This window comes from Callorhinus ursinus, unplaced genomic scaffold (genome assembly GCF_003265705.2).
Source record: "Callorhinus ursinus isolate GAN/ISIS: 27379988/994484 unplaced genomic scaffold, GSC_fseal_2.0 scaffold1, whole genome shotgun sequence".
Classification (NCBI taxonomy): Eukaryota; Metazoa; Chordata; class Mammalia; order Carnivora; family Otariidae; genus Callorhinus; species Callorhinus ursinus.
In genome coordinates, this window is record NW_027397063.1 from 130,907,416 (window position 1) to 131,051,594 (window position 144,179).

Sequence of the window (144,179 nt, forward strand, 5' to 3'; positions counted from 1 at the left end):
TCTATCCTTAACCATTTTGCAATATTAGCTTTTGACTTACTCTAATTATAAATCGGGATTTTAAACAAGTCCCTATTTTTAATTCAAACATTAAAAATAGGATGTATTAATAAACAACGTTAGCACATAATAACAAAATAACGATTCAAATTTAAAGACCACTACAGACATAGGAAAACTAAGCCTTTCATAATCAACCAACTTACAAGTATTTATTGAATACCAACCATATAACCATCAGTATATAGGCATCGTGAAAAAGAAGACAAATTTAAAACATTGTCCTTGACTCCAAGGATACTATAAATATGGAGACAAGGCATTTAATAATAAATGAGAATCATTTATTCATTCAACAAACTGAGTATCTACAAAGCTGATGGAGTATGAAAGAATATTTTGTATATTATTCTTTATGCCTTTTTATATGTCTGAAGTAATTTATGATGATTTTAAAGCAGTAATTAAATTGTTCAGTATGAGTGTTGGTTGGTAACCAACAACGGCTCATAGTATAAATTTCAGGTTTCGAAAAAGAAATACAGCACTGAGGGCAGAATTAGGATTAACACTAATTGGAAAAGCTGCTTTCGAATTATCCTAAAGCCAAAATAATCTGGTAACTCCTTTTTGCTTTGAATGACTTGGATTTACCTTTCCTTTCAAGGTGGGTTCCTTATGAACTCTTCATTCATTGTGATACATAATGAGCATGCTGCCTGCTGTTGCTCGAAAGACTGTTACACACGTGTATTTCAGTCTCTGAATAGAGCCAAGGGAAGGGAGGCATACATTATACCTTTTCATTCCCATCATGCAGCACCTAAAGATTGTTAATAATGTCATTCAAGTATGAAAGGTCCTTTTTATTAAAAAACAGTATAGTTGGACAGTGTGACACTTAGGCTGTGGGCTTGCCACATTATTTCAGCCTTTTACTGAACAGAGTCAGATTTCTAAGAATGTAGGTGATGCCCTATTCCAAAGGAATATAAACTGTGAAATAATGGAATTATGCTGTTTTACAGAGAAAGCTGGTAACAGGTTTTCCTGATGAAGAATGATTAGATTCACGGATCATTTAAGTCCATGTTCTTGCCCAGAACTAAAGTATTTGAATATGTCGATTGGCCAAGCTCCCTCTGCAATGTTGGGCTGTGTAAATGTAAATCCCCAGGTAAAATCTGCCTAGTAGAAATGTAAAATCCAGAGCAAAGATAACAGGGAAAGAGGAGACATTTATTTAAAAGGAAAGAGGATAGGATTTTTTAATGCACTCAGTTTAACTTTTGTGTGTTTAGAGAGTACTATGAACTGATTGTGGGTAGTATTATTTTTCCTCCAGTGTATGGCAATGTTAGGTGCACTCGTATATCAGCCTCTGGAAACTACATCACTTGTTTTTTATCTGTCTTGCCGAGAAAATCTAACAACTCGAGCTACTTTCAGTTCTGTGAGCTCTTTACCTCCACCCCTCAGATGCCTGCTTCCTTCTTCAGAGTCCTTCTCTCTCACGTTGGACGTATAGCCCCTGGCTGAAGGCTCCTCTTAACCTCCTCAGCTTTCCTTTCCCCCTTTTCCTTCTATGGAGCTCACCTAGCAGAGCTCCAGCCCTGGCTTCCACTCTCCACCGGTCCTCTGTGACCCTGGGGCTGCTGAGCGTGGCTGGAAAAAAAAGTCCCCAACCACCTTTCACTCAAAGGTCCTCGGCATCAGAGGCACCTGGGTGCTCAGTCGTTAAGTGCCTGCCTTCGGCTCGGGTCGTGATCCCAGGTTCCTGGGATCGAACCCCGCATCTGGCTCCCTGCTCCGTGGGAAGCCTGCTTCTCCCTCTCCCGCTCCCCCTGCTTGTGTTCCCTCTCTCACTGTGTCTCTCTCTCTGTCAAATAAATAAAATCTTTAAAAAAAAAAAAGGTCCTCAGCATCAGCCTCACCTGGGTGCTTGTGGGAACTGCAGAATGTCAGCCCTGCCCCAGGCCCACTGAGTCCAAATCTGTAGTTTAACAAGGTCCCCAGGTGATTCCTATGCATATCAAGACTGGGAAGCATCAATACAAAACACTGGTCTTGTTACAAGAATCGTGGTCTCCAGGGCACCTGGGGGGCTCAGTTGGTTAAGTGACTGTCTTCGGCTCAGGTCATGATCCCAGGGTCCTGGCATCGAGCCCCACATCAGGCATCCCCTACTCTGCGGGGAGTCTGCTTCTCCCTCTCCCTCTGCCTGCCATTTCCCCTGCTTGTGTTCTCCCTCTTTCGCTCTCTGATGAATAAATAAAATCTTAAAAAAAAAAATCGTGGTCTCTAGTCCCAGCTGGCCTTGGCCACCTCCAGACACCCTCGGAAGATTTCCCTAGGCACCATGCCATCCCATGCCCTGGAGCTGGGATTTCAAACGCGATAGTCTCTTTAGAAATCCACCCATCACTTTCTCCCTTTAGTCAGCAGGTCACATTACCTCTTCTTTTACTGAGAGAGACAGAGACAGAGCATGCTTCTCAGGCGGGAAGTCCTCCATTGTTGCCCCACTGCCTAAATCCCACCTCAGTGTTGCTTACCTCCGTGCCTACTCCTTCTTCCTGTCCTCAACAATAGAAGAGGTGCTTTCCCACCTACTGTGGTCAGATCTCCATCTTCAGCCTCAAATCCGTCTTCTCCCTTCACTTCCTGGGGTTCACTCCATCAACAGACGAATTCAATCCGCCATCTTCATTCAAATAGGCTTCTGTTACTCCTCAACTAACTCTGTTCTTTCACTCCCGCTTCTACTGTCCCCATCTCATCTCCAATTCAGTCCTCAGCTCCTTGCCATCTGGCTTCTCCCCTCACCATTCTGAGGACCCTGCTCCAAGGACCCAGTCTCACTCGGCAGCCTCTGACACTGCCATTCCCTCACTGGGACACCCTCTGGAGCTCACTTCCAGGATGCCTCTCCTCCCCAGCTTTGATTTTCAGGATCTCACTACCCTTTCTAAGGTAGTCCCTTCTTAGATCCATTCTCCTTTACCTGGACCTCAAGATTGGTGTTCTCAGGGACGCATCCTTGGCTTTTCCCTTCTCTCCTTCCTCGCTGCCTGGTCTCATCCATTTCACGCCATATGCTGCTGATTCCCAATCTACAGCCCAGACTTCCCTAATGAACCCGTATGATCCATCTGCTTGTGGGGACCCCCGCCGACATGTAAACGATCTAATTCAGCATGTCTCAAACTGATTTCATTTGTTCACGCAAGAACTGCTGATGGAGCGTCTACCATGAGCCAATTCTAGGTGCTGGAGACAGAGTACCGATGAGGCATATCCTCTCCTCTCTGTCTGAAGTTTCCATGAGGGGAACATACGGACATAAAGAGACACTGGGTGCTGGTGTTGGGAAGACCACTGAGAGGACGTGGTAGCTGATTGACCCATGAGCTGGACCCAGGCACTCGGCGGCTCTTACCTCCACCCCTGTCCTTGGAATGTGGGTTCTGCTGGCATTTCCCACTCCCAGAGGCTGCTCCAAGGACACAGCCTCAAGACAGCAAAGTGGTGTTCAGAACACCTGCATGGTATATGTGACTGAACCCGGTTGAGGCCTCTCTATGAACCACTCAAGTTTGGCGGGTGGCTGTGGAGATCCATTCGCATTGCTGCCGTCCAAGACCGGCTTCATAGGGAAGTTCCGTTGCTGTTAGACCCACCAGCTGCCTACCTGGAGTGGCCGGCCGCTTTCTTCCGCCTCTCCCCGCCCTCCATGTACAGGGCCACTTGCAGATGTCACTTGAGAAGCTCCCGGGACGGTTGTGAACCAAGAGGTGGTAAGGGTATGAGGAAACCCAAGGCAGCTGAAGGAGAGAAAGGATGCTGAACGGGAGGAGGTGTGTTCCTTCCTTTGTGGTGCTCAGGAAAGGGCCCTTAGATATGCTGGCATTTGAGTAGAACCTGAAGAAAGGGAGGCAATGAGTCACGAGGTGGGGGAGAGAATTCCAGGATTAGGGAGGGGCAGGTGCTGAGGCCCAGGGGTGGAAGTGTGTTCCAGAAACAGCCAGGCTGGCGCAAGAGGATGAAAGAGAAGGAGGCGGGAGGTGAGCTGGAGAAGCTGGGCCACATCGTACAGAGTTCAGAAAGCTGTGGGAAGGACTTCTCTTTTACACTTACTTGAGCAACAGAGAGGCATGTTCTGACACGATTCCTAGCCACCCAGACTCCAGCGCTCTCCCTCCCCCACCCTGCGCTTCTCCATGTTCTTCATCCCAGGGAGAGGCCCTTCCATCATCTGCACTCCTCCAGTTCTCATTCTCTTTCTTAAGGTCCAGAGGCCCCCCCCCCAGTAAAATACTCCCATTTCAAATATACCATTATTCGGTATAAGGGGTCTTGGTTGCGTAGAGCTCGCAATTTATAACGCCATACCATAGTTTTAAAATGAATTTTCCAAATCCAGCAAGTAATACAAGTACTTCGAATCTAAGGACTGTCTGAAAAGAAGAAACCACAGGAATTACCTTAGCATTAGAATAACAGAAACCTGAAGTCAGGTTTCTGTCTTATAAAAACGTATTTATCACAGAGCAGTAAATTTCCTAAGTGTTCTGTTTGAGATCCCAGAAGATGTTGCCATGAAGTACAGAAAAGAACATGTAACAGAGGAGGAGACCCAAGCGGGGGAAACAGGGTGGCCTGGTTCGCACTGCACAGTTCATGGGAACACAAACTGTCTCCTGGTTCCTTGCTCTTTCCACTTTAACGTGTCCCTGCAGAAAAGCCCAAGCTGCAACAGGTGCACCTTTATTTTTTGACAATGTTTGTTAAGAAGCAAAAACCAAATCATTATGTTGTTCTTTTTGAGAGAGAATGGCACGGCATGTTAACTGCAGAGATGAGGGCAAGTGTGCTCAAAGGTCCTTGGGAACACCGGGAGAAGGGTATAAGTCTAAGCAATCGGGACAGTCAAATCACAACATGGAACCTGCCCCACGACTCCAAACCTTCTCAAACCTCTCAGCCCTTAGGCAAGGTTTCATCATACCTATTCCTACAGTTCTTTTCCGGCTAAAGCATACGATTTTCCCGTATTCAATACGGCATTTATGTTATATCAATCACAGAGGAGATCGATGGTTTTCCTTGTGGCCCCCTTTTCAAAAAGTATTCCTTCAGGGTAATGCTTTACATATTTTTTAAAAGATTTTATTTATTTATTTGACACAGAGAGAGAGAAAGAGAGTGAGAGAGTGAGAACAGGAACACAAGCAGGGGAAGTGGGAGAGGGAGAAGCAGGCTTCCCGCTGAGCAGGGAGCCCGATGCCGGGCTCGATTCCAGGACCCCGGGACCATGACCTGAGCCGAAGGCAGACCCTTAACGGCTGAGCCACCCAGGCGCCCCAGGATAATGCTTTAAATACAAATCACTCACACAGTAGGAGGGGAGGTAGTCAGTGTACAGACTTAGAAGGAGTGTGGATAGCCCAGAGAGACTAGTTATTCAAGAAATGTTTAAGATATCCCAGTGCATATAAAGAAAACAGCACACCCTGGCATTATTTATCTAAATAACTCCTTATCCCCAGCCCGTATCTGGCATCATTAATGATGCCTAATAAATGATTGAACATGTCCCATCCTGAAACCCTGAACTTGTGCACACAATGCCTTAGATCATGGTACTGATGAAGGCATGAAGCACCACCAGCCTCACTTTTGATGAACTAGGCTCTAATTAGCTTTGGATGAGAGGAAGAGGCAAAGGACTTTAGTTTCGTGGCTTTTGATTTGTTGTCTTTTTTCCTTCCCCTCCAAGGATCTTAGGTCCTGACCATACGAGGAGAGGCAGATTTGGGAGAGATGAATTCTGTCTGAGACGTGTGAGTGAATATCCCCAGTAGCTGCGAGGAGATGAGTCTGGAACTGCCCAGAGTATAAACGTTTCAGATACAGTGTTGCAACATGCCTGCACAGGTCTACTGGGTGAAACTGTGAAGGTAGATGCACCCGTCCAGAAAGAGCATATGCAAAGTGGGAAGAGGCTGGAAGGCGGGATGATCCGCCTGATGCCATGAGTTTCACCAGCGGCCCCGACAAACTGCAGGTAATGCAGGGAAGGGTGGGACAGGTTGAAGGATGACGGATAGTGGAGAAAGTGAGGAAGAAGCTGAAAAAAAAAAAGGAATCAAAGGAAGCAAAGCCATGAGCAAGGGGAAAGTCTTGGAGAAAAGGAAGAGAACTGGTTGTAGCTACCAGCTGTGTAACCTTGAACTTGGCACTTAACATCCCTCTCCTCATGTGCATGTCCCATGTGCAACTGGGCCAAGGTTCTAGCGTCTGCTCTTTGAGATGACAAATAAGCTCTCTGATCAACAACAGTTAAGAGGACTCCTCAAAAAACGGTGCCTGAACCCAAACCAGTAACTCTCTCTAAGGGTAGAAGTCAGGCCATTTGAAAAGAATGGGAGGAGGGAAAAGGAGAAAAGATATTCCAGAATATGGATAATGTTTCCATCTCCACCCTGTGCCCCCCCCCCCCCGCGGCCCCGCAATCCCTGACAAAGAAAGTTACACACAAGTAAGTCCGGCCTCAGCGGGCTCACTTCCACCCATCAAGGTGCATGGTTCCTTTTAGAACATGTCTTGTACAAAGCCTAGGAGTTGCAAGATACACATTTCTGGCAGCCCCAACAAGCAGAGAGGCCCCTTGCTCCCATAAACTCCACATTCTTCCTCCAGCTGCATGCCAGACCAACAATAACCAAACTATACTACTCCCTCAGGACAAGCAGGAATGTGAAAATAGAACAGAACTGAAATCTATTAAGATTCGTATCCATAGACGTTTTTATGAGGCTAACAAAGGACATTAGAAAAAAACTAAGACCAACTGTAACACAACCCCCATCTTTAAATTGCTCAGAGGGTGAATCAAAGTGCTTGAGTTAATTAGAATTTCCTTTGTGGGGAAGAGAACACAGTTGAACAAAGCTATTAGCTGTTTGGGTATTGGAAGAGAAACCCAGTAATATATTATGCTTTGGCGAAAAGTAATAAAACCCACTCATGATCTGAATCCTGAAAACCTCAAAACCCCCAATTTATTTAATCATAGATTCTGTTCTTAAAATGCCGTGAACGCTACAGAAGGGGGGAAAGGAAGCCATACTTTCTGCTCTTAAAAACGAAGACATCTACCCTAAACATGTTGTTTCAACCTTGTGCTAGAGCTCTCCAAAACTGGAGTGCAAAGTTTGTGTGGCTTTTTTTTTTTTTTTTTTTTTTTTTTACTTTTAAAGCCCTTAAAAAACCTTTGTAAAGAGAACAATAATCATAGAATGTTGCCAAATTGTAGAAAAAAAGACGCCTTGACTTTTGGTGTTTCAAGAAGTTGACCAGACCAGCCGCTTGTTCGTGGTCAACTATTATGTAGTTAAGAATACAAATAGGAGTTTCTGGAACTCTCGGCACCGCTCTGTGTTGGGGTAACAAGAAACCTCTCCATTTCTGCGGCCTTCTGGGATCTGCATAGACTGGTAGGGAGAAGGCTATGATCTGAATGTGTGTGTCCCTCCAAAATTCCTATATTGAAATCCTAATACCTAATGTGATGGTATTGGGAGATAGGGACTTTGGGAGGTTCTGAAGTCATGCGAATGAGGGCGAGGATTAGTGCTTTTATAAAAGAGGCTACAGAGAGCTCTCTGGCCCCTTCCACCATACGAGGACACAACGGAAATATCTGCAATCCAGTGAGGGCCCTCACCTGGCCCTGCTATCATGAGGGCTCGTGGATCGTGAGCAATATATTTCTGTTGCTTGTAAAATATCCAGTTTGTGATCTTTGTTATAGCAGCGAACAGACTGAGGCAAGGAGGGGGCCTGACCTGGTCCATGCGGAGAGGAAAATCCTGGAGGGGAAGGTCGGTGTCGGGAGAGGGGGTCAGGGTGGGGGATATAGTGATTTCCATATCCCCAGTATTGGTATATACTTGGCAAACATTTCCATAAACGAAGTGAACTAATTCTTCTTTTTTAAAAAAGATTTTTATTTATTTATTTGACAGAGAAAGACACAGCGAGAGAGGGAACACGAGCAGGGGGAGTGGGAGAGGGAGAAGTAGGCTTCCCGCGGAGCAGGGAGCCCGATGCGGGGCTCGATCCCAGGACCCTGGGACCATGACCTGAGCTGAAGGCAGACGCTTAACGACTGAGCCACCCAGGCGTCCTAGAGTGAACTAATTCTAATTGCCGTTTTGCTGTTAACTTACTGTGTGACTTCAGGCAAGTGAATCTTCTTGAGCTTCAGTTTTTCCATCTGTAAAGTGGGGATGACCCCTAAGATAATGCCCGTGAATGAATCTATGAACTCTAAAGTTCTCTGTGCATGAAAGGGTGAAGAATTAGAGTTGCCTCTGTTTTTCTTCTTCTCAGATACTGGCAGATATTAAACTTTCAGTGTCAAAAACACTGCCAGTATTCTCAATGACTTTCTTCTGATCAAAAAGTTTCTTTGGCTTGTAAAATGACATATTTTCCCCCCTAGGTTAAATTTCATAATTTCATTATGAAATTTTAGAAAAAATATGGTCTGCAATGTCTTTGTTTTTTCAGAATTGAATCTTAGAAAACATGTTCACCTTGGTTTTAAGTAAGATGGGATTTCTAGGCTATTCTACAAAAACTCATTTTAGTGCACAGTGTAGTAACCTGTGATCCTGCTGTCAATCCTAAATTCTGACAACAGACTGGAGCTCTGTCTATTACTGCTAGTCTATTACGTTAATAATTGAATACTACGTCCCAGGCTCTATGCTTTGCATTTGATACGTATTCTCTTCAAGCTTTCTACCAACTCAGTGGGGAAGATATTCCTCTTCTATCTGTGTAAAAAGAGCTTCTGAAAGGTTAAGGGAATTCATCCAGCCAATACAAAATAGAATCAAGATTTGACCAGGCCTGACTTACTTAAAAGTCCTTGGTCTTTCCACTATATGGACTTTATTTATATATTATTTATTTATTTATTTATTTATTTATTTGTGAGAGAGAGAAAAAATGGACATGAGCAAGGGGGAGGAGGAGAAGGAGGGGGAGAGTAGGAGGAGCAGGGGGGAGGGGGGAAGGGCAGAGGGATAAGGAGACTCCATGTTGAGCAGGGAGCCTGATGTGGGGCTCGATCCCAGGACCCTGAGATCATGACCTGAGCTTAAGTCAGATGCTTAACTGACTGAGCCACCCAGGCGCCCCTTGACTGATTGACTTTAAAACATACTTATGGACAAAACCCATTGGTAAACTAGAGACTGTACTTATGAACATCAGAACAATTGATTCATTTAAAAAAGAGGAAAAGAACCCCTTGTAATATGCAACTTCTCCAAAATATTTGCAGTGCCTCCAATCACCATACTCAATGCTCTTCATTATTTGGTGCAAACTGAATCAAATCAACAATATACACTTTTTGAACATTTTCTAATTCAAAGAACAAAACAGCCTTGAAAATACTAAAATAAACTAGAAAGGTGCTGTGAAGAAGACAATGCTCCCCAGGTGCATTTTGAAGGATTTAAAAAATAATGCCCACCATCAGACCTACAAAGGAACTCCCTGCATCTTTCCTGTATTACATGATCTATTCCTGCTGATTTCCACTTCAGCAGGGAATAACTTGTTTAGTGGACACTGGTGGGTCTTTTCAGAATCGGCTACAGACATTGTCTTGTACTTAAAAATGCGTAACTTCTTCTAGTGTTATCACACTGGCTGGAGGCAAAATTGTCAAGAAACATGTAGTAGAACTTGGCTTACAGCCCTCTGAACATATAATTACTTTCTACAGTTCCAATCTACACAATAGCAATTTGCAGTAGCAACATCATCCGGGCACATTGAGAGAAATGTTAAACTTAGCTTATTGGCAAGAAGAGTCTAAGTCAGCTTCAAAGAATGATACATGTTTTAAATAACTTTGAAACATAAGCTAAATTCCCACATTTCTCCCCAGTCTGCTTGGAACATGGGCAACTTGACACTCAGCCTACAATTAGAAAGTTTGGAGTGTGCAATCAAAAGAGCTAAAAGAGCTTATAACTGTGAACCAAAGAAATATGCATATTCCAGTCAATTATTCAGGAGCAAATTATCCAGAATCACTCAATATTAGCTAGAAATGATCTGGCTAATCGACTTCCTCTCCCTCATTTTCAGTCATGGGTCAGCAAGTTGTACATCTTTCAGAAGTAGTGATCAAAACTAACCCGAGAAAAAAGGAAACTCTCCCGTCAGCTGATATTTAGGGCTCTAAAACCTAGTTCTGATAAAGAAGAGCAATGGTTATCTACTGGGGTGGTTGAGAGGAAACAATCCACCATAATCACCCTATGAATTATTTCAACCAACTCATTGGTCTTGTTCCGTTTGTGAACTTTGATTGTAGGTATCATTTATAGCTGGGCTATGTGATTAATCTAAAGTTCGTACCAAATCTTGCTTGAAGTTAAATTATCACAACCTTTGGAAATCTGAAATGGGGGAATGGGGAGGAGGAGAAAGCACTTCCACTCCAAAGGCAAACATTTAACATTTCATGTAAAACTTCTCTTCAATATAAAATAATTAAACTCCACATGCTCAATGTATTCAACTGATTTACAAACATTTATGCGGCAGCCCAAAACCCTAACGTTACAATTCTGTTTAGTGATGGTCTTGCTCAAGAGCAGCTCATAGACAGATGATTGGCAAGTTGGCTAGGTCTAAAAATAAAAGAATGGGAAAAAAGGGTTGAACATACCCAGAGACAGAGAAAATAATGAGGCTGATTTGCAAGTGAGGATTATGGAAATCAGTATCTTCACCTTAAAGACACACATTGTGAATGATTCAAGTTTTAATCAAGCACAAGTTAGATTGAGACTCCAAATTATTTCACAAGATTGAAGTGTACTTAAAGCTTTAATCTCCTTAGTTTATTTCACTGTCAACAATCATTTTACAATGCCACAGTGCATTTATTAGTTGTAAATGAAAATAACCTGAAAGAAGCGTAGTACCATAGTTATGAATTCAAGCTCAGTGAATCACATGTTTAAGCTAAACAAAACTTAACCCAACATTTTGGAAACCAACCAATGAGTTAGTTCATGAGGCATTCAACATTTCTTAAAAAACTACTATGTGCCAGGAATTCAACTTGTGGGAAATCAAGGGCGAGTTTGAACTGGGGATTGATCTGATGAAATGAATGATTTAGAAAGATCACATACCGTGGTAGCCATGGTCTGTGGAATATCTTGGAAGGGAGATACTGGAGGCATGGAAAACAGTTAGGTGGGGATGAGGGCCTGGATTGTGTTCTGGGATTAGAAAGGAATAGGTGGAAGATAGAAATATTTTAAAGGAATAATCAACAAAAAGGACTCGATAGTTTTATGTGGCATTATTGATAGAGGAAAGACGGGAAATGGAATCACTTGGAGATGAGGAGTTGCATTTGGGGTTGGTATAAAATACCTTCAATTTAAAATGATGGTGGCTCATCTAAATGGTTGCTGGATCAGTTTTGTTGACTATAAGAATCCATACTATGTGTAATTTAGTCCCAATGGTGCCTACCATAATTTATACAATGATTCATTTTGAAAAAAAGCAATCTATTAGTTATATTTTTACACATTTATCTTCTATTGACTAATACTAGTCACATATAACCTCTACTGCAGAAAGCTGAGATTTAACTGTATTTTTGAAACCATACTTTCTTCTACAATGAACACTGTCTACATCTTATCAATATACAGTCAACAGTTTCAAACTTTGCCCATGTTGGCTGCTTGGCAGGAGATTGGGGGGCTACACCTGTCTTGGATAATACAGAGTTAATCATAGCTTGCCATTAACTTTAAAACAGCTCACAGAGGCCAGTGTATGTAATGTGATCTCTGAATTCCAAAAAATTGGAGCCTTCACATCTACGGTTTCTTGTAAACAGGCTACAGCTCCAGGACCCCAGGCCTATACTTAGCCATCAGGCTCTATTTTAATCTCACTTCCTCTTCAAAATTACTGTCATTCTGCAATGCCAAACATATCTGCCACTGATTATGGAGTCCTTATCAACTCTTGTGATATTCAGCTAATTTTTATGTTACATGAGAATAAGCAGTATGACTGTGTTTTGTTTTTTGAGCACGTGATAAGAGATAAGACTAGGAAATGGTATATTTGATAGTCTATGTATTTAGACTAGTTAATAAATGTGAGATTCAAATTTAAAGAACATCTCTGTACCACTTATGAATGGACCACAAAATCTGGCTGATTTAACTTATATTAGAATAAACCAAAAATGTCTTCTTAAGACACTTGTCAACAGAAACAGACCCAATACGGAGAACAAACTGGTTGCCAGAGGGAAGGGTGTGCGGGGATTGGCAAAATGGGTGAAGGGGAGTGGGAGGTACAGGCTTCCAATTATGGAATAAGTAAGTCATGGGGATGAGAGGTATGGAATAGGGACTATAGTCAATGGTATTGTAATAACTTTGTGTGGTGACAGATGGTAGCTACACTTGAGGTGAGCACAGGGTAACATATAGAGCTATCAAATCACTATGTTGTACACCTGAAACTGACACAATATTGTGTCAACAGTACTTCAATTAAAATAATAAATAAATAAAATTAATTTAAAAATATATAATGTGTATATATTAAAAACAAAAGAAAAGCTTGTCTAAGTATTTCCTCCCCTAAAAGTATTAGTCCTATGCTGAGGAGTCAAGAAGCTCCTTGAAGCCTGGGCTGGTATCCTCAGTTCCCACTATAGTACTTGACATATATGTCATATATGAGGTATATAGGAGGTATCCAGTGGTGACAGAAGGAAGAAGGAAGGAGTTAAGTGCCTTGGTAATGGTCACAGTGAACTGGTAAAGTCTCTAAGATGTTACTAAACAAAGTGTGGGAAACTAGACTGAGTCTATATCATCTCAAGACATGTTCCGGGTATTTGATATGTTTTTTTTGAAATATTTGCTGAGAGCTGCCTTTTCTTTTCATTTCCCTCTTCCCTTAAAAAAACTGGCAAAAAAAACCCACAACAAAACAATAAACTAATTAAATCACTAAAAATCCAACAAGAGCCTGGTATGCTTTAATTACATTCCATTGTATAAATGACTACTGTGCAATCATAAAAACTGATGCAAAGCACATTATGAGTCACACACATATTTAAATTATAGAACATTATATATGGATCACTTCTTTTTTGAAAAAAGAGAGATATATATATACACTTTAAAATATGTATACTTATTTATACAAAGACAAATACCAGAATCTAACAGTGGTTATCTTGGAGCAATGGGATTATAGGTAATTTTTAATTTTTTTATCTGTATTTTAATTTTTTCTGTAATGAATGTATTTACCATAAGAAAAAGTTAGCTCAAGTGTCCATCAGTTGATGAATGGATAAAGAAGATGTGGTATTTATATATAATGCAGTATTATTCGGCCATAAGAAAGAATGAAATCTTGCCATTTGCAAGGACATGGATAGACCTAGAGTATGGTATAATGCTAAGAGAAATAAGTCAGTCAGAGAAAGACAAATACCATATGATTTCACTCATATGTGGAATTAAAAAACAAAACAAATGAGCAAAGGGGAGAGAGAGAGAGACAAATCAAGAAACAGACTCTTAATTATAGAGAACAAACTGATGGTTACTTGGTGGGGGGGGAATTGGTGAAATAAGTGATGGGGATTCAGGAGGGCACTTACTGAGCTTCAGGTGTTATATGGAATTGTTGAATCACTATATTGTACACCTGAAACATACAGTGTTATCACTGTATGTTAACTAACTGGAATTAAAATAAAAACTACAAAAATAAGAAAAAAAATCCAAAAATTTAATTGCTTTCGAGTTAATAAAATATTACTGCATGCTATTAAATGTCTTCAAATCTCTAATATTCTTGCTACATTTTTGAAAATAAGAACTACAAATTTACAAAAAGATGTGGAAAGTGAAGCAAAATTATGAATGAGGAGAAAAATATGTGAACAGTAATGGCCAAAGCCAAAATTCTGGAAGAAGGTACAGTTTGGTCAGGTCTGGCCCTCTAGGGAGAGGGAAGATCAATCATAATGACCACTAATGTGCATTGAGTCCTATTATATTCAAGCATTATGCTTATGCTTTGCATTCTTGAAAGGTTGGAATCATTATCCCTATGTATTGCATAATAACACAGAAGGAAGTTACTTAAAGCTACACACTATTTAATAAGGTTACTGCACTAGAGTTGACAAGATATCGGGAGACCAAAGCAAGAGTGCAAATTTGATCCAGGTAGAGTTGGAGAGATGTTGATAAGCACCAGGTTTCACTGCCATGTTCCTCCTAATCAATATTTGTCCAACACCACTAGGCCAATGGTTGGTTCTTTTACAGGTAAGGCCACAATTAACATCACTTAACACAACAGGTAGGAGAGCAAAGCATTTCATATGGCAGAAAAGATGCATTACCACAAAGGTAATGTGTGGGCAACCGAGCATCAAAGAAAGGGGGATGTCAGCTCAAGGAACTGTGCAAAATCCACAGCCTGTATAAGTTATTCAGTGCTTGCAGTGAGAGATACACAAGAATCACGGTAGGATGCTAGTGGGTTCTTTGTAGTCATAATCTGTCAAGTAGAGGTGAGTGTAAGCAATAAAGCCACACCAAAATTCCAGTCATTCTACTCAGAGGCTAGACAGTCGGCTAGGTTCATGTACTAAGCAGGTCACTCCTGCTTCATCAGCCTAATTTTGTTTTGGCAAAATAATAATCACACATCTTTTTCTCTTTGTAATTTATCACTATCTAAATACCTATCTACATATTTATTGCTATCTAAATACATGTGTGAAGGGTGCCTGGGGGGTTCAGTCGGAAGAGCATGTGACTCTTGATCTTGGGGTCGTGAGTTCGAGCCCTACGTTGGGTGTTGAGATTACTTAAATAAATAAAACTTAAAAAATATATATATGTGTGAATCTTGGTTAAAATCCATCTCCTTTTCCACAGTATATATTCCATGAGGGCAGGGAGTTTCCTCTGTTATTTGTTGTTGTATTCTCTGTAGCTAAAACAACCTGTAACACAGAATACGATGCCAATAATATTTATTGAATAACTGAGTCGGCTGTGTCATGAACATCAAGATGGCACATATGCAGTTGTTAACCAGAAGGTTGCCACTGTGGAGGCGGGGCTGTGATTGAGAATGGCAATGGGATATCTATGGAAATGGACGCCGGGTGGCTGGAGACATGGAACCTAGACATCTCTGAGAGGTTCAGCATGAGGCTCAACTGTGGCAGTCGTCTGTGGTTATGTTGATCAGAGACACCATGAGATATGTTCACTTCTATAAGAGAGATCGTGCATTGGAAAGAAGACTCAAACGGAGCTTTGGTTAAGGACTTCTTTGGCAAAGAAATGAAAGGACAAGACTGACCATGACAAACCCTGTTGTAAGAAAGATGTGGTATGTGCCACTAGCTGTTACGGTGTCCCAGTGATTTTATTTTAACCATAAATTTTAATTTAAATATATCAATTTTAATATATGACTTGTTGAACTGATTAGGGTAACAGGAAGTCAGTGTATATCATGCTGATGGATACAATCAAGAAAAAGAACCAGGATGTGGGTTGAGAGAGAGCAGATCCCAGTGACTAAAGAAAAATGAAAAGATACCTATGTATCTCAGACTACTACCTAACAAGAAAGGTAAAGAAGAATTGAGCAGCAGATCTTCAATGACACTTCACAAGTTTCTACAAGAATCACAGTGGGTGCAAAATTTTAAAAATATGTCCTGGGGCAAAACCGCTAAACATACCCCCAAAGAGTAGCAGTCCTCTGGGGAGGCAGGGAAGCTGCTTTGGGTTCCTTTTATGCTGTAGTTTATCTGCTTATCCTTTGGTTGCCTCTTACTGTAGTTAACCTTTGAAAGACACAAGTTTGAACTGCATGGGTCCATTTATATGTGCATTTTTTTTGGGTAATTGCTGTACAGTACTATAAATGTACTTTCTCTTTCTTATGATTTTCTTAATAACATTTTCTTTCTCTAGCTGACTCTATTGCAAGAATGAATACAGGATTCAATACATGTAAGATACAAAATATGTGTCAATTGACTATGTTATCAGTAAGGCTCTTGGTCAACAGTAGGCGGTTAATAGTGAAGTTGTACAGGAATTTTTGACCACGTGAGAGGTCGGTGCCCCTGAGCCCTCATGTTATTGAAGGGTCAACTGTAGATCCCTTTTGGGTACTGTCCTAGGTATAGTAGGGACAACAAAAAATACAACAGGGCATGGTTGCTGGCATTAAGGGGCTTGCCATCTTCTGTTTTCAGCGGAGTACAGAACGACAAACTGCAGTGTGTTCAAAGTGAAATAAGACGTGAAGAAATGGGCTCAGTTAATCTAGAACATGATTGTTCTTTCTCTTCCTTTCCTTTCTCATCCTCTGCCTATGGAGGTTACCTTGGTCTGCTCTAAGACTTGAGAGAAAAGACCCAGAAAAAGATTCTAATCCTTTTCCATTAAAAAAAAAAAAAAAAAAAAAAGCAGCTAGCACATAACCATGCAAAGAAACAACAAAACAACAAACAACACAATGTTGCTAACTTGTGTGGCCTTGGGCCTGTGTCTTTTTTTGGGGGGGGGCGGTGTCTTAATCTCTCTGACCTTCAATTTCCTTATCATGAAAATAAGAGCATTAGGTTAGAACAGTAGTTTTCAAATGTTTGTTCATTTAAGAATTGGAATTGTTAATAAACCTAATTCACTAGCCTCACCCTAAGCGTTTTGATTCAGAATTCCCTGCAAGAGGACCAGGAATCTGCATTTTAAGCAACCCCCGCAGATGGTGTGATAGAGTCCGCGCTCTGGGGAACACTGCCTGAAATAGCCTGAAAAATCCTGAGTGATCCTACCCGAATGATACTCTGTGTGAGGCATCACCATTACAAAAGGGAACTAGGAGAAATATTAGATACACATCTTGTAATTTCTTTTCTTCCCATTTCTATTTATGTATTCCCATCATAATACATTCACAAATCCTTCAGGAGTTATTTCATAAGTGGTATAATTTAATCTGCATGCAATTCATTCTGCAGTGAGTGAAATCAAAATTATGCTTTTATCAGAAAATGTGGCTTAAACATAACAGTGCAAACTAAGAACAATAATTAACTTGCACTCACAGAGCAGAATGAAAAGTTTCCCCCAAAAAGCATGATTTAGGATTTATGATATGGAGAGTAGCATCTAAGAAGTCAGATGTAGAATATTTCCATTCTCTCACTGCAAACAGGCTTTAGGAGTAGTTGAGCGTTTAATACGCACGCCTATGTGTTAGCAGGCATTCCCGCAGCTCCTCTGTGATCCAGGAACTGGCGTGGAAATATTCCATGGAGAAGTGGAAGGAGAGCAGGAGGCGAAGCACCCACTCTTGGCTGGCGGCTCAGGCAGAACAGGAACTTGGTGACACCTCCGTGGAGACACACATTCCCACACATCTGGATAAGGGGGAAATGGCAGCCAGGTTCTGTATCTTTTGTGCAGCTGCCCTCCCACCCAGCTTTTTCAGGTCGACAGTATTTTTCCTTAACGGCAAAGATGGCTGACTTCATGGCATGGCCGTTCAGTGCTGACTCTCCTTATCCCGTGAGGGGATTTGAATCCAGCTGAAATTACAGCGCTCATTTCTTCAACCGTGGATCTTTGAAATTCAACTACTTCATGATTCCCTTGACAGAGTTCTCCCACCATCTTTCTCCCTCAGCATTTAATCTGTTTCATATTTAAGTTTACTAGAAGTACAAGAGCTTTGATGAGTCCATATTTATTAAATGAAGATCAAAGGCCCTCTTTGCTTTTTTTAGTCTTTTACATCTGTGAGGGATGACATAATATTTCAGATGACAGTCTTTCTTTCCACCGAAGAATGCCTTCATTTTCAAGCATTTGCCTCTTTCTAAGCCTAAATGTTCTCCAAATTGTAAGCATGCTGCCATCACACACGGAATTCCATTCAGTGTTACATTTCGAGAACGCCAGGAATATAACACACCATCATTCTATACTGCCACCAGGATACTGCTTTGTCCCGTTACTTTGCACAAAGGCCTGTGCCTAATAAGACTGGCTGCAGGGCTTATAAGAAGATTTAAGTCAAAGATTGTTATCTTCCTAAGTAGATCTTGTTGAGAAGATGGCTTTTTGCTGCATTATGTTGTTTCTGTCTAATAAAAGATCATCAACAAATTTAAAAGATGGATCACATATAGAGGGAAACACATAAGACAAATGATTACTGTTCCAAATACATAAAGACCTAAAAGGCAGTAAGAAAAGGACAAAGAACCCAATAAAAAAGGGAGCAAAATATATGAATAGGCATTGACAGAATAGGGAACCCAAATGATCAATAAATGTGAAAGAAAACTCAAGCTCACCAGTAATCGGGAAAATACAAAGTGAAGCAACAAAATACTATTTCACACAGATCGTAATGGTAAAAATTATAAAACTTAATAATACTATGTGCAGGCCAGGATGTAGAAAAGCAGAAATCGGGTAAATCGCCAATAGCACTGTTGGCAGTTAACATCTTGGAAAACAATTGGCAATAAATTTGAAAATGTGCATAGTCTATGACTCAGGAGTTTTATTTCTAAGAATATATCCTAGAGAAACTGCACTTACCCACAAGGAGATCTAGATAGCATTGGTTGTAATAGTAATAATAACTGCTTGTCATAAACACTGAGCCATCAAGCTGGTAAGGGAGAAATCAATTGCGGTACTGTTAAGTGATGGAATCTATGCACAGTTAAGATAGTTAAGGTCTATATGTATCAACGTGGGTAAAGTAATGGAAAAAGCAAATTGTAGAACATTATGTGTTATTTATAATGACTTAAAACTGTACAAATCAATATAATTAATAAATAATATAGTAAAAGGAAAAAATAATAAGATAAACTCTAATTTGTTTTTTACATTCTGATTATAGTTGTCTCTGGGGAAGGAGAAAGGGGGATTGGGACTGAGAGAGGGGTCTATAGGGGACTTCAACTTTGTAAGTGCTGTTTTGATTTTCATTAGAAGATAAAGCAAATAAATTAAAATGTTAATGTATTTCACTTTTGAATGGAGAGTACACTGATTTTGTCATATTGTTCTTTGCACTTCTGTGTATTTTTAAAAAATTTTTACAACCAAAACATTAACAAGTAATGGTGGGGGGAGGCTTAACTGGAGAAAGAACACTGCAGGTACCCATGATAATCCTTTGAAACCGTGAGAGTGCTGTGGTGGGGCTGGCCACTCAGCAGAACCACTTTCCTAAAATGCAAATGGTAGAATTTATGAAGCATTCTGAGTATTAATTCCAAGGATCCAAAGACAACTACAAGAAGTGAAGGTATTTGCCTCACAGAAAATTAAAAGAAGTGGGGAAAGGTACAAATTATAGAAATAAAGATATAAAAATTGGTACATTTCCTACATTTGGTTTTTGATCACAGGAATGATTTCTACAATCTTAAGTAACTTACTGATGACTTTGAAGTTCCTGAAAATTCAAAGTCAACAACCTTCCCCAAAGCTATTCAATTTGCCAATTATCTTGCTTTAAGCAACTTGTAGTATGAAGTAATTACTTTAAATTTGACTGAAATATGAACAAATAAAATAGTGCATCTCTTTAGAGCAATCACATACCATAACATGTACAGGCAGATAACTTTTATAAGTGACTGTAGGTAAAAATGAATTAGTGAAGAAATAAAACCATGCAACCCGCTTAGTCTTTGATTTTACAGTCCTGGCAGACATGACAACAGAGCGATATTTTTCTAAGAACAGTAGTGCAAGTGTTACAGTAAATGGTGACTACTACTGGGTTTTAGCATTGGAACTGGGGGCAGGGGATATGGGTCCCTAAAACCCCCATAATGGGGAATGCAGGTCCTGTCTTAAAGGAAGCACAGCTACTAGTCAGCCTCAGCTAAGTGCTGCCATTATGGACACATTGTTGTTGTGTCATTGAATTTACAATATAAGCTGGAATCCAGATTTTTTTTATTAAGTCTACTCACATAATTTTAAATCGTTGGTTGTAAAAGGCTGGAGAAAGCCCAAAATGTGAACTATCATGCACTCAGAGGAATATTATGCACCTGTAGAAAGGATGAGGAAGCCCTTAAGGTACCGATATAGAGTGATCTCCATGATACATCAAGTAAAAAAAGACAAGGTGCAAAACAGTGTCTGTAGAATAGTTGAGTGTCTGTCGTGATGGAAAGGGGGAGTTTTTTTGTTTTGTTTTGTTTTTTGGGGTTTTTTTGCTTATATTTTCAAAAAGAAAAAAAAAATAGACTTAGGATGCCCGGGTGGCTCAGTCAGTTAGTTAAGTGTTTGCCTTTGGCTCAGGTCATGATCCCAGGGTCCTGGGATCGAGGCCCCCATCGGGCTCCTTGCTCAGCGGGGAGACTGCTTCTCCCTCTGCCTGCAGCTCTCCCTGCTTATGCTCTCTCTGTCAAATAAGTAAAATCTAAAAAAAGAAAAGAAAAGAAAAGAAAAGTAAAGAAAAAGAATAAACCCAAATAAGTAAATATGGCTACCTGTGAGGGTGGGTTGGGTAGGAGAAGAGAACAGGGATATAAGCAAGAATTCCGTGACTCCAACTTGTTGTATAGTTTTTTTTTTTTAAGATTTTATTTATTTATTTGAGAGAGAGAGAATGAGAGATAGAAAGCACGAGAGGGAAGAGGGTCAGAGGGAGAAGCAGACTCCCTGCTGAGCAGGAAGCCCGATGTGGGACTCGATCCTGGGACTCCAGGATCATGACCTGAGCCGAAGGCAGTCGCTTAACCAACTGAGCCACCCAGGCTCCCTGTTGTATAGTTTTGACTTTGGAATTATGTAGATGTTCAATCTAAGAAAAACATATTAGATCCTAAAGAAAAAAAAAAAGAAAATCCCTGAAACAAATGAGCCTGTGAATACTGAGCAGGGAGGGACTGGGTATGAGAGTCTCCAACACGTCCGCTTGCTTGATGCCTAGACACCCAGTAGGGAAGCTCACTGTTGGTCTGCCACACCCAACACTTAGACAGTTCTGCAATCAGCCCTCCCAACCAGGGAAGGGACCTGGTGAAGAAATACCCTCCACATTGAGAAAAGCCAAACCAGCTACCTCTTATCAGCTTAGTCCTTAATCATAAATATGGCAGAACAAACATTTAAAGAAAACAAATAGCGTGAAAGAGAAACCAAAATGAACAATATATGATCCAGAAGAAAATAGAGATAGTTATTTAACAAAAGAGACTTCTAGAAAATTTATAATTAGTAATCTTATAGAAATAGAATATTACAATCATTAAGGAAGCACAAGATGATATGAAGGAAAGCAATCATAAAGAGTAGTTGGATATAACAATGATTATCAAAGAATCTACTCAGGAATACCTCAAAGATATTGAGGGTTTGGTTGAGATATAAAGTGAGTATCGCAATAAAGCTAGTCAAATGAATTTTTGGTTTCCCAGTGCGTATAAAAGTTGTCTTTACAATATATCATAGTCTATTAAGTGTGTAATAGCATTATGTCTAAAAATACAAGGTACACACCTTAATTAAAAAATACTTTATTGCTAAAAAATGTTAGCCATCATTTAAGCTTTCAGCGAGTCATAAACTCTTTCTGGTGGAGGGTTTCTCTTGAAGATTGATGGCTGCTGACTGATCAGGTAGTGATTGCTGAAGGCTGGGGCGGCTATGGCAATTTCTGAAAATAAGACAACAATGAAGTTTTCCACATCAGCTGACTCTTCCTTTCATGAACAATCGATTTCTCTGTAGCATATGATGATGTTTGATAGCATTTTACCCATAATAGAACTTCTTTTCAAAATTGGAGTCAATTCAGCTCAAACCCTGCCACTGCTTTATCAACTCAATTTATGAAATATTCTAAATCCTTGTTGCCATTTCAACAATCTTCCCAGCATCTTCACCAGGAGTAGATTCCATCTCAAGAAACCATTTCCTTTGCTCATTCATGAGAAGCAACTCCTCATCCGTTCAAATTTTATGAGACTGCAGCAATTCAGTCCCATCTTCAGGCTCCACTTCTAATTCCAGTTCTCTTGCTATTTCCACCACATCTGCAGTGACTTCCTCCACCAAAGTCTTAAACTCTCAAAGTCATCCACGACAGTTGGAATCAACTTCTTCCAACCTCTTGTTAAATGTTGATATTTTGACCTTTTCCCGTGAATCACAAATGTTAATGGCATCTAGAATGGTGAATCCTTTCCAGGAGGTTTCAATTTCCTTTGCCCAGATCCATCAGAGAAATCGTTATCTATGGCAGCTATAGCCTAAAATATGTGTTTCTTAAATAATAAGACTTGAAAGTCCAAATGATTCCTTGATCCCTGGACTGCGGAATGGATGTTAGCAGGCACAAGAACCTTAATCTTGTGCATCTCCATCAGAGCTCTTGGGGGACCAGGTGCATTGTCAATGAGCAGTAATATTTTGAAAGGAATCTTTTTTTTTTCCTGAGCAGGTCTCAACAGTGGGCTTATAATATTTAGCAAACCATGATGTAAACAGATGTGCTGTCATCCAGGCTTTGTTCCATATATACAGTATAGGCAGAATAGATATAGCATAGTTCTTAAGGGCCCTAGGATTTTCAGAATTGTCAAGGAACATTGCTTTCAACCTGAAGTCACCAGCTGCATTTGTCCCTAAGAGTCAGCTTGAAAGCCAGGCTTTCTCCTCTCTAGCTATGAACGTCCTAGATGGTATCTTCTTTCAGTAGAAGGCTGTGTGGTCTACACTGAAAATCTGTTGTTTAGTGTAGCCACCCTTGTTAATGGTCTTAGCTAGGTCTTCTGGATAACTTGCGGCAGCTTCTACCACTTGCTGCTTCCCCTTGCACTTTTATGTTATGGAGCCAGCTTCTTTCCTTACCCCTCATGAACCAATCTCTGCTGGCTTCAAACTTTTCTTCTGCAGCTTCCTCACCTCTGTCAGCCTTCACAGAATTGAAGAGAGCTAGGACTTGCTCTGGATTAGACGTCGGCTTAAAGGAATGTGTGGCTGCTTTGATTTTCTATCCAGACCAGTCAGACTTTCTGCATATCAGCAACAAGGTTGTTTTGCTTTCTTATTATTTGTGTGTTCATTAGAATTTTTAATTTCCTTCAAGAAATTTTCTTTGCATTCACAACTTGGCTGTTTGGTATAAGAGGCCAAGCTTTTGGCCCATCCTTGCTTTTGACATGCCTTCCTCACTAAGCTGAATCATTTTTAGCTTTTGATTTAAGGTGAGAGACGTGCACCTTTTCCTTTCACATGAACACCTCAGAGGCCGTTGCAGGGTTATTCATTGGCCTAATTTCAATATTGTGTTTCAGGGGACAGGGAGGCCCAAGAAGAGGGAGAGGCAAGGGAACAGCTGGTTGGTAGAGCAGTCAGAACACACACATTTGTTAGGTTGCTGTCTTCTCTACGGGTGCCATTCATAGCACCCCAAAATAATTACAACAGTAACATCAAAGATCTTGATCACAGATCACCGTAACAAATATAATGAAAAAGCTTGAAACATTGCCAGGATTACTTAAAGGTGACACAGAGACACAAAGTGAGCAAATGCTGTTGAAAAATGGTGCTGATGGACTTGCTGGAAGCAAGGTTGCCACAAACCTTCAGTTTGTAAAAAATGCAATGTCTGCAAAGCATAATAGAGTGCAATGAAACAAGGTATGCCTGTATATAGAAAACTTAAGAAACAAAAATGGCTAATAAACACGTGAAAAATTGTTTAACCTCACAACTAATCAAGGAAATGTAACTTAAAACTAGATATTTTTCATCCATGAGATGGGCAAATACAACATTGCTGTTTTACTAATTGTCTTAGTTTAGGCTGCAATAACAAATTACCATAGACCAAGAGGGTTAACCAACAAACCTTTATTTCTCACAATTGTGGAAGCTGGAAGTCTGAAATCGGGTTGGGTTCTGGGTGAAGGCCCTCCCCTCTTCTGGGTTTATAGATAGACCTCTTGTGTCCTCACAGGGTGGGAAGCAGAGAGAAGCAGCAAGCGCTCTTAGGGGCACTCATCCCATTCATGAGGGCTCCACTTTCATAACCTATTTCCCAAAGGCCTCCCCAGCTAATACTACCACATTGGGGCTTAGGATTTCAACATAGGCCTTGGTAGGGGGAGTGGAGAGGGGGGACACAAATACTTAGTCCATAACAGTAATCTAATGCTGTATAAACAAATCACTCCCAAAGTGTCTTTTTATAAAAATCAATTAGCTATAATGGTTTTCTGGGCATTAGGAATTCAGTAGTGGTTGGGTTGGCATTTCCATCTCGAGGCATCTCATTCTCATGAAGCTAGTCACTGAAGGCTGGAGAATCCACTTCTACAGCTGGAAGGTTGGTGCTAGAGGTTGGAGGGAGCCTCTGGTCCTCCCCATAGAGTGGCGTTAGGGCATGGCAATGGATTTCCTCCAGAGTAAGCAATATTAGCAAGCAAGGTTGTTTATGATAAAGCCTCAGAAATCCCACATGGTCACTTTTACCATATTCTATTGGGCACACAGGCCAGCTCTAATTTAGCGTGCAAGGGACAACACAAACACATGGAGGCAAGGCTCATTGAGAGTTGGCTACCACAACTGCAGTACGTGGTTTTGGCAAGAATGGGAGGAAATGGGTGCTCTCAAGCACTCTCAGTGAAGTGTGTAAATTGATGTACCTCCTTTAGAAAATGATGGAACGGTAGATAGGTTAAGATTAAAAATGCACATATCTTTGCATATATTCTGTGTGAAAGAAATAGGTTCACTGCAGTGTTTGAAATAACAAAAAAGGGAAAAACTTAAATATCTGTAAATAAGGGAATAAAGGAGTTAAGAAGAATGTGGCAGATCTATGGCCAACCATGTAAAGATTTCTTTAGACATGTTGTTAAGAACACAAGCAAAGAAAATACACTTCTACTTACATAAAAAGACAAAGACCCAATACATGAAAACTGATTTTGTGTGTATGTGTACATGTATGAATACAAAAATCTCCAGGAAAGCTCTGGAAAAACACATGTAAACATTTTTGGCAGTGACTTCTGTAAATGGTGTAGTGTGGGGAGCACTTTTACTTTATTGTCTTTTTTGAATTTTTTTTAACAAAAACGGCTTTAACAATTTAAACATTTAAAATCAGTAAATAACAGACTTTGACAACCCAAAATGCTCTCTCCCAATAAAGAATATGGGCTTCAGTGGTTAGACTTTATGATACTTATTTTAGCTCTTCAGAGGCCCTTTCTGGCTCACTTGTAGATTTCTAGTTGCTGCTGCAATTGTGTTGCTGTCGGAGCAAGTCTTTAGAAAATTAAGAGAGCAAGGTCTCACCTTCTAAGTCTGTATTCATTGTGGTGTTGTAATGATAGGGAATGACATTAAAATGCTGCTGGCTCCTCTTAGCCTCTCAGTTTCAAAATACATACAATGTCACTAGGCCTAGCAAACGATGCCACTATGATCGAATGAGACACTGAAGTCATGGGCACTCATTAGACACTACAAAGGTGACCATTATTAGTTTAGGTCCATTCTAAATCTCTTATCAGGAATAAAGCACTGTTTTGGGCCATATAAAAATGTGACGGTAATACACGCTAAGTGGAATAAAACCAATCATGACTTGTGTTGGTTTATTCTTATTCTCTTTCCCCCAAGAGTGTTTAAGGAAGGAATGTCACCTGAGTCAGTTATTAGCTTAGAAGAGCATATTCACTTGGACTATAAAATCAACATACAATTTATTGTTACAGAGGAAAAAAATTATTAAAAAAATTTTCAAACACCAAAGCATCCATATCTAGAACAATCTGTCATCAAATTACAATAAATTTGTTCTCCAGGAAAGCTTATAGGTAGAAAAATCACTGATTCTAATATCAGTTTTAACATCTCAACTTGAACATTCCTATCGAAGTATCTATATTCGTGAAACACCCACTAAAACAGCAACTCATTGTTTAGACAGGTCATTTAACTTCTCTGGGTTTGAGTTTCCTCAGTGAAAAGTGAGAAGTCTGGGTGAGATGATCACCAACAACCTTTCCTATTCCAAAAGTCCACGATAAACCGTGCTCTAACCCTCCTTTAACGTGAGGCACTTTTCCTTGTAAACTGATAAAACTCACAATTTTCTCAGTTGTAGCTTCTTGTTCATCTTGAGAATGTGAATTCCAGCACAAGTACTTTTTTAAACCGCCCTCCACCCAAACTCACTGTAACCAAAAGCAGACTGTAAAACTATCATGATGGGACTTGACCTGAAGCCAGAGTAGAAAGCCTTTTTGGAACAATGAGCAACGGCAGTAGAAAGCTGCTCAACCAGACAGAGCCTGTTTCCAGAAGGTGGTGCAGTTACGCCCTCAGTGCTCTGGCATTCACTCTAGGCACAAGGCACCATGTACTCCTAAGTGAGAAGATCCTAAAGGACTGCTACATAAGCTGAGCTCTGATATTAGTGCCACTGTGAGGGGGGTCTGCCCGATCAGCCCCTCTTTGCCTGTTCCTTTGGCCTTACCAGTTTACCGTCACTTAGCTTTCTTTATATGTTACCGAGAATTGTTTTGCTCTGTAACTTCTGTACTATTGCCAATATTTTCTGTATAATAAAATATTATTATGTACTGGGTACCCTAGGGGTTGAGACTCTCATGGAATACATTTAAAAGTGTGCAACTACTTTTCCTCTTCAACATTTCATCTCTATAAAAATAAGACATTTGAACTTGAATCATTTTTCTGCTTACAGCCATAGTAAAAATTAGAATGTACTCTTTTCACAGCTGAGGGACATTCAGTCGAGACTGACATTTTTCTTACATCTTTATGCTTGCCAATCTCTCGGTTTTCTCATGAGGGATAGGAAGGTTGGGCCACCTGCTCATCACAATACTCATGTGCCAGTACCAGACACCTCAAGACAGGTAAAGAGTCAAGGCTCTCCAATTTTATGTATTTGGCCACATATGAAGCGATGATCCACTCAGGAGAATTCCAGAAAATTTTTTAATATTCAAGACTCCTACCTTTAGAGGCATGAACATTTTCTTGAAATGTAACTTTTTAGAAAGAAACTGATCCTCAACAGTTTGACTACAAAGAAAAAAGCAAATATAAGACCTTTGTTCAGGATCTTAGTGCATTTTTTAATAATGCACACGAATGTTCTACTGAGTCGCACAGGGTGAGAATCTCTGAGAATGTACTTTTATTGTATGAAGAGTTGAGAGCTCACTGCAGAACATCACAAAGAGTGAGAGTACAGGAGCTGTGTCCTTCTCTCCTCTGCCTCCTTCGGTGCTATCACAATGCTTGCACACAAACGCTTAACATATACTGTACAATCTAGTTACACAGTTTCAAAGACAGGAACAGATCTTTATTCAATGAGGTAGATAGAAATACTCAAAAGTAAACTCAAAAGTAAAGCATATTCTGAAACGTCCACACATGGATTTATAATGTATTTCTGAACATACGCAATAAATGTTTTCATAACTCGTCTATTCCAACAATTTTCAATGTTTAGCATACTTATTAAAGATTCTTATTTAGCCAAAGTAAACACTAAAATGATATAAGGCAAAATAATTCATTTTATTTCTTAAATGCCTATGTATTTACAATCATAAAAATGTTCATGCATTATAACTTATGAGATACTATACTTTCACACTTATTAAAAATCTTAGGAAATCTAATTACTTACGAAGAAATTAATGGCTGATCAAAAATGTCATATAACTACTCTTAGCTTAAGATTATATCATAATCACGAATAGCATTTCATCATGAATACCTTCATTTTACTTTTAAAACTATACTTAAGAGTTTTTAGATTAAAATCTCATATTGAGGCAATAAGACTTTACTTCAAATTACAGTCACATATGGAAGGGAGCTTTTAATTCAAGGTTTCATTATGGTCCATAGTATAAAGATATATTTTCATGAGGGGTACATGATAGATAGCTAGCAAAAGAAATACGCTAGCAGAGGGTAGTAAATTGCCAACTACGCATGCACTGAACTGAACCAACAGACTACTTTAGAACATGGTAAGTCCTTGATTATTGCCAGCTTTTCTATAATGTTCAGGTTCTCAAAGGTCACTGAATTTTATAATTATCTCCAAACAATTTTCTTCATGGTCATTTAAGCTTTGTCTAAACAGCTGGGTATGTTGCCAAGCAACAACACCATCTCCTCTGCTTAATTTTGCTTCCAAAATAACTTCAGTGGCACCAGAAAAATCATGATAGGAGCGGAGAGTTTTATCTGTTGGAGGAAAAAAAAAAAATTAACACTTTGCTTTTAGTAACTTAAAGAATATAAAGAAATAGTTTTGGAATACATATTTTATACCTAACCTGTAGGTACAATCAACCCTTAAAAAATAAATATAAATTTTTCCTTATAGAGGAAATATGTCCTTTGAAACAAAGAAATGGCTTTTCTTCATTTGTGTTTCACAATAAAAAACACAAACAGTTCTATTAGAATGAGGTTATACAAGTTTTAATTTTATTTACTTTTTTTGCGCAGTAGTATGAATGACTCTTGGGTATGAAAAGCCCAAATAAGTGCAATTATTTTTCAGAGTGTTAAATATACTCATCATGATTAATTCTCCAGTCAAATGCTTACCGCCTGACAGTTCTACTTGGGCTGTTTCAGATCGCAATTTCCACTGTATTGTTCCAGTCTGAAAGGTTTGACTACTTGTTCTAATGGAAATGCTATCTACTTTTAGGCCAACTGACCCACACTCAAACTTCCAGGATATATAAGCATAAGATGATCCTTCCCTTCGGGCTAAATATACCTACAAAGGAGGAGGAGAACAAAGAATTGTCATAAATAATAAAACAGTGCAGAAAACACATATAGTCAAAGTCTTACTGTCATAGGGTACTATATACAAATGATTACTAAAAACCTAATTTCTTCTCCACTGAGAAGATTTTCACTGTTAACATTTTGCATTTCATCAGCAATTTTTCCTATAGTGTATTTTGCTCTGGAAGAAAGATACTTGGATACAGGTGCCCCAAGAAATACAGCCCTAAGAGGTAGATGTTAACCAAATTTTAGTAAATCATATTTTCTTTTAAATTAGTTAAGTCTAGCTATTTAACATGAGCTTTATGATGGGTCCTTGCTGAAAATGAGGAATCCTCTTAAATGCAATTATTCTTTATCTTCTTTTCTAAGTCTGGATTTTCAGATAAGCTTTCCTAGAGCGAGATGGGCCATCTACCTAAGTCAAGAAAATAACTCAGTCATTGTTAAGTAATGGTTTAATATGTAGTATTCATGCTGCCTCTCTACATAGTATGCTCCCATTCCTTCATTATCAGTGACTCTTACCACTTTAAATGTATACTATTTAAGGCATCCAAGTTTACTGGCTGCTTCCAGCTCATCTCCTCTCATAGTTTCAAGTACATTCTTGAAGATGTGGACGTGAACATTGACATCCACAGCCTTGGTCTTTCACAGGTAATTCCATTCACCCAGGCCCAAACCCCTAAAAATTTGTCTCTTTAATCACTTATCCCTGATGCTCAAATTCACACAATAACTCATGCATTTCTTTGAAATAAATCTCAAAAAAAACCCTTTCCTCATTTATACCACACTTACCACTATAGTCATGACTTTATGCTCATCTCTCTCCAACTGCCTAATTAATGTTTTTAAAAGCCCACTTCCTTCTTATCATTTGCATGGTCTAGAATGTACAGCAAGCAACTGGCTCGAGCTTTAAATCCAAACTCTCAGCTTTCACAGTGCTCCAGAATTTCACCCCACTGTGAACTGCCAAAAATTCTTTACCCAAATGTAACTTCTATCAGGTGTATACTTAGTATGATCTTAATCAAATCATAAGTTTTCTGGGGGCAGAGGCTCTGGATTCATATGGGTTTAATAAATAGCATTTAAGTATGAAAAGTCTGCATACACACATATTCTTTTAGAAACCTCTTACTTCTTGGGACAAATAGAAGTACCATATGATACATCCGCCATGGAAATGTCCTACTACCTGTTTTTAGTCATCAAGTAAAAAAATCAATCGCTGCTAGCATTCTATTGATATTCTATTCTATTTCACAACCTATAGTTTTTCTTCCAGGTTAAATATGTCAGCTAATTTAATTGGAAAGTTTTTAGAATCAGTGAGCTGGAGGTTATCAATAACTAAAAACAATCACTCCCCAAGGAAAATGATTTGAACTCTCTAGACTAGATTGCACTGTATGGCACATCTAGATGTATGGAAGTGCTGACTGCTCCACTCAAGTTTAGGGCAATTTCACTATAAACTCCTCTAATGCCCACATATTCCTACTGCAGTGTTTCTCCTACACCTGGGGCTGAGGACTGACCAGTGCTCCCTGGGAGTCACTGGTTCCATCTACCCTAAACTACTGGCCATCTGTGGATTATCTGTAATTTAACTACTATATCAAAGCCATGCCTAGTAAAGGGGATTAACTGGAAAAGGCGAGCCAAACAGTAGGGTTATTGGAAGAAAGGTGGTTGGAAGAAATTAAAAGACTGGGAAAAGTAATCTTAAGACAAATACACTCAGATTTATGTCTCAGTATATACTTTTTTACGTCTTGTAACTTTTTTAGAGTTCAGTAGTTTCAAATGATCCCCTCCCCCCAAAGGTGTGGGCATAAAATATGACAGATTGAAGTCAGGTTAATTTCAAATTCCTAGCTTACCCCCAGAATTGTCTTAGTTATATACCACACGGGTCTGGGCCACAGCTGTGGTTTTAACTGTCATAAGAAGGTTTATAATAGCTGTTGAACATGTCTGAGACAATTGCTTGTTCTAAAATTTACATTTTTCAGTTGTAAGGGCATCAGTTTTTAAGACTCTAAAAAGTTAAAGGATAGGCTAGAATTCATCATGGAATTCTTAAATGCTTAAACAAACACATTGTGAACAAATAAAAGGTCTCTTAGGCTAAAGAAACAGTGTATGGAAATAAAAGACTCTACTGATATTGAAAATTCATGTCATCTTTTTCTCACAATATATTCTGTCTACCATTTTAACCAACTAATTTTCACTCAGCATTTTTGGAGGTAGAAGTTATCAAGAATATGTATACTCAGTTTGATAACTGAAATGTGCCCAAACAGTAAGATTTATACAAATACCCAACTGGAGTCCTTTCTATGTGTAATAGCAACAGAACCAGTAATTATAATTTATTTAGGAGAAAAAAAGTACTTTATAAACTTTCAAATATTCAATTGTTTGGTCTAGAGAAAGTAGAGAAAGAATTTTTTTTTTTTAAACTATTGGATGTTCCTTACTTCTTGGGTTATCTTAGGCAAATTTTTGGCTGTCGGCTTTTTAATTCATTGGTGCCATTTACTGTGTGCAGTTCTACATGTTTGGTCTTGCAGTTTCGGGGACTACCAAGAGCTACCTTACTTTAGTAGCAGGAAGAGTAAAATCAGAAGTCATGGAGTTTACCCCCTACAGACTTGAAATCTATACAGCACCCCACACCCTCCCTCTAGTGACCCATCCCTCCCCTTTTTTTGGCAACTGTAAGGCATACAGTACAGGCAGATCACAATCTGTGGGTGACAATGAGACCAGTCTGTGTATGGCTTAAGGTCTCAGCTATGCCACTAACAATGCACACAATGGAAACTTATCCTTTGGGTTATGGCTGTGACCACTATTTTCAAGACTGAGAACAATATGCATGTGAGCTTCTTTATGCTTTATGTTTTTCACATTCTACAGAAGATCCTTACTTAAAGATTTTCTGATTACCATATGCCAGGCTGTTCTGTCTACTGCTATGGTTTTCTGGAGGTTTGGTTTGTACTGCACTGTTGAAGCTGTTCTTTGCTCTGCTCTTAAAATGATTTTTCTGCTTAGCCTGTTAAGATTAACTCTAGTTAAAAAAAAAATTAAGTTTACTGTACAACAGACACATATTCCTACACATATCTAGCAGAACTGCATTTCAATAGATTTTAATTTAATGCTAGTAAATTGGTATTGCTCATGATTCTTTGTGGTTATTTCATTTTATCACTGAAATCAAACATAAATCACTGTCAGTCCCCACTGTATTTACATCTTTCTCTATTACGCTTATTTTTTCTATTTGTAGCCTCTGTAATTACCTCTGGATCATAAATGTGATCATGTCCTTCCCTTGCCTGAAATCTTTCATGGTTTCCTGTTACATAACTGCAAGGTAATCAGAGTCCTTGGGACCTGACCACTGTTCGCCCCTCGTCTCATTTCCCACTCTTCCCCATTATTTCCTACTACATCCTCTTCCCTAAATATACCAGACGTTTCTCACCCCAGTGCTTTTGCACATGCTGTATCTCCTGCTCCCTTCTTCTATAGCCTATCTCCACACTGAGAAACTCTCCTGCTTCCTTCTCCAAAAGCCTATTCAGGTATTACTTCTTCTGCAAGGTCATCATCTCGGACTCAAGAAGGGATAGTGGTTCTTCATTCTGTCTTCTTTCCCTTAGAGTCATGTACAGACCCGTATTTTTCTAGCACTTATTTCACTAATCTGAACAACTGGTCCACATGTCTTTCTCCTCCAGTAGTCTATGCTCACCTTGAGGCTTGACTCCTAATTTATCATTACATCCTAAGGGTCAAGCACAATGTCTGACAATGCATGTTTACCGAATGACTAAATGAATCAATTCTTGACATAATACCATGCACCAAAAAGTGCTAAAGTGACTCTAGTGACAAAGATGACACTTTGCAAAAAGTACTTAAGAACATGCCAAGGGATAGTCTGAATGAAGAGAGAGTATCTTTGACACTCTATACAGTCTGAGGGTGGTGTAGAATTTATGCCACATGCATTCATTCTTTCTTACATTCAGCAATCTTTACTAAACATTTATCAGGCACTATGCTAGACATATGCATACTGAGAGTACAAGTGAGTAAAAAAAGACAAAGCCTTTTGAGAATGCTTACAATTCCAGTAGGACAATCTATTCTTACACAAATTTGTTAAATAAATGTCGTGAAGAAGAGGTACATGTACGGTGAATAAATAAAGGGGGAAATGGATCCAGTTAGCTGGGACTAGAGGGAGTGAGGCTTACACCAAGTTCCAAGCAAAGGAGTAAGTGAATCTAACACAAAGGAAAGTAAAAGGGGTTCTGTACAGAAGGAAGAAGGGCAGTGCCGCTGTAATGTAGAGCAAGGGGGTAGCATTGTGCAAGGCAAGGCCAGAGAAGAAGGCAGAGGCCAGACTCAGAAGAGACTTATTTCTTACCCTATGAGCACTCAGTAATGACTGGGGTTTGGAAAATGCTTTTCTGGCTTAACAGCATGGAAAACAACTGTGAGATGCCTGAAGACTAATTAGGAGGCTATTAACACTTTTATCAAGGTGTTGTCATTTGCCTCCTAAAAGATGTATTGGTCTTCTTGATTCAGCTTTTTATATTCTTTCCAAATAAGACATCACTGAACAGTGTATTTGCCAAATAGTAACATTTAGTAAGTCTCCCTGTTCCTGGGAGGGTAACTCTTTGAGAGGGTAAGAATCTGTTCTAAATATCTGAGGGCAGACTGCATGTGATCTGTCATGATTCCAGGCTGGAGGTTACTGAGGAAAGGTGTGGTGGGGAATAGGCTTCTTCTATTTAGTGGAGCTAGAGAATCCCTAAATGGGAACATGCTAATACAAAACTAAAAATACTGACTTAGGTGGAAAATTCAATGTTTCAATGGCAATATATTACTTCTGAGTTACTAGACTCTGTAAGTGTAATTAAGATTCTAATATTTTCTTCATATTATAACTTGAGTCATTCAACTTCTAAAAGTGATGTCCTTTGTACACATATATCAAGGCATAAACTTTGAGTGGGAGCCTGTTTTTTACTTAATGGCCTCTGCATCTCATTTACATTATTTAAATCTTACTCATAAATATACCGTCTGGCCACAATGGTCTATTTAGAGAACTCCAAAACATGCCATGTACTGCATGCTTTTCCCCTACTGTTCCCTTGCTTTATGAACACCTACTCATCCTTCAGCGTCCAGCTCAAATGTTGCCTGCTCTGCGGAGCTTTCCCCAACTCCCACAGCCGGAGCTAATTACTCCCTCCTTGGTGTTTCCATAGCAATGTGTTGATATCCTTATTATAGCACTCTGCATCGTGGGTAAGACGGCTGTTTATGCTTCAGCTTCCCCTGTTAGATTGTGAGGGCAGAAACCGTATCTTTATCTTTTTATCCATGTCGCTGAGAACAACGCCTGACATAACAGGCATTCAGTAAATGTTTGCTGATGAACAAATGAGTAAGGCAGAGAAGAACTATCCCAAAGAATCGACCTGTTTCTCACCACACCACATCTTCTTCAGAAAGTCATTATTTTCTCCATTAACTTTCTCCATTAACACTGCTGGTAAGGAAGAAAGGCATACTCTTTCTTCAGTTCCACAAGGATAGCTTAGTCCTTGGATAAATAACATGTCTATCCCATCCTGCTTTCTGTTCAGAAGAATCTTTAGGCTAAGGATAGTCTTCCAGAGAAGTTCATCCTCTCTCATCAACAATATAATCAATTACAGATATACACATCTTAAAATTTTCAATTTGATCTTGCTCTATTTTTTATGTTCAACTCAAGAAGAAAATTCCTAAACCTACAATTTTAATAATGTTGTAAGCTATTCTTAGTTTAATACAAAAAGATCATCAATATAAGCACCAAGGTAAATTTCAGAACAAAAACATATGACTGGAAAAAAAAAAGGCAAGGATCTTATCTCTGTATGTCTTCTGTATTCTGACTAATGCCTAGAACAGTGATAAGCATAAACACTAGCAGCTGTTAACCCGTGACTTACTTTTAAAATCTAGCCAATGTGTCTTACAAATGAGAAACTTCCCTTCCCACTCAAACTTTAAAAGCTCCCTATAAGCTGATTAACTCCTATGAAAATCTATCAATAGCATGGCTCGATCTACTGAGGTCATGTGAATAGTTCTGTGTTCATTTCTGGTGCATATCTAAGGGGAGGGCAGTTTAAAGGCAAAGCTTCTTACTTGTAACAGATAACCTGTGCCGACAGCGCAGGTTGGTGTAAGTAAACTACTATAGTCCTAGCATCCATTCCTTTATTCTTTAGGGCACGGAGAAGAAATAACCAATATTGCTGTTTAATCATCCACATTCTTTTTTTTTTTTTAAAGATTTATTTATTTGAGAGAGAGAATGAGAGAGAGAGAGCACATGAGAGGGGGGATGGCCAGAGGGCGAAGCAGACTCCCCACCAAGCAGGGAGCCCGATGCGGGACTCGATCCAGGGACTCCAGGATCACGACCTGAGCCGAAGGCAGCTGCCCAACCAACTAAGCCACCCAGGTGCCCAATCATCTACATTCTTATGAAATGAAAGTATGTTAAATTTAGATTGAATGTTAGAGTCCCCAGTAGCCTGCATTTAGTAGGTAATCAATAAGTACCTGTGAAGGAATTAAATACCACTATATTTTATATATTCAGGCAAACACTAGTCATGAGTTGGTCACACACTTATTTTCCCCATGAGTGAATTAAGTTCAGCCTCTTTGATGAAAATGGATGCTTTCCTTGATACAAATGCACAAATTTCTTAGGGACTTTTGATTAAACAAATGTTGGAAGCAGGATTTTCTTTTACAGGTTTGAAGATCACTAAAATTTTGATATATTAGTTTTCACATTATACACAACTGAAATAATCTACATTTGTTTAAACAATGACAAAGTTTTTAAACAGTTTCATGCATGAAATTACCATGTTCCAGTCTGTTTCAACTTTTCTGAATATGGATTCCATTTTCCACACACCATTCTCCCATCCAGAAATGGTCTGATTATTATTTGAAACTCGGACGTAACTATCTTTCACAACATTATAACAAAGGTGGAGCTGTTTCAAAATCTTCTCATTTTCAGAGGGGATGAACAGGGTTTCTTTTCTCTTAAAAAGAAAGCAGAATTAGTTTTCAAAATAATGGAAGACTATATATGAGGAACTGCTATGTACAGTGGTAAGAGCTTCCTTCAGCTTGAAAATGAAGAGTTGGTGCCATTAAAAAATTTGGAAAATATTTTATAGGTTAAATAGGATTAGTATGATGTGGATATAGCACCAACCATTACTAAACAGAAAATGAGAAGTATAAACTATGTATAGCTCTGATTTATATTTTGGTGATTTGTGTTCAACCTAAATTCACTTCTCTTTCTTCATTTCTACCACCAACATCTCCAAATTGGACTCCAATTGTCTCCTCAAGTTGACTCCCAGCTATCAACTCTTACCTCTCCTATCCATGCTCCACATGGTAATGAAAGCGATTTTCTAGATATTGGGATAAATTGGGATATGTCACTTTTTTGCTTAACTCACTCCAATGACTTCCACTGTACTTAAACTCCAAACCTTTACCATGGCTACTAGGACTCTAAATGATCTATTCCCCACTTACTTTTCCAACCAATCTCATGTTACTCTTCCATCAGCTCCTCAAAAAGGTCCAGCTAGTTCCTACCTCAGGACCTTGACACATGCTGTTCCCGCTGTCTGGAATGCTATTCTTTCTACTCTCCATATACTTGATTCTTTCTCATCCTTCTGGCCTCAACTTAAAGCCATTTCATTAGTATCTTTTCCTGATACCCTAAGCTAGGAGAGTGCCTGGGACACATAGTTTGAAACAATTCTCCACGTGTGTAAATTACTACAAAAGGTCATGTTTTATCTTAAAATTCCAGGAAAAATTTACATTCTAGCCCAAAATAAATTCATGTTTGTTGTAATGTAAATCCCCAGAAATCCTGAAATCACTGAGTGAATCTAAAGTCTAAGAAAGATAATATATTTATCCTGTGTCTTTATGTGCCACTAACACAATGGCCCCTGTCCTTTAGACATGGGCATAGTAGCATTGTGTTATAGGGGCTGCCCTGTGCATTGCAGGCTGTCTTACCAGACACTGCCAAATATCCCCTGGAAGGCAAAAATCACCCACCATTGAGAACCACTGCTCTAGTCTGTGTCAATGTCTTGCCACAGTATTTGCTAATCAATCAAAAGAGCAGGCAATGCTTTTTTGTTAAACATTAGGTACTAGGTATTAAACAATATGAAAACTTCAAATGTACAAGAATCAATAAGCAGAATATAAAACATCTTAGAAACAAAAAGTGTTTGTGTATATACATCACTGTTGGTATTATTAAAATAGTAACGCTAAATATATGAAAAAGATAATTCCCTAGTAGAACCTGTGAATATTACTGTCAAAAAGGTAAAGAAAAAAAAAGCAGCTTATTTTTAGAAAATGACTTATAATTGTGAATGATAACTTCAAAACAAGCATGTAACAAAACTTCCCAGTTCTTTTCTTCTTTATCAAAGATATTTTAGGGCGCTGACATAAGCCAAATGGAAATAAAATTTAAAAGTAGCATTACTTACTAATTTACAAAGGATAACTAATTACCAAAGGGAAAAGAAAGATATTTATGCTACTGAACATAATCATATATGCAAATGAATAATGGAGCAAGAATAACTAGTATTTCATAGAATCTTTTATTTTTTTAAGATTTTGTTTATTTATTTAATAGAGAGGGCAATGAGTGGGGGGAGGAGCAGAGGGAGAGGGACAAGCAGACTCTGTGCTGAGTGCAGAGCCTTATGTGGGGCTCCGTCTCATGACCCTGAGGTCATGACCTAAGCCGAAACTAAGAGTCGTATGCTCAACTGACTGAGCCAGCCAGGTGCCTCTTGTAAAATCTTTTAAATCTAAGATTAAGATAAAATTTTTCTTTCTGGAAATATTATCCCCAATGTTTCCTTCTTTTCCAAATGATTTCAAGGTACAGTTCCATAACTTTTAGGACTGACATTTTTCATTATTCAATTTATTTTTAAAACAAACATCTACTTCTAAAAAGGAAAATGATTTTTTAAAAAGATTTTATTTATTTATTTGAGAGAGAGAGAATGAGAGATAGAGAGCACGAGAGGGAAGAGAGTCAGAGGGAGAAGCAGACTCCCTGCCGAGCAGGGAGCCCGATGCGGGACTAGATCCCGGGACTCCAAGATCATGACCTGAGCTGAAGGCAGTCGCTTAACCAACTGAGCCACCCAGGCGCCCAGGAAAATGATTTTTTAAATCCATGTCTGTAATGGTCTCCAGTAACTGAGAAATTAAAAAAAAAATTTCAAAAGAGAAGACAATCTGGGCATATGACCCAATTCATATTTTTAAAGTTTAATCAACTTACATGCCATACAAGAGGAAGCACATCCGTCCATAAAAAGAAAAAAGAATGAAGACCTAATATCGATGTTTTATTTAAATTGAACACAGCTGTGAATTAAATTAGCTCTTTTAAACTGGCTTCATTTAGATTTAAACTTGTAACTTGCACTGCATCAGCAGTGATTTGAATTATCTGTTGAATTTAGATCTTGTAATTCTGTGGCTGAACCAACACTTTCAACTGCCTCCTAAAGTAAATTAAAAAGCAAACATAAAGTTTACTGGGGATAATTCATCCATTTTGGACATATTCCTTTGTTGGAGAAATGAGTTGCAACAATGGCAAACTTAGAAAAAGTAGATATAAAACCCTAATTTCTTTGGAATTTTGATATGATACCGTGGTGGGTTATTTTCCTTCTAAGCATTTTTCATTACATATCTTCTTAGACATTTATATAAAACACTTTCTAGTGAGTCAACTTTAAGTTCCCTAAGGGCAACGGACAGGTCTGCTGTACTTTCTTAATGTCCATTACAGAGCACATTGCTTTTCACCTAGCCCCTAATATAGGCCTATTTCCATTGTTCATTATTTAATTTTGGGACATTAATCAAGACATAGTCTTAATATAAATTTGACAGTATAATAGTAATCACACCAGTAATGATAATTTCTAGCCAATACCAGATGTATATAGCAAATATATATGAAAAAACACTTTCATCCACTGGATTATCCAGATTCTATTATTTTTCTCACTGTACTTTATAAATTTATATATATAAATATACATATATATTTATATATTTTCATATATATATGAAAAAAGGTAAACACGGCTCTCTAAAACGTATAAAATCTTATTTTGAGAAACTTGAACAAGCATTTCCCAAAAGAGGATATCCAAAAATTTAAAGAATAGGCATTCAACTTCATTAGTCATCACCAAAATGCAAAGCAGAATCACAATGTCATACTACTACATACCACCAGAGCTGCTAAAATGAAAAAGACAAAACCAACTACAGGTGAGGATGTGGAAAATTCACATTCACTGCTGGTGAGAGTGTAAAATGGCCCAACCGGAAAGCTGTAAAGCTTTCTTGGCAGTATCCACCAAGGCTGAACATACTCCTAACTCCTACTCTATCACCTAGCAATTCCACTCCTAGGTATATACCTAACTCAAATGCATAAAGACATTCACCTAAAGCATGTATATAAATGTCCACAGCAGTATGATTTTTAACAGTCAAAACCTAGCAACAGCCCAAATACCTATCAATGGTGGCATGGATAAATTGCATTTATAAAATGGAATATTATACAGCAATGAGAATAAATGTGCCATAAACATGCAGCAAGTCTGAATTTCACAAAATATTGAGAAAAAAGTATTTACAAGAGTACGTATGTTACAATTCCATTTACATAAAGCACGATAACAGGCAAAATTAATCTATGATGTTAGAAACCAGGATAATGGTTATTCTTAGTGGTGGCAGAAGTGACTGGAAGGGAACTCATGGTTGTTCCTCAGATTCTGGTGGTCTATTTCTCACTCTGGTTGGTGGTTACATGGGTGCTCAATTTGTGAAAATTTGTTAAGCTGTACACTTATAATTAGTATATTTTTCTGTATGTACTTCAGTAATAGTTACACGACACTGAAAATTTACATAGGAAAATCCTATTTTAAAATGCCTTGCTAACTCCTGCATGTGAATATACTATGTCAATCAATTATTGGTTCTTTCAAATGTTTATGTTTTTTAATAATTACTCTAAAAAGTTAATTGAAAGGTCATGGCCTGGGGTGCCTGGGTGGCTCAGTCAGTTAAGCATCTGCCTTTGGCTCAGGTCATGATCTCAGGGTCCTGTGACCGAGCCCCACATTGGGCTCCTTGCTCAGCAGGGAGTCTGCTTCTCCCTCGCCCTCTACCTGCAGCTCCCCTTGCTTATGCTGTCAAATGAATAAGATCTTAAAAAAAAAAAAAAAAAAAAGAAAGAAAGGTCATGGCCATTGCATTTTTCTGTAAGCAAAGAGCACAGTATTGGAAAGAGTGAAGTAAGAAGATTATCACACTATAATGAATTAAGTACCTCTAGACCCATTTCACCTCGGGCTACTCTCCAAGCCACCGACCCGGATATTCTTCCACCAAGTTCTCCAGGTTTAGGGGTTTTGGGAGATATAAATTCAACAAGTTCCACAATTATCCTCTGGAGAAGTTCTTTTCTTCTGTTTTCTGACAAAGATATTTGCCTCTGAAATTCATGTTTTAAAAAAAGTCATTAAGATGAGGGAAAAGTAGAGGTCCACCTCTAAGGAGGAATATACATAAAACATTTGTATTTTAATGGGATCTTGAAAGATATAACCAACTTTTTGTTCACACATAGTTATTTGGAAAATAAGACACTGTGGAAAACTTAAAATAATTTGTACAAATTTTATGTAAAGAAATAATTTGACATCCATATCCAACTCTTCTTTACTGTCCTAGATTTTAAAATGGAGGTAGCAACTTCTGCTTCCAGCTATGACAGACTGGCTTGTGCCAGACCAAGTGTCCTACCAAGAAAAGGTACAAAAGCTGGGCAAAACATTACACGCAGACACACACGTACAAACGCCTGTTTAAATACAACAGAGAGCTACCAAGGTAACCAGAGCTAAAGAAGCTAAGATCCCAAGGAAAGAAATGAATTGTGGTGAACTGAACATATTCCACCTCTTTCCCTTCCAGGCATTTGCCAATTATTAACTGGTATGAGTAAAAGAGAGTGAGAAAGCAACCACGAAATGATGGCTCACGTGCTGAAGAACACAGAATTTTTACAGAATCACAGTACTGTGGAGTAAATAAGCTGGAGTTCAAAGCCTTTCAAGGTGAGAGGCTCTAGTAAATACTCCAGATTTTCAGGTTAGGCTCTCTGAAGGGCTACACATTAGAAGGTGAAATTCCAAACAGATGGAAAGAAACTTCACCTTGAAACTCAATCATGGGGCTAAGTGGATCTGCCCTATTCTAACTGCTTGCCAGAAGCAAAATTAGTGGTTTGGCTTTTAAATTATTAAAAAACCCCCACACATATATAATAGTAAAAAATTTCAATACTAACAAAGGGACATAAAATAAAAACTGAATCTTCCTTTTTCAACCTCTAGTTCCTCTCTTCAGAAGTAGTCACTGTTAACAATTTCCTGTGCCTTGTTTTCAAAAATTTCCATCCTTGGAGAAATGTGTGTAATTATATTCAAGACACAATTTCTTTGAAAAATAAAAACATACTTTTTATGTCTAGTATTACATACACTGAAATTCTGTTTCACTAAACTTTGGAAAGAGATGTTATGACAAGTGAATATGCAAAAAAGCCACATATTTAAAATAAGTCCTTAAAATTTTCAATGAAAAAGCATTTAACATATTAGAATATTTTTGCTTGCAAAATACTACTACTACTTTCAGAATTTCAATGGGTTAAAAACTGGCCTTTCCTGATTATATCAAAAACTTCAAATATCTTTTCAAAAATGCCAAATGCTCATACCTGCTTATTAAGTCCATTAATAGTTTCTCGAAGTAATTCTTCTTTAACCTCAGTTCTTCTGGAGATTACCTCGTCATGTTTACAAGAATATCGCCAAGTGACATCAACCACCTCAAATTACAGAATACAGTATTTAACAAGAATACAACCATCAACCTTTTGCTAACTACCTAGAATGTATGTAATTCTTAAATAGATTTTTTTAAATGCTATCTTTTGTTTAATTTGTTAAATTTTAAAACCTATGAAAAAAAGTAAAAAAGAATATACTTTTTATTCATTTTCTAACAGGTACACTTTCAGGAAAGCCTGTGACAAAATGAGATTTCCAGAACATTTAGCTTTTAAAAACTTATTTACAAAGTTGATTACATAAAATTAAACAAATAAAACCTTGTTCCATTTTTACTGTATTAAATTTATATTAAAGAACTGATTTTTGACAAAGGTACAAAGACAATTCAATGGAAAAAAGACAACCTTTTCAACAAATGATGCTAGAACAATTTGTTATCCAAATGGAAAATAATGAATTTCAACCCACACAGTGGACTATATACAAAAATTAACTCAAAATGGATGATAGAACCCAATGTAAAACTGAAAGTATATAAACTTTTAAAAGAAAACACAGGATAAAATCATTGTGGCTTGGGCGAGGCAAAAAATTCTTAGATACATCAAAAAGTACAACCCATCATTTCACATCTATACAAATACTGAATCATTCATTATGTTGTACATGTGCAACTATATGTCTGCTATACCTCATTTAAAAAATAAAAAAAGCACAATCCCTAAAGAACAAATTGATTAACTGGACATTATCAATTTTGTCTCTAAAAGTCACTGACAGAATGAAAAGACACACCACCGACAAGGAGAAAATCTTCGCAAAGCATTTATCTGAAAAATGACTTGTATGCAGAATATATGAAGAATTCTCAAAACTCAACAATAAGAAAATGAACAACCCAATTAAAAAAAAATGGGCAAAGAGGGCTATGCATGGCAAATAAGCAGTAAGAAGATACTCAGTATCATTTGTCATTAGGGAAATGCAAATGAAAACCACAATGAGATACCACCTCACATCTATTAAAAGGGCTAAAATTAAAACAAAAACAAAAACAAAAACAGATAACCATACTAAGTGTTAGCAAGGATACAGAGAAACTGGAAACTCTCACATACTGTTGGTGAGAATGTAAAATGGCACATGACTTTGGAAAAGAGTTTAGCAGTTTCTTAAAAAGTTAAACATACACCTACCATATGATCCAGTCATTCCACTTCTAGGCATTTACCAAAGAGAAAAGACAGCATATGGCGATATAAAGACTTGTGCGTAAGTGTTTACAGCAGCTTTATTTGAAATAGTAAAAAACTGGAAATTACCCAAATGCCCATCAACAGGTGAATGGATAAACAAACTATGGTACATGCATACAATGGAATACTCAGCAATAAAAACAATAAATTATTTTTTTAAGGATTTTTAAAAATTTATTTGAGAGAAAGAGAGTGGAGTGAGCAAGAGAGAACACGAGTTGGGGAGGGCAAGGGAGAGGGAGCAGCAGGCTCCCCGCTAAGCAGGAAGCCTGACACGGGGCTCGATCCCAGGACCCTGAGATCATGACCTGACCCGAAAGCAGACACTTAACCAACTGAGCCACCCAGGTGCCCAAAAATAATAAATTATTGATACGTAAGAATAACATGGATGAATCTCAAAATAATCATGCTGAGTAAAAAAAACCAGACCATGCTCACCAAAAAGAATATACACTGTATGATTCCATTTTATATAAAACTCTGGAAGTGCAGATTAATCTATAATGAGAGAAAGCAGATGCATGGTTGCCTAGAGAGGGGCAAGAAGGAGGGGTAAGAAAGGACATAACTTCCAGGGACAGTGAGTATGTTCACTCTCTTGACTACAAAGATAATTTCATGGGTGCATACAAATGACAAAATTTATTAAATTATACATTTTAAATATAAGCTGCTTATTGTATGTCAACTATATCTTCAAAAGCTGTCCAAAAGGAATTATATTTCATTCTTAGAAAAAATGTTTTTTGCTTCTGCCGTACCTCATCCTTAGAAAATGCAATGACATAGGAGAGCTTCTTGCCCCACCCTATTTCATAAAGGAGCGGCTTATCACACACATCTTCACATGCGTCACAGTGCAGCCACCGCTGCTGAGAAGGAGAGTACACTTCCGTCCAGACATGGTCTACTCAAGAGACAAGAGAGCAACACAAAGAAAGGAAATGAAAGTGAAGTTTCTAAAACCAGAATGATTCCCAACAACTGTACGCAAACTCTTAAGGATCAGGTCAGAATTTGTAAAGGTCTTAAATTTTAGTTAATAGGTCTGAGCATTTGGGGGCACACGAGACTCTAGAATACTTGTTTTAATTTTTCTGTCTCTTTGAAATCCTTGAAAATGTTTTTGGAATATGTCCTTTAATGCAGTCAGTTTTAAGCTTAATTAAAAATAATGTGAGCTGTAATTCTAAAAAGGCAAACATACTGAACAACAGCATCAAAAACATCAGGCTCAGTCTTTGCTGATACGAAGGAGCTAATGCCACTTTTGAAACTGCAGTCTCTTTTGCCCTTTAATACCCAGAACCAGTAGGAGGTCTAACAAAGGATCTCTGGTTATTGATGTTCTATATTTGACTGTAAGAGAACAGGAATTCTTAAGTGAAGATTTCATTTTATCCTAAAAAACAATGGAAACACAAGTAAAATTCTGAGAACAAGGGAAACAATTTTTAAAAATGAAGATGAGAAGAGTCATTTCTAAATAAGGACAATATAAATTTCACATGGTTTTTATTACATTTTTTTTGTATACTGAGGTTTAAGATTACTACATCTTTTATACTAATCCCTACAAAAAAATGAAGATTTCTAGAGCATATTACACGTTATTATTCATATAGAAAAAGCATTATTACAAGTGTCACAGTAAATTGTTTATAAAAGAATGTCTGTAGTGTCATGTTTAAAGTACCTGGCAAAATGGTAAGTGTACTACAAAAATCTTGACATCCCCACAAAAATCTTATGAGGCTGGTATTATTGTTATTTTAAAAGAAGGCAAATGGAAGCTCAAAATGACGAGGCCAGAAAGTAACAGAAAATGATAAGCCCAGACAATAAACCCAATCCTGAAGTCTGCATAGCCCTACTACTCTGCTTTACACCATGTTCTGTACCTGTGTAATCCCAAACATAGCGAGCTTCAAACCCTAAGGCTCGGCAGCACAGTGTAAAACAATTGGCCCACTCGCCACACCGTCCACATCTTGTTTCCAAAAGTTTCTCAGGGTTATTATATCTGTTTTAAAATAACCATAAAAAAGCTTTGATTCATTAATAAAAGCAAGAATTTTAAACAATTTATATTACCTCTGTGCTAAACAGTAATATTTCTTAATTTCACATTTTTGAAATTTATTTTTAATTGAAATATAGTTGACATCTAATATTACATTAGCTTCATTTCACATTCTTAGATAGTGATTAAAGAACCTAGACTATATGAGGCATTATGTTAATAGAAGCTTTAGTGAAAAATGATTAAACAGTGGTACAGCCTTCAAGTTTACAGGCCTTACAGGAAGAAGAAATTAACACAAATAACTAATACATGGCAGAATGTGACAAAACCATACAATAGGTCAGACTGAGTGTTATGGGAGAGTGGTTGGGAGGACAGCTTGTATTTAAACTGGCTTTGAAGGGCAGATTAGATCTGGACAGGCAGAGATTCTCTAGGAAATCTGCTTAAAGCGTCAGTATTATTCTAACAAGTCGTATAATTAGCTCATGCATTTAAAAGGTAAACAACTTAAACTACTCAATAAAGATTTTAAAAACTTAGGGAACTCAATTCTACTTAAAATACTAATTTTCTAATGATTTTTTAAGATTTTATTTGTCAGAAAGAGTGAAAATGAGACAGTGAGAGAGTGAGCGAGTGCACAAGCAGGGGGAGTGGCAGGCAGAGGGAGAAGCAGGCTCCCTGCTAAGCAAGGAGGCCAACTCAGAACTCGATCCCAGGACCCTGGGATCATGACCTGAGCCAACACTTAAGTGACTGAGCCACCCAGGCATCCCTCTAATGATCTTTTTGATTGAACTGTTTTCCTTCTTAGTGACTTAAAGGTGCTTGCTAATTTGGAAATTGTTTTTTGAAAGATGTTTGCAACAATGTTTTAAAAAGGTACTCCAATTACAAAATTATCATAAAATTGGAAAATACCAAATTTTGCATACTGTGTTGAGAAGGATCTCGGCTGATAAAGCTAAGCAAGAAATGTGCCCTAGCTGAGCAGAGATGTTGGCCATGAGCTTGTGGAAGGAAACCATTACATTAATAAACTGGCTCGACAGTTTATGTTAAGCTTAACACAAGTTTGTGTTAAGCAGATGCTGTTGGTTAAACTAGCTAAATTAAATGAATTTAATTTAAGTAGTTAAGTAATTAAAAAAGATGTAAATTTACATGAAAAAGTAATAATGGCAAAATTAGAGCACCCTATGCCTCTTCTATATACTACTTGTGCCAAGTTGAATGATCAGCTTAGCCTAGAATTGACAGTGTTCATCATCCCAACTCTATATACATAGACCAGCTAACAGTTAAACAAGCAAAGAAGTAGAAAGGAAAACAGTAAATATCTTTGTTAGCCTGTGCCCCTCCACACTGCATTATCAGTTTATATCTAACTGCCTAGGAAAGTTTATTAGAAAAGAGATTTAATTATATATATTTTTTACCTTCCAATATTTGCAAAGTACCTGTGTAAAATGTATGCTGACTGAAGAAATAACTTGAACTAATTTTATATTATTAGTATATATATCCAGTATTATTAGATACTGGATTCTGTATATTCTATATTATGTATATCAGAGGGTTGGTTCCTAGTTAGGACAAAACTGAGTCCCTAAGCTCCAAAAATTAGGTATTTCAAATACTTGGTATCTTTTCTTGACCAATGATACAGCCAACATTTATAAGTATTGTCATTTAAAAAAAATTGATAAGAGGCTTGTGAATTGACAGTAACTGAAAAAAGTTAACTGAGAAGTACAAACTTCTTTAGTTTAAAATTTAGATAATGAGAATATGTTAGGTTGGGCAGGGGAGGCACCTGATTAAAAACAAAATTCTGTTGTTAAAAAGAAAGTAATATGATGGTACTACACTTCTACCTTCCATTTTACCATATGAAGATTATTTTAAGTACAGCATTGTCTTTGCTGTCACAATTTATCATTATTATTAATGTTGCTAGTGCTGTTTTTATGTGCTATCAATCATTATTAAAGTTATCAGAAGGTCAAAAGTTATATAATTAAATGAACAATACCAGATTTACATCATTAAATGTGCTAAGACTATACTCAATTTATATTCCAGAGCAAGAATAAACAAACTTTTCTATAAAAAGGCAGTAATTATTTTAGACTTTGCAGGCCATATAGCCTCTGCTGCTAGTATTCAACCCTTCCACTGGAATGTAAAAAGAGTTACAGATCATAAGTACACAAATCAGCATAAATGTGTTCCAGTAAAACTTGATTTATAAAAATAGGATGTGGGCTGGATTTAGCCTGCTAGCCACAGCTTGCCAACCTCTGTCCTAGAGGAATATATTTCTAATAATTGAAGAGTTCATTTAATAAAAATTCTTTTCTAACCATTCCATGAAGAGATCACTCTTTACTTTACTTTGCAGTGCACTGCAACTTTACTGTGCAGTGGACACCCACCTTGGGAATCGATTGCTGAACTGGCATGCATCACAGTAATGATCTTCTATTCTGTTTGCACCCCACTTCATCTCATCATCATTGGGGAACAGTGATTCACCTCTACACTTAGTCTGGCCACCACATTTGCTGCACAAAATATCATTCACCCATTGAAAAAATTCTTCCTTAAACCAGTGTAAAAGCTCCAGCAGAAGAAAATCCTCATCACTTACATTAGTACCTGAGAAGTTAAAACAGAGTCAAGTAAGATCTAAAGCTGACAAAAACTAAAAATACACACATGTATTTTATTCTCGAATATGGAGCCGAAATATATGAACATATAAGAAGATCTAAAAGGTTTTCACAAATATGATGCAAGAAAAGAACTGTCGGCATATTGTGAACCAGGCTGAAATACAATGACATAATACATCGTACATTTATAGCAGTAGGACATTTACCACTCTGTAACCTCTAACCAACATTATGTACTAACAAGTGAGCTGAACACAACAACCTCTTAGGGAACTATGGTCAATGTGTATTTGATCTTGAAACACAGGGAGGTTAAGAAATCAGTTTAATTTTTAAAAACATTTAAAAAGGACTACATTCAACTTATCAGGTATATATACAAGTAAACAAGAAACAATCACAAAATCACAGGCAGAAATCACAGAATTCTAGACACCTTAAAAAAATCAACCTACCAGCTTTTCTATCAGTGTTTCAACTATACAGTATAATTCATCTGTGAATACTCACCATAAATCACCTAAAAACACAACAATGTCTACACAGTATATAACAACCCTGGAAAGTAAGTATGGCTTATAATATTACATAAAATTGTATCTATTTATCAAATAAAAAGATGTCTCTTGACAATATTCAAGACTGTGGTACCTCTGGGAAGAAGAGAAGGAGAGGAGAAAAGAATCTGGGAGACACAGGGAGTTCTCATCTCTTTCTTGTTTTACTATTAAGAAGTGATCATAATATGAAGGAAATATATGGCATAATGTGAAGATCTAGTAAAGTTTAATGCTGGTCATAGGTGTTTGATACATTATACTCTATTTCTGTTTGATATAGTGCCAAATGAAAAAAAACCTATATTAGGAAAAAACTAGAGAATATAAAGGGCGGAAATATATTACGTTCCTGGTTGGGAAAACAATTTTCCAAAGTTGTTAATTCTCTACAAATTAATCTGTAATTTAATGTAAACCCAATTATAATTATAAAAAAATTTAAAAAGTATTTAATTTAAAAAATTTAATTAAAAATTTATAAAATATTTTTTCATAAAATTTGACTAAGAGCAATATGATAAATTCATTTAGTACATGTCAAAACACATCACAAAATTCTAATAATCAAAATATTGTGATATTGGTGAAGAACATACAAAGCAGATCACTGAAACAAAAGAATGACTCCTGAAAAACAGATTTCTAAGTGATACATAGTATCTAATAAAGTTAGCCTTTCAAAGTAGTTCTAAGAGGATGGACTGTTCAATAAATGATTTGGGGACAATATAAAAATTCTATATTGAGAGAAGGAATACTATGAAGGCAACAGAAGTTACAAAAGAATACTTTTATGACTGTGATAGGGAAGGGCCTTCTTAAACAAGATGCAGACTGTGAAATCAATAATGGGAAAAAATAAACTTTCTTATATTTAAAGTTATAGCTTATGAATTTCAAAAGATACACTAAAGTAAGCAAAGAACACTGGGAGAAAAAAAAATGTAACATGTCTAATAAAGAAAAGTATCCAGAATATATAAAGAACTTCTATAAATCGATAAGAATATCAGCAAACCCATTAGAAAAATTCAAAGTCTATAAAAGAAGTCCAATAATTTCATTAAGTGGAAATAAATACTCTCGGACACTTCTGATGTGAACTGAAAGGCAATTTACTTGAGAGGATCCTTTACAGTGTTAAGTCACACACCCTTGACATTTTTATATTTATCTCAGAGAAATACTTGTGCATATACACCATAAGGCATGCTTTACAAGAATTCTCACTGCAGGAGCATTTAGAATAGAGAAAAATGGTAAATAATCTCAATGTCTATCAATAGGAAACTGTATAAATATTAGTATATGCATACTATAGAACACTATGGTTAAAAAGATTTCTAAGACAAGTTAGTAAATGAAAAACACCAAGAAACTCAATATATATGGGATGATAAATTTTATGTAAACCCATACAACTTAAACTATTTTTTCAGGTAATTATTTATGGATATAAATACATAGGAGAAGATATGAAAAGGAACGTATCACATGATAATAGCTGTTACCTACGGAAGAGGTGTAGGACAGACAGGGAGATTTTAGCTTTTCTCATATAATATGAAAGTTTGTATTCAATTAAAAATGAACTTTAGTAATACAGCACTGCCACCGTTCTTCTCCATCAAGTGTCTAAAGCAGAGTAATCTTTTTAAAAATGCAAGGTAGATTATATCACTCAAAACCCTCCAATGAGGTTCCCATCTCACTCAGGATACAATTCAAAGTCCCTACTCTTACTCTTTGTTATCACAACTGGTCTCCTCTGGTAGGCTGAACAACGGTCCACCAAAAGATACCCACATTCTAACCCCTGGAGTCTAAAACTGTTACCAGATACAGCAAAAGAAAAAAAAAAAAGGTCTTTGAAGATATGATGAAGTTAAGGACCTGGAGATGGGGGGATTATACTGGATTATTTGAGTGGACCCTAAATGCATACTATCCTTCTGAGAGGGGAGCAGAGGGAGATTTTACACACACACACAGAGAAGGCGATGAGACAGCAGAACAGAGAGAGATATCGTGGCCCCAGTGACACTGATTATGGCCTCTGGCTTCCAGAACCAGGAGTCAATAAATTTCTGTTATTTTAGGTCACCAAGTTTGTGATAATTTGTTACAGCAGACAGAGGAAACTAATGTACCCCCTTTACTTTTCTGACCTCTGTCTTGTTTATTCTGCTACAGGCATCAGGTCCTCCTTGTCATCCTTTCAATGCGCCAAGCTCACTCTCACCTCGGGAAGCCTTTGCAGTTGCTGGTGCCCTCTACCTGGAATGGAAGTCACTGCTTTCCAGAGAAGCCTTTTCTGACAACCCTATACGAAAAAGCATCTTTCTAGGCACTCTCTGTACTGTTAACCTGACTTGTTTGTCTTCCCAGCACTTATCTACCCATTCTATTTGAGTATTTGGGGTTTTGTAGTCTGTCTCACCCCATGACAGTAGGGACCTTGAGCTGTGTTTGTCACACAATAGGTGCTCAGTATGTATCTGAATGAATGATGGAAGGACTAAACAAAGAAACCTCATAATATTAACTAGAATTAATACTGTTCACCAAATAGTCATTATCAAATTGGGAAAAGAAGGGAAAGGAAGACAGCATCCCTGTGCTTCTGTGTTATATGTACTCCAGGTATAGAGCAGCAGCCTCCCAGTTAGAAGGAGGACTATTGCACGGAGAGTGAGGCCCACCTGAGGGTCAGTGCTCCTTGATCAAGCAATGTCCTGAATTATGGCTCAGAGAAATGCAAGTGGAATCCTGTCCAGAGAGGACAAGAGCTCAGAAAGCTCAGAGATACGGGGCTTAAAGAGAGGCTGGACTTAGATGCTGAATTCTTTTTTATTTGTTTTTTTAAGATACTAAATTTCTGTGAGAATATGGAGAATATATTAGAGTGTGGAGAGTACATTTTAAAATTATAATCAAGACTTCAGATTAATACATTTAGCATCTTCAAAAATACAGATTTCTCATAACTTTTCAGTAACAAAGATAAAATTAACAAGTGTAGGTCTTAACTCCATTCTATGAAAATCACAGACCATTAGTGTGCAAAAGAGGGAATGAGAAGAAAATCTGTAAAAACATCAGTACAGGTAGCCTCGTCCTTTGACACACCTTAGTACTCAACATTCTTCCTCCCACGTCTTCATATTCAATTTAGTAGGCCAACATATATTTTGTTTCACTTTCCCAAAACGACAGGGTTAAGGTGTTTCCCCTATATCTGGAACACTCAATCATGACAAATCTTCCAAGCCAGAGCTATGGAATCATGCTTCTCTGAGCCTCAACTATCTCTAAAGGTATCTCAGTGGGTAGGGTTCCTAGGTCCTCACTTCTGTTACAAACCAGAATACTCTTTCCTAGTTTAGAAACTCAGAGTAAGATTTAACTTGGGGAGAAAATGAAAAGAAAAAAAAACAACAACAAAAAACCAAAAAAAAACCAAAACACAATCATGAATGAGAGAAAATCACCAACCTGGACAAATGAGGCTTTGTCATCATCTCAGAGCCAGATAGTCACTGGGGCAGAGGGACCTGGCTGCCACACAATATCCAAAAGCCAGTACTTTATTTACAGAATTCTAATTTATTTGGGATGGCAATGCATCAGCTAAAAGACTAAAGATTGACTAAATTTGGGTGAGAGTCCAAAGAAGGCTGCTTCAAGAGAACAGGCTCAGTAGTTCCATTTTGCTTTTTCTCCCTTTCGTCTTCCTGATGCCTGGTCTGCAGATATAGTGGCTGGAGCTTTAGCAGCCATCTTAGACTATGAGATGTAACCTGCAGAATGGAAACCATGTATGCCAGAGCCAAAAGACAGAAGGGACCTAGGCCTCTGATAATGTTTCAGAGCTTACCAATAGCATCAGACTGCCTACCGCAATAATTTCTTACATGAGAAAATAAATCCTAAGCCATTGGGGTCACAAATCCCATTACTCACAGCCCAGTCTAACCCTCAATGATCCATTCATTATGTCTATAATACCACTTATTTCACTATATATTTGAATTTCCTCTACTTACGACTGTAACTCTTTCAGTATCCTACTGTTTTTGTGGAACAGTACCATCCAATAGAACTTTCAGCAATAATGGAGATAATTCATATGCACACTGTCCAATAGGGTTGCCACTAAGTCACTTGTGGTTAATAAGTACTTAAAATGTGTTGACTGTAACTAAAGAACTGGATTTTTAATTTTTTAAAACTTAATTTAAATATAAATACCTACATGTATTTAGTACTAGTACCGTCCTGTTTTCTAGAACCTTTGCAATCCTCCCTTTCCCCCTTGCCTTTTCATTCTGGGAAATCTCATTTACTTGCACAGTTTTACCTATCACCCTAAAGTGTACTTCTTAACAGAATTCCAGACCTAGATTTTCACCTGGTCCAGATAATGGCCAGCAGTTACTTTAAAACATTTCCCTTCAAAGCCTGTTCCTATTGACTCCTCTAATCTTCTAGTTGCCTGAATTCAAAACTGGAAAGTCCTCCTTGACATTTTCCTTAAGCATACACGATGCCTTGTCACATCAAATGTACTCATCAACTGCAAACAATATGTATTCTATCACCCCAATAACTCACATCCATTTTCTCCCCTGCTGTCACAATACCCTGTTCACCCTATTCCTCTCTATTACTACTGTGTTTCAACTGTTCTCTCCTTGCACTCTCTTATTCTTGTTCATCTTACAAGGTTTTCCTAGATCAATCTTCCTTAAGCACACCTCTGATGTCACTCACTTGCTTAAAGCTTCAATGGTTAATGCTGCTGAATTAAGTAACCAAAGAATACTTGACTTTCCTGAGCGAACGCTTTATTTCCTCCTTGCTAATGAATAGATTACATAACACTTTTGCTCTATGTTCAATCATACTAAGATTGTAATGTTAGCCTTACAACTAAGACATGTACATCCTCCTAATTTCCTTGGTCCTTATTTTCTATTTTAAAACTTTGTTAGAAGTATTCTTTGTTCCATTTTACCTCTAGTTCTTTTTGGAAAGATTAAAAATATAAGATAAATTCAGTATACATTTCTCTGCCTGAAATTCAATGTCAACCAAAATATGATCTCAGTCTACTTGATCTCTCACTACTGTTTTACCCACTCCTTACACTACACACAGCCAGATTTCATTATTCATTGTTCCCCGTATAGAATCTAACTTTTCTGCCTCCACACATCCTGTTAACTACATTTGGAACAATATCCCCAATCCCTGCCTTAATAAGTCCTTTGGCATCTTAGGTTACTATTCCAACTCATCCTTTATAACCTTTAAAAAAAAAAAAAAGCTCAGTCTTTTACTGATTTTCATAATACCATTCTACCAACCTGATGTTCTTTCCTTCCTACTTAAATTAAAACTCCATTATACTGCTTTTAAATTTTAAGTGTGAAAGAATATATAGACAAATCTCGTAAGTCATACTATGAATGAAGTTATAGATGGCTTATCTTACCCCTATTTTCCAAATTTTCTACCAAAAAAAAAAAAGCCATGTATTACCTTTATAATTAGAGGGGAAAAAAAATGCCAGGCAAATGTCAACAGGGACACTGCTAATTGTGTCTCCTCTGTGGGACTCAGCTGAATGACTGACTCACACATAAAACATGCTTCGGTAAGTACCTGTTAAACAGGCATTTATGTCAGGGATCGTCTGAAGGAACACAGTACTTTAATGTGGACAGGGCCTTTGTGATCACGTTAATAAGCATTCTTATTTCATAAACAGTAAAAAAACTGTTAATCCAAGAAGATGAAGAACTGTCTCAAGGTCTCACAGCAATGTTGCTGAATTAAGTCTAAGCTCCAGAATGGTCTTCAAATACAAGAAAATGACATAGTATAATATTATAATAAAAACAAAACTACCAAAATACAATGGGCAGCAAAATACCTAAACAACATATGTAAGAAGTGATTAAATGATTAAAAAAAGGAAAAGAGATACATAATTAATCCCTCAGAGAGACTTCTGGTTTTAGCTCTGACATGTAAAGAGCTTAGAGTTGTCATTCCCATCGTTATGAAAACAAAAAACTGAACAAACCAAAATCATTGACTTTTCTTGAGCTCCTTAGAATTCACAGGGCAAATTGTCACCCTGAAATCTGGAGAGACGAGACAAATACAGAGAATCTTAGCCAAATACACAGAATCACAACCAGCCATCTGCTACATGGAACAGAAGCCACTGGAGTCATAAATTGGTAAAAACACTTAAATGATAATTTCAACAAATTGCTGGAGGCTGAATATGGACTAGCTTGAGTAAGAAACACAATCTTAGGAGGGGTTCCTAACACTTTTGTGGGTTTTCCCTCCAAGAATCCCACTAGGTTTTCTTGGTGAAGAACCAAAAAAGATCTCATAGCTCTGAAAAGAAGAGGAGAAGATTAAGAATTGCAAAGTATGCCCAGAACGTTCTTTACAATAAAGGCCTACTCTTCAGGGAAAAAGATTTTACCAGAGCCTTTTCTGAAGTGGGGAAAGGGAACTAACTTCCCTGACCCTAGCCACTTCTAGTCTTCCTATCTCGTCTATGGGGGGAAAAAGTTAAGAAAGACTTGGGAAGGTCACAGGCCTGAGGATACAGGCCCACTAAAGCACTGAGACTTAATCATCAGATTACAGGGGGCTTCTACTCCCCCGTACCTTACCACTACACCAACAAGGCTCTGGTGTAACAACAATGGAGTCTACTAAAAGATGCAGACTGTATCTAAGGAGTTTTTAGAAAAGCCCAAAGACAACAGGGGAGACAAGAAGAATACCAGAGCAAGTCTGAAGGTTCTGACACCTACAACTAACATTAAACATAGCCCAACTCCTTGTTAAATGGACATAAGACCTTACATAAAGGGCCTATTCACCTCAGCTCCTACTAGCCAATGCATCATGTCTAACTTCCAACAAACAAATACAAGATGTGTTAAAAGGCAAGAAAAATCAGTCTGAAGTGATAAAGCAAGTATCAGAACCACCCAGATTTTGGAATTAACAAACAAAGAATTTAAAGTAACTCTGATTAATATATTAGGTGCTCTCATGAAAAAAGTAAACAACATGTAAGACAGATGGATAACATAAATAGATTTTTTTTGTTTCTTTAGAAGCTTTAAAAAAATCTAGAGGAAATGCTAGAAATCAAAAACACTGTAACAGAATGCCTTTCATGGGCTCATCAGTAGATGGGACACAGCCAAGGCCAGAGTCTGTGAGCTTGAAGACAGGTTAACAGAAACTTCCTAAACTGAAAATCAAAGAGGAAAAAAAAAAAAGGCACAGAACTGCAGGAGAATCTCAAAATGGACCAGAACATCTAAGAACTGTGGGAAATTGAGGCAGAGACAGATAAAAGTAAAATACGATACATTCATTTTGGAATACAGAAGGAAAAGAGAGGAAGAAACAAAAGAAGTATCTGAAGCAATAATGGTCAAGAATTTTCCAAAATTAATGAGATTCCAAACCACAGATCTAGGAAGCTCAAAAAACACCAACCAAGAAACTATACCTAGGCATGTCATATTCAAACTGTAGAAAACCAAAGACAGAGATAATCTTGAATAAAGCTGGGGATGGGGAGTAAGTTGAGGGGATATGGGGGAAACCTTACCTAAACAGGAATAAAGATGGGAATTATAGCAGACTTCTTGTCATAAACAATGCAGGCAAGAAGACAGGAGGGTAAAATATTTAAAGTGTTATTGAAAGAAAAACCTCACCAACCCAGAATTCTATATCCCAGGGAAATTATCCTTCAAAAGTGAAGAAAAAATTAAGGGTTTCTCAGGCAATGAAAAATTGAGGGAATTCATCTCTAGCAGATCTGCCCTGAACGAAATATTAAAAGAAGTTCTTTAGGAAGAGGGAAAATGATATAGATCAGAAACTTGGATCTACAGAAAGGAAGCATCAGAAAAGGAATATATGAAAGTAAAAGAGAATCTTTTGTTTTCTTATTCTTGGCGTAAAAAGTAACTTCTTTAAATAATAACAATAGCAACGTACTGGGTGATTATAGCATATGACAGCAATGTTATAAGGATGGGAGGGAAGAATTGGGATGATTCTGTTAAAAGGTATCTGCACCATACATGAAGCAGAATAGTGTTTTTGAAGGTGGACTCAGTTAAAACATTTATTGCAAACTAAGGTAACCACCAGAAAAATTACATAGTCCCCTAGAAAATATAGTATTAAGAAATGAATTAGATAAAAGCTAATTACATAAAAACTCAAAGTAAAAATGCTACCATTGGAAAAATTTAACAACTAAAATCTTAAGACCATTAATAATAACACACAAATAATTATTGGTTGATGAATGTGGTAGGTATTGTTCTGAGCCATTTACATGTACTATTTCACCTATTTTTAAAAATCATCCTATTTTCAAATGAAGATACTGAGGCATAGAGATCAAATTACTTGCTTAGTAATGCACAGTAAAGTGGCAGAGCTGAATTTATTCCTAGGCAGTGGACAACAGTGGGTGAGGAAGAACCATACACCAGTAAATACTATCTTTATTAGCCAAAATTAATCAATGGTCTAATCATATGGATTAATCTTGAACGTAGATTCTAATTCACATTAAAATTCACTAATAATACTATCATATGTTCCACAGACTTAAGTTCTATTATACCTAAAAAAACTCATATACCAATGATTAAACTGCAAACACATACTGAGGTTTAAAAAAAAAAAAAGATGTGTTAATAGATGTGTCTGAGGTACATGCAGTAAAATTTTACTACTGTTGCACTTCTTAAAAATCAAAATAGAAATAGATTAGAATTTTATGATGTATACAGCAAAAGGCAGCATTTCAGTGTTTGTCTTTAGCAATGATGTATATTTAGCAATGAATGGTTATATAAAGCCACTACCTTTATCCAATTTTCTAGCTCTAGATAACTTTTCTTGAGATCTCCTTTTTAGTTCTTGGACTGGAATACAAGCCAGTGCTTTCTCCTGGAGAGCAAGGTTCTCATAGACCAGCACATGCTGAATGTTGGACCGGAGAACTTTTAGAATGACTGAATCAGTAGTAACCTAATAGAAAAAAAATATTGGTTAGCTTTTCTCCATATGCTACAAAAACAACACATAACCGAAAACGGTGGTTCTATGATTTCATAAATAAAGAGGAATGTATGGATTCACTGAAATATAATAATACTCAAAAAAGCTATACAATATTAGTTTTAGGAGATACCCATGTGTGTGTCACAGTCAAAGATATATCTATTCTATTTCTCTGAATATATTATTGAGGACATATTTAAACAGAGATATGCTAGATTCTTGATTACAAGTTTGGATCAAGATAGTGCACTGAGGGGCGCCTGGGTGGCCCAGTTGGTTAAGTGGCTGACTCTTCATTTTGGCTCAGGTCATTTTTTTGGCTCCAGTAATGACTGTGGAGTCCTGGGATCAAGCCCTGAGTTGGGCTCCATGCTCAGCAGGGAGTCTGCATGATCTCTCCCTCTCCTTTGGCCCCTCCCCCGGCTCATGTGCACCTGAGTGCTCTCTAAAATAAATAAATCTTAAAAAAAAAAAAAAGAAATAGTGCTCTGAGCAATGCATCTGACAGCCTTTCCAGTTCAAATCCCTGCAAGTAACATAATTAAAACAAAAAACAAAACAAAACTCCATATGGCATTAGCAAAGGAGGAGTACTCTTAAGGGATCAGGAATTTTGAGAAATTCCTGAAAGAGGAAAAACAGATACAAATGGATTAAAGGAAAAAACTATGGCAATATGCCCCCCCCAAAAAAAAGAGTGGTTATACAAACTAAAGTTTTCAAAATAATCCCAAGAGCAGAGGAGCCACAGGATCCAGACAGAAAAGGGCCTTGGAACAAACATTAGTGACACTGGCTGGGCTCTGCAGGAGGAATAGTTAGACCTCTTCCCCCTGCCCCCACCCCATCATTCCTTCTCAACAAAGAACTATGCTTCTGAGAAGTGAGGGAGCTGCTTAGATTCCCAAAAGGAAAGAGAAACATCCAAGCTCCGAACAGTTGCTTCTGGTACAGACCATCTTGTAGCATGTTCTACCCCTCCCCACAGTTGCTAGAAGCAGATGCTGCATTCACAGATAGGCTAGCAGGAGCTCTCAGACTCACTGGATCTGCAACAACCCATACTGTTGCAAAGATAAACTACAATCAACATCAGAAGAACTAACCCTGTAGCCATAGCAGCAAGTCTGTCTTCAGAGATTCGACAGTATACAGTAAGAGAAAGACAACCATGGATCTTGGAAATTAAAAAATTTAAACAGTGAAATAAGAAAGTACACATGGTGTCAAACCGAAGAATAAACATAGCTAAAGAGTGATTAGAAGACTGAGCCAAGACATTTTCTGAGAACGTGGCACAAAAAAAACCTAAATAGACACTGAAGATAAATCCAAACGTTTCCAAATCCAGCTGACAGGAAGTCCAGAAAGTAAAGTAGAAACAGTAGAAAAGATAAACTTCTCAAAGAAATAATGGAAACCAATTTCTGAGAGTTGAAGAAAGAGCCAGTATGAATGGGGATAAAACAGGGCATAAAATAGTGACATTTCATAACAGGTAAGTAGAAAAACAAAATTCCAAAAGCCTTTTATGAATCAGACATCTCATTAGAAACAATAAAGCAAAATCTTTGAAATTCTGAGGGAAAAAGACTGGGAACACAGGATTCCTACCCAGCCAAACTAATCACACAGGAGGGCAGAATAAATCTGTTTTCTGATATGTAGCAGTACAGAAGTGTATCACTCCTAAATCTTATCTAAAAGAATTCTTAAAGTTATTGTCCCCTCAAAATATAAGATAATCAAAGTAAATAAACAGATCACCCAGGAGTAGAAACTGAGATAAAAGCAGGAGTGAGTTAAAAAAATAAACTAGTAAAACCTAAGTTCTGATTATTAAAAATAATCATAATTGAAAAGCAAAATCTCAAATTTTCTCATAAAGAAGGTAGCAAGGAAGGGAGCAGAAAAAGAGTAAAAACTTTCTGAGGTTCCTGTCTTATTATATTAGTAAAAAAGTATAAAAGTAAATATTTGCATTAAAAATTTAAGTGCAATAATAGAAGACTAAAAAAGAAAATATTTAACTTTCTAACTTTTAAAGGGAAAATAATGGAAGAAAACTGTTCTCAAAATAAAACAAAGATGGGAAAAAGGGAAAAAAACAAAAGGACACAGGCAACACAAAATAAGATGTCAGAAATAAATTCAAACATATTAGCAATTATGGTAAATACGAATGGATTAAATGTGTATATTAAAAAAGTAGACATAGATTAATTTAAAAAATAAAAACCATTATCAAATACTCCCTGACATTATCCAGGATTTTTTAATAATATATATATAAAGCACTGGGGATAGGTGCATAAGAAAGACACGACCACTTTATTGTCTAAGGGAGGGAAAGGCATTAAATAATGACAAAACCACCATTATTAAGTCAACAAATATTTGTGTGTGTGTGTATGTGTTACATACTGGAAAAATAATGGAGACCAAAATAGTCAAGGATATCATCCTCACAAAGTAGTCTATGGATACAGAAACTAATACTGGTACAACAATGTTCATTTACTCAAATATTTAATGAGCCTTTATTATTTGCTAGTTACTGGGATATAATGGTAAGTTAGACAACTTATTCATAGGTGTAAGAAGAGTAAGCAAATATAGAGGATAGTGACACTGTACAACAGGGATTCTGAACCTAGAATTCCCTGAAGAAAGATTTTTTATATTTGTGGCAAAGTACTAAGGATAAGAAGCTAATAGGAAAGGGAAAGCTAATCCTATAGGAAGGAACAGCATACAGGTAGCTGGGGAGTATGTTTATGGGAACATGCTTAGGAAATTATGTAGGATCATGGAGAAAATCAGGGTGTTGAGAGCATGGAGAACCAAGGGGAAATGGCGGAGAAAGCTGAGGATAAAGCTGAGTTGATAAATGGCTAGATCTTTCTGGTCTCTTTCCATTGTAATGGAAGCTATTAAAGACACTTAAGCAAGGGAGTAAAACCATCAGATTTATATTTTCAGAGTATCACTCCAGCTGTAGCTAGAGAAAGGAGGTTACAGATGATCCAATGGAAGCCAACTGCAGAAATCTGAAAGAGCTGGTGGCTTTAGTAGAAGTAAAGTGTAAAAAGAACTTAGGAAATAGGATCAACAAGTCCTGGTGACTGAACTGTGGAGTCGGGGCAGTTAGAAAAGTAGAAAAATACATTAGTCATCCGTGGATTTTGAGTGAGCAACTAACTGGGTCAATGGTTGAACCACTTATGGTAGAAGAAAAACCAGGAAATGATTGAGCTAAAGATGATGAACGGTCAAGTAAAAATGAACTGAAAGTAAGTATATTAAATTTAGCAGCATGGAGATTTTTGATGATCTTAGGAAGATTTCTAATAGTGTTAATAAGGAAAACAAGTTGTAAAAAACTTAGTTGTGAAACTGTGTCCCCAAGTGGCCTAAGAGTACCAAAGCAGCTGCACAAAATGGTCTACTGGAAAGTGTACAGAAAATATTAGAACTCCTATTTGGTTTTTTTTTCGCCAAAAAATAAAGCAATTAAGTTATAATAACATTTAGTATTTGGGTGATCAGTGGCTAGCAAGCTAGCCTGAGGAGAGAAAGGACCAAAGTACAGAGGGAGGTAACAACTGGCATGTTCACTCCTACTTCTACTCTTACCATATTACAAGGTTTTGCGATTCATATGTGCCTGGCTAAGTGAATTTATAGATTATGTTATATAGTTTTCACTAATGAACCCTCAACCTAGCTGTAAAAGATTATAAAGACTGGAGGCACTTGGCTGGCTCAGTTGATGGAGCGTGCAGTTCTTGATCCTGGGGTTGTGAGTTCAAGCCCTGAGTTGAGTGTGATTACTTAAAAATAAAATCTTAAAAAAAAAAAGAAATCTCATCATCCTAAATTATGTTCTGAAGGTCTTTTGAGTATAATACTGTGATTATCTTTATTTTAAAAATTTATTTATTTATTTGAGAGAACACAAGCGGGGAGGAGAGGCAGAGGGAGAAGCAGACTCCCCGCTGAGCAGGGAGCCTGATGTGGGGCTTTATCCCAGGACTCTGGGATCATGACCTGAGCCAAAGGCAGACATTTAACCAACTGAAGCACCCAGGCGCCCCTTACATCAATGATATATTAATACATTTTTAAAAATTAAAAACATTTACTCAATAGCTTCTGTTGACGTTGTTTCCCGATACAGTATAATGGCATAATAGTACATGTATATAATTTATAAACAAAAATATATATTGAAAGGCTATGCTCAAACATTTTACTGATAGGGTACATGATTAAAGAATGGAAGCTTGCTAGACAAGTACGTGAGAAGTAAAGCTACAGTGATGAGTACAGGGAGCTCTTCAGAAAACTTGCTGTAAAGAAATGAGAACTACAGGACATGTAGGATCCAGGGATATTTGTATGCTGGCTTGTTTCTCAGATAGGAGAGTTTACAGGAAAGGTGCCTAAACATTGATCTGCTTGTGAAAAATACAGATTCCCCAATTCCTCCCCATCCCTTTCTGATTTAGCCAGTCTGGGGTTACATCTAGGAACCTGAATGTCCAGCTCATCCTGATGCCAACAGCCTAACCTTAGAGGAAAACTGGCCTTTATAAAGCAAGGTTTAAATGCCAATGAGAAGAATCCCCAAGAAAAGAGGAGGTTCAAGACTGCACACAGTCCATGTGAGATTCCACAGTGAGCAGAGAAGAAGGGATGCAGAGACAAAGGAGGAACTGACTTTTGTTCAGAGCAGACCCGGTTGCCCCACTTCCAGAAGGGATGAGTGCAAAAGATGACTGAAGAAACTTACTGAAGATCTAGTGATGAGAAATCCAGGGTATTCCCAACAGGGAGTAATATGCTCCTTTACCAGAACTGATACAGAAACACACAAAACAGGTCTCCATTTTTAAAGAATTCTTACAAAAAGGAGGCACAGCTATATTTTTGTTATTGTTCTTAAACGTAGGTTTTTGTTTACTGAGAGAGGGTAAGAACTCATCTAGAGAACTTTTATTTTCAATTTGATACTTCCAATCTGGAAATTATCTCATTCGTTGTGGTTTTTATGGCAAACAATCCTGAACAATAGAGTTTATTTTCTTGCCTTATTTCTTTACATATTCTTTGGCACAACTCCATACACACTAAGAGATAAAAGCAAAGTCTGCCGATTGCATGGCAACTACAGCAGCTGGGCAACCAGGTACACAAGGCAGCAGTTAACTGCCTGAGGGAGGTGAAGTTATTTGGAGTACAAAGAGAAGTTCAAAATGTGCAATCTATCTGGTTTTAGGTCAAAAAGATGATTTGCTTCACTGATCATACTTAGATTTCAATTATTTTGGTTTCTAATGTGAAATATATTCAAGACTCTTTTAAGAAAAAATATACAATATGCATATTTTGTCAAATCATGTGATATAACCCGTGGAAGCTGGATTAGCAAATTTACTTCTTTAGTAAAGGACCAGGGGTCCTCAAGTCCACCAGTCTTCCTTCTACCTTTATGTAGCCTTTTACTTTTGTGACTTTTAAATTTAGAACATGTTTTTAAGCACAAAAGTTCTGTTTAATAATTTTTTAACCTTAGTTTTAATCAGCTTGTGACTTCAATCACCTTATTTCTTACAATCCCCTCCCCTTTTTTCTATTTATAAAAGTAAATGTTGTTGTAAGAAATTCTCAGGAAATACTGAGTGGTATAAATAATAAGGAATCACCTGTAATTTCACCCTAAGATAAAATTATGGCTAAGATGCCTGTGTATAGCTTTCCAGACCTTTTAAAAATGAATATATTTATGTATGTGCATTTTTAATAAAAAATTGAAATATAATATACATATACACAACATATGTTGTTTAATTTTGGAATTCTCAGTTTACTATTTTTTCCCCATATAATAACTCTCTTAACGCCAAAATAGACCACAGCATCATTTTTAATGGATGCTAAGAATTCTGGTATACAGACGTAATTTAAGTGATCCGATATGCAGTATATTTTACCTTTAAGAATGGTAGGTTCACAACAAGAACTTGGACCTTTAAATCTTATGTCCAAATAGAAGACTTCTTCTCTAATAAAGATCATATAAAGATCCAGACTAAAAGGTTTCTTATGAGATTAAGTTTAAAAATACACCAACTCATAAAAAAATAAACCAACTCATCTTATTATTGTCTAACAATACATTTATAATTTCAACAGAATAATTTCAAATGATAATTCTTTTAAATAAATAAATGCATACCCATATACACAACGGGCAAGAATTTCTAGAGTGATTAGAATTGATGAAAAGTCCTTAACAATTCTATACACATTTTAAAAGTAGGCATGTGCCAAATAAAAGTATGCAGCTAAACTAGTTGTGTTAACAACTGAAGGCTTATTTTAAGCAAATCATACTTCAGAATCACATATTTTCAACCTAGATAAAGTTGCAAAAGTGGAAATATAATGCTTTTAACATTCTAATGTTCTATGTCTTTGAAAAACTATCTCTGCTGTTTTGAAACTCCTTTTCGAAGGCAAAGGGTATAAAAATATGTAAAGGGTTATTGGGAAATTATGTCCTTTAGGAACACTAAACACTCAGCATGTATAACCAGCAAATTTAAAAGTCAATTGAGTCATTAGGGAAATGCAAATTAAAGCCACAATGAGATGCTACCTAATATCCACTAAAATTGCCACAATAAAAAAACATAACAAGTGTCAGTGAGGATACTGAAAAATTGTAACATTCACACACTGCTGGTGAGAATGTAAAATGGTGCCACAACTTTGGAAAACAGCTTGGCAATTTCTTAAAACATTAAACATAAACTTAACCATACAGCCTAGTGGTTCCACTCCTAGGAATCTACCCAAATGAAAACACGCCCACACAAAACCTTGTATGTGAATGTTCACAGCAGCATTATTCATAATTGGCAAAGATGGGAAACAACCCAAATGTCTGTCATGGAATACTATCCAGCAATAAAATGGAATAAATTACTGATACATCCTACAGTATGAATAAACTTCAAAAACATACAAAGTACAAGAAGCCAAAAGCAAAAAACTACATATTGTGTAATTCCACTTACATGAAACATCCAGAAAAAGCAGCAAAATAAGTTTCTAACATCACCTTTTATTGAGTACCAATATATTCCAGTACTTTGTATCTTAAAGGAAAAGCTTAATTGGCAAACTTCAACATCATTGACTATCAATTTATATTTCAAAATTTTACTTTGCAGTTTTAACCAAAGAAATATAATAGTTTATATGCATTCAATGCTTTTTAATTCTTTCTCTTGCTGCTTGACTTTGGTGCTCAGGAGTGCTCAGGACTTATCTAGTTTATATGCATTCAATGCTTTTTAATTCTTTCTCTTGCTGCTTGACTTTGGCCTATTTTAATTATCTATTAAGTACCCCCACTCAAAACAGGCAAGGCAGGGGAACATAAATGTCAAATTCTGTAGTATAACAAATAGTGGTGATGAATGCTTAAATAACAAAATACTTTTTTAAACTATGCATTCCAGTGATCCATGGATAACCAAGACTTGGTGATAAAAAACAAGATGCATTCTAATTTCTCCCAATTCCCTTAAGGAACTCAGAAAAAGACACGTGTCCCAAGGACTACAGAAATAAGAATTGGTAATAGACTGCCTACTAAAAGCATATGTGTATAGGAAAGTTATTTTCTTTTAAACTCTACATTTGTTTTGCCAATAAAATGACATTTTGTTTTTAGTTTAGTATCCAGAGGCTTTCTGATGATTACAGTGTTTTAAAGGCCCCAAATTATATCTAAAATACAAAGTTAAGAATCAAAAAAAAAAAAAAAGAGGTTACAGAAGAGTCAGAAAATGTGAATTTATCTTCTGAGTCAGAACACTAACAAAATACTACTTAGTCCAGGAAATAGCTATTTTGTAAAATAAAATGTTTTCATGTATTACACTCTTTTCTTTCTTTTTTTTTTTTTTAAAGATTTTATTTATTTATTCATGAGAGACAGAGGGGGAGACAGAGAGAAGCAGAGGGAGAAGCAGGCTCCCAAGGAGCAGGGAGCCCGATGCGGGACTCGATCCCAGGACCCTGGGATCATGACCTGAGCCGAAGGCAGACGCTTAACCATCTGAGCCACCCAGGCGCCCCTACACTCTTTTCTGTAAAGCTGGTTAGTACTGTGCATTTTAAACTGTAACACTGAGATTCAACAAAAGATAAAGTAGGGCTAAAAGATATATTCTAACACTATAATTAGAAAACGTAAGAAATGGTGCTCAAAATGAAGAAGTTAAATGTGCTTCTGTATCAACCTTAACTGCAAAACTGAGGACAAGATGGAACACATATGCTCATGAGAGGGGCACAAAAGAATCCACTGGGGCGCATCTTAGATTTACTTTTTATTTCACCTTTTTTACAAAATTGTTGTATAAGGTACATAACATACTAAAAGTATATAATTTATAAGGAAATAGATGCTGGGTTATGTACTCAACATTTTATTACTGTTAAGATGTGTAACCGAAAACCACTCTTCTAAGGAACGGACTGACCAGTAGGGTTACTATTATGTCACATTAGAATTAAGTAGTCACATTTTTCCATTATTCTGTGATAACTTTGTACTGAATGGAGCAGCTCAGATACTTTACAGAAAGTATTATTACCAAGAGCAAACCTTTATAGTTTACAATGTTTTCATGTATGCCATCTCATGGAATACCCACAGCCATTTAGTATCATTACTAATTGATCTGACATATTCAGTAACAGTTTCTCGAAAGCATTTGTAAACACTAGTTGTATTTATTATTATTATAAGTAAACATTCGCTGTGAAGCTAATGAGAGGAGAAAATATTTTAAAGACTGTAAGTAAATTGAAGCACAAAGAAATATGTTTTAGAGGAGTTAATCCTCCACAAAAAAAAGTTTGGAAACCACTCAACAAGAACTATATAAAAGGACAGTTAACTCTCTGTCTCTTCCCGATAGCCTTTACTACCTTTTTTCTTTAGTTTTCAAAGACAAGCTTAGGGTCTTTTCAGCATAAACAAAGAAATGACCACCAGGGAAGTGAGGTTAAAGACTCTGCAATTACTCAACTGCAGAAAATTAAGGGTAGATTTAATAACTGACTCTCTATATAAGTTCCGTTTTATGGAGGAGAGTGCCAAGATTTACCAAAATTAAAATAAGAGGATACAAGTTTAAGCTGGCTACTGACAAAATTACTATAGAAAAAAAAAATCGTGAAATTTTTGAGTGAAAATTCAGAGGAAAACTTAAGGACCTCTATCAAAAGGAATTTTTGTAAATAGGATAGTTTCCTATTAAATGAGATTGGTTAAGTGTACCAAGGATGCCTGTAAGAGATCAAAAGTTTGATTGCAGTTCTTCAGAAGTATGCATCTGTGTATGCCACTAACTAAACTTCACTAATCTGGTAGCACCCCTCTCAATAAATTAATGCATTGTTATTTACCTTAAAGAAGCTGATTTCTTTTATCAAACTGAGGGATTGATAATGGTTAGGTTATTGGAATTAATAATCTTCATAATGAATGGCAGCAGGTAAAATTTAGATCAGAAGTTATCAGTTTCCAGTAAAGGAAATCTAATATGACTGCTACTGTCCAGCAAGTCTGTTACTTTGTTTTAAAGACATATGCTAATTTGTTACTGATTTATGTACCAAGGCAATGGGTACATTTATGAACGACAAAATGATAAAATGCCTAAGAAGCAATAAACCAAAAGTTAAGATTTAAAAGCATAAAAAAAGGGAGAAGCAGACTCCCCACTGAGCAGCAGGGAGCCCGATGCGGGACTCGATCCCGGGACTCCAGGATCATGACTTGAGCCGAAGGCAGTCGTTTAACCAACTCTGACCCTCCCCCCTCTCATGTGCTCTCTCTCTTTCTCACTTTCTCAAATAAATAAATAAAATCTTTAAAAAAAATCAATAAAAGTATAAAAAAAGACAACCATTTTCTCTTTGTTACAAATTCGACAATTTTTTAAAGACCTACGGAAATCTGGATGTATTACATTCTAAGAACCAAGAATACCGAGGGCATAAATTCAGGAATAAATCACAACATATCTCAAAGCTGTTTCAATACTTTGAATAGTTAAGAAAGGTTTAATTCTAACATTACCATTGGAGCAGGTGGTCGATTTGATGACTGTCCTTCACTGTTCCCTGCATGCTGGATTAACCCACTAGGATTTGAAGACTGTGTTAGAGGAAGCTGGGTACTGGATGCAGGTTGCTGAGATAATTCTACTTTGTAACTCTTATTTGATCCATCCAATCTGCTACTTCTCTCTATGGCAATCAGGTCACGAATTTTTTGCAGCTGCTCCACTGAAGCTTTTTTAGGAAAGATAAGATGTGTTTCTCCCTGGAATTTATAAAATTGGGAAAAATTTTAACCTTTGCTTTATACTGACATTCATATATATCTATAAAATGAAATCAATACCATAGAATACATCATATTTAACAATCATTCTGTTTTCCTACCATTATGGCACTTTTTTTTAAGTAGTTAAAGGTAAAAAGTGCCTATATATGAAACAAGAAGTTAAGAAAATTGGTCTCCTCCTTTGCATATAATGCTTAGCTTATTTGATTGGTTCAAAGGCTGTTAGAAAAATCTTTTCTTTTAGAAATAGTAAGTCACAAAGTCTCATAAGAATTATAAAAATGCACATTCCTATCTTCTCTGCAATAGTATATGATACTACTATTCTCTATGAAATTCCTTATGAAATAATAGTAATTACTAGAGATGCAGCCATACAAAATGATCCAGGGTCAAGAAGTTATATATATAACAACCTTTGAATCTCCTAAACCCAAGACTTTAAAGAATAGCTACATGATTAGAAGTTTGGATATAGGGTACACTAATTTTTCCAAGAAAACAAAAAGTACAGCCTGATGGTCAATTCAAAACTATGGATTGTTAACAGTAATACAAAGGTGGTCCAAACAAAACAAACAAAAATCCCGTTCTTCAAGTGGTGATTCATTTAATGAATACCCATCATATAATCAGAGTGCTTTACAATACAACAAACATTACAACAAAGCTCACAATGTAAAGTAGTCAGCAAATTACAAAACAAAAGTTAAATGAAAATATCTTCAATCAAGTTTCAAGGCATCGAGAAGTAACAGTGTTAAAATAATTATTTCCACCAACTGCATATGAGATAAAATGATTGTTAACGTGTAGTAGACAGACTTGCAGATTTTAAGCTTAATTTAAGTTAAGCTCCACAACTGAGAATGACCTATTTCCCTGGTGATGGCAGACCTATCAGAATCAACTGACCAACACATTTCTCACTAATGACATGAAAATTAATTCCATATGAATCCCTTTTAAAAAGCCAGAAGAGGCCATTAAGCTCTATATATTCATTACCCATAATAGCTGTAAAAACAAAACTATCATTTATTGTGTTCATGTGTTCTAGGTGCTATGCTAAACATTTTATGTATGTTATCTCAAGTAATTCTCACAATCACCCTGAAATGTAGGTATTATTAGGCTTATCACTATTCTTTATATGAAAATATAAAAGCTCAGGAAAGTAAAATAATCTGCCTGATGCTACAGAATAATTGTTGGAGTAAACTTTAATTGTTAAGCTAAAACTGACTACATCTTAGACTGAACAGAGACCAAAAACCATAAGCTTGTACTAATAGTTGGAAGTGTTGAGCAAAAAGAGAGTATTTCTACAGCTATGATAATGACATATATGATTAGCATTGGATCGCAATGATTTTCCAACATTAGAAAGGAACCACCTCACATCTCTGATGAGGTTTCTCTTTAGAAACCAGATATCTAGGTTAAAACCAAATACAGAGGCTTCCCATCTCATACCGTTAGTTGAGCAGCACTGAGAGAGGTAGAAGACACCATGGGCCAAGGTGGAAATCCAGCATAACAGCTATCTGGATCTATGTTCAGTCCATATCACAGAGAAGGCCCTGATAAGACAGAGATGCTGCTTGTGCCTTGCTCCCTTCCCTTCTAACTTTTCAGGACCAGTCCTAAAAAAATGCAGGATTATGGCCAAAGTGTCTATACCAAAAAGTTTCATCCACAGCACTGTATTTTCACAAAAGGACAAAATTACAGGCTTAATGCACTAGATACAATAACACTTTAAGAAATTAATGAGAATTCCAGTATTTAACAAAATCCGTATTTCTCAACACATTTTTGCTAAGACAATTCTCACTGTCAGATGTTAAGCAAACCTGGCTCCTGCCCACTAAATGCTGGTAATATCTTTCAGTCACCAAAACAACCAAAACTGCCCTCTTCCTATGGTACCTGATGAGAACCACTCCACTCAGGAAGCCGGAGGAGTTGCATATCCATGCAGAGCCCAGTCTTTCTTAACCTCCTTCTCAAAATTTTCACAAAGAATGTAGCCTCAGAGGCAAGTAGGCCCCAAAGTACCCAGGATTTTAATATATACCTGAACATTTTGGGGATGGGTCTGAGATTCCTACTTCATCTTAAAGCCTACTGAGTTTCTTTCTAATGGTAGAGTTCAATTGCAGTTCCATTGGTTCCTTCTGCAACTTAGCCACACTGATAAAACATTTATTGCAGGGGCGCCTGGGTGGCTCAGTTGGTTAAGCGACTGCCTTCGCCTTAGGTCATGATCCCAGTGTCCTGGGATCCAGCCCCACATCAGGCTCCCTGCTCCTCGGGGAGCCTGCTTCTCTCTCTCCCTCTGCCTGCCGCTCGCCCTGTTTGTGCTCTCTCTTGCTCTGTCAAATAAATAAATAAAATCTTAAAAAAAAAAAATTATTGCAGATGGGTCCTGAGGTGCAAAGTCTAAAGACAATCAGAAATTTGAAGTATAAATCAGTCTGATCAAAGCATGTTAATCTTTTCTGAAATTGTTGCTCCATTTGTGTCAAATACTACTGCAAGTCTCAATCTGGCTTGTTACCTGACACTGGTGTGCCCAACCTTTGGGTCTCCTGAGATGGGTTTACTAGAATGTGGGATTTTGAGTACTAAACCCAGGACAGCCCCAGGCAAACTGGGATGGTTGTCACCACACCCGGCACTCAAATATTCATTGAATGAAAAGACAAATATGACTCCACAGAATATGTGACACTTCAAAACTGAGAAATCAGTTTCCAGTTGTCATTTACTAAATTTTTCTGTCATTTAACTCAAAAGTCTGTATTTCCTTGAACAAAATCAGCAATGTTCTCAATTTTTCCTTCTATCTTTTTAAGTTCTTTATGTTCAGATGTCGGTAACTAACAAGCAGATGACAACATAATTTATACCTCCAGGCTGACCTCTTTTTTTTTTTTTTATTGAACAATTTATCTTTTTATTTTTTTTTAAAGATTTTATTTATTTGAGAGAGAGAGAATGAGAGACAGAGAGCACGAGAGGGAAGAGGGTCAGAGGGAGAAGCAGACTCCCCGCTGAGCAGGGAGCCCGATGTGGGACTCAATCCCGGGACTCCAGGATCATGACCTGAGCCGAAGGCAGTCGCTTAACCAACTGAGCCACCCAGGCGCCCTGACCTCTCCTTTTGAGTTACAGACTCATACATCCAACTGCCTACTTGTTATCTCTACTTGAATGGTTAACAGTATATTGGTTATAATCATCCAAAATGAGGAAGCAGTGATTTCTCCTGGCATCTGCTACACTCCAAGATTTCTCAATCTGAATTAATGGTACTTGCATCCACTTAGATGCTCAAACCAAAACCTAGTAGTATCCCTGATTCCTTCCTTTCCCTACCCCACAATCAATTCATCAAGTCCTGCAGGCTCTGCTTAAAAAAAAAATTCTAGATGTCTCTACTTTTCCCCCATCTCCACTGCTATCAGTCTTTAATTCAACAAATGTTTACTGAGTGCCCCAATGTATTCTAGGAGCTAGCAAGAGGGGACAAAAAGATAAAAGGCTCTGCCCTCATGGAACCATTTTCAAACCATTTTTGTTTCTCCTTTAGGCTGATAAAAGCTTTCTAACTGGTCTCACTGCTTCATCTCTTGCCTCCATCCCAGAACATCCAGAACATTCACTTTACAACAGCTAAAATATTACTCCATGTCTAGAACCTTCCTGTGGTTTCCATCTCACTTAGAATGAAGTCCAAGTCTTTATCACAGTCCTCAAAACCGCACACCCTGGATTCTGCTGGCCTGTGTAGCTACTATCTGTGCCAAAGCTAATCCTGCTAGAAGTCTGTTGCATATGTGAATCCTTCTGTTTGAAGCACTCTTACCTGAGGGCTTCAGGTATCTGAAATGCTTTTCATTTAGGTCCCAGCTCAAATATTATCTCCTGAGAGGCCTTCCCTAACCACTCATTCTTACGTAGCTGCCCACCTCTACAGCTGCTTTTTAGTATATCACCATGCCGTATTTTCCTCTTTGCACCCTTCCTTGCTTTCCTGTCTACTGTTTGTCTAACCTATTAGAACCAGGCTCCATGTGAGATGGGATCTATTTCTCTAGTTCACTACTATACCCTTCAGGGCCTGGGACAGAATCTGGGAAGAAAAGCAGAGAGGCAGGAAGGAAAGTACTTCTTATGGCAACTCAGCAGATCTCTTTAACAATTTCTATAGCCTTGATATTTCTGACTGCTATGGACTAATGTGTATCCACAACCTGGTTCAAGTTCTTTCAGTATTCCATAAACTAGAAATGATTAAGCATATATACATAAAGAAAATTGACAATATTGATAACTACTTTCATTGTGTCATAAAATTAAGCTATGTACTGGGGCGCCTGGGTGGCTCAGTTGGTTAAGCAGCTGCCTTCGGCTCAGGTCATGATCCCAGAGTCCTGGGATCGAGCCCTATATCGGGCTCCCTGCTCTGCGGGGAGTCTGCTTCTCCCTCTCTCTCTGCCTACTTGTGCTCTCTCTCTCTCTGTCAAATAAATAAATAAATCTTTAAAAAATTTTAAAAAAAAAGCTATGTACAAGATTCCAGAAGATGAAAACACCAAGCTTTTATTTTGACTAAAAAACAAAAAACATACTGAGATTCTTCACTTCTGTCACAGAAGAAATCCCTTACATGTGGCAATTGAACTCAGCTTTTCTGTATTTACTCTTTTCATTTCTTCCTGGAGACAGATGGCTAGATCCTACTAGAATTCGTGTGTACTTACAAATCAGATTTTCGCAAAGTCTAAAATGGTCTTTGGACCACAATTTGGTCTTTGGGTTGTATGTCTGACCTCCCTGTTCTGAAGGATTAAAACTTGTAAGAATTTTCCCTGTGGGAGAGTTGTTATATTCTCCTGTGATTTTAAAATATATTTACTGTGATTTTTAAATGTCTAATAGGTGAAGAAGTAACTAGTTCTGCAGATTTCCAAAACGATCAATTTAAAAATATTATCTTATTTAGATAATTATCCATCAACATTATAATAAATTCTTTATACATGAACCGGGGAGAAGAAACCCTTCAACTTACCTCTTCAAAGCCCATTTCAAATAAACATTCAACGGCTCCTCTGACAGGTAAGAGTCTGGTAGAAAAAGCTGTGTTTCCAATCCGGATAGATCTATATTTTTCATCATTAGGGTTTCTGATTTAAATAAAAAAAGTTTGATTATATATAACAATTTATACTTTCACAGTGTTTTTGCACTCCTTTTTACATTTTATATTGGCTACACTGCTACAAGGTATTACAGTTCCCAACTTTAAAGAAAGAGGAAGCACAGTCCGGAAAAATAGCCTGATTCTGTGATTCTTACCTCAATATACATTTACTACCACCTTACTGTTTAATTTCATAGCTGATAATATTAATGCTTCCATAAGAGAAACCCATGCAACATTTTCATTCTATGCTATTAAAGCCACATACCTTTTGAGTTTTTAGGTTGCTAAGAAAAAAACCTAGGTAAGCTCCAGACATGGGTGTAGGTTTTGCCTATTTTGTTCTGATGGATCTCAATCAAGAATGGTGCCTGATGCATAGATGATAGTTAACAAATACTTGTGAAATGCATGAATAAAAAAACACTAAGAAGCTATATAAAAATGGATCACAGTTCCTCAAACACTTTACCTCTGACAAATACAAACCCAGGTATACCTTAGAGTCACTTGATTTTCTTTCTTCCCTAGACCAATGATTGCTTTTACTCTTAAGTTCTGTTTCATCTTAAGATGTATTTCTGTCACAGCCAATTTTTTTTCTACCATGATTAAGATTTTGAATAGCCTACATGGGATGACACCAGCATATGCAAAGCTTTGAAATTTTTAATAACCTTGATAAATCAGAAAGGCTGTTTTAAAAAAAATCAGAAAAAAAATACAAGGTTAAGATAATCACAGTATTGGGGCACCTGGGTGGGACCGCCAGTTAAGCATCTGCCTTTGGCTGAGGTCATGATCTCGGGGTCCTGGGATCAACGTCGGGCTCCCTGCTCAGCTCAGCGGGGAGTCTGCTTCTCCCTCTCCCTGTGATCCTCCTCCTTGCTCATGTTCTCTCTCTCAAATAAATTAAAATTAAAAAAAAAGATAATCACAGTATTACACTCAAAAAGCCTTCCGAACATAATTAGGATGATGAGTAATTTTTTTATATGATTTTATTTGTCAGAGAGAGCATGCACAAGCAGGAGGAGTGGCAGGCAGAGGGAGAGGTAGGCTCACCGCTGAGCAAGGAGCCTGATGCGGGACTCGATCCCAGGACCCACGCATCATGACCTCAGCCAAAGGCAGACGCTTAACCAACTGAGCCACCCAGGTGTCCTGAGGAGCAGATTTCATATCTGACCCAAACTCCCTCACAATAGTAGTGGCGTCTATTAGCACTATTTTAAGGATTCTGAGGCTGTGTCAGGGTTCCATAGGAAGGAGTGCTGAGGCCATCTGCCTGGGGTATGGAATGGGGATGGTGGACAAAGGCTAGCAGCTCACTAACCATTCTTGTCCTAATTTAACTGTGGAAATTTCAACATATTTCAATTTGTTTTCCATCAAGCAACTCTCTATTGCCAAACTGTCATAAATACACAAATCTTCTTTAAACTTTTCCTTAATTTAAAAAATTATGCAAGTTTAGTACAGAATATTCAGAGATAAAGCTCTAAAATAATGTTATTCAAAATGTCCACAGACTGGTGCCCATCTATAAACTCCTTGCTAGTCATTCACGAGAAGTGCAGAAATTGAGACTACTCAGCAATTTTTCTAACAATTTGATTTGCCATGAAATTTTTATTGTACTTTATATAAGTTACAGATCCACAAAAAATTGGAAATTAAAAACAAAAACACTGTTCTTCAACACAGGTCTTTTGAGCATCACAGGTGGTTGAAAAACACAAAGAAAAATATATGCTCTATTCTTTTATTCTGTGTTTTAAAATGAGAGTTTCTCAACCTTGGCATTATTGACATTTGAGGTCTTTGTTGTAGGGGACTGCCCTGAGCACAGCAAGGTATTCACCAACCCTGGCTTTTATGCCACATTATATCATAAGTGTGCCTCCTTTTCTTACCACTTAAACAAAAAACATTAAACTATACAATACTCCTACATTTATCAATGTCAGTTATAGATAAATGAAGCATCTTTTCATGATATTCAACACATTTCACAGGGTCATAAACATTAGTACCACTAGGATGATACAATCTACTGGTGCAAAACTCACTGATTTTTTTTTTTTTTAAACCTGTTTTTTCCCCAATAGCTTCCAGATTTTTACATGATCAAAGTCTTTCTCTGGCTTTAATTTTCTAGTTTTCCCTCCCTCTTTCACCACTGTTTAAAAATTCTTATAAAACCTAGACTAGCTGATCTGATACAGCTTATTATTTTGATACATGTTTCAAAGTAACTCTTGATACAGCTTTTCTGCTCTAGTCTAGTCAGCAATTTTCTACCTTTTAACATCTATGGGCCTTACATACCATTTATCTGTTTTTCTCACTAAAAACATAATGCAAACAAAAAAAAAAACCAACAGTAATGTCCAGTTACCCAAATCCTATCTTCCTCTTTTTAAATATGTTGAGCACACCAGCCATAGCACTATACACACAATAGTGCCAAAAGTTTGTCCTGAAGCCCTCACAGGCTTAGAGAACTGGGCCATAAAGCCATTAGAGCTCAAACCCAACAGATCCCATTTCCTGCCCTTGGAAAAGTACCACTTTCTAAATCTCTAGCTTCACAGCATCATCCCAGCGTATCCACCATCTTTGAACTCATTAGTATTCTCCTTATCTTGCAGTGTCTAAAGTACCTCTAAGGATCACATTTTTGCTTCATTTTCTTCTTCCATTAACTTAATTTCCTCTGCAGACTTTTCTCAAATATTTTTTTGCTGTAATTCTTCAATGTGCTTTTTCTACCTCTGCTGACCCTTAACTATTTCTGCAACTTGTAATATTTATCTTGCTTGTTAGCAATAATTTTGCACTCTATTTTTTTTTTTTTGGTTGTTTGTTGGATGATGTTGAAAGAATGGGACCTTGAATGGGCAGCAAAATGTCCTGACCCACTCACCACCACTTTGAACATATTTTGGTGTCTTCCTAGTTGTCTTTGTTTTTATAATTGAATGGTAAAAAAAAAAAAAAAGTCATGCTTTTCACCTTGAAAGTTAGAATCAACCATATAATTAAGATCTTAAGACACACTGGGGCACCTGGGTGGCTCAGTCAGTTGAGGGTCCGGCTCTTGGTTTCAGCTCAGGTCATGATCTTGGGATCATAGGATTTAAGCCGCATGTCAGGCTCTGTGCTCAGCATGGGGTCTGCTTGGGATTCTTTCCCTGTTCCTTTCCCTTCTGAGTCCCAGCCCCCAGCCCCTGCTCTCTAAAATGAATGAAAAAACAAAATCTTTTAAACAAAAAAAAAAGATTTTTGTTTAAAAGATTTTATTTATTCGAGAGAGAGAGCACACATAAGCAGGGGGAATAGCAGAGGGGGAGGGAAAAGCAGGCTCCCTGCTGAGTAGGGAGCCCTATGCAGGGCTTGATGAAGGGCTTGATCCTAAGACCCTGGGATCATGACCTGAGCCAAAGGCAGACACTTAACTGACTGAGCCACCCAGGCACCCCCAAAAGATTTTAAGACATGTAGCTTCCTACTGAGGTCACAGACTCAGAAAAAAGAAAAACTTAAAATGTTTCTATTTCAGAATTTCAGAAATGCTGATAATTAAATCTATCTAACCATTTACTAGCCCTCTACCTCTTTAGAATGCATAATCTCAGAAAGGGTTTACATAAATGGAAATTTAGTACATGAGAGATCCTATAATCTTGTATTTTTATTACTAATCAAAAAGGTGGTTTGTAGGCCATTTACAAAAATATTTCTGGTCCTTCTGAAAATCTATTATTCTGAGATACATGTCAATTTTTCAAAAACATCTTTAGAACCATCTGGGAACCATCTCTGGCTCTAACTCTACCATTCTATATAGCTGACAAAAATGGAAACATACACATAATCTAGCTTGTTCAACATGAAAAACTGAATAATGGCAACAACAGATAACGTGTGTGCCTTCATTTCTCTTTTGCAACAATCCTATAATGCAGGCATTTCTCTTTCCTCTTAAAAATGAGGAAACTGAAAAAAAATGAGGAAACTGAAACCCAGAAACTTCACATAAATTGCCTATAACCACACTCCTAGGAAATGGTTGACTGCGATTTAAACCCACTGATCTTATTACAAAGCTTACATACTCCCCACCATACAATATGCCAACACACTCACCAATCCTCTCTAAATTTCTCCAGTTGTCAACAGTCACCTAGATTAGAAACCTGAAGTTATTTGGGTTATTTCGTCTCCTCTCTTTACCGGCTCTACTCCTTGCATTTAGTCATCAAGAACTGCCAATCCCTGCCTCCGATACTTCTTTCTCTATTCTATCCCCATTTATGCTTATGCTTACTGTAATAGCTTCACAAATGAAACCCATGCCCTGTGTCTTCTTACACCATTATTCTACATGAAATTCCTTCATGTTTCTCTTTGACTCTAGAAAGTACAATCATTTTCTCTTGCCTCTTATGTCAAATATATGTTCTCTGCTAGTCCACGAACCCATCCCATCTTACCAAACCTCCATTCTCAAAAGTCTTCCACACTAGGTCCCTGGGCTAGCTCCACACATAAACATGTAACTGCTTGAACACTGTCTTCCAATTGTTCTCTAGATTTTATGCTGTGGCTATTTTCCATACTTGTGTCTTTCTCCTAAACATACTTATTTTCTTGGAAGAAACCACTTTCCGTTCTTGGCCCTTCCCAATCATATGCAGTGCAGTTTGTAACCAATAACGGTGTGCAGTTTGCAAAGGAAATTAGTGGAACATCAAACATATTTTTTTTTTTAAAGATTTTATTTATTTGACAGAGAGACACAGTGAGAGAGGGAACACAAGCAGGGGGAGTGGGAGAGGGAGAATCAGGCTTCCTGCCGAGCAGGGAGCCCGATGTGGGGCTCGATCCCAGGACCCTGGGATCATGACCTGAGCCGAAGGCAGACGCTTAACGACTGAGCCACCCAGGCGCCCCATCAAACATATTTTTTAAAGAATTAAAGAGCAAATTATCTAAGGAACACATGTGGAATGCTAGTCAAACTATTATAAACTTTGCAAAGTAGATATTATTGAGGACAGCTCATCTTTAAGTCAGTGAACTAAAAAAAAAAAAGTAAAGAGTTCAAACCCATAGCATATTGTGCATGCAAATTAGTTTATGTTTTATTCTATAATTTCATTGGCTTTATAACTCTTAGTTGGGGAATAGGTAAACATCACCTGAAGCAGAAATTTGAAATGTAATCAAAGATATTATCTTCACTTGAGTGCAGTGACAAATATTGCTGTTAAAAACAAAACAAAACAAAACAAAACCTACTAATGAAATTCTCATTTCAGCATTCATTTCATAAAATCCTATGTCAAACCCTGAGGCAGGAACAAGATATATCAAGACAACATCCCTGACACAGTCCCTTATCTCTAACACTGACTGATTTCCCAAAACAGCAAAAGGAACAGAAACCTTGGTTTTTTTCCTACTCTTAAATAAGTTAGTTTAATGGATCTGTAAGATAGTGTAGCTAGAGATCAAGAAGAGATCAGGGGCTTTCTGTTAAGAGGTTAACAAGTCACTGGACTTAGAAGTGGAATAAAGCGTGTTTTCTAACTCCCTGAAGCCTAAAGGAGTTTTAATTCTAATATAAGAGCAGGGACTAATACTATTATAAGCACACCTCTGAGATACTACAGGTTAGGGTTTGGACCACTATAGTAAAGTGAAAATTACACTAAAGCAAGTCAAATGAATTTTTAAAATTTCCCACTGCATATAAAAGTTATATTTATACTATACGGTAGTCTATTAAGTCTTTAATAGCATGATGTTTTAAAAAATTGTACACATACCTTAAACATACTTTAATGCTAAGAAATGCTAACTACCATATGAATTTTCAGTGAGTTGTATTTTTTTAAAAAAGATTTATTTGTTTGACAGAGAGAGACATAGCAGGAGAGGGAACACAAGAAGGGGGAGTGGGGAAGGGAGAAGCAGGCTTCCCGCCAAGCAGGGAGCCCGATGCGGGGCTCGATCCCAGGACCCTGGGATCATGACCTGAGCCGAAGGCAGACCCTTAACGACTGAGCCACCCAGGCGCCCCGAGTTGTAATCTTTTTGCTGGTGGAGGGTTTGCCTCAATATTGAGAGTTGCTAAAGGTTGGGGTGGATGTGGCAATTTCTTAAAACAAGACAGTAAAATATGCCACATCAACTGACCCTTCCTTTCATGAACAATTTCTCTGTAGCATGCAATGCTGTTTGATAGAACAGCTTTCAAAATTGGACTCAATCCCCTCAAACCCTGCTGCTGCTTTAGCAACAAAGTTTGTTATATCCTAAATTCTTTGTTGTAATTTCAACAATCTTCACAGCATCATCACCAGGAGAAGATTCCATCTCAAGAAACCACTTCCTTTGCTAATCCATAAGAAGCAACTCCTCATCCATGAAAGTTTTATCATGAGATTGCCGCAAGTTAGCTGTATCTGTAGGCTCCACTTCTAATTTGAGTTCTCTTGCTATCTCCACCACATCTGCAGTTCCCTCCTCCACTAAGTCTTGAATCCCTCAAGTCATCCATGAGGATTAGAATCAATTTCTTCCAAACACCTATTAATGTTGATATTTTGACCTCCTTCCATGAATCACAAATGTTAATGGCATCTAGAATGGTGAATCCTTTCCAAAAGGTTTTCAACTTACTTTGCCCAGATCCATCAGAGGAATTATTATCTATGGCAGCTATAGCTCTATAAAATGTAAATGTTAAAATAAAAGACTTCAAAGTCCAAATGACTCCTTGATCCATGGGCTGCAGAATGGATGCTGTGTTAGCAGGCATGAAAACAACATTATGTCATTGTACATTTCCATCAGAGCTCTTAGGCGACCAGGTGCATTGTCAATGATGGATGATGTGCTATCACCCAGGCTTTGTTTCTTCCATTTATAGGGTATAGGCCAAGTAGATTTGGCATAATTCTTAAGGGCCCTAGGATTTTCAGCATGGTTAACAAGCACTGACTTCAGCTTAAAGTCACCTGCTGTATTAATCCCTAACATAAAAGTCAGCCTGTCCTTTGAAGCCAGACATTGACTTCTCTCTAGCTATGAAATCTTTGATGGCATCTTCTTCCAATCAAAGGCTATTTGGTCTACACTGAAAACCTGTTGTAGTGTAGCCACCTTCATGAATCATCTTAGCTGGGTCTTCTGGATAACTTGCAGCTTCTCATCAGCACTTGCTACTTCACCCTGCTCTTCTGTGTTATGGAGACAGCTTCTTTCCTTAAACCTCATGAACCAACCTCTGCTAGCTTGCAACTTTTCTTCTTCAACTTCGTCACCTCTCTCAACCTTCAGAGAACTGAAGAGGTAAGGCCTTGCTCGGGATTAGGCTTTGGTTTTTAGGAGAATGTTGTGGATGGCTTCATCCTCTATTTAGACCATTAAAAATTCTTCCATTAGTAGCAATAAGGCTGTTTCGCCTTCTCATCATTTGTGTGTACACTGAATTAGCACTTTTAACCTCCTTCAAGAACTTCTGTTTTGCATTTGCAACTTGGCTGTTTGGTACAAAAGGCCTAGCTTTTGGGCTATCATGGATTTTGACATGCCCTCCTCACTAAGCTGAATGACTTTTAGTTTTGGATTTACAGTGAGAGATGTGCACCCCTTCCTTTCACTTTAACACTTAGGTCACTGCAGGGTTATTGATTGGCCTAATTTAAATTATTATTGTGTGTCAGGACACCGGGAGGCCTAAGGAAAAGGGAGGGACAGGAGAAGGGCCAACGGGAGGAGCAGTCAGAACACACACAGCATTTAGAGATTAAGTTTGCCATCTTATGTGGGTGCAGTTGGTGCATCCCAAAACAGTATTAACATCAAGATAACTGATCGCAGGATAAAGAAGATATGGTATATATACACAATGGAATATTGCTCGGCCATAAAAAAAAGAATGAGATCTTGTCATCTGTGACAACATGGATGGATCTAGGTGGCATTATGACAAGAGAAGTCAAACAGAGAAAGACAAATACCACATGATTTCACTTAATGTGGATTAAAAAAAAACAAAAAACAGAATCAAACACAAATACAGAGTACAAATGATGGTTGCGGGGGCAGAGGGGGGAGTGTGGGATGGGCAGAATGGGTGAAGGGGAGTGGGAGATACAGGCTTCCAGTTACGGAATAAGTCACGGGGGTGGGGCTGGGGCTGGATGGCTCAGTCAGTAGAGCATGTGACTCTTCATCTTGGGGTCATAAGTTCAAGCCTCACATTGGGCACAGAGCTCACTAAAAAAAAAAAAATCATGGAGATAAAAGATACATATAGGGAATATAGTTAATGGTATTATAATAGAACTGTATATGACAGATGGTAACTACACTTGTGAGCACAGTATAATGTACAGACTTGTGGAATCACTATGTTGTACTACTGAAACTAATGTAACATTGTGTGTCAACTCTATTTCAATTAAATGAAAGAGTTCACTGATCAGGGATCACCATAACAAATACAATAATGAAAAAGTCTGAATATTACAAGAATTACCAAAATGTGACACAGAGATACAAAGCGAGCTGTTGGGAAAAATGGCACCAATAGACTCGCTCAACACCACAAACCTTCAATTTGTAAAAAAAAAACCCCAAAAAACAGTATTTGCAAAGCACAATAAAGTGAAGAGCAATAAAACAAGGTATACTTGTACTTAACTAAACAAGGGTAGCTTTTCATACCATCTTCAATTATGAGTTCCAGACTCCTAATTCCCTTTTTAGATAAAAACTTTTCAAGATTAGAAACATAAGCCATAGGAAAGACTGTAACATGAACTGAAAGCAAGGTTTCTTCTATGAGTTTGATAAATATTCATAATGGTGATTATGATGCCAAGTCATTATTTGCATGCAAAGGTTTTCCTTCCTCAAAACACCTTGATTTTAGCATTTTGGGTTTCACTAGATTAAAAGCAGAAGTGAATTCTATTACAAGGCCACTTCCCTTTTCTGAATAATGGGGTTTAAATAGTTTGGTGGCTTTCAGGTTGGAGGTCTCAACTCATAAGATTCGGAGGACTCAGCTTATGAGTTCATTCATCAGAGTCTATTGGCATCCCTGTGCTTTGAAGAGCTGTTAGACCTCACAGGGTGGAGGTGAGTTGAGAAGATGTCACAGAGGAGAAAGGCAGTCTCCACATAGGTCACAATTGTGTAGCTGTATATGCTGCACATGCTGCATATCCATTATAGCATTTGGCGAATAATAAAGGTTCATTTTTCCTTCAATTTACTTTTAGAATCCTTAATGTTACCTCTATGAACAATATATTGCCATGAACAATGAAATGCCATGGGTTAAAACACACCTGTAACTAGTGTCTCTAAAATTGGGTCACATCAAATCTATAACCTTGAAACTAAGAATTTCCTTTTAGACTTCATGCCAATATATCCGCCACATAGAAGAACAAGTGCACCAGGGGGTGAGGTGGGAGAAAGAACCTAGATAGTAATCATGGTGACCTGATGAATGAGGTAACCCCACTCAAGTACCTGGCACCTGGAGCTCCTTTAACCTTGGTTCCATTTCCCTCCCCCACACAAGCCACTACATGATTTGATCTAAGAACTGAAGTGGATAATGATTCAAAATGAATAATCAAAATTGCCTCCCAATTCCCCAAACCTGTAAGGTCCCTTAAGGATCTACAAGTGTACTTTTGCTCACAAGAGAATGAAACAAATCACTCTCAGCCAAGGTAATCTTCACTAATTCTTACTTAAAAGGTCATGCTGAAAAGCAGAATACAGGTATTAAGAGAAAAATTGTAGCTTTAATAAGGTTAATAATATTTCAATCAACAAAAGTGGGCAGGAAAAGGCCATAAAAATGTAAAAACCCCACCACTTCAGTAGTAGTATGCTTTAATATTAAGGTATTCACAAAACGTCGGGGGGCTGGATATTAAAGCATACTACTACTGAGGTGGTAAGGTTTTTACAGACTAACTTCTCATAAGCCTGCGGCTAAGGTACTATGTTCGGGAAAATCCACGCAGAGGGAATGAAACGCTGTTACCGTTTCTGTGCTGACATTAAGAGAGTTAACTCGATCGGAAGCAAGTGTTTAGGACACGCCTTCTCACCTCCCTCCGCCCCGCGCCATGCCCGCGACCGCCAGTTCACCCTAGAGGACCCCGACATTAGGTGCCAAGTCACAAGTGCAAAGAAACTTACTCTTCTCGGGAGGGAGTGGCCCGGCCGGGTCTCGAGGCCCCTGGCCGGTGGGCTCCGATTCTGAGCCGGGGCAAGGCTCAGGCCCCGGTCCCTCCTGGCCTCGCCACCCTTCGGGGCCCGAGCCGGGCGCCCCTAAACCCAGGCCAACCAGGCGTCCCCTCACCGCCCGCGGTGGCACCCCGTGCGACTCCTCAGCCCCGCACCTGAGGATGTTGTCCGCATAGGTGAGCAACAGCTTGGAGGCCTCCAGAAAGGTCTCTGGGGTGTTCTGGCACAGCTCGGCCACGGCCGGGGACGCGGATCCCGACGCGCTGCCCAGCGCCGCTGCCGCCATGCTTGAGCGCCCGCGGCCGTCGCCGCCCCTCGCGCGCCGCGTCCCGCACTGAGCAGGCGCTACAACGCGCGGCCTCCTCTGCGGCGAGCCGGGAGGGGCGGGGCGCTCGACCCGAAGGTGGGGGGGCTTGGCGGGGAGGGGCGGGGGACTGGTCTGGAGGGGCGGGGGCGGCCTTAGCGCGGCGGGCTGGGGGTGGTTCCGGGAGGCTTTGACGTTTGGACCTGGAGGGACTGGGGCATCGTCGCCAGGGCCTCGGGGCTTCGATCAGAAGGAAGGGGCGGGGTGCTTGATTGTCAGGGCTCGGGGGCTTCAGCGAGGAGGAGCAGGGAGATGCTGGCCTGTTTGTCCCAGAAATCCGCTCCCTCCGCGCCCTAGAGTGGGCTTAGATTGATCCAGCCACGAAGGTGGGGAAACCCTGTAGTACAACCACCCCTTTTCCCCGAACAAAGCAATCTTATAGCTTCCTCCTCGCAGACTGCCAGGTGTTCCTAGATACGTGTGGATGAAAAGACCCCAGAAGGAAGGAGCAACAAATGTTTAAAACCAAACGGGTGTCTGTATACTCTGCTGGGTTTCTGGTATATATATATTCTTTTTAGAATTAGATGAATGAAAAATCTTTTTCGTAAGTACCAGTTCAAATAGTATGACGTCTCCGTAAAGAAGTAGTTTTCAAACCGCAGGTTGCATAGTAGTGGGTTGTGGACTCAATTTACCGTGTAGTGACCAGCATAAAACCTACATACCATAAGGACAAAATAGAATAGAATAAAATGGGAGGGGGGGGTTGGCAGTAAAAATATGCATCTCACATAGTAAGGGCAGGTATTATTTTGTGACTTTGTATCACAGGTAGATCATGTCATTAATGTCCTTTATTCCTTTTAGAAGATGAATCTTAACTTCTTTAATCCATTCTCTGCCTCACCATGTCCTTGAAAGTGTACTTTACCAATGGCTTCCTTCTTTGCAGACCTACCTTTCAAACCTCAACAAATATTTTTCTTGACCTTGTTTTTAAGGTAAGTTATTTGCGTAAGTAGCTTATTTAAATGTTCTTGATGATTTATCTTCTGTTTGCTTCTTAAATTTGAACTTTTTTTCAGTATCTCAGAGCAAGACCTTGAACTATGCCATCTACTTCAATCACCATTCATCTGCTAGATATGTGGGAAAAGTTTTTAATATGTAGGTTTTTGGACCAGCTTCCAAGACTAGTGTGTTTAACTGATGGTATGTTAATAGCTGCTGTAATTAAAATTTTCAGTGACTTAACACAAGAGAAATTTCTTTCTTGCCACATAACAGTTTAAAAAACAGGTGTCAGGGACACCTGGGTGGCTCAGTCAGTTAAGTGTCTGCCTTCGGCTCAGGTCATGATCCTGGGGTCCTGGGATCGAGTCCTGTATCAGGCTCCTTGCTCAGCGGGGAGCCTGTTTCTCCTCTGCCTGCAGCTTCCCCCGCTTGTGCCCTTTCTCTCTCTCTGATGAATAAATAAAATCTTAGAAATAAATAAAAAGCAGGTGTCATTAGTCAATGGGCAACTTTCCTCCATGTAATGATTCAGGCTCCCAGGCTCCTTCCATCCTGTAGCATAGAGGTCAACAAACATTTTTTTGTTGGGCCAGATTGTAATGTTTAAGGCTTTGTGGCCATAGGGTCTCTGTTTCAACTCTTTTAATTCTGCCTCTGCCCTTGTAGTTCTGTAGACAGTACTCTGATATGAATGGGCATGGCTGCATTCCCATGAAACCGTTTACAAAAACAGGCAGCCTGCTGGATTTGGCCTGTAGTTGGCTAACTCCTGCCATAGAGCCTCAGAGACTTCTGCATTTAGTTAGTGGTTGGGCAAAAAGAAGGCATACCTGCTTCTTAACCACATGGGCCCAAAATGACATACAGCATTTTCTCTACCATATAATTGGAGAAAATGAAGCCCCATCTAGATAAAAGAGGGAAGGCTGGGAAATGTAGTCCCTAGCTGGACATGTACTACCCACAACTCTAAAGGATGGAAAGGTGCGGGGAAGGGGGCCTAGAATTATAGCTAGCTGTCTCTAACCACAAACTATATTCACCTTAATTTGAGTTTCTTTTTTCACATTTATTTATCCTTATAGTAGCTTAAAGTTATTATATACTATATAGTATTTTGACTTTTTTTTCTTCAAATAAATTCTTAGGAGGAAACCCAGCATATAGAAAACACCAATGTGGACATGCTCTAGAATTGAAGCTGGTGGAGGGGGGATGGCGGGCAGAGGGACAGAATGCCTGCCATCAGCTTAGCCTGTCTCTTGACAGAGATAATGGCCACCAGGCATCTTTGTGGGGAACATGCACGCACAGTGTGAAAACCAATGCCATAGAGTTAATATTGTAATAATAATGCACAGTCTAAGAAATCATAGAAATCATCATTTTGAGGGTAATTTAGTAAGTTGTTTATTTTAAATCACCTGAAATTTAAATCATTCCAAATTACTGTTTACCAATATTCCTGTTGAAGTACTTGAGTAAATACAAGTCTCTCTTGGATATCACCATTTATGCAGCTGTTAAGAGGGTTTATTATAAGGGACTTTGACTCGTTCTTTTCCCTGTCTGCTTCTTCCACTAAGTTGAAAATATTTTTTTGGTTCCTTTAGAAAAGTTGAAGACAGTAGGCTACTCTTAATCTCTTTATACTTTAACATTGCTTCAACTAAAGGTTGTTCTAGTTTTAAATCAGCATTGATCTTTCCGTTATTTTTTTTACTCCAAAATAATAAAATTTTTTTTTTTTTTTTTAGGATTCCAGCTTTATTAAGCACACCATCATTAGAGTTGACACATGGTGGCACTATTCTTAAATGGAATAGAAAAAAGAAATAACCCATTAAATTTCCCCAGGATCAGTTTTGACATAAAAAAGAAAACACTGACCTCAGTGAAGACTGTAACAAGGAGAAGGGGTGAAGCCTTTTAGGAACTGGTGCAGTGATTCACTATTGTGTGATTGCATTAAGTGATTAACCAACAATTATTTATTGAGCACCTGTTGTGTACAAAGCAGTCTGAGGAAGGACATAAGAGATTTTGAATCTAGTAGGAAAGACTGAACTGATGATCATACCTTACACACAGGCAGCCCTTGAGTTGATGAAATCAGTTACTGTGAAAAGAAAAAAAAGTCATTTGTAGAAAAACACACAAAGCAGTGTATATATAGAAGTGTATGTGTTTATTCATTCATTTCATAATTCAGTCATTCACCAAATATTTATGAAGTGGCTACTACATGCCTGGCACTGTGCTAGGTACTGTGAAGCAGTGAAGTAGATAAGCATTGGCCCTGCTTTCATGGAAATCATGAGTTTACAGCCGTGGTTAAATCAGCATCAGCATCACCAGCAAGGAATATGGTACTAAATCATTTTATGGCTATTGGATTATCATAGACATTCTTACCCCTTTCCAAACCAAAGGAAAGGAGATCAGAGGTAGAAATAAAAATGAAATGACTTTTTGGTGGTTTTACTTTTCTACAAGATTTTAATTGATTTGTCACTTCTTATCCAAGATAATCTTGTGATATTACAAAAGAAAAAACAGCACATTAAAACTGTATGTTTCATAGGAGTTTGGGTTCAAAAGAATTCTTTTCACACTGTAATTTCAACATATTGCAAACAATGAAAAGGGACAGCAAGGTTGGATATTTCTCACTCACAAGTTTTAGTTATTTTATAACCACATGTGTTTGTTTAATTCCTCTTAAATTAACTCTCTAGTTAATGAATGAAGGTCATGCTAAGAAGTAACTGAATAGGCCTTGGATCAAGGAAGACTCAAGGTCATACTGGGCTTTCCTAAACTATTTTATGGAAACTACATTTCCAAACTAACCAGGAAAAGCTAAGCTAGACCAAAATTATTCTCTACAGCTGGGAAAGAAGGCAGAGCACTAGTAAACAATCATTTCAAGACACACTGTCCAGAAAGAAACAAATATGGCTGGGAGGATCAGATGCAGATTACATCACCAATCCTTTATCTAAAAAAGAAAAAGGACACAAACCTCATACCTGGGATAGCATGTGAGCAACAGATGGTCATCTAAATAAATACCTTGCTGCTTTCCTTTTTTAAAAAAATATTTCATGTTATATTTTTCCCTTTATAGATTCACAGCTAACTGAACAAATGAAGTTTTTTTTTAGACACTTAGGAATGTCTGTAATCTGTTTTTGTTTCCATTCTTGTTAGACATTGTGCATGGCATTTTTCAGCCCTGCCCCAGATCCAACAATATTTGTTCATTGTAGAAAAAATAGTAAATAAGACTAGGCAAAATGGGGGAACGTCCCAATCTGTACATCCTTGCAAATCTTAAAATAAATAAATATATACACACACGTATTTTAAAAGGTATATATATTTTGTAACCTGTATCTCCTAACAGGGTTTTGACCTCTTTCCACAGCCTTTAGTTGTACTACAAAATAACCCATTTCCTGATGTTGGGCACTTTGGTTAGTTCTACTTTACTATTATAAACAGCTTTGGGAGGTACAGTAATGACTTTAAGGCTACAGTAATTTCCTTAATTCTTCCCAAGGATTTCAGTAGAATATGACAGCGTCCCTTCTCCCAGCAGATGGAAATATTTGGACATCGTTACCCCCCCTCAAAATCCTTTTCTGATCGGCAAAAAGCTATCTCCTCGCGTCCTGTGCACGTTCTTAATTATCATCCAGTCACTGAAGTCGCACGAGGGCCGTTCCCTCCCGTGCAACCTGAGCCTCGCAGTCACCCGTGGTCTGACCTCCACCAAGGTGACGCGAAGGAAGGGCCAGCGGCCGCACCCGGCTCAGACGTAGCGCGTGCGTGTGCGCGCGCATGAGCGGACGTGCGTGTGCAGACGGCGGCTGCGCGGCCGGCGCCAGGCCTGGTGAAGGTATCAGCTGCTTGCTAAGCTTCTCCTTCCGCTCCTCCACCGCGAGATCGGGTGGGGGTTGGATCGGAAAAGGGGAGTCTGATGACCCGGGCCTGGTTTCTTTCCCTCTCGGCATGCTTTCTTCGGGGGGTGGGGTGGGGTGGAGTGCGGTGCTTGGGAGGCGGTGTGGGGAGCTGGTCACGCCCCCTCACTCCCAAACCCCGCCCCTTGGGTTAAAACCCTAATTATCTCCACGTTTTTGAAGATCAATAACGTTCACTTACTCCTACCTCAAAGAATAGGCCCTGAAGTGTTTTTTTGTGTCATTGGCACCAGAAATACTACTTAGCATAAGGCCTCAGTAATCCTGATAAAGGATGCTTTCTGCAGTCCATAAAAGGCTGGGAATGCCTTTATGTTTTTCATGGTGTAATTCTGTTGTGGTGAATTGAATGAATCATCATTTCACCTCTTTGTCTTGGAATGTCTGAGGGTACTTACAGTCTAAAAAGGGAACTCCAAACAGTTGGTTTGACGATAAGTATAAAGTGATGTTAACGTTATTTTCCTTGTGTTCGTTAACAGCTCACACCGAGCACCTGAAAGAAGTTTTCGGCTATTGTTTCCTAGGCCTATAAGCTATTTAAACAGCAGTGATTACCTCCTGAACGTGTTGTGATCTGTTACAGGAATGTGCTTCTGATCATCTGAATCTCAACCATGGTGTTAAACTGCTTGGAAAATTTATTAAAAATTACAAGCTCTCATCTATATTCGAGATTATGCCAGCGATTATTAGGAAGTAAAAGGTTTTTCGGAACTGCGCCAACGTTCAGATTTCGTAGGCGGGTTGTCATTACAGGCATTGGCTTAGTGACTCCTCTGGGTGTTGGAACTCAGCTGGTCTGGGATCGTCTTATTCGAGGAGAGAGTGGAATTATTTCACTGGTCAGTGAGGAGTATAAGAATATCCCTTGCAGTGTTGCTGCTTATGTGCCAAGAGGTTGTGATGAAGGTCAGTTCAATGAACAAAACTTTGTGTCCAAATCCGATATCAAGTCCATGTCTTCTCCCACCATTATGGCCATTGGGGCTGCAGAGTTAGCCATGAAAGATTCTGGCTGGCACCCTCAATCAGAAGCGGATCAAATGGCTACCGGAGTTGCAATTGGCATGGGAATGGTTCCTCTTGAAGTTGTTTCTGAAACTGCTTTGATGTTTCAGACAAAAGGTTATAGTAAAGTCAGCCCATTCTTTGTCCCTAAGATTCTGGTCAATATGGCAGCAGGCCAGGTCAGTATTCGATATAAACTCAAGGGCCCCAATCATGCAGTGTCTACAGCCTGTACCACAGGAGCTCATGCTGTGGGAGACTCTTTTAGATTTATAGCCCATGGTGATGCTGATGTGATGGTGGCTGGAGGTACAGATTCTTGCATTAGTCCTTTATCTCTTGCTGGGTTTTCCAGAGCCCGTGCTCTGAGCACAAACCCTGATCCTAAGTTGGCATGTAGACCATTTCACCCAAAGAGAGATGGTTTTGTCATGGGAGAAGGTGCAGCTGTGCTGGTGCTGGAAGAATATGATCATGCTGTTCAACGAGGGGCCCGGATCTATGCAGAAGTTTTGGGCTATGGACTCTCAGGTGATGCTGGTCACATAACTGCGCCTGACCCTGAAGGAGAAGGTGCCTTAAGGTAAAGACTTGTTTTGTTTTTAAAAGATTTATTTACCTATTAGAGAGAGAGAGAGAGAGCATGTGTGGGGGAGGAGCAGAGGGAGAGGAGAGAGAATCCCAAGCAGAGTCCACGCCAATCCCATGATCCCAGGACCAAGATCACAACCTGAGCCGAAACCAGGAGCAGCTCAACCAAGGGCCGCTCAACCAGCTGCACCACCTAGGTGCCCCAAGACTTACTCTATTTAAAATATTTCTTCAAATAAGACATTTTATTAGACTTTCAAACCGGGGAGTCCAATATAGTAGTATCTGCCCTTGGTGTACAGTATCTTTGATGTTTTTCCATTTTAGACTAGACAAAATGGTTTTGAATTCTTTAACATGTTTGTAAGATTTGAAACCATTTGAACGTCTTTAACAAACATTGGATTTTAGTTAAGGCCTGTAAAGTTGTGAAGAGGGCCATGTGTGTCTTTGCCAATTTTTCATACTTCCAGTTGTGCTTAACAACTGTCAGAGTGCTCCCTCCCACAGTCCTCCTCTTTGGCCCTTCATCAGACTCAGACGGTAAAGTCAACCCTTCTAGTTGTGTCTGGTCTCTGTGCCATTGTTACTAAATCAGTACTTTCTAACTTTTCACTACCCAGGGATTCTGACTCTAGGCCTGGGGTGGTGCTAGAGATTCTGCCTTTCTAACAAGCTCGCATGATGCTGATGCTGCTGGTCTGAGGACCACAATTTGAAAAGCAAGTTGATATTGCAGAATAGATAGTTAAAAAAAAAAAAATCCCTGTTAATGTTTTAGCTAATAGGTTAGCCTGCTTAGATCATATTATGTTTTTTGTTTTTTGGGGTTTTTTAAATATTTTTTTTTTTAAAGATTTATTTACTTGACAGAGAGAGAGCGAGAAAGGGAACACAAGCAGGGGGAGTGGGAGAGGGAGAAGCAGGCTTCCCGCGGAGCAGGGAGCCAGACACCGGGCTCGACGTGGGGCTCGACCCCAGGACACTGGGATCATGATCTGAGCCGAAGACAGACGCTTAACGACTGAGCCACCCAGGCGCCCCTAAATAATTCTTATTTATTTAATTGACAGAGAGAGAGCGAGAACAAGCAGGGGGAATAGCGGGCAGAGGGAGAAGCAGGCTTCCCGCCGAGCAGGGAGCCCGATGCAGGACTCGATCCCAGGACCCAGGGATCATGATCTGAGCCAAAGGAAGACACTTAACCAACCGAGCCACCCAGGCGCCCGATCATATTATGTTTTAACCAGTTAACTTGACCAAGGGTTGGCAGACCTTTTCTGTAAAGGGACAAATAGTATTTTCAGCTTTGTGGGCCATAGGGTCTCTGTCACAATTATTCAAATCTGTCTTCTAGTGTGAAAGCAGCCATAGACAATACAAAAATGAATGGATGTGCTCCAGTGAAAGTACAGTTGACCTTTGAACAATGCAGGGGTCAGGGGCACTGGCCCACCGTGCAGTCAGAAATCCATGTATAACTTTGACTTCTCCAAAACTTAACTACTAATAGGCTATTGTTGACAAAAAGCCTTCCTGATAACATAGTCAACATACACGTATTTTGTGTATGTATTATATACTGTTTTCTTACAATAAGGTAAGCTAGAGAAAACAATGTTATTAAGAAAATCATAAGGAGGAGAAAATACATTTATAGTACAGTAGTGTAAAAAAATCCACATGTAAGTGGACCCACACAGTTCAAACCCATATTATTCAAGGGTCAGCTGTGTTTGTAAAAACAGGCATCTGGCCAGGGCCATACTTTACTGGCCTCTGAATTATGCTTTTGAGTTTTGGTAAATAGTTGCTGGTGCTAGAAGTATCAAACATAGTAGCCAGCTACATGAAGAACTAGTTATATTCAGGTGAAACCCTTCATCACACTTCAAATTATACACTGAGATGCCTCTTAAGGAAATATATGCAACCCAGAGATCGGGAACTAAAACAGAAGGTGTTGACATTCATGATGTTTTCAAAGATTCTTCCAGAGAAATGTTTTCTTTTTGGATTTGTTTTTTTTTTGGCTTGGCGTTGTACTTCATTTATTTAGAATTCTTAAAGCTTAAATAGAATTTTGAGAGGTTATTTGAAGCACCAAAGTAATGGTGCAGACATCTTTAGATTATTGGGAAATATGCCAAGTTTTATATTTAAATGTGAGAAAAAATTAAAACACGGTTATAAAATTTTTCTCCACATTTGGAATCACTACATACACACACACACACCCCACTGATAAATTCCTAGAAGAAAAACTATTCTAGGCTTGAGTCAACATGGTTTTTCCCCAGGGAAAAATACCAATTCAAGTAAGTGGAAATACATTTTGTTAGAGATTATAAAACCCATAGGCCTTTGTATTTATCTCATGGTGTTGAATCAGTCCAGGGTACTGGGGGTGACTCATTATTCCTGTGCAGGTGGCATTCTAACTCCTATGGTAATCCAAGTTGGGGTTCTGTTATTAGAGGAAAGGAGTCTCTTCATCCAGCATGTATGTTTATTTCTTTCTCATAAGCCATATAAGGACTCCTGTGTTCAAACTAAACTTAGTTCTGATAAATTTCTTTCCTTATTTTATTAGATGTATGGCTGCAGCTGTAAAAGATGCAGGTGTACGACCTGAAGAGATATCCTATGTCAACGCACATGCTACTTCCACCCCATTGGGAGATGCTGCTGAAAACAAAGCTATCAAAAATCTTTTCAAAGACCATGCACCTTCCCTTGCGGTTTCTTCAACTAAGGGAGCCACGGGACATCTGTTGGGAGCTGCAGGGGCGGTTGAGGCAGCTTTTACTGCTCTGGCTTGTTATTATCAAAAACTACCACCTACTTTAAACCTGGACTGTACAGAACCAGAATTTGATCTCAATTATGTTCCACTAAAGGCACAGGAATGGAAAATTGAGAAAAGACGTATTGGACTCACCAATTCCTTTGGTTTTGGTGGTACTAATGCAACACTTTGTATTGCTGGCATGTAGGACAAATCATTTGTAATTAAACATTGATTTTTAAAAAATATGAACTATATTAAGTGGAGAATTAAAATGTTTATATAAATATATCAATATGTATCAATCTATATATATCAGTCTATATCAATACCCATATACCCTTCATCGGTGTCAGGGTTTCTCAGCCCTGCCACTATTGATATTTTGGACAGGATAATTCTTTGTTGGGGTAAGGGGAGCTGTCCTATATGTTATAGGATGCTTAGCAGCATCCTCATCTTTACCCACTAGATTGCAGAAGCACGGTCTTCTCTAGTTCTGACAACCAAAATGTCTCTAGACATTGCCAGGTATTTTCTGGGTGGCGAAACAGTCCTCATAGGAGGACCACTGATCTCTATTTTCCTAATACTCTAGGTCACACAGCTCTTTGATGTTTCACCCGCTCTTGTCCCTTCCACAAACATTGGGTGAGTAGCTGCTCTGTGCTAGGCAAGGTTGTTGCATTGTACAACTCCAGACATGCCATTCCCATACAACATAAGGAGAAGGAATACAAATATAACTGGGAGTTTGCCTCAGTGATCAGCATTCTTTGAATAAAGCAGTCAACCAGCAATGAGCTCTTTACCCCTTCTATCTAGCTAGCTCTCTTTTCTTCATATTATCCATACAGAGATGCAGTCGATTAGTGAAATTTCCCTAAATGTCCCAGTCATGAGTTCTCTGAAAGAAGGAGAGAAGATTGGTTTGGTGTTTCTTACTCTTTTTGTATTTATGGTGGCAGCTAGTGATTAATGGAGATAAAGGTCCTTGGGAACTTGCTGGTGACTTAAGCCACATCACCTCAGCCCACCTCAGCAGCTATGGTAGATAATTTTTGTGTCTGCTTCTAATGTCCCCTGCCAGTGCTGGTGGTGCCTCTTAATTTTCCACCCTGGGGCTTTGTCCAGGGGACATCCCGTCTGGCTGGGAGTGTTGGGAAGGGGACAGGGACAAGTCCCCTGGAGCAGCAGTCAAAACCAGTGAGGGATGGGGTGAGTTGAGTGCGTCCGCCTCCTCTCAGAGGCATAGTTCATGTTCTCCGCAGTTCCTCAGGGGGCTTCTGGTCAGATAAAACTTTAGTGCTCAGGCATTAACCAGCTCAATAACCCTCTTTACTGGCTTTTACCCCCTTCCCTTTCGTCCCTTCCTGAGTTTTACCCTGCTCCCGGAAATCACCTCCTAAACAAACTACCTTGCATTAGCCTCTGCTTTGTGGGAGACTCAGACTAAGGCAAGAAGTGTGTGTTGAAATGGTAGCAAAGGGCTAGAGTGAGTGAGTGGGTAAATGGAGCATATATGTTTCTGCAGAACTGAATAGTGTTCCACACGTTTTAATAGGCTGGGTATATTGTCTGTCTACTGGCTTTAACTATGGCACTTTATCCCCTGTATGACTTAAGATTGCGCCCATGTTCATTCAGTTATAATCTGTTTTAACGGTCACTGGCACATATTAATTTCCTCAACCAAAATTTGTTGGGTGCTAACTATGGCCCTGGTTTTGTACTGGCCACTGATGATAAAGTGATATGTCAGGGAAGGTTTCCTAAAAGAAGCTGAGCCCATACGGGTGCATAGGTCTCAGCCAGGTTAAGGGGAAGAGAGGAAAGGAAGGAAGAGTATTGCAGTCTTGAGGAATAGTGTAGAAAGGTTAGAAAAGCTAAACATAAATACATACAGCCTGAGATTGGGGGCGGTGGTGGCGAGGAATAGGAGATACAGCAAAAAATCTGCTGGAAGTCAGGTCACAGGGAACCTTACAAGTTTTGTTAAGGACATAAAAGTAACGGGAGGTCATTTAAGGTAAGGTGAGGATGGTTTTGTAAGGTGTCGACTTGGCTAGGCTGACCTGCATTTCCTAGAATTCTGTTTACTGTATGTTGTTGGTTAGTGCTGGCCTCAAGAGATTCTTGTGGGAGATTTGGGGGGTGGGTGGGGGTGAAGCAGCAGCCATTTTGTAGCAGATACGTGTTGGGGCTTTGCTGGCTCACCTTGATGACGAGGCAGTGGCTGAGCCCGCAACTGCTTTCCCTTCCGCTGGATCTTCCTTCTGTTTCCCTGACTCCTGGACCAGGTATGTGTCTAGCTCCATGATAATGAAGGGCCCCAGCTTTGCCCCATACCACCACCGTCAGACGCAGCAAGGCCTGAGTGATTTCAGTTCATTCCCGCGGTGGTGGGTTCCAGCTTGTTACTGAAACTTTACATCCATCTTCCCTTCCCAACTGCCTGCCCTGTGGACTTCAGATGGATCAGAGCATCAGCATCAGAGGATAACAGGTGAACGTAACAGCCTCATAGAGACTGTTGAACCACTTCTCCTAGAAGAGGAAGCTTAGTGGGACAAATAGCTCCTAATGCTGCGGTAGGTTTCAGGTTCACTCTGGTCCTCACCCTCCCCATAATCCACTATTCATCCTGAATTCTTCCTCGCACTCAGCTGTTACCGTGGCAGGCCTTGCTGGCTTTCCTGGTGATGTGACTCAAACCTTCATTCCCGACAGCCTGGGCCCTAGGCAATCATACCACACCTTTTCCAGACAGCAGTTGCTGTTTGTGTCTAGACCACTGGCATCAGGAGGCAAGGAAATACCAGAAGGTGCCCAAGTACACCACTTAGATTCCACACATATTCTCCCTGTCCTCCTTGTAAAGCAGCACCACCTTCTTCAGCTGATTAGGGTCAAATACCACAGCCAGTATGTTGACTTTCTGGGCTCCGGGCACAAGGAGTCCAAAGTGTCCTAGTGGTAACTATAGTTTGTTGTTCAATGTGGCACTTTCTGTGTTTCCTGGCAAGAATATGTATACCCTTTGGAGACCAGAATTCTAACACTGAAGAGCCCAGAGTTGCAAGGATGGGAAGTATAAAATTCCCCATTGTGATTGAATCATTGGGAGTGATGGTAAGTAGGGCCACTCCTGTTCCCCACACCCTTTGTGTTCTACTTATTGGGGACTTGACCCCATACAGAAGTCTTTGATTTTAGCATATACTGCGTCTTGAAGATGGCACCACATTCAGGATATTGCTTCTGAGCTACTCATTAAGGTTTCCCTTTAGAAGACTGTTCCAGCATTCTCTGAGGCTGGCTGCTTCTGGATGGTATGACATGGGATACAACTCATGGATCCCATGTCATTGGCCTGCTCCTATGGTCCATCCCCTTTGCTGTGCTGGAAGCCGCCCTGCTCGGTATTGGAGGAGTCATCAAGAGGATGTGTGTCACAGAAATAACCAAATTTCCATGTTAATCACATTGTAATGAACTCTTTCCAGATCTTAACCATAGCTATTTTTTTAAAATTTATTTCTTTGAGAGAGCGAGAATGAGAGAGAGAGTACATGAGAGGGGAGAGGGTCAGAGGGAGAAGCAGGCTCCTCGCCGAGCAGGGAGCCCAATGTGGGACTCGATCCTGGGACTCCAGGATCATGACCTGAGCCGAAGGCAGTCGCTTAACCAACTGAGCCACCCAGGCGCCCCTTTAACCATAGCTATTTTTAAGTCTTGTCATTTACAGACAGTTATTGCTGTACTCTGATGCCCTTGCAGAAGTGTTCCTGCAAAAGTGCTTCATCTTCCAGGAGATTCATGGAAAAGACTGACAAGTACAGGTGTTTGATAACTAAGATCATACTACTGAACTAATAAGAATTTATAGAACTCTAATGGAAAAGCTGATGATGTCTATAATTTTTATGAGTTTTTATTGGAAACGTTGATTTTTTTGTTTTGTTTTTCCAGAGTTAAGATTTTTTTTCTCTTTTTTTCTTCAGCTATCAGCAATTTGCCAACATATATGTTTGTTTCAAAGTTCATAAAGTTTCAACTTTATGAACAAAGTTGAAACATTTATCTTTTCTTCCCTACCCGATTCCTCCAGAATTTGGAAAATCTTAATGTGTATTCTTATTTTCATGTCCATATAGTTATTTGCGTAAGTTCAGTAAGAATCTGTTCTCCTTGTAACAGGAAAGAACTACAGCAGCCAGTGAGTTGAACTCAGAGCAGTTTGGCTGGTGATCACTCATGAGCCCTGGCCATTAATCCTCTGTACTGACAGTTGGGCTATTCTAAAGGGATTAACCCCATGGCTTGGACCAGCGGGAAGGTGAGAGATGGATGATCATGAATAAGCCCTTGTGAGGTCAGGATATGTGGATTTGGGTTCACCTGCAAGGGCCTGAGACATTTCTCACTGCCTTCTATATCCTGGCTCCTAAGGCACTGACACTTCCTGGCAATCAGGAAGTTAATGCCATTTGCTCTGTATGAGCCTTCGTACTGGCCCTTCCGTAGATGCCACCTCAGTGCCCAGGTGGAATGGCATATTGCCAGGAATGCCAAATTGCCCTTGAAATACAGGGACTTGGTTAATGCAGTAACAACATGTCTTGTGTGTTCTAAACAATGCCTAAGGCAATTGCCAAAAGACTCTAGGGCCGTTCACTGGAGTTCCCAACCGATGAGGGATTGGCAAGTTGATGATGTTGGCCCTCTCCCTCCAAGTAAGGGTTCTAAATATGCCTTGGTTTGTGTTGACATTGTGTCTGGCCTAACCCAAGCATTCCTTTGTCACTGCACAAACCATGCTGCCACCATTAGGGTATTAGAGAAGCTAAGTACCATGTAGATACCCTCATCAAATAGATAGTGATTAGGGGTCACATTGCAGATGTCATGATGTACAAAACTGGGCAAAATAGTATGATATCAAATGGAGGTTCCATCTTCCCTGTAATCTGCAAGCAATAGATTAAATTACTAAAGGGTAAAACCACCTTCCCCGGGTAGACTAAGGTACTCTCCCATGTTTTAATACATTTGAATGATCAACCAGTAGCGCTTGTTGCTCTGTATGCCAGACTGAGGACCCTGCTGAGATACCCAGTACAAAGGTATGGGAATTGTGGGAAACAGTTCCCCCTCCCAACTGTCACCATGGATCAAAGTGCTATGCTTTTGAGAATACCAAGTCCCATGATGTCTGGGAAAGGTGTTACCTACTGGAATTTGCAATGTGGTGTCCCACCAGAATGGATGAATAATTACTTTGCACCCCTGGGTGTGGAGGAACTACTTAATCTGCACTGGGATCCAGTTGTCCTCTGCAAGCTGGACCTTTGAAATGTACTATACCTGGAATGAAGCATGCACCATTGTAAACAGGGAGAAGGTAGAGGTCCTGGTCTGGCATATCTGGCCCCCAGTCCATCTCCTTATGTCTGACCGTGCTGCTTCCCCCAGGAAACAGGCAGGGTATTATAACCAGGTCAAATTCCTAAAGCTGCCAAACTCACTCTCCTCTAGGCCAGATGGACACCTTCTGTTTTCCACTGGTACAATCATTTGGCCATTGTCTTTGTTCCCACCATTGGCCTGGAGGGCATGATAGCTCACATAGAAGGCCTTACTAAATTTACTTAGGGAGCCTTAAATGATAGCCAATACAGCCTGTCCTTACTGAACACTGATATGTCTCTAACGAGAAAAACTATCTTCCAAAAAAGGATGGCCTTGAATGTTATTACTGCCTTGCAAGGAGGCGCCTATGCCATTACCCAAGAGAATGCTGTGTGTTCATACCTGTTAATGCTAATACATTAGCAGAGTCACATGAGGATACAAGGGAATATTCTGAATGAACTGACACTCTTCTTCAGTGACTTAATAAATTGGTGGTTTGTTTCATGGGGTCTTTGGTGGAAAAAAGTTGTTCTTTATTTTGGGAATCATTATCTTAATCTGTGTTCTCTTGCATGTGTCTGTATGGTTGTGGCATCTGCCTCCAGTGCAGCCAGGTAGCTGTCATGTGAGTCACTTCTGTCCCGTGAAACTCCTTGCTGCCTGCTCAGGGTAATTTGCAGAAGAGGCCAGGGTTTGGGGGCGGGGGCATGTAAGATTTTCAAGGCAGGTCAGGAGGGGTAAAGTGTTGGAGGAGGTCATGCAGAGGACAGAAACACCAGTTGACCCTCCGGCTGGACCCGGGCAATTAGAAGCTCCTGACTCCCTCCCATGTCCTGGAAATGTACATTCAGCCCTCGGTTTCTACAGAGGGAGGCAGTTTCAAGGACACAGCCTTGAGCGAGCAATGTGTTGTTGAGACTATCTGGGCAGTTACACGACTGAACCTCATTAAGGCCTCTACATAAACTTTAAAGATTCTTGCAGCTGATGCAGAGATCCACTGGAAACAAGCCTCATAAAATTCATTTACTTGTTAAGACAGCTACCTACCAATCAGGAGTGGCCAGCCTCTTTCTTCAGTCTTTCCTTGCCTTCCGGTGGGTGCAAGAGGCCAGTTTCAGATCTTGTTACAGAAGCGCCCGAGTTTGTGAAGCACCGCTCAGAGGCTGTGTTGTGTGGGGTTCCATGCCTGTGGATCTGGTATTCCATGAGCCTGCAGATAGTGGTGCTGGCTGAGGCTCTGTGGGCAGGACAGGCACACCCTCCCCTGAAATAGGTATCTATACCTATGACCATGAGACACAGATGCTTCTTTCTGAGCTACGTTGGACATTCAGGGGCAATGGTACAGTAAGTAGTTCCCCTTTACCCGCAGTTTGGTTTTCTGAGGTTTCAATTCCCTGCCCGCAGCCAAGTCCAGAAGCCAGTCATCCTCCTGATGGATGGTCAGAAAGTTAGTAAGAGCCCAGTGCTCCGTCACAGTGCCCGCAATGTTCACCTCATGTCATCTCCTCACGTAGGCATTTTCTATCTGCAGTCAGCACCAGGAGAAGGGTGAGTACAGCACAGTAAGGTATTTTGAGAGTGCACGTTCACATAACTTTATACAGTATATTATAATTGTTCTATTTTATTATTGTCAGTCTCTCACTGTGCTTAATTTATAAAGTAAGCTCTATCATAGGTATGTATGTATAGGAAAAAACATAGTATTTGTGGGGTTAGGTACTATCCGTGGTTTCAGGCATCCATTAGGGGTCTTGGAAGGTATCCTCTGCAGACAAGCGGGCGCTGCTGTAGCTAAATTGTACTTAGTGAATGGAGGCAGCAGTAGCTAGATCCATCTCGTAAGTGGGAGTCCATATTGGTGGACCCATATGTAGCCTCCATTTCTGCCGCTGTGACTACTTCATTCATGTGTCTTTCATACAAGTTCTGAGGTTGCCAATGACAAGGCTGACTAATGTCAGTTGGCAGAGTCCTTTTGTCTACCTGGTTGTTCAGTTCCTCTACAGTGGTGGATGTTTTCTGGGGGGTATAAATGTGTGATACAAAAGTCTTTATTCTTCGACTAAGTGTCTATATGTCCGTCTGCATGACTCTGCACCAGATATTCTTATCTCTGATCTTTCTGTCTTTTTCTTTCCAGACCCCTGACTAAAGGCCAGACTTTTGGCTACTCTCTAGGAATCTTTATATGGTCTCACTTCTTGGGCTTCTTTTGTACAAAGTAGATGGCCAGTTGTGTTGTTTGCAGCTCTGCCCGTTAGGAAGATTTCCTCTCACCAATGTCTTTCAAGTCTACTCTTCGTTAAAAGATAAAATGAGGCATACTAAACATTTTCAGAGTTTATCTGAAAATTTATTGATTCACTTGGCCAGTACCAAACGAGAAACGGTTAGGAGCGTTCCACCAGCAAGAGCTCAGGGAGAGATTTTATAGACAAAAGGCGGAAGCAAAGCAAGGCAATTATTGATTGGCTATAGCTTATATCCTAGTTGGCTGTTTGTGATGGGTTGTCCTTAGGTTTCTATTTAATAAACGAGGCATATACAGGCTTAGATTTTGATTTGTTTACATCAGCTGCCATGATCTTGGAGCCACCTCAGTCTAATAGCTTCCTCATTTAATTAATTTAACAAGGTGAATGTGGCTTTAAAGTAGCTGCCGTCTTTTTCAACTTGAAGATTTTATTTATTTATTTGACAGAGAGAGACACAGCGAGAGAGGGAACACAAGCAGGGGGAGTGGGAGAGGGAGAAGCAGGCTTCCCGCGGAGCAGGGAGCCCGACGCGGGGCTCGATCCCAGGACCCTGGGATCATGATCCGAGCCCAAGGCAGTTGCCCAGTGACTAAGCCACCCAGGCACCCCTCAACTTGAACTACTACAAGAAATATTTAGGAGACAGAATCAGCAGGATCTGGTAAATGATTACCCCCCACCTTCCTCCCCAAATTCTTTGCTTCTCCCTAATCTTTTGTATTTACTATTCCCTCCTAGAATATAAATTTTACCAGAGTAGGAATTTTTGCTGTTTATTTTACTGCTAGAGTTCCTGGTACCTAGAAGAGTACCTGGCACAAAGTAGGTCCTCAATAAACATTTGCTGAGTGAACAAATGAATTAATCTTGAAAATTGCTCTACCAATTACCTGGTTGCTTAGACCACAAGACTAGTTAGAGTCATCCTCGATTCCCCTGCTTTTGTTTTCCCATTTCCAGTCCTTCAGCAATTCCAGCTGATCCCCTGAACAAGTACAAGGGCCAACTTTTTGGTCTCCCTGCTTCCGCTTATCCAATGCTTCCTAAACAGCATTCACTTTTGTCATATTTGCCAAATTGATCTTTGTATGATCTAAATCAGATCATGTCATTTCTCTGTTGAAAATCTTCCCATGGCTTCCCATTTGATGTAGGATGCAATTCAAACACCTGACTAAGGCCTGAGATTCTACGTGATTTGGCCCTGACCTCCCTCTCCAATCTCACCTCATCCTACTCACATTCAAGCCACACTGGTGTTCTTTCTCTTCCTCAAATACACAATGCTCATTTCTGCTTTTATGCTTGCTCTTTCCTTGTCCTGGAACATGATTTTTTTTTTAAATTTATATGCAAATTGGCTTCCTCTTGTTATTCAGGTTTCAGCACAAATGTCTCTTCTTGGCAGATGTCTTCTTTGGTCACGCAATCTAAAGTAGCCCCCTGGGATGCCTGGGTGGCTCAGTCAGTTAAGCGCCTGCCTTTGGTTCAGGTTATGATCCCAGGGTCCTGGGTTCAAGTTCCACCTTGGGCTCCTTGCTCGGCTTCGCCTGCTTGTGCTCGCTCTCTCTCTGACAAATGGAATCTTAAAAAAACAAAATAAAGTAGCCCCTTCTCTTCCTTACTAATCTCTCTCCATCCCCGAGCCCTATGGTATTTCTTTTTATCTCTTGTTACTATCAGAAATTATACCCGTTTAAGGGTGCCTGGGTAGCTCAGTCAATTATGTGTTTGCCTTTGGCTCGGCTCATGATGTTACATGTTATGTTATATGGTCTCAGTTACAACTTCTCAACCTTCCCCTTATAGTTCAAAAGCAGTGATAGACAATGCATAAATGAGTGGGTGGGTGTAGCAGTATTTGGCAGGGATGGGGGCAGATTTGGTCAGTGGGCTGTATTTTTACAGTTCCTGCCCTAACTCTTCAAGGAAGCACATTCTCTTACATTCTCTGAAATGTTTAGCCATCTAATCTTTCTGCACTAGTGAAGTATCCAGAAACTTTAATCCTCATAACAACTATGTAATTTTGGTAATATTGTTGTCCTCATTTTATGGATAAGGAATTTGAAGTTAAAAATCTGGTCCAAAGTTACACAGTCGAAAAGTGGCAGAGCAGCGGCTCAAGGGTATCTTCTGACCCCAAAGAGCATCTTCTTAACCTCAAGAATATAACACCTGCTCAAAGAGCAAGGGTTGAAGCTCCCTATTAAGAGAAATCATACAGAGGGGCGCCTGGGTGGCTCAGTTGTTAAGCGTCTGCCTTTGGCTCAGGTCATGGTCCCAGGGTCCTGGGATCAAGCCCCACATCAGGCTCCCTGTTCAGCGGGAAGCCTGCTTCTCCCTCTCCCGCTCCCCCTGCTTGTGTTCCCTCTCTCGCTGTGTCTCTCTCTGTCAAATAAATAAACAAAATCTTTAAAAAAAAAAAGAAATCATACAGAAAGGGGGTAGATAACTCTTATGGACCCTGTTTTGAGTTGGGCGAAGGAACGGTGGGAAGTTTATTGGATGTCTCCTTTGTCTATTTGGAAAAGAACAAAGATGTGACCTATTTGGGTTTTGCAGCTATTGGTAGATTAAATTAGAATGTTTAAAGTCTGATAATCAAACCCCAACTTGAAAATCAAAATAATCCTCTCTAGGTGTAAATATTGTGCTCTTTCCAGGTACAATATTTGTATATCTTTATTTAGAATTTTGTAATACTTAGAATTTTATTTTTTTTAAAGATTTTATTTATTTATTTGAGAGAGAGAGAATTTGAGAGAGAGAGCCAGAGAGCACGAGAGGGAAGAGCATCAGAGGGAGAAGCAGACTCCCTGCTGAGCAGGGAGCCCGACGTGGGACTCGATCCCGGGACTCCAGGATCAGGACCTGAGCCGAAGACGGTTGCTTAACCAACTGAGCCACCCAGGCGCCCTGTAATACTTAGAATTTTAAAATTCACCATTGTATCTTAAGGGAAGGACCTACTAATTTATAGGTAAAAACACTGATGGTATATTTTTCATATACCACAGATGATGTGTGATATATGCTCATTTTTTAAAAGATTTTATTTATTTGACAGAGAGAGAGCACAAGCAGGGGGAATGGTAGGTAGAGGGAGAGGGTGAAGCAGATCCCCCACTGAGCAGGGAGCCCGATGTGGGGCTCGATCCCAGGACCCTGGGATCATGACCTGAGCTGAAGGCAGATGCTTAACTGACTAAGCCACCCAGGAACCCCATATATATATATTTTTTTTGAGAGAGAGAGAGAGTGAGAGAGAGAGCAATGAGCAAGCGCAGGGCAGGGGAGGGGCAGAAAGAGAGAGAATCTTAAGCATGCTCCACAGCCAGCACAGAGCTTGGTGCAGGGCTCCATCTCACAACCCTGAGATCATGATCTGAGCCCAAATCAAGTCAGATGCTTAACCGACTGAGCTACCCGGGTGCCCCGATATATGTGCATTTTTAAAAATTGAAGCAGTGTGGAAGAATGTAAGTCAACTCATTCTCCACACCCCTCATCACTGGCTAAAAATACGTTATAACCTCAAAGTAACTGATATACATGTTGCCATTTGGGTCTGGCCCGACTTCAGAAAACAGCACACGAGAATTTCATTTTTCCTTTCACTGCTTGATTCCACCCTAGCCAAACTCTGTTAACTATGGTCTGATGGCCAACAACCCACCTAAAGATCTCCTTGCTTTCCCAGGGTTGTGTGGTGGGCAGACTGGGAGATTTGGACTTAGTAGACCTAGATTGAAATCACTGTTGCTGGGCCTTGATTTTCTCATCTGTGAATGGAGTCAATAATACTACTTGTGCAACAATGATTTTGAGCCTCAAATAGGTTGATCAGTAATACACTGAGTGTGATCATCTGTATAAAAAGCGTCTATTATGTTAAGAGACGAGTATGGTTTTTTCCATAGTAATGAATTCTCCTGGACCTTTGTTGCTACGTCCAGAAAATTCAAATGCTTTTGGATTTTATCATTATTTTTATGTTTTATACCTATATTTATTTGTTAATTATTACTATTATAGTGTCATCCTGAGACCTATTATTAAATGGAGAAAAACTTTGTCAAGGTAAAAAGCACCATATCCAGACTTCAGGAATTTCCCCTAAAATAAGCATTTTGAAGCATAGAAATGTTAACAAAGAAGCTTATGAAATTCCTGGTGAAGGGATGAAAGGTTGCCTCTCTTGGCTGGCTCAGGCCCACCCCTTCCTAGCAGCAGGGGGGATTAGATGACCTCTCAAGGTTCCTTGTAGCCTGGGTTTTGTTTTTTGATGTCTATTTAAAGATTATGCTAATTCTGCTCATGTGAAATCCTTTGGACACAGTGATGGTTGAAAATACTGGCTTCTGACCTGAATCTATGCCTGCCTGGTTCAAATTGTATACTTGAGATTAGCAGGACTCAAATGCTCATGTTTTATACAAGCCATTGGGTCTTTTTTCTCCTCAAGAAGATTTTTTCGTTGTTGTATTTTGGACGAAAGCAAGAGGGAGAAGGTTGATTAAAAAATGCATTCAGATACAGAGGGATTTAGATTATTTTAATAACTGAGCTTAGTTATCATATTGCCGTTCAGAAAGATGAATAATAATGTAGAATGCAAAGATCCAGGAGGTAATCCTCCCAGGCTAGACATTACTGGAGCAGCATATTAACTAGAAAAGAGTCATTGTTAGCAGAGAACAGAGAGAGAATTCTACAAATCCATAGGCATCTTATACCTAGTAAGTAACTTGTATTGTATTTTAAGAGACTGGACTCTGGAGCCAACCGGCCTAGGTCAGATACTGGTTCTGACCTTTTATGAGCTCTGTGACTTTGGCTATTTATTTAACCTTTTTGTATCTCGTGCTCCTCATCTGTAAAATGGGGATAATAATAGTACCTACTTCTTAAGGTTGTTTTGAAGATTAAATGAGTTAGTACATATAAAGCGGTTAGCACTGTTCCTGGAATATAATGTGTTCAATAATAGTGATTAATTCAAAATCTTAAGTATTATCGTGTTTCGTTGCTTTTGTTTTGCTTCTTTTTTTTTCACCATTTTTTTTACCTTTATGATGGGAAATAGCAAACATTTAAAAATATAGAGCAAAGTATAAATAAACCTTTATGTGCTCATTAGCAGTTATCCATTTATGGGCAATCTTGTTTTACCTAAATGCCCATTCACTTCCCCTAATTGATTATTTTGAAACAGATTTCATACATCATATTACTTCACATATAAATATTCCAATATGTATCTCTAACATAGAGGTAGCGAATTACAGCCTAATGTCTGTTTTACAATAAAGCTTAATTAGAACGTAGTGAAGGGGTCCAGAATATTCCATGGGGCATAAAAATTATTTTGAGCTGAAGTCATTTGAGAATAGACTTTTCTTCCATCAACTCCCTTATCTGCCTAAGAGCAGAGTCTCCCAAAAGAACTCAACTCTCATAAATTCCCTCCCCAGGAATTTCAGCACAATGAAAGGTTGATTCTTATTACAAAGAAGTTGGAACCACATCTAAACAGACATTGTCACAAAACTATCATATGTGTCATCTATTTTCCTAAGGGCCCATTTATCTTTTCTAAAAGTCGTTTGGTTTCCCATAAGTGTCCTTTGCCTCCCCCCCCACCTTCCCTTATTAAGGTGATACATAAGTCCCAAATTCTGACCACCTCTTATATGTGTGAACTCTAATGTACATGAATAAAAATCTGTCTTTCCTAATCTGTTTTTCATGCAGTTTAATTCACAAGCCCCCATTAAAAGAATCTAAGAGTGTAGAGGAAAAGATTTTCTTTCTCAGCAACAGTGATGCCTATTCATTTACTTATGGTGGATGGTTGCTTTTGTTCTATAATGGTGTAGTTGTGTAGTTGTGACAGAATGTTTGGTCCACAAGCTTAAAATATTTTCTATCTGACCCTTTTTAGAAAGTGTTTGTCAACTCCTACTCTAGTAGGATACAAGGGATACACCCTTTTTCTTTTAAAAAACATAACCATGATCCATTTTCACATCTAAAAGCATTAATAATAATGTGTTAATATTATAAAATATCAATTGTTGTGAAAATTTGCCCAAATATCTCATAAATTTTTAAAAATATGGACTTACTGAAAAACAGGATCCAAATAAGGTTAATACATTTGGAAGAGGTAGCTCTTAAGTCATTTTCAGTCTAGAGGAGTCAGTCTCTTTCCTCTCTTTTCCTCTTGCAATTTATCTGTTAAGGAAGCAGATCATTTGTTTTATAGACTTTTACGCATTTGTATGTTGCTGGTTGCAAGTCTGTTGTATTATTTAACATGTTCCTGTATCCTCTAGATTGCCTAGAAATTAGTGGTTAGAACTAGAGGCTTGACTTGATCCAAGTTCACAAGAACACACACCTTTCAAGGATAGTATGTACCTTCATGAGTTAGCACATAACAGCTCTCTTTTTGTGACGTTAGCAAACAGGCCGAGTTTTATAAATTGCTAATTCTGAATAAAAGTCAGCAGTGGAGGCAATGTTTCTTTGAACAGGGCAAGGCCCAGCCACTATAATTTTATGAAATGATTCATATTTATCTTTACTGATTGGGCATCATGGCATCTGGAAATAGGTTGAGATGAGCAGACCTTCACTGGGGCAAACCTCTGACTTCTACCCATTCTAATCATCTTAAAATATATCTGGAATCTATCCATTTCTTGCCATTTCCCAGAACCCTGCTACCTTGGTCCATGTCACCATTATCTCCTGTCCCCATTCACTGCAATAGCTTCTTCACAGGTGTACCTGTTTGTGAACTTGCTTCCCTATGACACGTTCTCAACTCAGCAGCCAGAATAACCCTTTTAAAACCCAGGCTACGTCAAATGATTCCTCTGTTCAAACCCCTCCTGTCTTACCTGTACTACTCAAAATAAGTACTGAAGTCCTTACAATGGCTTACCAGCTTCTAAATAATCTGTACCCACCTCCATTCATTCTACTCCAGCCCTGATTATCTCTTTTCAGACTCATAAAGGCACCTGTCATATCCCTCCACAGGACCTTTGCACTGGCTGTTCCCTTTTGCCTTTAGTGCTCATCTTCCAGATTCCTACATGACCAAGTCTCTCACCTCCTTCAAGTCTTTGCTCAAATGTCACCTTCTCAAGAATCACCCTATTTAAATACTACATTCTGCTTCCCACCTCCCGTTGCTTATCACACTCACCCTGCTCTACTTTTAATTTTCCAAAGCATTAGTTACCTTCTAACATACCTTATAATTTACTCATTTATTTCATTTGTTTCTGCCAGAAGTTTGTTGTTTTGTTCCCTGAAACATCCCCTGTGCCTAAATCAATGTCTAGCTCATAGAAAGTCCCTAAAACATATTTGCTGAGTGAATGAATGAATTGCTGTCACTTATGCCTATAAAGAGAACACAAATGCAATCCATAAACCAAAGGACCTCTGACTCACATGACCACTCCTGCAATACTCATAGCTTTTCTTCCTCCCAGCAATTGGTCTCTGTGCCAGGCACTGCGTTAAATGTTTTCCATATATTATCTCATTTAATCCTTCAAACAGCCCTAAGAAAGTAGATGCTATTATTATTTTCATTTCCAGATGATGAAACTCAGGCCTAGGAGTTTAGCTCCTGCCCAAGCTCCCATAGTTTGTAAGATGCAGAACCAGAAATGGAACTCAAATCTGTCAGACCCCTAAATTGCTGCTTTAAACCACTAGGCCAATTACTTCCCCAGTGGGTATAATTGCTCTAAGTTTGGCCATTTATGGCAATTTCTCTATTCATTCATTCCACAAATATTTGCTGAACACCAACTATGTGTCAAGTCCTTAGGATATATTAGTAAACCAAACAAAAATCCTTGCCCTCACTGAGTTTTTATTACATCTACCTCTTTTAAGAGCTATGGTTCAGGGCCAGTGTAAAGGGGGAATCAGGTAGGCTCCTAGGCAGCATGATCTTAGGGTCACAGACAAAGCTCCCTCATATAAAATCACTCTCCTTCATCCCATTTTGTCATAATATGCTATCTGAAGTATGTGGATTGACAATACTTTTGGTGAGATTTGAAAGGCCTGCCTTATTATTTTTTTTAAAGATTTTTATTTATTTGTTTGTCAGAGAGAGAGCACAGGCAGGGGGAACAGCAGGCAGAGGGAGTAGTAGGCTCCCCGCTGAGCAGGAAGCCTTGATGTGGGGCTCAATCCTAGGACCCTGGGATCATGACCTGAGCCAAAGGCAGATACTTAACTGACTGAGGCACCCAGGCGTCCCAGGCCTGCCTTAAAGTACATTTTTTTTCTGCTTAGATTCATTGCCACTTTATAGATGAGAAAGCCAAGGCTTAAGATGATTATGAGATATTCCTTTTTCTTTCCTTTTTTTAACAGAGAGCGCACATGTGAGCAGAGGGCAAGGGACAAGGGACAAAAGGAGAGGGAGAGAGAATCTTAAGTGTGCTCCACACTCAACTCGGAGCCCAATGCGGGGCTCGATCTCACTACCCCAAGATCATGACCTGAACTGAAATCTAGAGTCGGATGCTCAACTGACTGAGCCACTCAGGTGCCCCGATTATGAGACATTCTTTAAGTCAGTTAGTAAAAGACAGAGCTGGGATTTCTGGCTCCAAATTTTATGCTCATGAAATTATAGCAAACACTGGAGAGGAACATGGTGAGCTAAGTGGGCTGTGGGGAGTGTTCTGGGTAGCCAGATAGATAAGAGGAAAATTACAAGATTAAGGGTCCCTGGAAGCCCCAGTCAGCCCATATGTTTTCCTGGAGCTGGGTAACAGGGTCATCTTTGTAGAATGAGGGCAGGTCAGTGTGTTCTCAGGGTGGTTGACCAATGAGAGAACTAGGGAAGGGCTGGAGCTGAGGCCCTATGGTGGAGGCTGTGCTTCGAAATAACCAGGATACCTTACTTCAGATTGATTTCCAGAAGGCACATGGGGAGAATCAGAGAAGGGCATAGAGAAAATCACCCTGATCTGATCCATGGCACTCCACCTTACTTTGCATGGGACGGCTGGACCCCACTGAACTCAGGCTGCACCAGCTAACTTTGCCTTGATTTAGATCAGAAATGTCGAAAGAGCAAGGATTCTGTTAGTTTACATTATGTTCTTTGTGTCTACACTGGAGAGGGAGTAAGATGTACTAGAATGTACAATGTGTCCTAGACTAAGCTTTGGATTCAGAAAGTTTCTTTGAATTCTGGCTCTGTTATGTGCCACACAAGTCATTTAAATTGCTTAAGTCCCATTTTTCTTATTTGTAAGAAGGAATATTCATTCATTCATTAAGTATTCATTAACTTCTATTGTGTTCTATTGTATTGTATTGTATTCTATTGTATTCTATTCTAAGTATACAATAACTTCTATTGTATATAAAGAACTGTATGTAATAGGTGTTGGGGATAAGATAATATATATAAAGTGCCTGGCACATAGTAGTTATTCAATAACTGGTAGCTATTGTTATTGTTGTTATTATTAGTGTACATAAGTAAATCAGCCATGAGTCTTTTGGAATGGTGATAAGACAGACATTATATCAGTTAGTCTTCCAACTAACTAACTAGAGGCCCCAGCCTCGTATCCTTGTGAAGCTTTATCTGCCAGGGGGAATGATTTTTTTCCTCTCCAACTAGGAGTACATCTTTCTGCAATGGCTGTGTGACTTCTGACAACCCTGATCAACTGTATCCCAAAAGGAAATTAGGCTGGTTGCGCTGAATATCATTCTTTTTCATGATGGATGGTTGATATGGATTTGTTAATAATTTTGATCTGAGTCAAGAGTCAGTCAGTAGAAAATTAGAAATTTTAATGAAGATTCCCATTAGCTGTTCCTCACAAATAATGGAGCTATAATCTAACTTAGGATTCTTGGCAAAGCAATTCTCATTTCAGTTCTCACAAGTAATTATTATTTAGTGTTTATATCACTTTGTATTTCTTAAGTGTTTTCAATTATTTTTTCCATTATTCTTTGAAAGATAAAAAAAAAAAACAACCCAGAAAACAGAATCCTTTGAAGCATCTTAGCATGTTAATCTCCATTTCACAGATGGGGGAAGGTGGTTTAGTTCTTGAACAAACACCAGTCTGTCCTGTTATACTTACCAAAATAATGGAAAGTTCTCACCTAATGAGTGGTCATGGCCAGCACCTGCTATTAAATAAGAAATATGTTTATACACACATGCACATGCGCGCGTGCGCGCACACACACACACACACACACACAATAGAAAAGATGTTCTTGGATCAATGATTGTAATGCTCAATAAAGAAAAAAAGACTCTTTCTGCATGATTTCTCTCCAGAAAATTCATGTGTTGTACAAACCCAGATTAAAGATAGTGATTCCATCATCTCTTTGCTGGTTTCCTGCCTTCGGAATTTCTAGTCTCCTCCTTGTCTTTTTCTTTACTCTTTTAATTCAGTTTATCAATAATTCATTCAATGCTTGCTGTTTAGCAGTCACACAATTTCAGTTACATACAACTGTAAGCATTTGTTTGTGGGTCACGCACCTGTGGATTGTCTAGGCTGGTTTGCTCCATGCTGAAGGGGCAGTGTCTACTCAGGGTATGTTTTTCTTGTGGCCCAGGCCTAAATGCAATAATATAAGCAATGTATAAACACATTTCATTTTTATTTATTTATTTTTTAAAAGATTTATTTATTAGAGAAAGTGAGAGGGTGCGCGTAAAGGGGGAGGGGCAGAGGGAGAGAGAGAGACCTGAAGCAGGTCCCCACTGAGCACGGAGCCTGACTCGGGGCTTCCATCCCAAGACCCTGGGATTATGACATGAGCTGAAATCAAGAGGCAGCTCTTCAACTGACTGAGCCACCCAGGCGCCCCAAACGCATTTTAAATCTTTGCTGGTGGCACATGTCATTGGCCAAGGCGAGGCACATGGGTCTCCCAAAGTCAAGGGGTGGGAAAGCTCACTCCCCCCCACGAAGAAGCCACAGCAAGTGTTTCGGATGTGCTGGTGGGAGCTGAGAGACAGTGAAGTCCTACAGACACAGGCAACATCATCTTCTTTTCCTCTGGTGCTCTCTCTTCTCTGACTTGCCCTTTTGGGTGTAACAGCATCCGCAAGATGAGGCCACAGTAAGAGAAAGTCTCAGCATGAACATGATCCCAAGGAGGTGCCAGGTAGAAGTGTAATACCCAAGGAGGCTATCCAGGGACTTCCTATGAATGTTAGACTTAGGGCTGAAACATTTTAATAATGCTCTACCCCCTATGTTAGCCCTTTGCAATGTGATTTTTAAAATCTTCTCATCAAGAAGTAGAATCCACTTTCCTGTGCCTTGAATCTGGGCTAACTGGTGATTTGCTCTGGCTAATAGCCTGCTATGGACCAGACGGGATGCCCCTTCCAAGCTGAGTCACTAAAGGGTTTTGCATGCTTCTCTTCTCTCCTTGCTGCCGTCCCGAGAATAAGCCCAGGCCAGCTCGCTGAAAGGTGAGACCACAGAGAGGAGAGTTGAGACCTCCAAGGTGTCCTGCTGGAGCCATTGCTGAACCTGCTAGCTGACTGCAGACATAGAAGTGGGCTCAAATGAGCTAACTGCCTGGTGGCCCTGTAGATCTATGAGGAATAATACATGGCTGCTGACTGAGCCACTAAGTTTTAGGTGGCTTGTTAGGTAGAAGTAGTAACTTCAACGCCCTGACCCTCCCCATCTCGGGCTCCTAGTACCATAGTGTCACTTTCCCAGATCCTTCATATTCTTGGGGCAGGCTACAGGAGATAAAATATTTGCTGAAGCCTTCTCCTATTCCCCATAAAGGTGTCTGAATGGTCATGAGATTCTTGTGCCCGAGGAATACACAAACCCAGGGGCTTTTCCACAGTAAGCAGGTATAGTGGGTAGCTATTTCTTCAGGAAGATTATAGGATACTAATTGATTTTGGAGAATGCATTACTGATATGATAAAAAGGAAAGCAAAGCACACAGTGTTTTCTGTTCAAGCTGACAGATGCATTCTGATTTCTATAACAATGGTAATTAATTTTAGCTGGGGAGAAAATCCATTTTTCTGGGAGGAATCAGTGAACTATAGGGAAATTTGTCATTAGCCATTGTTTGGAATTTTAGTCTGCATGTAGGAGGCACAATAATTTTACAATGACAGCTAATATACAGGGAAACTACCCCAAGATAGAGAAAGCTATTTGGCACTATTGTGTATTTCTGGAAATATGTGATAATGGGATTGAAATCAAACTGGAAGGTAAGAGGCATGATATCAGAGCTCTACTTTTTTCTCTGCTGTTTTATTTTATCAGCATTAAAATGCAATATAAAAAGAGAAATGTAAAGAGATAAGTGTGGTGACTTACAGTTGAAATTTTTACAATTATTGACCTTATTGAAGGTCATGATCTTTAGGGTTTGAGGAAAACATCCTTTTATGAAAGTGTCAGGGAGATGCTCTATTTCTGCAGTTATTCTATAATTCCACTGTAAATTTTCTGTGGTTTAGTGTTTTGTTATCAATATTTTTCTGCTCCTAACTGGACTCTATTATAATAGACTTACTTTCACATTTGTGGACAAGCGTTCCATACTCATTTTTATGGTGCACTACTGTGGTTGAACTATGGTGGTGGTTCTAATTAGTCCATTAAAGTGGTGGGGAATATGTCACAAGTGAAATCTGTATAACCAAGAGCTATAACAGAATGTTCCATATTGTTTTTATATGCACCAATAAACCTGTTCATCTACTTGGAAAAAGTTTCTCAGATGTGGTGGTGGATTTGCATTTGTCATGGATATTCACCTCCAGCAGGGGAGGGCAGGGACATTCTTTTTTGTTGTGATATCAGAGTTCAGCCTGTATAAACATTGAATAAGTGCCTCAGTCATTCTGGGGTTACCAGAGGATCAGCTTCCAGCAAGCCTCTTTGTAGAAGCAATGGGAACATGAAGGATCCAGGTCTTCTTTGCCTACAGACCCTTACTTGTAAGTTTTCCCAGTATAAAGTCTTTGCTTTCAAGTATTTCGAGTGATATTTTGGAATTCTTCCTGAACCTTTGAGCTTGATAGGGAGTTAATCACAAAGGGACTCAAGTTGCATGATGACTTCTTTCTTCTAAATGACTCATTAAGGGGAGAAAATAAATACTTCTACTAAGAATGTGAGCGCAGAAACTTTTGTGTTTTGTTCTTTGCTCTATCACCAGCACTGGGAATAGTACCTGACATTATTGAGTAGAAGCTCAACAAATAATTGTGAATGAAAAGAAATTTGAAGAGGGTTGAGACCAAGAAGTCTAGGTGAATTGTCATACTAGCTGAAGAAACTCTGAACTGTTACCTCTTCCTTATATTCCCTGGCAGGAGACTACTGCCTTGGGGAAAAAGGGTTACATTATCAGTTTTGAAGATAAATGGGCTTTGTGCTTCCTGTCACTTTTTATTTACATGAATCCTGGTCCTCCCCATCCTTTTAGGCTCATGTCAAATTCAACTCCAACTCCAACTCCAATGTATTCTTTTATGATTACGCCTCTCACGATCTTCCCTTTATCTAAACACATGGGATCAGATATGCATGTGGGGCCAGAGTAAGTTTGATATGCCTCTTGTGCCTGGGAATCTTGTTAAAATGCAGATTCTGATTCAGAAGGTATGGGGTGTGGTCCAAGATTCTGAATTTACATCAAGCTCCCAGATGATGGTGATGCTACTGGTCCACGGACCACACTTGGAAAATGAAGAAGGAAGACAGTTGATATTTAAGGAACAACAATTAAATAATAGGCAAAGGAGAAAAAAAATGGCAAAGAAATTGTTAAAAACCAGAAAAAGAAGAAATCAGAAAGTTACTGATGTTACGGAGTCAAGTGTGGAAAGATTTTCATGACAGAGGACATGCTTAACTTGGTCAAATATTGCTGAGAAACAATAACATAAAGATAGAACAGGCTGTGTTGGATTTTCCAGGAGGAGGTATCTTCGGGCAGTTTTAATAGAGTAAGGAGGGTAGATTGCTACAAAGGGATGCAGAGGAAGCAAGCAGTAGCAATAATTGGATGTGTATAATTTCAATACAATAAAATTTTGAACTTTAGACGCTGAAGAAAAAGAGGAAGCAGAGAAGAAAGGTTGGATATGCAAGGGGTGATGTGATTGATGGAGAAAAGCCTGACAGAGGCAAGAGGTGACTGCAGTTAGATTTAGACAAGAGGCCAAAAAGGATGGATGAAGGTTGAAGCCTGGAGTTTGAAGGAGGAAACAGGGGTAGGGAAATGGGGTTCTTATGTGAGGCTTCCATTTCTCTATGAAGGAAGGTTGGGGTTGCCCAGGGAGGAATGACAGAAGAAGGTGGTGTGCAAAGGTAGTAGACCTAAAGAAAATGGTGAAGATATGAAATTGCTTTTGAGGACAATGGCAAAGGGAATTGATCAGGGGCAGGCTATTTTGAGTAATATTGAGTTTCAAGTTGAGATTTGAAGCCTTGAATTTGTAAATGATACCAATGCTCAGAGTTATAGGATTTTTCTCCGAGAGAGAGCTCAACAATCTGGGCACAGGTGCAGAGAAGATGACTCGTTGTGTGTTCGCTGAGGAGGTGTAATAGTCCACAGGAGGTGTTTCAGGTTCTTGGCGCACATGTCTGGGTGCACCCACACCCACATATAATCTTGGAATTGCCTTTTAATATCAAAGATGGGATTTTTATTTTTCACATTGGTAAATGAGTCTTTGGTTTAGGGAAAATCACCCTGATTCCCAGCTCAAAGTGTAACAGGGAGCTGCCACCAAAACTTAAAAATCAGGATATTTTATTCTCTAGACCTTTACTATTTAATGTAGTAGCCACTAGCCACATGTGGCTGTTGAGCACTTAAAATATGGCTAGGGGCACCTGGGTGGCACAGTCGGTTGAGCGTCTGACTCTTAGTATCTGCTCAGGTCATGATCTCAGGGTCGTGGGATCAAGCCCCACATCGGGCTCTGTGTTCAGTGCTTAGCATGGAGTCTGCTTGGGACTCTCTCTCCTTCTCCCTTTACCCTTCCCCCACCCCCCAAAATAAATAAGTAAATCTTAAAAAAAAAAAGAAATATGGCTAGTCTGAATTGAGATAAGCTGTAAGTATAAAACACACATGGGATTTCAATACTTACTACTAAAAAAAAATCTTACTAATAATTTTAAAATATTAATTATATGTTAAAATGATAAGACTTTGGCTATATTAGGTTAAATAAAATTTGCTAAAATTATTTTCACCTTTTATTTTACTTTCTAAAGTATAGCTAATACTGGAGAATTTAAAATTAAATTTGGCTTACAGGATATTTTTGTTTTGTTTTGTTTTAATTTTTTTATTGTTATGTTAATCACCATACATTATATCATTAGTTTTTAATATAGTGTTCCATGATTCATTGTTTGTGCATAATACCCAGTGCTCCACGCAGAACGTGCCCTCTTTAATACCCATCACCAGGCTAACCCATCCCCCCACCCCCTCCCCTCTAGAACCCTCAGTTTGTTTTTCAGAGTCCATCATCTCTCATGGATATTTCTCTTGGATAGTGCTGCTCTAGATTCTTCTTTGGATCAATTAATCTTTATTCTCAATTACTCTTTATTTCTGCTTGTTATGTTAATCAGTGTTCTAACGGTATAGATAACCCAAGTCTTTCCTGAATTCTACCTGTGTTCAGATGATAGCTGATTTTACTGACCACTTTTTGCTTGCTACCACTTGGAGGAACAATTGAGTCACATTCCCTTGGGTTAACCAGCGAATATTTGCCAGAAGTCATTTGGATGGGCATTAAGGAGGGCACGTGATGTGATGAGCACTGGGTATTATACACAACTGATAAATTACTGAATGCTACATCTGAAACTAATGATGTACTCTATGTTGGTTAATTGAATTAAAAAAAAAAGAAGTCATTGATTGGTAACTTGCCAGTTATGCAGAAGCTAAAAGCCTGACCCAAACAACGAAACTAGTTATTTCTATGTGCTGAGCTGATTCTCTCTTATGGAGATGGACTTTTCTTAACATTCATACAGTAAGTCCAGAGCAGGATTCTGATTGGCCATCCATGGGTCACATGCACATTCCTGAACCAGTCACTGGGGTCAGGAGGGCGTGGCACTTAACTGATTTTTGTTTGGGTCACATGCCCAAGCCTATGACTAGTGGGGAAAATTTGTTACCAGAAGAAAGGAGAGAGGAAAGTGTGTATGCTGAGTGGATAAAATAGTAGTTACTACAGTCTGCTGTGATCAGCAAGAAGTCAAGTCTAAGCCTCTCATTTAGGGCAGGCTGTGCCTCTGCTTGTTTGACTTTAAGCTGGCTGGAGTTCACTCCCACAAATGTGTGCAACAAAGAATACCAAATCATCCTGAGTCGTAGACTAGGCAACCTGAAAACAAAACATGTATGCTCTCTCTGATCCATGTACTCGTCTAAAGTCTTATTTTTTAGTATTTGCATGGTTACATTTGGCCCTCCAGCATTGAAAGGACTTAGCTGTGAATGCTGAGTAATTATACGCTGCTGTGACTGAGCCATTATATGTTATAGTGTGCAATCTGTCGTAGAAACACAGCCTTTGGCTTGATCCTGTAATTAGTCCATATTTGCTGTAATTATGTTCCAGAAAAATGTCTCTTGGCCCACTTTAAACATATTTTAAGAAGACTAAAATCCATATTGTTTAAAATTATGTTATAGTATTTTAGGAAAAAAGTACTTCTTGGAGTTGGTCAAATGAGGCTTGTGAGTTCTCTCTGGTAGGAAGATAAGCTAGAGATGTAAGGAATTTAATTGCTTCTCTTTGTCAGCAGATTTTGATTTTGTTTTTATGGTATACGTATATTTACCTGTTGATTTCGAGATTTGAGGACATGATCTGTTGACAGTCATTGAAACACTATGAGAATATCTTTAGTTTCAACTTGCAATTAAGTTGATTTTTATAGCTGTTTACTCTTCTCCATTGTTCCTCCCTTCATTATGCCATCCCTGTCAGGAAGGTCATGATAGATAGAGAAAGGAAGAATCAGAGACATTAAGAAGTTTTTCTAAGGTCATACAAATAGTAAGTCGCAGAGCTGGGACTTAAACCTATGCCTTCTACATCAAATATTATACTTTTGGCTCATTATGACTGGCTACCTAGCTAACAGTGGTGTAAACAAAAAAGACATTTAATGATGTCACGTTAGAAGAAGATTGGAAACCAATGGTTCTAGGTTAGTTTAGAGAGCTAGACTGATGTCTCTGATTCTCTTCATCTTTCCCTCAAAGCAACAAGATGATTGCAGTAGCTCCAAACATCACATCTTCACATTATGGAATCAATCTAAAGCAGAAGGAGAAAGATAGGAGACCTCTTTTTCTCTCTCAGTCTTTCCCTCTGCCTCTTTTTTCTCTCCCTTCCTTCTTCCCTGTGTCTCTCTCTTCCCTCCCCCTTTTCTCCTTGATTTTGTCTACCTCTCTCTCTGTCTTTTCATCTCTCACATTCTTTCCTTCTTCCTCTCTTTACTTAGGAGAGACATCTTTCTAATAAATAATTCTGCAAATATTTATCTATATATCTCATTGGCTAGAACTTGGTTATATTTTTATCCCTAGTAACAAAGAAGGCAGGAAAAGTAAATATCTAGCAGTTTTAGTCTCTCTCAGTGGAGGAAGATTTTGCTGTAAAAGATGATAGTATTGCAAAGTGAATGTGTGGTTTGGTAGCCATGTCTACATCTCTGTACTCAAAGTCCAGTGCTCTTTTAATTTTATCTCATCAGATTTATTTTTATTGCTTAGAAGTAGAAATAGAATTTATTCATTTATTTAGAAACCACTTATCAAGAGTCTACTCTTTACCAGACAGCGTGGTAGGGGTTCTGGGGCTTCAATGATTAATAGATACTGTTCTTGTCTTTAAGGAATATACGATCAGTGAAGGAAGGCAGGACCTGAATGGTCTTTAAGAATATACAATCAATGAAGGAAGACAGGACCTGAATGAAAATGCTTTAAATGTAGGTCAACATCTAAATGCGGTTGTACTGAGGGCGCCTGGGTGGCTCAGTTGGTTAAGCGACTGCCTTCGGCTCAGGTCATGATCCTGGAGTCCCGGGATGGAGTCCCGCATCGGGCTCCCTGCTCAGCAGGGAGTCTGCTTCTCCCTCTGACCCTCCCCCCTCTCATGTGCTCTCTCTCTCTATTCTCGCTCTCTCAAATAAATAAATAAATACAATTAAAAAAATAAATGCAATTGTACCAAAAAACTGAACTATAGAATTTTAGAGCAAAGAAGCAAATATTGCCTTCAATTGGTACTTGGTATTCAAAAACTAAAATGAGTGTATCACCAATTCAGTATTCTACTAGGAAGCCTGACTGCAATATGGTGTTTGGTAATGATGCAAATTTCTTGCAGTGTATATTAACATACAGGCAGCTGGAATCCCTATTTTTGGTGGAAAGTGGAGGACAATGAGTTGAAAATGTGGCAGTTGAATTTGTGTACGTGGTCATATTAAGCTCAGACTGAGTTACATACATTAGATTCTTTTGAAAACAAACTATATGCAGGAACTTTAAGTAGTCTTGATGAGTAGTCACCTTGGGATATTGACCAATTTTGGATCACCATACTAGGCTTACTATTTAACATCACTCTTTTTGTTCTTTTTCTTTAGTATACATTCCTTTTGGTGCCCCGTAGCCAGAATGCTTGTAATTGGGGGCATAAAGTTGTTTATTGACTGCCCACAGTTTTTGGAGCAGTTTCAAGCCAATAGAAGCATGGACCCAGAACACCTACGTGGTCATTTCAAGCCATTGATGCTAACATGATATTAGGTAACTTTAGAGGTAGAAATTCTTCATATCATTTTCTACTTAGAGAATATTCCTCGAAATATGAAACTTTTGGCTCTTTGAGAGTAGACTCTTTATCATGTACATTTAAAAAAGCCTTCATGGCCCTTGATATGGTACATTGTATACAGTAGGAGTTCAATAAATGATTGTTTTATTAAATGAATGATTATATTTTAGAGGATTATATCAAATTATTAAAAATAGTCTCAAATTTGAACATCTTCCTTTTTGGACATCATGACAGAGGCTAATAAAAAATTGCATTTATAATACAAATACATGGAGTAGTGAAACAGGTTTGGCTTAAGAATTTTTCAAAAATATTTAATATGAAATAAGACACAAAAGAGTATAAAGCACAATATAACAAATACCCTTGTACTTTCCCCGCAGTTAATTAAAAAGTAAACTTTTTTCCTAAAGATTTTATTTATTTATTTTAGAGAGAGAGGGAGGGACAGCATGAGCTAAGGGGAGGGACAGAGGGCAAGGGAGAGAATCTCAAACAGACGCTACACTGAGTGTGGAGCCCAACAAGGGACTTGATCTTAGGACTCTAAGATCATGACCTGAGCTGAAACCAAGAGTCAGATGCTTAACTGACTGAACCACCCAGGTGCCCCAAAAGTTTGTTTTTAAATGCATATTTACTCTCTTTTTTTGTGGATAAAAACTAGGACTTCCCATCTAAATCTTGACAATGAATCAGGAATAAAATTAAGAAGAAAGGTCTATTCCCTCTATATTTAATCTTAAAGAGGAGTTACATATTTTTTGAGCACTGTATTGCTTCTGTAAAATATTCAGGTATTATAAAAAAATCAAATAATACAGAGAAAGAAATAAACATCTGAAATTAGAGTTCAGAGGAAAGTATAGATGACATTGTTTGAGATATTTCTTATGCATATAACATGTGAAAATATGTATGTATTTTACTTAAATGGATTCATACCATTCATTCTACTCTGTAAGTTGCTTCTCCCCTGCATCCCTTTCCAGTCTACTACATGTAGTAGACATCTTTCCATTTAATCTTTTTTTTTTTTTTTGAGAGAGAGAGCGAGAGCGAGTGGGGGGAGGGGCAGAGCAGAGGCAGAGAGGGAGAGAATTCTGAGCAGACTCCATGCTCAGCACAGAGCTTGATATGGGGCTCAATCTCACGACTCTGAGATCATAACCTGAGCCTAGATCAAGAGTTAGATGCTCAGCCGACTGAGCCACCCAGGTGCCCTGGACATCTTTCCATTTAAAAAAGAAAAGGATTGGGGTGCTTGGATGGCTCATTCAGTTAAGCATCTAACTCTTGATTTCGGCTCAGGTCATGATCTCATGGGTCGTGAGATCAAGCTTCATGATGGGCTCCACACTCAGCAGGGAGTCTGCTTGAAGATTCTCTTCCTTGGCCCCTCCCTGACTCGTGGGTGTACTTTCCCTCTCTCAAATCAATAAGTATTTTAAAAAGATAAAGAAAAAAAGTATCTACATCAATTTTAATAGTGGTATAAATGATCATTTTCTTATATCATGATGTGCTTAACAAGGCCTCTATTCATGGATATTTACATTTCTAATTTTTCCATATTGTAATCAGTATGTTAATGAATGAGTCCTATGCATAGTTTTGTTTTTTATCCTTTTAAAATATTTCCTTGGGTAAATTCTGACCAATGGGTATGGTAGATTGCACCAGTGGCTGGATTTTTTCCCTCTACATTGTATCTGTGCCCTTTGCCAGGTTCCTTTCCAGCACTCTTCCACTGTGAGCAGGATGTAACGTCCCAATTTCGGGCTCAGATGACTTGCTTTGGTCAATGGGATGTTGGGAATGTGGTGCAAGCCAAGTCTTGAAAAGTGTTTTTGCAACTGAGCTTCTGCCATTGCCATGAGAAGGACATTCCTAGCTAGCCTGTTGTTTCCAGGAGAGTGAAAGCAGAACTGGCCCAGTTAAATGGATTCAATAAAGCTCTGACTAAATCAGAGCCACCTACCCAACCCACAGACACTTGAGTGAGCCCAGTGAGATCAGCAGAACCACACAGCCAATCCACAGTGATGAGAACACTGAAAGATTGTCGGTGTATGCCAATGAGGATTTGTGGGTGTTGGTTACAAAGCATTAATGTGGCAATAGATAATTGATACAGTGGGATTTAGCTATTTACTTTTTTATTGGTACATATATTGATTTGTAGTTTTTTAAGCCTTGTTATATTTTTTCTGGACTTTTTTGAAGGTGATGGATGCAGTTTAGTGGAAGCGATTTTGAACATCCATTATAATTAGATAAAAGTAAAAGAACCACACAAACAAGCAAAAATCTCGTTGGTTTACAGACTCATTCCTATCTTGGCTTTTGCATTTATCTTGGCTCTTTATTTTTCATGTCTATGAAAATAATTTTAATTGTAAAAAGGAAGATGAGTGACTATTCAATTATAGAAAGAAAATGGAAAAGTTAAATTACTAGGAAAAAGGAAAAATCACCAAATTGATAAACCAAATTTATTTTTAAAGTTGGCTTAAAAGATTGTTAATTTACTTATATTTGTATCAGTGTAGTTAAGTTTTACAAATTCTATAGCATTTCATTCTGACCATTATTCTAAGTACATTTAAGGCTGTACTCTGGCCTCATTTTTCTAGTCCTGTACCCATGGCCCCATATTAATATTTATGCTGAACTAATAGAAAGTTTTTGTCCATTCTCACTTTAGACTTTGAAATGAGATCATTAGTTCCCATCAGTTAAGCAGAATTGAATTTCATTGCATATTCAGTCCAATTATCCTTGAAATCCACCAATAATCCCCAAACCTCATCTGAGTGATTAGTATCCATGTATTCTATACCAAGCTTTCCACTCAGAATTGTAATTAAGAAGTAAGATGGACATTTTAAAGTTTCACCTTTTTGTCCCTTCTCACTACTTTCTGACTGTCTTGATTCTTTTAGGCCATCCACTGTGCCTGGCTTCTGTACCTTTCCCATTCAATATGAGGGATCTCAGTACAATCTCAGTACAGTCTATCCCTTCAACCACATCCTCACATCACCATGTTCCCTCATCTGTTTATCTTTATCCTGCAGCTGTCCTGCCAGCCCCTCAACCTATGGCAATCCAACCTGGCTCCAGACTTTCTTCTTCCCATCTACCATCTACACTGCTGTTGGTTATTTTTCCAAAATGTGATCACATTCCTCCCCTGATTAAAAACATCCAATGAATCTCTTCTGCCTACAAATTCTGGGCATGGCATCCCAGCCCTTTCGCAATCCGCTGGGTTCATTTTTCTGTTTCTGGCTGTGGGGAACAGAGGGAGCTAAAGGGACAGCCGGTGTAGAACTGGTTGTCAATCAAGGCTGGGTGAGTGTGACAGTTTGTGACATTCCAGGCAGGTACCGCATTCTAGAGGGCTGCACTCTGGAGTAAGAGCACAGTTTGAAAGTGTAGGGAGGTGTCTTAAACTGGATTTCCCCTAATTTCCCTTCAAGTTCCTGCAGAACTTGAGATAGATTTGTGTGAAGTCAATTTATTTGGAAATATGGTCTCAGGGAGCAGGGGTACTGGATGGAGGAATGAAACCGGAAGGGAGGAAAAACCACACCCACAAGGATGTGTTATTGAGTTGAATGAGTGCTAGAGGCATCTTGTGTTGGATCCAGTGACACTTCCTGAGGAGCCTTAAGAAATGCATGGCGATGCAAGAGGGGAGCATTTACTCCTTGACTTCTGTTCCCCACGGTCATGAATGGCTTCACTGATGTTAACTTCCTTGTACATCTGGATTAAGAATTGCACGTGATTTGGAAGACATCTTTGCTTAGCCTCAAAAGAATCCCTGGGCAGAAAGCAAGTGGTATGCAGTGCAGCCTAAGGCAGGGCATGTTCTAGTTGCTCTGGGACAAAGGAGATCGAAGAACTAGTAACTATAGAGAACTAGTAATTGCAGCAGCGGCTAAAGGAAGAGATAGGGTTAAGAAGATTCTGAAATGTGCATAAGAAGCCTATGATTCTGGGCGGTTATGCTGAGTTGGAGTCATTGAGGGAAACCCAGCTGGAATAAGCTGGGCATGAGCAAGGCCTCTGCTCAGAACCTTGCCATTTGCTCATGACCAAAGTCCTTATAACTGCCCACAAGGACCAGGTGTGATCTGTTTCCCTCTCTACCTCTCTGATCTAATTTCCATCTTCTCTCCCATCGCTCCTTTCTAACCACACTGGTCTCCTTGCTGAGACTCTAACATGTTCCTGCCTTAGGACATTTGCCTAGGCTCTGCATGAGGCACTCTTCATGATAAGTGTCAGATTCCTGGAAGTCCACCTTTTTCTTCCTGAACATCTTTGTTCACATTCCACTCTTCCAAGGAGCCTTTGCCTGATCACTTATTAGAAATGGTACCCTTTCTTACCCTCCTAATGCTCCTTACCTTTCCCATTTCCCATAGCACTTCATCACCTTTTAACAAACTATAAAATTTACTTCTTTATTAAGTTTATTATTGTTTTTTCTCTCTCCCTCTACAGAAGGCAAGCTGCACAAGGACTCGCAGTTTTTGACTGGTTTGTTGGTAAATGTATCGCAGGTACCCGACACATAGTTGGTGCTCGACAATGTTTAATTTTTGAATAAGAAAATAAAACAGCAACACCAAAGTGAACTGTGCCCTTAGGGAAGGGGCTCACAGGTTTTGCCTTTTGTGCTTTTTTGGAGTCCACACAGTTTGTAATCCAGTCAGTAGGAACACCAGCTGCTTGCTCCTAATTGGAGCAGGGACAGAGATGGGCTAGAATTTTAACCATGACCTTCCTTTTATTGAAATTCAAGCAGAGCAGGGGTGGAAACTAAGCAATTTGTTGTCCTAACAGATTTACGAATGACAAACCACAGCTGAGAAGCTTTGAAAGGAAGGCAAAATCTGTCCTAGAAGGGAAAACAATCATGATTGTGTTATATTTGATCATGCTCTTATTTGTACAATGCTCTAACTTGCTGTTTATTATCTAAGCATTATAATAATCATTTGCAGTAGGTAGAGATTAAGATCCCCACCTAAGAAAGAAGTGTTTATTATATATTTGTATTTAAAGAAAACAGGTGCAATTCACATAATGTACACTTAGCCATTTAAAGTGTACAATTCAGGGGCGCCTGTGTGGCTCGGTGGTTAAGCATTGGCCTTCGGCTCAGGTCATGGCCCAGAGTCCTGGGATCGAGCCCCGCATCGGGCTCCCTGCTCCGCAGGAAGCCTGCTTCTCCCTCTCCCACTCCCCCTGCTTGTGTTCCCTCTCTCGCTGTATCTCTCTCTGTCAGATAAATAAAAAGTAAAATAAAAATAAAGTGTACAATTCAGTGGCATGTAGTATATTCACAAATGTTGTGCAACCGTTCCCTCTATGTACTTCCGAAACATTTTCATCATCCCATAAAGAAACCCCATACTTATTATGTAATCACTCTCCATTACTCTCTCCCCACACACAGTCCCTGGCAACCACTCACTTGCTTTCTGTCTCTGGGAATTCACTTATTCTCGATTATTTCCTATAGATGGAATCATACAATATGTGAACTTTTGTATCTGGTTCCTTTTACTGAGTATAAAGTTTTCAAGGTTCATTAGGTTTGTGGTATGTATCAATATTTTATTCCTAGTAATGACTGAATACTATTCCAATGTATGACATACCACATTTTGTTTATTCATTTATCATGTGTTGGATATTTGGGTTATTTCCACATTTTGGCTTTTGTGAATAGTGCTGCTATAAACATCTGTGTACGAGTTTTTGTTTGAACACCTGGTTTCAATTCTTTGGGGTATGTACCTAGGAGTAGAATGTACATTTACTCTTACCCACTATGTGCTGGGAGTTTATTTCCTGTGAGACAGACACATTAATTAAGGTGGTATTAGATACATTAGCCAAACCAAATACTAAGTAATGTTAAGAACATTAGAATGCTGAGATGAGAAAACAAAAACTTCAAATGATAATATGTAAACCACAGATTCCACATGGTTACTATAATTAAACTGAGACTTTGACTCCGAGGCACCTGGCAGGTGTCACAGGCTTTTTAAAGTTAGAAATGAAACCAGAAGTAAGATGTTTATACAAGTCATGAAATCTAAGAGATGGGTTTGCTTACATAAAAATGAAGAACTTCTGTACAACAAAAGGAAAAAAAAGTTAAAAGGTAACTAGGAAACTGGAGGGAACTATTTATGAATTGGTAACAAAAGGTCAATATATAATATGTTAACAGTACCAGTAAATCATTAAAAAATATCACCCAATATATTAAAGGGTAAGCAGGCATTTTGAAAAAAAGGAAGATTTTTTTCTGAAGGGGGGTGTCTAGTAGATTGGAAAAATCATTAAAAAAACAGATAACATGTAGTGTTGATGGGGATGAGGCTAAAAGATCAATGTAAAACAGTGTTGGTGGAAGTATGCATTTGTAAACCTTTCTTGCAGAGCAAACTGATAGCATGTTGTTGTTGGAAGAACAGACACACAGTTGACATAATCAATGAAACAAAATAGGAAGCTTAGAAATAGACCCCTCAGATCTTTGACAAAGGAGCAGAGGCACTGCAATAGAGAAAGAATAATCTTTTCAGCAAGTGGTGCTGGAACAATGGGAAATCCATATGGTAAAAAATGAACCTACATACAGACCTTACGCCTCTCACAAAAAGGAACTCTTTGTAGTGCAAGTTTAAAATACTAGGGACCCTAGTATTTTAAATCCTAAAGGCTACCAGTGATTTAAAAAAATAAAAGAAGATTACCTACAAAGAAAAGAAAATCAGAATGATATCAGACTTTTCATCAGCAATACTTGATGCATAAAACAAATGTGCAGTATATTCAGGGTCAAGGGGAGAGTTCTGTGGGCAGGAAGATATGGACACAGATAGAATTTATACATGCATCGTTTGGCTGTAAGAGGAGGTATTGCATTCTGTAGCTTCTATGCCCGGACTTAAACCTAGACCGAAAGCTAAAGTGTAGCCAAAGCCTGGGGATGGGGGTACAATTAACTTGTAAGAAAGAGGAGTGAAAGCAGGACATGTTAAGGGGAAAATGATTAGTGCATTCAGTTGTGGCTAAGCTAATTAAGTAATGTGCATCTGGATAGCTGCAATTTTCCTCAATTGTGTATTTATTCTCTTTATACCAATCATGGCAAAGCAGTTACCAAAGATATTCATTTAATCCCTGGGCCATACTGTACTTTCTATAGAGCCTGAGCAGCTGACAGTGTTTGCTTTAGAGAAAGCCTTCTGGTCACTGTGATTGCTCAGAGCATGACAGCTTCTTCTGCTGTAAAACATGATTTGGGGAGAAAGGCTTTTGCTCAAAAACAATGTAGTGTAGCCTAGTCAGTGATTCAAAAAGTATAATGCTGGGAGATGCAATTTCATCATGTGGAAAACTTTTGATGTTTTAATCTCATCCACTCAGCAAATGCAGTCTTGCAATTAAAATCCCTCCATATACCACCAGATGGAATTTTATGCAAGCACACAGAGATGTGTGCCAGGAGAGTGAGAGAAGTCCCAAAGCACAGCTGCCAGTCCTACCTGACATAGGACTCAAAGAACCAAATTTATACGTGAGTGCTTGCCAGACAGCAGACTTCTCTTTAGCCAATTATGTAAATGCAACTTGGAGAATGATTTGCACCAGGCACAGTTTCGGGTGAAAGCCCCACTGTTGTAAAGCTCCATCCTTAGTCTACATTGTTTTAAAAGTTTTTTTTTTTTTCCTTCCTTTCCACTTTTGATTTGAATTTCCTCACTTCTGGGGAAGCTGTCTCTCCTTCAGCAGTGGTGGGCATACAGAGTAAGACCTTTGTTAAATTGATAACCTTCATAAAGACATAAAATCAGCAGGAACATTGGTATTTTAATCACTCAGTGTGATATGTTTTTAAGGTCAACAGGTAGGAATTTTCAAGAATTGGCTAAATAAGCCTTAAAGCAAAGAGTCATCATGTGCAGTATTTTGTTTTTTTTGGTTCTTTAAAACCAAATCAAATCCCAGAAGATGATGATCACGGAACATTCCATTAGGACTGTAGCAAATGCCCTGTTTATTTGAGTCCAAAAGTTATCTCGGGACCCCCATGCATTGAAAAAGATTTTTTTTTTCAAAAAAAATCTAATTTTTAGATTAACATATTAGATTAACATATTATATATATATTGACCTTTTGTTACCAATTTGTAAATAGTTCCCTCCAGTTTCCTAGTTACCTTTTGACTTTTTTTTCCTTTTGTTGCCCTAATTTTTAGGGCAGCATCAACCAGACAAGCTTGGGTTTACATATTGTGCTCCTGCCCAAGTTTTCATTTGGAGAAAACTTAAAAAGTATGTGAATAACATCACTGCCTAGATGGAGAATGACTTTAGGAACCTTAGTTCAGAGACCGCATAGTGACTTACCTGATTTTGCAAAACAATTTTGTTTCCAAATATGTGTAATTTTATGGTTCCCTACTCTCTTTTCCCAGGTGTTTAGAAGTAAAATTCCCCTGAACTGCAATCGTATTTAACAGCTTCTCTTGGGGGGTAGGAAAGGAAATTTAAAAAATAGAAGTGGTAGGTAATGAAACTACTAGAAACAATATGATGGTTCATTAAGGAGTTCAATTATAAATTAAACATACAAAATCAGCAGATTTCTTATATAAAAACAACATATTTTATATAACTATAGAAATTTATTTGGGAAATATAATAGAAAAACATATTCCATTCATAATGGCAACATAGAACATAAACCATACAGAAATAAACAACCTGTAAAAGTCCTTTTGGAAGAAACTGTAAAACTTCATTGTGGGGCCAAAAAAGAAGTCTTGAATAAATACATTAAGTGCTTTTTTTTTTGGAGATAAGACTGAATATTTATCATGCTTTTGTTATTTAAATACAAATCATGGACATTTTCTTAAGACAGTAGATGAGTTACAACAGGCCTTGATCACATGCATAGAGCCTTTCTGAATGGGTATACCTACCCTAACCAGTTCCTAATGGTGAATGTTAAATTGTTTCCAGTTTTCTGTATTGGAAACAATGTAACAAGAACTTGCTTATAAATGTATTTGTATATATCCACTTAATAATTTCTAGAAGTGAAATTGCTGGCTCAAAAAGTCTGCACATTTAATATTTTGGCAAATGCTGTCAAATTGTGCACTGAGAAAGGTTTACCAACATATACACCTACCAGTGTTGTTTTACAGTGCCTTTTTCCCCCCATGTCCCTTTGACACTGAATGTTATCTGTCTCAACATTTTTTCTCAGTCTACTAGATTCTCCCCAAATGCAACTATTTTTTTCCCAAATGCCTGCTTCAAATACAATTTTTTTCCAAATGCCAGCTTATGCTTCAATGTGTTGGGTTTTCTTTTAAAAAAATTGATTTGTAGGTGTTATTTATATATTATGGACATTGAGTTTTTGTTACCTATGCTGCAAATAATTCCCTACAGTTTCTTAGTTATCTTTTAACTTTTTTTTTCCTTTTGTTGTATAGAAGTTCTTCATTTTTAGGTAGTCAAACCTGTCTTTTAGATTTCATGGCTTCTGTAAATATTTTACTTCTGGGTTTCATTTCTAACTTGGGAAAGCCTTTGACATCTGTCAGTTGCCTAGGAGTCAAATTCTCTGTAATTGTAGCAACCATGTGGAATCTGAGGCTACCAGTTTATGACTCCAGCAGCTTCTCCTCCAGGTAAGCAGATCTTGGCTGTAACTCAATGCATGCACCTGTCGCTCCAGATTTCAGGGTGTTATCTGCCTTGTTACCCCGGGTCTGTGATGGTCCAAGAAAAGCCATTGATTTTCAGTTTGATCAGCTGTTTCTTGTTGGAATTTGAGGGTGATAATTTTGAATCTCTCTTTTTTTAAGATTTAATTTGTTTGACAGAGAGAGAGAAAGAAAGAGAGCACAGGCACAAGCAGGGGGAGCAGGAGAGGGAGAAGCAGGCTCCCCACCAAGCAGGGAGCCCGATGTGGGGCCTGATCCTAGGACCCTGGGATCATGACCCAAAGATGCTCAACCAACTGAGCCACCCAGGTGCCCCGACAATTTTGAATCTTTTTACATATTGGAGCTGAAACTGGAAGCTTTTTATTGTAAATTATTTTTATGTAAGTGGTAAATAGGTTTATGCAGACCCAATTTTAGCAAGACAGGGAATTCTGGGTGAGAAGCAGGTCTTGGCAGGGCATGGAGGACTGGTATATCAGCAATCAGTGGTGTCTATGTAACATCTGAAAGAGTTTTTAGACAACCAAGGGAAGATGCTGAGCGGTTGGATATATAGGTTTGAGTTAGGTAAAGAGCTACGGCTGGAGATAAGATTTCTTTTTTTTCTTTCTTTTTTAGAGAGAGAGAGAGAGAGAGCGCGCACGCAAGCTAGTGGAGGGGGAGGGGCAGAGGGAGAGAGACTCTTAAGTAGACTCAGCACTCAGTGCAGAACCCACCGCAGGACTTGATCTCATGACCCTGAGATCACAACCTGAGCCAAACCAAGAGCTGGATGCTTAACTGACTGCACTGCCCAGGCACCCCCGGAGATAAAATTTCTGCATCAGCATAAATGTGATACTGAAAATCTCTGGTAGCTTCCTGTCTCCCTCAGCTAAAGTCCATAGAACTGGTTCTGGTATTACCCTGACCTCCCCTTCTCGTCTTGTTAGCTGAGCTTAACCCACACTGATTTCTTTCCTAGTTCTTAAATAAACAAGGTCTGCCCCTGCCTTTGCCCTTGCTGTTTCCTCTGCCCGTAATGAATTTTCCTCCTGGTATCTTCCCTCACTTTTCCTCCGACTCAAAATCACCTAGTTAATGAATGATGCCTTGCCTAAAATTCCTTATGTAAAATTCAGCCACCGGTCCGGGTCCTCATGTCTCCCTTCTCGTTAAGGTGTGTCATTATCTCACATCCTGTCTGATACATGTTGTTTATACTCTGTTTCTCCCAAGAGATGTAAGCGCCATTGGGAAAGGAACTTCCGGTTTGCTTCACTATAGCCTCAGGTTTTAGATCCACGTTTGTAGGAGTAAAAAGAAACAGGTGAAAATAAGTTTAAAATGTATTTAAACCATTCTATCTAAAGCATTATCATTTCATGTAATGTAATCATGTAATCACTATAAAAATTAGTAATGAGATAATTTACATTTTTTTTACATTTAATTTTATTTTAACTAAATTCAATAAATTAACATATAGTGTATTATTTGTTTCAGAGGTAGAGTTCAGTGATTCATCAGTCTTACATAACACCCGGTGCTCATTACATCACGTGCCCTCCTTAATGCCCATCCACCCAGTTACCCCATCCCTCCAACCCCTCCCCTCCAGCAACCCTCAGGTTTGTTTTTTTTTTTTTAAAGATTTTACTTATTTATTTGACAGAGAGTGACACAGCGAGAGAGGGAACACAAGCAGGGGGAGTGGGAGAGGAAGAAGCAGCCTTCCCACTGAGCAGGGAGCCCGATGCGGGGCTCGATCCCAGGACCCCGGGATCATTGACCTGAGCCGAAGGCAGACGCTTAACGACTGAGCCACCCAGGCGCCCCAGCAACCCTCAGTTTGTTTCTTATGCTTAAGAGTCTCTTATGGTTTGTCTCCCTCTCTGATTTTGTCTTGTTTTATTTTTCTCTTTCTTCCTCTATGCTCCTCTGTTTTGTTTCTTAAATTCCACATATGAGTGAAATCATATGATAATTGTCTTTCTCTGATCGACTTATTTCGCTTAGCGAAATACCCGCTAGCTCCATCTACGTCGTTGCAAATGGCAAGATTCTTTTTTATGTTTTAAGTAGTCAAAGTCTAGGGTGCATTTTACATTGATAGCACACTTAATTTGCACTAGTCACATTTCAAGGGCTCAATAACCACATGTGGCTAGAGGTGCTGCACTGGACAGCTCGATGAGGCTTGCGGGCTGTGTTAGGATTGGGGCATTTTTCTTTAAATTTTCTATTGTTATGTTAATCACCATACATTACATCATTAGTTTTTGATGTAGTGTTCCATGATTCATTGTTTGTGCATAACACCCAGTGCTCCACGCAGAACGTGCCCTCTTTAATACCCATCACCAGGCTAACCCATCCCCCCACCCCCTCCCCTCTAGAACCCTCAGTTTGTTGGGACATTTTTCTTAAGAAATGGGATGTTATTGAAGGCTTTTAGGTAGAGTTTAGGAGTGACACCATCAGTTTTTATATTAACACAAATCACTGTGGCAACAGAGTAGAGAATGAATTGGAGGGAATCAAGAGGGTTTGCAGGGAGATTGGGCTAGAAGGCTATGAGACAGATTGGCTGAGAAACAGATGTGGTCTTTGGACTAGGGTGCTGGCTGTGGGAGAGACGGAAGAGAGAAAATTCAGGAGACATTTAGTCAGTACATTCCCCAAGGCTTGACAATAATTGGATCAAGCTAACTTTGTAAGTCAGGTAACAGCTTGATTATAATAATCTTTTGTCCCCTGTCAGAGATCAGATTTGACTGAAACTCTGCTTTGAAGAGTTTCCTCTTTATTTCCAGATATCGGTTATGATTCATGTGGAGTTGTGGGAATACACTGGTTACGGTGGCACTTACTTTAGTTTTTAATGGATAAATCTAAATGGCCACATGATGGTGCCAAAACCTTGGTAGTTAGTATGGCTTTTCAGACCAGCTTGCAAACTCCTTCTACATAAATATTGCCATCTTCGTTTAGTTATTTTATTTTAAAAAACAAATTCGTTGAAGATAAGTGGAATTTTTTTCAAAGTAATGTTTTATTTCTCATCATGTTTTTAGGTCAATAGGTAAAACTGACTTTGTTCTCATTATTTTATCCTTGTAAAATTGGAGTTTTCTAATACAGGATAGCACATTCTCAGAGTGGTGCAGAAGAAAGTTAAAATTCCATATTTATTTATTTAAGAATGAGGCCAGTAGGATCTGTGGATTTCTTTGGGAATGCAGAAATTTCTCCAGAGTACTTTGGAAGATATACCATGCTTCCATAAGAGATATTTATAAAGCTGTGAACCCAAGATACCTCAATACAACGTTTGAAATGATTGGTTAGAGGAAGTACTATACCCTGTACACAGTAGATTCTCAACGAATATTTTCTAACATGGTGACTGCGAATATCAATGAAAACCCAAGCCACCTGTTGGCCTAAGTCTGTCACTTTTTCCAAAGTAAGTAGCCAGTTTTTGTTGAATACAAAGCATGGAATAGAGAGATTGTGAATATTAGAGATACAATTTTTAGCACACCTTGAAGACCCCCAAAGAGATCATTTATTCACTCAACAAACATTCTCTGAGTGTTTACTATGGGCTCAGGGCTATGACTTTAGGATTGGCAAATGACCCTTAATGCCATTAGATAACCCTTCTAGAAATGTAAATGCCACTAGCACTCACAACCACAAGAATGATCAAGCATAAACCCTCAAGTGCTATCAAGGTCTAGAATAATAAGTGCCAACAAGTCCCAAGAAGGCTTCACCATGTGCTGGTTTCACAAAGTGCCAGAAAACACCAAAATTGAGATCGTATGTGCCATTGGAGTATTATCAAATGTTAAAAAGTGCCAAGATACTGACATCCAGAAGTGCAAGTTCTATCAGCTTCTAGACCAGCGGTCCGCAAACTATGGCCTGCAGGCCTACCATCTGCTTTGGTAAATGAAGTTTCACTGGGACATAGCCACACCTATTCATTTACACAGAGTCGGCGGCTGTTTCTGTGTTGTAGTAGCAGAGTGAGGAGTTGCAACAGAGACCTTTTGCCTGCAAAGGCTAAAACCTTTACTATCTAGCTATTTAAGAAAAAAGTCTCCTGACACTTGCTCTAGACTCACATATGCCCCCAATCCATAACCACAGGTATCCTTAATTCCTAGAACCAGATTTGCTTCAAATACTTTAAATCACAGTTGCCACCCAATGCGATCAACACCTAGAAGCACAACTATCAATGAGTAAACTTAGAGAAAACCGCCTTGGGAGGACTGATTAAGAACTGGCAAGAAAGTTTGTAGACTCTATCTTTGTATTTCATTCAGAATAAGATTATAGAAAATAGAGATTATAGGTTTTGTCAAAATTCTCACATTAATTTTTCTTGCCTCTAATTGTGACCTTTCTTGGGGATATTGTTTTTGTAAAGGAAGAAATAAAGAGGAGGAAGTATTGCATTTTTCTTTCATGTGAATTCTTCTTGGATATTAATTCTCAGTTTCAGGAGTACTGATTTCATTAACCTTGAAATATCAGAATGTGGATAAAAGATTATGAATATAAATGAACTCAGAGTTAGAACTTGTCGACATATCCTTTAATAGAAATCTAGATGCTGTCAGAAGGGAAGCTGCTGTGGCAAGTTTAGTGACCTGGCCGATATGAGGGCTCAAAGGCACAAATATTATGTCACATAATGCTCATCTGTTACTTGTTTAATTAGTTAATTTATTTTTTTAAGATTTTATTTATTTGACAGAGAGCGATAGCGAGAGCAGGAACACAAGCAAGGGGAGTGGGAGGGGGAGAAGCAGGCTTCCTGCCGAGCAGGGATCCTGATGCGGGGCTCAATCCCAGGACCCTGGGATTATGACCTGAGCCGAAGGCAGCCATTTAACCGACTGAGCCACCCAGGCACCCCTAATTTAAAAAATAAAAAGGAAAAAAGCGTCGCCTCTGGATTTGTGTAGCAGGTTAGAGATGGACCAATGGGGTCCAAAAATCTGGAGGGAACAGATTGGCTGATATCTGGGACTTAAAAGTCAGTCTGCAAATGAAATGCCACTGAGAGTGAGCAAGAAATCAAAACTATATACCCAAAGTCCCAGGTGATCCTTGGGTGCCATCAAAGGGAAACAGCAAAAGGCATAAATTAGAGTCTGAAGTGCTCTTCACCAAGTTTGTGGCATTGGGCAAGACACTAACATCTGAACCTTGGTTCTTCCCAGATAAACTGGAGATCAGCATCACTGTCGGATCACCTTCATCACCACTATTATCAATCTCATCATCAACATTTCATAGCATCTTCACTGGTGTTTGGAAGTTGCTTATTGTGGGTCACCTTTACATAGGTGCTCTCTTTTAATTCTCACAGAAGGCATAGATTATGTTCCTCTTTTGACAGGTGGCATAATTCAAGCTTAAAGTAGAAGTGACTTCCCAAGGTCATGCCAAAGTCAATGACAGAGCTGAGCTGCTCCGTGGCCCATTGTTTTGCCCTGTGCTAATGAAAACTGCTTTGGTATAACTTTTTTGAAAGGAATGTCCAAAGCATATTAATAATCAGAGTAATCTGGTAACCTCACTTCTGGGAATATCAAGGAAATACTCCTATAAAAGTAAAGTGAATAAAAACATTCATTGCAGCATTATTTATCATGGTAAATAATTGGAAAGTTCCTAAATGTTCAATAAAAGAGAAAGGATTAAATAAATAATGGCATATTACACAGAATCTTAAATATTCACCATGAGGCCTATTTAGTAATATGGTGTGATGCATAAATCCACTATGGGAAGAACTGGAATATACCATTTTATCCGCATTATGATGCCAATTCAGTAAAAGTTCGCATACATATAAAAAAATAGTAGAGAAGTATAAAGAAAAATGTCAAATATTTTTTCCTGAGGTGGTGATATTTTGGGCAAATTTTTCTTCTGTTATTGTCATTATAACCTGCACAAAAAATGAACAAATTTGAAATGCAATATACACATAGACCTGCTCCACGTATCTAATAGAATCATTGTGAAGAGCAAACAAGAGAATATGAGTAACGGGGTAAACTTGATAAACTATAAGACAATTCAAATACTGTCGTTAGAAAGTCAGACCTGTGAGTTAGGAGATCTCTTATATTCAAACTGGAAGAAGCCCTGGGAGAGCAGGGCAAGCAGGATTGACTGCTCTTCCTATCTGCTCTCATTGTCTAGGCCAGACATCAGCAAACTATGGCCCCTGGGGTCAAATCCTGCCCACCACCTCTTTTTGTACCGCCCTCGAGCTAAGAGTGATTTTTACATTTTTAAGTGGTTCCAAAAAAAAATATCAAAGAGTATGGTTTCATGACACAGAATTACATGAAATCCAACTTTCAGTATCTGTAAGTAAAATTTTATTGGAACAGAGTCACACCTATTTATTTACATATTGTCTATGGCTGCCTCAACAGCCATGGATGGACCAATGGGGTCCATGGCAGAGTTGAGTTGTGGCCATAGAGACTGTATGGCCCACAAAATTTAAAATATTTACTATCTGGCTTTTTACCAAAAGAATTTACTTTTCTCTGACAGAGGCCAACTCAGTTCTCCAAATCTTATCCTGGCCTCATGAGATTTTTACTCCATAAATTTTTCTCAATTGCCCTTACATGGTTATAAATGCTGTCTTTTCTTTTCTTTTCTTTTCTTTTTTTTTTTTAAAGATTTTATTTATTTATTTGACAGAGAGAGACACAGCGAGAGAGGGAACACAAGCACTGGGAGTGGGAGAGGGAGAAGCAGGCTTCCCACCAAGCAGGGAGCCTGATGCGGGGCTTGGTCCCAGGACCTGGAATCACGACCTGAGCCGAAGGCAGACGCTTAATGACTGAGCCACCCAGGCACCCCAATGCTGTCTTTTCTTAATATTTAGATTTTTAAAAATGTTTGGCAAACATTAGGGATGAAGCTCAGGGTGTGGCTGTGACACTGAGCAGGGTTACATGGCAATGTTTGCTAACCTGCAAATATGTGTTCCGATAACCACTCATTGAGAGATCAGGAGATCCGATCTTGATCTGTTCAAGTTTGACTCACCTGGGCTTCTCTTCCCCCATCTGTAATAATGGAGTTGACCGGATGATTTCTGAGGCCCCTTCCAGCTCTATGTTCCTACAAGGACTTGTGTCATTTTAATACTTGGTGGTTCTTCATGGCATTGTTTTGTTCTTTTTATGATCTTCCTGACTCTGGGACAAGTAACCAATCAAGTTTAAGGCCAGGAATCAAGACTTACATGCCTACCTGGCCCAGACGGGTCAAATAAATGAGAGAACCCACCTGAGGTAATAAAGAGGTTGTGTCAAGCGTGGTGGCAAGCTACGGAGTGAAGGGAGCAGCTATAACCAGGCTCCAGGCGACTATTACGTTTTGCTAGAGTTCTCCTATTTTTAAGAGATACTAGAACATATGGATTTTAATATGAAATCTTCTAATGTTTGAATACATAAAAATATAATACAAGCCCCCCCCCCCCCCAATCCCCCCCCAATCCCTAAAATAAAAATGGGCCTCTCGGTCACCATTTTAAGAACTCTTATCTCTGTGTGTAGGAAATTCTTACATGGCTTCCCACCGAGATTGCAAAGAAACATTTCTTCAGGAACCCTGTCCATCACAATACCCTATCTTTAGAGTGTGACATCAAGCTGAGGTGGCTGAGCATGTTCCCAAATGGACTTGGGTTATAGTCACTTAGAACTTGAAAGATTTAAAAAGGCTTCTAGTATCATGGCTCTGGTTTGCTGACAATACTGTTTCAAAAACTTTTCAGACAAGTAATCCTGCCCAAACCCTCCAACCACCCCTAACTTTGTACCCACTTTGAAGCTGATCTTTTCTTTGTTTGGTTTCATGCAGTTAGCTAGACAGACTGTTTAGCTCAATTAGAATGGGAGCAGAGTGCCTGGGCCTGCCGTGTAAACAACTTCTAAACACACTCTCCTTTTATTTCTTCTTTTCTGGGTTGTGGGCATATGCAACGGGTTTATTTATTCAACAGATGTCTATTGTTTGTCTATTGTGAATAATAGGAATTGCTGCAGGTACTGGGGACATAACATTGAACTAAGTAAAATCTTAGTCTCATTGGACTTACATTCCAGAGGGAGAGATAAACAATGGATAATTCCATATAATGTTAGATATTGACAAGTGTTAGGAAGAAAAATGAAGTCAAGTAAAGGGATGGTGCATAGTATTTTCAATGGTATGGTCCTGGAGGGCCTCTCTGAGGAAGTGACATTTGAGCAGAGACCCACATGAAGTGAGTAAGCCGCTAGAATATTTCTAAGCACAGGGAACAGCAAGTACAAAGGCCCTGAAATAGATTTCTTGTTGTGTTTGAGGAGTGTCAAGGGTGCAAGTGTAGATGGAGAGCAGTGAGCCAGAGGACGAGTTATAGGAAATGAAATTGAATAGGTAGCCAGATACCAGATCATATCGGTTCCTAGAGACATGGCAAAGACTTTTATTTTAAGGATGTAGGAAAGCCATGATATCACTAGGTGATATCATCTGAAGGAGGCTCCCTCTGGCTGCTGTAGGGGCCTGAGTTCACAGCAGGGAGACCTGTGAGGAGACTTTTGCGATGGCCTAGGTAGGTGAATGATGGACTTGGCTAGGAGAGGTGGATGTGTGGAGAAGGAGTTGGATTTGAATACATTTACAGTAGGTAGAGGTAACTTCTTTTCATTGTTTAGGATAACTCAAAGGCCATTTTCTCTGAGGAAAACTTCTTGTACTGTTCTTCTATGCTAGGCTAGGTTTCCCTATTCTGTGATTTCCCCAAATAGCCCATGCCCAGCTCTGTTAGACACACGATATTGTATTGAAATGCTATGTGGTGTGTTTAAATCTGTCCGTAAATTCTGTAGTTTGAGATCCAGGACCGTGCCTTATTTCTTTCCAGTGCCTGGATTGCCTATCTCTGACCTTCTCATTGTGTGAGAAAAGTAATCTCTGCTTGCTTTTCTACTATTATTTCTATTATGCCTGCATGTAATTGGTGTTTAATGAAAGTCTGTTGAATAGATATATAAATTGATAAATTAAGAGGAAACCTTGTTAGGAAGGAGGAAATTTATAGGGATATAGCTGAATAGAGTGTCATACCACCAGTAGTGGCTGGTAATTTTGGTGGAAAGCTTCCGTGAACCTCAGCGAGCCTGGATTTGCTTCATGGGTCAGGCTTTGCTTGGTGGTCTTCTTACATCCCAATCGAACACTTAATTGAAAACGTCCCTTCAGATAAGTAGAATCTCAAGACACCTTCTGTGTCCAGGACTTTATGATATAACAAATTACCAAATATGTAACTTCTGAAGTTTCATAAGAAATTAACATTTTCTCCTCTTTTGAGAGTAGATAGTAATTTGAAATTTATTGATGGTGCGAGGATAGTTATAGACATGCCATTTATCTCTCAGTTTCCCTGAAACTGAAGCATTTTAAGTTATATGCTATAAGTTTGTACAGCCCCACAGCCCATGTGTCAAATTTTCCTCTTCTTTGTATGAGACATAGAAGAAAAAAGTGTCAAAAATGATCTTACTGGAGAAATGCTTTGCTTGTTGTTCATTTTCATGTGGCAATACTATAAAAGGAATAACATGAATATAGTTTTGAAATGAAAAAGGGAAGACTAAAGTGAGCAAATTTGAGCCAAGGAGTGGGCTGTCAGGGACGAGACTATTTTTCAGGGCTTTATTCCTTATTACCGGCTGCCTTTCTGGATTTGACCAGGGAATGTGGGGTCACATCATAGTAAGAACTATCTTTCATTTGTTCATTTACTCCATCAATAAGTTAACAAACAATGGCCAAGTCATGGTATTCGCATCAGGCCTAGTGAGTACCAACTGGGGGGATTCTCTCAGCGAGGGTTGATGTTCCATTGTACATAATAGAAAACCAAGTAGAGGTTACTTTTCTCACACAATGAGAAGGTCAGAGTTAGGCAATACAGGGCAGTCATGACTGCTCCACGAAGGCTCTTTCTGGCTCTCTTCTGCCATCCCTTGGATCCTTGCTTTCATTTTCATGCTTCCAAGATGGCTGCTTCTCCTCCAGTCCTGATATTTTTCAGGTATTCTTTACCAAGCACCGTGCGTAGCTCATGGCAGGCACTGGAATATTTATTGCATAAATGACTAAACGGGGATTCAGTGAAAACATCTGCAGCACAAAAGTGTATAAAAGCAAAAGCTAAGTACTCCAAATTATTTAATAGCCTATCATTGTCAGATGATCTAAGCAATTTATTTTTGCATTGTTGCAGGCTGTGTTCTCTGGAAGTAGACACGGACATGTAGTTTGGGGTGCAAGATATTTATCAGGGATTAGTACCTTGAAACGAAGAGGGCTGGAAGCAGCGTTAACAAGGGGACAAAGGTGACATGCAGTGGCCGCCCAGCAAAGCTCTAGGACAAGCATTGCCTGTTATAGTTGTCTTGCATTGGGTTGAGGTGACTGGGTCTCCATATCCCTACCCACCGTCCCCAGACTCCTGAGGTCAGCTGCTCTGGGAATGGCATGGGCTTGAAGGAGGTGGCTCTTTGTAGCGGAGACTGTGAGGGACCTGACAGCTGTACTCTGATGACTGCAGTCCTCATAGCTGGGCAGCCAGTCTTCTCCTGAAGAATAATCTGGGTGGCCGTATCTCCCTATCTGCTATTGCATGACATTTCACTTTACTTCTCATAACACAAAAATAAAATAACGAGATCCAAGAAATAAAAAGAAAGAAGAAAAAGTGGGGGCGGGGGGGTAGGCAGAGAGCTCAGTTCCCTAGCTGAAAACTCAGCTTGAGGAAAGAAAGAGATGGTTGTGGCTGCAGCAGTGTGGAGGTGCCTTGGCCCGTATAGATGCAGCATCAGTAACGAGGAGTCCTCCGTGGACAGAACTCTCTGCTGGCCTGGCGTGTTTCCTTGGCAGCAAGTCCTATTTAAACTGAATTGACCGGAGGAGCATGGTTTATATGCAAGCTTCCCACTGTTTCAGCCCTAAACACCGTTTGCAGAGCCTGAGGAGAGCCCCACCTTGTGGTTAGAAGAGGAAGTAGCTCATTTCAGGGAGTGAGCGGTTTGCTTTCTGGGCCTTAAGAGAATGCGATCCAGTGGATGCCTCCTTGATTTTATAAAAGGCATCAGTTACTTTTCTCTGGAATTTGATGACTAGATCCATTATCTGTATATGGATACCCAGCAGTGCTTGCTTTCATGATCCTTTCACTTTGCCTTTTGCTCGCTGGATGCCTTCCCATATGTATGTCCTTTCTACACAGTCCCCTCACCTGGTATGTTGTCTTGGTCACTTTCTTACTTGCAACTAACCAAGGACTGAGCTGAGTTTGGCACAGAGAGTATTTGTTCTCAAATAATGAATGATTCTTGTTAAAGGAAATGCCTACAGGACCCCAGGGAATGACTCAGTAATGGTGTATTTTGGCCCCTTTGGCCTAAGGTGGCAGAAATATTTGGGAAGGGGAGCAGAACAGGAAGAGAGGGGCCAGACTTGCTTAAACCTAACTCAGTTTAATAGAGAACGAACTCATGGTCACCAAAGAGAGGCGAGTGGGGGGATGAGTCAGATAGGTGATGGGGATTAAAGAGTATACTTATCATAGTGAAAAAATAAAATAAAATAATAAAAAAAGAAAAAACCCTAACTCAGTTTATACTGTTTCTATGAAATAAAAAATATAGTACATTTTAAAATTAATTATCTGCATATAGTATGTTTTGTTTTTGAATATTGCAAATAATATGTTCCCTCTTCCACCAATCACCCTCCTCAACCATGTGAGCACTCAGAGCTATCTACACCCGGTCATGAAAGCATTATGAGAGGAAAATGAAGTCACTTTGGCATTGACATTCTCAATTCAAAGCTATTATTAAAGAAAATAAAGTCCTTCCGATGAGACCCTGGACATTTCAACAGCAATCCCTTGTTTTTAATGAGATGACCTTGTTTTGGTTTTGTATTTTATCCTTTTTATTGTGTGTTTATCTGTTACTATTATTTGTATTATTGCTTTTGAAGATTCTGAATAATGTCTTAATTATTTTGGTAGGAATTTGTCATCAAAAGCAAATTGCTCTTATTAGAAATGTACGGTTATGTTTTGCTCTGGGAAGGAATATTTAAAAAGGCTCCACAAATTTATAAATAGGACAGTTTACTTACAGCCACGCAAGATGAGCTGTCACCTTTGTGACCTCCTCCGCTGGGATCAAAGCCTGTTTGAATCCATTCTGCACATAGACTAGATGAGCAGAAATTATGCCTTCTCTTTGAAAAATTTGCATTTTTATTTTAAAGTCATTGTTTTCTGATTATAAAAATAATGCAACTTAATTTATTATGGAAGCTGTGAAAAATAGAGAACAACAACTATATGTACAAAGTGAAAATCTCCCATAACTCTATGCAGAAAGAGCTATTGTTAATATTTGGGTGTGTATATGATGAGTACTTTAAATTATTCCTATTATGTGTTATGTATAATATATAATGTGTATCTGAAATTGCATAGATAAGTAAACATAATCTCATAATGTACCCTTTTCATTTAATTATTCAGAGTATTACTATTTGTTAGAGCATACTTTCTGGTGGTTGCAAACAATTATGACATGTGGATGGATCAACTTTCTTTAAGCAATTGTTATTTTTGGATATTAGGTGTTTTCAGTTTTCATATGATACTTGGATATAAAAACATTATTGTTTATAGTCTTTGAGATCTAATTTTTGTCTTAGAATACATTCCTAGAAGTGCAGGTGTTGGGTCAAAAGTAGACAGATGTTTGAATTTTTTGATACTATTGACTAATTGTGTTCTAGAAAATGCATACCATTTATATATTCACTTGCAATATTAAGAAAGCACATTTCCCCATATCCTCCACAAACCCTGGTTATTGTTACTAAAAAAAGAAAGAAGACTTGCAGTTGGATAGACAAATACTAGGGTTTACTAATAAGGATGGACAATTTTTCATAAGTTCTCTGCCCTTTTGCTATAGAGGCATTTAATGTTTTCTTATTGTATGACCTCTTTAGCTATTTTTTTTTAAAGATTTTATTTATTTGACAGCACAGTGAGAGAAGAAACACAAGCAGGGGGAGTAGGAGAGGGAGAAGCAGGCTCTCCACCGAGCAGGGAGCCCAATGCGGGGCTCGATCCCAAGACCCTGGGATCATGACCTGAGCCGAAGGCAGACGTTTAACAACTGAGCCACACAGGTGCCCCTGACCTCTTTAGCTATTAAGAATAGTAACTGTCATAAATGTTACACATGATTTCCAGTTTAACCTTATTTTTGGTATTACTTGCCTATTAATTTTTCTGTAATGTGATATATCTTTTTCCCCCCTTCATTATTTCTTCTTTGTTTTTAGGTTTGAATTTTTTCATTCTACTTGACACCAAAGTTTTCCTCTTGGAAATTTTAGGCCCTAGTAAGCAAACAGGGCAGCATTTTTGGGGTACAAATGTAGGTGGGTAAAGAAATGTATGTTTACCTTTTTTTTTTTTTTTGTATCATACTCTGGCTCCAAGTGGATTATTGTTTCATCTTTGGACTTCTATTTAGTATTAAAAAAAAATCAGTACCTCATGCCTTTTTACTAGGCTATTTTAATGTCCTCTAATGTTTTTCTAAGAATTTCATGCCAAATCTTGAAAATGTGGGGCAATCATGCGGTGGAGAGAACATAGGCCTTGGACTGAGACACAGCTGACCTGGAATCCTGGTTCTTTTTTTTGGTTTTTTTTTTTGTTTTTTAATAATATCAAGAGTTTAGTTTTTATTATAGTATATAATTTTTTAAAAAATTTTATTTTACTATGTTATGTTAATCACCATACATTACATCATTAGTTTTTGATGTAGTGTTCCTGATTCGTTGTTTGTGCATAACACCCAGTGCTCCACGCAGAACGTGCCCTCTTTAATACCCATCACCAGGCTAACCCATCCCCCCACCCCCCTCCCCTCTAGAACCCTCAGTTTGTTTCTCAGAGTCCATAGTCTCTCATGGTTCGTCTCCCCCTCCAATTTCCCCCCCTTCATTTTTCCCTTCCTACTAGCTTTTTTTTTTAACATATAATATGTTATTTGTTTCAGAAGTACAGATCTGTGATTCAACAGTCTTACACAATTCACAGCGCTCACCATAGCACATACCCTCCCCAGTGTCTATCACCCAGCCACCCCATCCCTCCCAACCCCCACCACTCCAGCAACCCTCAGTTTGTTTCCTGAGATTAAGAATTCCTCATATCAGTGAGGTCATATGA

At 38.8% G+C, this 144,179-nt stretch overlaps 2 protein-coding genes across 6 annotated transcripts; one reads left to right on the forward strand and one right to left on the reverse strand.

Annotated features, from left to right (window-relative positions):
* Window positions 1-28,051: 28,051 nt before the first annotated feature.
* Window positions 28,052-84,063, reverse strand: NGLY1 (N-glycanase 1). Of its 2 annotated transcripts, XM_025883086.2 has the most exons (12): window positions 83,890-84,062; window positions 73,310-73,424; window positions 67,957-68,202; window positions 57,590-57,755; window positions 47,851-48,073; window positions 45,285-45,406; window positions 44,145-44,290; window positions 42,049-42,159; window positions 40,594-40,758; window positions 36,005-36,190; window positions 28,821-28,998; window positions 28,052-28,451 (listed from the first exon to the last, which is right to left on the reverse strand). In XM_025883086.2, the coding sequence occupies exons 1-12, from the start codon at window positions 84,018-84,020 to the stop codon at window positions 28,276-28,278; spliced, it is 1,965 nt and encodes a 654-aa protein (XP_025738871.1). In that variant the 5' UTR covers window positions 84,021-84,062; the 3' UTR covers window positions 28,052-28,275. The 2 variants fall into 2 exon arrangements, with proteins under 2 accessions (XP_025738871.1, XP_025738879.1); XM_025883094.2 differs by lacking the exon at window positions 28,821-28,998 and having other exon boundaries at window positions 83,890-84,063.
* A 137-nt stretch (window positions 84,064-84,200) lies between these two features.
* Window positions 84,201-93,720, forward strand: OXSM (3-oxoacyl-ACP synthase, mitochondrial). Of its 4 annotated transcripts, none has more exons than XM_073900962.1 (4): window positions 84,202-85,042; window positions 88,657-88,959; window positions 89,524-90,635; window positions 93,237-93,720. In XM_073900962.1, exons 3-4 carry the CDS (start codon window positions 89,659-89,661, stop codon window positions 93,637-93,639), a joined length of 1,380 nt encoding a protein of 459 aa, XP_073757063.1. In that variant the 5' UTR covers window positions 84,202-85,042; window positions 88,657-88,959; window positions 89,524-89,658; the 3' UTR covers window positions 93,640-93,720. The 4 variants fall into 4 exon arrangements, with proteins under 4 accessions (XP_073757076.1, XP_073757063.1, XP_025738890.1 ...); XM_025883105.2 differs by having other exon boundaries at window positions 88,660-88,959; XM_073900975.1 differs by lacking the exon at window positions 88,657-88,959 and having other exon boundaries at window positions 84,201-85,042; window positions 89,628-90,635.
* Window positions 93,721-144,179: the final 50,459 nt, after the last annotated feature.

Excerpts from the sequence above, each read along its gene's own strand:
- NGLY1 (XM_025883086.2), bottom strand. The coding sequence starts at position 84,020 with ATGGCGGCAGCGGCGCTGGGCAGCGCGTCGGGATCCGCGTCCCCGGCC. Across the intron at positions 48,074-57,589 it reads AGCTAGAAAATTGGATAAAG|GTACTAATGTAAGTGATGAG; the intron begins GTAGTGGCTTTA and ends TTAACTTCTCAG. Across the intron at positions 40,759-42,048 it reads TTAATGGACTTAATAAGCAG|AGGCAAATATCTTTGTCAGA; the intron begins GTATGAGCATTT and ends CATGAATTTCAG.
- OXSM (XM_073900975.1), top strand. The coding sequence starts at position 89,659 with ATGGTGTTAAACTGCTTGGAAAATTTATTAAAAATTACAAGCTCTCAT. Across the intron at positions 90,636-93,236 it reads GAAGGAGAAGGTGCCTTAAG|ATGTATGGCTGCAGCTGTAA; the intron begins GTAAAGACTTGT and ends TTATTTTATTAG.